Raw genomic sequence first — 144,179 nt, forward strand, 5'->3', positions numbered from 1 at the left:
TACATTACTCTCTCTGTAATTTTTGAGAAACAAAGTTACGGTACATTGATAAAGGCCATAACTTTTTACATCACAAGGACCATGGGTTTTATGTAACTGTTTTATATCTCACTTTATCTGCGTCATTGTGAGTCTGTTATGTTATGCTTGGTACGGGTGCCATGTGTATGATACGATACTAGGAAAAAAAAAAAGTACGTTCGCCTTACGCATCTACATGTTATTGGTCCAGAGATTCTAACAATCTATCACGAGCAGAGATGTAATTTGCGGGCGCAATTTGAAACGCATGTGAGCAGTAATGAGAATTTTAGAAGAATTTGTGTATGTGATCTGTTATTTGTCGTCTTACCTGACTTGGAATGGAGACTATAGTGAAGTTGATAGGTGGTCTCATTCCGGACGATCTTTTATCTTTTTTACCAAAAGAAGTACACCCTTCCACTGTTTACCTGCTTCGTGTGGCACTTAATCATCAGAATAGGTAGGTTACTATTTTTGTGGTAGTTGTGTCTTACGATCGCAGTCGCTTCTCTCGTTGTGCAATTCGCGTTGCGAAAGGAGGAAACTATTGTCAATGCGTTTATTCAAATTTTGAGGGGTTATGGCACTTGCAAAATTTTATGCAAGGTGCTTTATTATCGGTTGTTGCATTATCTATCAACAGCACATTTTCAGTCTAGGATAAAAAGTTCACAACAAAGGAGTTTGCCTGTTAATTTTAATAGTTGAGTGATGTTAAGAGAGACAGTTGTACTGCAGTTGTCAGAAGCTGTTTTACATGCAACATGTTCCTGGCATATAAAAGAGTTCTACAACAAAATGCAACTGTATACACAATTACGCATAAAGTTGTACTGCCTTATTATGTTCAGGAGGGCTGGAGATGGCTTATTTGTTTTATAGGGTAATGCTGTAGCTACGTGATGGATCGCAGTTTTACCGTCATCATGTGGAATTTGCCGGTAAAAATGATCGGCGCAGATTTTTCAAAAAGTCTCTCACGAATAATTTAACATTCAGTCTTAAGGTGTCTGAGCAGTGATTTTGGTACGTTACAGCAAGATTGCTGTGTAATCGTATTTCACAACAACACACACGGTACAGTAAAAGAGGTTGTCAGGATATCCATTATATAAGAACGTGGTTATAGAAATCTAAATACAATTTAATGATTGTTGTCATTAGGTAGGGGTAGTCTGTACCTTTGTGATGTGTTGTTTTAAATGAAGTGGGAATATTGTGATCATCTGGTTATGACTTTCGTGCTAAATAGTTAATGCATGCAGGAAATAATCAGGGAAAGGGATGGGGGAGGATGATGTCAAATAGTGTGGATAAAAGCGTGGGTTACCTTGCTTTACTGCACTTTTGTGAGTTAAAAGCGTTAAGAAAGACTGTCCACATGTTGTTTACTTGACTTACATTGGTATCTACTTTCTTGTAACATTATATAGTCTCGCTGTACCCAGAATGCAGTGTGATACTTCATGCTTGGAAGGAGAGACGGCTTAAAGCATACGTAAGGGATAGGCCTACTACCCTTTATCTCCACTGTCAACATCCCCGTTGCAAAATCATGAGTTATATTGTGTGTATAATAGTGTCATGTAGGGCTCACAGGACAACATTGTGTATTTGTTTTATATGATACCAGTTTTGAGTCATTCCATGTCAAGCCATCCAGGCCATGATACCCATTATCTAGTTGTGAACGGAGATTTTGTGTAGTGCATTTGTATATATCATGAACGCTTGCCAATTTTTATTGCTTTATATACATTCTGTTAGTAGCAATTGCTGAAAGTTTGATGCAATGCGTTACTTCAAAGCAAACTATAAAGATTTGAAAATTAGCTGCAGTTTTTAAACAAAAAATGGTATACTGACAGTTTTTTTCCTTGAATATTCTTTGGCACGTGTAGTTTCTGAAAACATGTTAGAATTGTACAATTAATTTTTGTAAATTAATTTTATTTAATTTTATTGTTAAATTAGAAAAAAAATATTTTGGACAATTGCCCCCCCCCTCCCCCCTCTGGAAAACACTGAAAAAATTGGAAAGTGATCTACAAGTAATAAAGTTTCATCACACAAAAAAACAGAAATGAATGGCACTGGTAAAAAAAATATATACTGGAGAGAGGTACAATTACTACCAAACAGACATAAACTTATGTATACATAACAATGTCCAAATTGAATAAAATTGCAATCTATGAAACAAAATTACAAATTATAAAATATAAGGTAACATGTACAGTACATGTCATATGAACACTTTCTTACCTCTGCCATAACCAAATTAACTCCATGTAAAAATACATAGCATTTTGACTAAATAAATCTCGGGTGAACAGCCTGGTGTGAGTGTACAAAGGACACAATATTTCGGCAGTCGACCTTTTTGCCATCATCAGGTGTGCTGATGTACTGTCAAGGGATGGCAGGCATGAGGTATATATCAATTCCCCCTCCCTCAGGCACTCCCTCCGCCGTCCACGCCATGGGCGCTCTCTTGGCCGTCTGTGCCAGGGTTCGACGCCCGGCTTGTGGGCCCGCGTCTGGGTGCTCCCTCAAAGGTCCGCGCCCAGGAAGGTTTGCCGGTGTTTTAGAGGTTCCTCCTCCTGACCTCGAAGTCAGTACATTCTGGGATATTTCTGCCTTCTTCTTAATCCAGGTAATGGCTGGTTTCCAAGCTTGGTTAAGGGAATATCTGCTGTTACGATTCAGATCAGATTTTCTTACTCTGATCTCTATAGCTTCTTTGATGATACAGTCCTGATATTTTGAAGTCTGTGTTAGGACCTTGGTCTTGTCGTAGTGCATGCCATGTAGTTCTGACGCAATGCTCGGCGATTGCAGACCTATTAGGCTGTTGCAATCTTTTGTGCAATTGGTGTTCACGGCATCAGTCTTCAATGGTGCAAATTGTCTGATCTATGTATTCCTTACCGCATTGGCACAGTATTTTGTAAACCCCTGATTTATGTAAACCAAGCTCGTCCTTAACACTGCCAAGAAGTGCTCAGCTTTTAGTTGGAGGGCAGAAGATGGTTCTTACTTGATATTTGCTTAAAATGTGTCCAACTTTTCCTTTTCACACTTCCCATTATTTCTACAAACTGATTCTTTTTGTGTGACATAATGGAATATTTATAATAATATTGTAAATTTTTCAAAGGTATCTATGAAGGTCAGTGCCTTAAAAAATTATGACCTTCATGGATTTTGTTTAAAAGAAATTATTTACAATTTTTTTCTGAGACATATACGGTGGATATTCACTACAAGAAGCATGTCTATAAAATTATAAACCTTTCCCTTTAACTAAAAAAATCAAGCTTCCACTACAAAAACTGTAGGAGCTATTGTATTTTTAAATTGTAAAGGAGCTCGTATTTTTAAATTGTAAAGGAGCTTGTCTGTGAAAGCCTGAATTCCTGAATCTATACAACTTCTTTTTATCATAAGTGAAAAAGTAATTGACCTGCAACATTAACATTTTGGAAATGTGAATGTGCCTAGGTAAACTTCCACTACCCAAAATTTTATATTTTGTTTCTGTAACAGAATAATAGTTTTTATTTCTGTGGAATTTCAAGGGCCGCAAATAATATTCACTGTCAGGTCAAACTTATCGTGACATGTATTAGTGGACATTAATATGGGGAGTGTGTATATGTGCCTTTACAATGCTTGAAGTTTGCTGGAGACACTTTCAATGAGATGTCAGAAATTTATGGAAGAATGACAGCCCATCTTTCTCAAGAGCAGAAATCAGAGAAGGGGCTCTGGGCAAAATGCATTTAGCATTTCCTTGAGTGCGATGAGATTACCACACTCTGGCCATGAAAAAATGTCCCCATACTGTAACGTCACCTTCTCCATACCTCATTGTTGGCACTACACGTGATTGTAGGTGATAATTTTCAGGCGGTTGCCAAACCTGAACCAGCCACAGCACATAGTGTGATTCCACACTCCATATTATTAGTTTCCAGTTACGCATTGCCTGATGGTGTCGTGCAGTACACTACCTCAAGTGTCGCATAGTATTTACTTAAAAAATGTTTAGCTTGTGTTCGGCTATTGTAGCCCATTCTTTTTATGCACAGTTATTGTGCTAGATGGAGTATTGGTAGGACTTTGTAAATTAAGAGTAATTCCTTATGCTGATTTCATGAGAGTTTTCACAACTACCCTCAGTGATGCTGGACGGTCCCTATCCACCAGTACATTAGGTCCGCCTCACCTTGCTTTGGCTCTGGTTTTTCCTTCCCATTTCCACTTCAGAATCAGCTTGGGCAGCTATAGAAGGATTGACATGTCCCTGATTGTCTGTTACTCGAGTGACATCCAATGACTAGTTTACTTGCAAAATCACTGAGCTCTCCTGACTGACCCATTCTGCTGTCACCACTTCTCTACAGACAACACTATAGTCCCCATCCCCTTTTAATACACAGGTCTGTGGCTCATGACCTCTGTTGGTCAATTCCCTATTACATAGAGGTGTTTGGGTACTTTTGATCAGATAATGTACTCATTACCTAATTGATAATTTAAGTGATTAAGATTGAAAAGGAAGCAGGCTCGCCCAGCGATATTTAAAAAAATGAAGTTAATTCAGTTTTTGAACAGCAGTCTTCTGAAAATTGATAAGTTTTTCCAGTTGTTTTAGCGTATTTAACAGCAGTAGGCACATGAGGAATGAGCACCAGCCAAGTGTCCTCCAATTTGGACCAATTGAACAGTGGAAAATATCCTTAAGGATGCATAAATTGTGTAACATCATCATATTCTGCTATGTTTAGATCAGTGATTGGCCCAAAGTACTATAGATTGAAATATTTGCATGCTGCATGTCTTTATGGGGTATGGACTTGCTAGGTGACAGCATAAGGAACTCTTTGCATAAGAGAAGAGAAAAAAAATAAATTAATTAATTTGGTTCGTAACTATCCCTGTGTCATTGAACGGGTCTTGGCAGAAAATTTAAACAGGGTGTCTACGACCCGGGACAGCCGGGAGATCCAGGAAAAACCCGGGAATTTTTTCATCCGGGAGAAAACCAGGAAAAACCCGGGAATCTTTTTGAGTTCCGGGAATTTTTCATTGTTTTAGTTTTCAGTTAAATTTTTGTGATTTTGACTGGTAAAAACCAATACTCCAACTAAAAAATTTACTATATCCCGCTTCTGCAGAATAATACTGCAGCAACAAATCCTGAAAGAGAGAAAAAAAACGAAAATAAAACTTAAGTTGCAAAGAAAATGCGCCATATACAACAACAAAACACTATGCTCATACAAGCGTCTGCCAACAGCAAAGTGTGTCAAAGGCTTTAGGACGACTGTGCAGTGCTTCTTAACAACAAATTGCCTCCAATGAGCGTGACATGACAATTTTTTACATTAGATTCCTTTTAATGCAAGATCTTTTAATGTTTCACACGTACGAACATGCGGGCTTCCTGCGGAAGGGGGCAGTGACGCCTGTTATCCGGCGCTCTGTGGCAACTGCTGAAACGTGCCTTTCTAACAGGTCACGGAAAAATATTGCGAATATTGCTTTGAAAAGCGTTACTTTCAAAGTAAATTTCCTTTTATGTAAGATAAACTATGTGAGAGAGTGTATGACGAAGTTCTTAAATCACAGAGCGTTTGACTCTCATTTAAAAATGAACTCTTTGGGGACAACCATATGAAGAATTTCGAGCCCAGAAGATTAGACATTTACGTCGTTATTAAAAAATTTTACTGGCACATTTATGTGATGTATGACGCGCAAAAAAGATCAATATTATATGTGGAAGCTTAGCTTCTCTTGAAGCGTATTAATCTTGGAGACCAATATTATTTGTGATAGCTTTGCTTTTCTTGTAGCAACAATTGTACATTAATTTAAGCCATTAATTTTTCTTATTTGTGTGTTCGCGCTACTTAAGAGTGATCTTGCTATTGGCTGACTACATCACGTGTCAAATGCTGTCATCAGCTGGCGAGATCAGGTGACATGAGCTGTGACTGGCTTACAAAAAGCGCGTCGCAATCTCGATTTTAATGCTTCGCAAAGTAACATGCGGTGTTTGGTGGAATTCGAATTTATACCTTCGTAACACGGAAATATGCAGTGTATATGTTTCTGCACATCAAAGATCTTTCCAAAACGTGTTTTTTTCCCCTGAGTTTCATTTTCTAAAGTGTCGGGAAATTCTACGCCGATGTATAAAACCGTAAACCATAAAAGGATTGATAAGTGCCGAGAAAAAGTATACTGTCACTTAACACGGGAAAAATGTATTTTCAACCGGGAAATCCGGGGGAAAATCCGGGAATTATTTTTCCTTGTCCATGTAGACACCCTGTTAAAGTACTTTCAAAGTTTCTAAATGCTCAACACAGAAACTATTTAAGGGAAGAATTTCTTAGCATAACCAAACGTGGATAGAGGGAAGAAACTGAAACCTGAAGTAATTTTTACTGAACTTGTGAACAATCCCTTTGTGTGATTTTTGATGTAATGGTGAACAGTTTTGTTTTGCAAAATAAAGTAAAAAGGTTTACACACAGAATTGTTGTATCTTGATTACTTAATGGTATGAGATGTTTCTTACAATCCTTATACTAAGCAGTATGCAACATCCAAATTTCATAACGTTTGGATGATAACAAACTGATAATTTATCATCAAAATGTTAGAAATTGTCATTTTGCGCCATCTCATTGTTAAAAATTTAAAATTTCCAACCTTTGTGGTGGTACAAAAAGGAACAAGAAAGAAAATAAAATTAAATGTTTTGAAACCATTTATAGATCAGAGGAAAATATCCAAAACGAAAATCAAACCTTTTGGACATCTAGACACGATAACTTTTTAACAAATAAATGGGATGGGAAGATTACATGCATCTTTTAGAGGCTAATGCCGTGTCGAATAACCGTTCGCTTGTGTTGTTGGCTATTGATGTCAGTTCCACGTATTCATCATATCCTATCCTCTCCTTGCTTTCTTCTGAATATTTCTTTCTAGGCTGTCTTCTTTGTTTGTTTCTCAACACTGTACTTTCGAGAATGTTGGTGATCAAATTATTTGATTAAATGTCCAATAAATTTCATTTTTCTGTCTTTCATTTCCTTTAATAATAATCTCTCCTTGTTGATCCTTAAGATTTTAAGGTTGGTTCTTGTTCCCATCCAATTCATTCTTTTGTTTTTGCCATATCCACATTTCAGAAGCTTTAATTTTATTATGTACACTTTACCTGCAGTCAGATTTTTCCATTTCATAGAGCACTGTACTCCATACATATGATTTTGCAAAGGAATTTCTGACATCTATATTCATACATTTGCTCGTTAAAATGCATTTTCTTTATCATAAATGTCTATTTTTCCAATGCAATCCTTCTTTTCACTTTAATTAAGCATCTGTTGCCCTATGTGATAATACTAGCGAGATAACAAAATAGTTTTCACCCCCAGGGGGCTCGCCTCTCTTTGGCGGGTTCGTGCTTGGCTACCACAGTGCCCCAACCTTTGCAGCATTTTTTCCCTTCCGTGCTGCATGTCTATCCTCTTGCTATTCTTTTTCCCGTCCTTTGGGGAACATCTCTGGAATGTTATTGGGAATGTTCTGCATTGTCTGTCACTGACGTAAGAACAGTCTCAGCTTTGTTTTTGCTCCGTTTTCCTTCCTGTTTTTCCCTTCTCCTCTCATTCCTCTGCTTCGGCGTTTGAGGTTCCTTTTTCTTTTGTTTTGGCCTTCCCCCTGAGGTCGGCATTCTATCTCATGGGGGCATCATGCTATCCATTTGCTGACCCCTACCCCACCTGCGTACACACCAAAATGGCAGCTTACTAAGGCTGACTGGTGGCTTTACTCCTCCCTGGCGACCTTCAAAGAGCAAGATTTCCCCAGCTGTGATGACCAGGTGAAATATCTAGCAAACATTATCTTTATTGCTGCAGAATGTTCCATTCCTTGGAGTTCTCTTTACCACACGGAGATGTGCTCTCCACATTTTTAACCGTTGTCCTACGATGGCAAACTGCATTCATTATAAACAGACCCATGCAAAGTATCATCGCGCTCTTCGGGATAGCAAAAGAGCTAGATGGATTTCATTCAATAGTACTTTTAACAGTCCCACCTCTTCCTCTGTCATGTGGGACAATCTCCGATGGCTCTCTGGGACCAAGATCCATTCCCCAATTTCCGGCCTGACAGTAGCAGACGATGTTACCTTGGACCCTATTGCTATCGCCAACACCATGGGCCACCATTTTGTGGAAGTTTCGAGTTCTTACCTCTATCGCCCTGCCTTCCTCCATCGGAAATGAGTGGAGGCAGCTCTTCTCTTCACCAAATTGAGTACTACAATGCTGCCTTTACTAGATCCTCCACCCCAGGGCTAGATGCCATCCACATTCAGATGTTGCAGCACTTTTCTCTTGAGACAAGCACTTCCTGCTCAACACGTACAACCATATTTGGGCAGAGGGCACATTTCCCGGACTCTGGCATGAAGCCACCCTCATACCCATACCTAAGCCCAGTAAAGACAGAAACCTTCCTTTTAGCTACTGCCACATCTCTCTTACCAGCTGTGTTTGCAAGGTGATGGGATGTATGATTCATGCCCGCCTGGTCTGGTGGCTAGAGTCTAGCAATTTTCTGACAAATGCACAGTATGGATTTCAATAGCGGCGTTCTGCGGTTGACCATCTCATTACTTTGGCCACCCATGTCATGAATGGTTCTCTGCGGAAATCCCAGACTGTGGCCATGTTTTTAAATTTGGAGAAGGCTTATGACACCTGCCGGAGAACTGGTATTCTCCGTACTCTTTACACGTGTGGCTTCTGTGGCCACCTGCCCTGTTTCCTTCAGACATTTTTAAAAGATAGTTTTTTTTTCAAGTTGCGTGTGGGTTCTGCCTTGTTGGACATCTTTATCCAGGAAAATGGTGTCTCTCAAGGTTACATCCTAAGTGTTGTCCTCTTTGCTATCGCCATTAACCCTATCATGGCATGTCTCCTGCTGGGCATCTCTGGCTCCCTTTTTGTTGACAATTTTGCCATCTATTGCAGTTCTCCACGGACCTGTCTCACTGAGCGGCATCTTCAGCAAAGTCTTAATCGTCTTTACTCCTGGATCATTGCCAGTGGCTTTTGCTTTTCCACTGAGAAAATTGTTTGTATGAATTTCTGGCAATGTAAGTGATTTCTCCCACCAGCTTTACATCTTGGGCCTGTTGCCAGTCCATTCGTTGAAAGTATGAAATTCTTGGGGCTCATGCTCGATAAGAAACTCTCTCTTGGTCTTCCCATGTGTCTTACCTGGCAGCCCACTATATGCAGTTCCTCATTGTCCTACTTGTCCTCAATGGTACTTCCTGGGGTGCCGATTGAAACACCCCCCTCCATTTGTACCAGTCCCTTGTCCATTCGAAACTCGAATATGGGTGCTTTCTTTATGCATCTGCATGCCCATCCCTCTTACGCTGTCTCAACACTGCTCATCATCATGGCATCCGTTTGGCCACACTAGCCTGGCTGAGAGTCTGTATGGTGAAGCTGCTGAACTACCACTGTCCTACCACCAAGACTTTCTCCTCAGCAGATATGCATGCCGTTTGTCTGCCATGCGTGGCCATCTATCCTATGTCTCCTTTCTTGATGAATCCTTTGATCGTCAGTATGGGGGGCATCCCTCTTCTCTGTTACCTCCTGGAGTCCACTTTTGGCACTTGCTACAGCGGCTTAACTTCACACTACCTTGGCTTCGTGTAGTGGCCCGTGTTAACCTTGGCCTTCATTCACTTCCTGAGGACACTACTCCAGCCTCGGTCTGTCGTCTTCAGTTTCACGACCTTCGCATGGAACTTTGCAATAGTATATACACTGATGGCTCTCGGACTGACCGTGGGGGTGGGTGTGCCTTCGTCATTGGCACCCGTGTCTTTCGATATTGGCTTCTGGCACATTGCTCAGTATTTACAGCTCAGCTCTTTGCCCTGTATCAGGCCACAAAGTACATTTGGCGACACAGCCTTTACAGTTATGTCCTCTGCTCAGACTTGATCAGAACCCTTCAAAGTCTATGTGCGCTGTACACCGCCCATCCCTTGGTGCAGTGGGTCCAGGAAAACTGTCACTTGCTCACTCTTGATGCAGCCACTGTGATGTTTCTGTGGGTCCCTCGTCATGTCTGTCTGCCAGGATACAGAGCTGCTGATGCTGCTGCCAAGGCTGCAGTCCTCATACTTCAGCCTGCGGGTACGTATATTCCCTGCGATGATCTCTGTGTTGCCGTCTGTCAGGAGGTGTTGCACCTTACTCTCCCAGCAGCTTGGACAGCCTTCTCTTAGCCCTCCCACCGGGAGGAGGTCATTTTAACTAGGCTGCATGTTGGGCACTGCCTTATTAGCCATCGTCAGTTGCTAAATGGTGGTACACCACAACTTTGTACACATTGCACCCAAGTTTTAACTGTCTGCCACTTTCTGATGAAACGCTCATTTTTTAACTGTTTAAGTTCCCACTTGGGTTTGCCGTGGTGCAGTACCCCTGAATACATTGACTGTACTGATTAATCAACTCCCTAAACCTTTGGTACTTCTGGGAGATTTTAACGCCTATAACCCCTTGTGGGGTGTCACCGTGCTTACTGTCTGAGGCAGAGATGTCGAAACTTTACTGTCTCAGTTCGACCTCTGCCTCGTAAATACTTGGGCTGCCACACATTTCAGTGTGGCTCATGGTAGTTACTCGGCCATTGATTTATCAATTTGCAGCCCACTACTACTTCTCCGATTTATCCACTGGAGAGCACATGGCGACCTGTGTGGTAGTGACCACTTCCCCATCTTCCTGTAACTGCCTTGGCGTCAAGCACACAAATGCCTGCCCAGATGGGCTTTAAACAAGGTGGACTGGGAAACTTTAACCTCTGCTGTCACCGTTGAATCTCCCCCACAAGGGAACATCAATGTGATGGTTGAGCAGGTGACTACAACAATCGTTTCTGCAGCAGAAAATGTGATCCCTCGCTCTTTAGGCTGCCCCCGGCGAAAAGCAGTCCCATGGTGGTTGCCGGAAGTTTCTGAAGGAATTAAGGAGGGTAGGCGAGCTCTACAATGGCAAAAGCTGCACCCTTCCATGGAGCACCTCATAGCCTTGAAACGTCTCCATGCCTGCTTTCACCAACTTATCAAAAAACGGAGAGTTGGGAGAGATATGTATCGACCATTGGGTGCCATACATCACATTCCCAACTCTGGGCAAGAATCAAACGTGTTTTCAGGTATTAGACCGTAACAGGTATTCCCAGTGTTAACATAAATGGTGTGTTATCTACCGACGCAATTGTGATTGCCAAGCACTTTGTTGAGCACTATGCTTGAAGCTCTGTGTCAGAGAATTACCCCCCAGCCTTTCACACTCCCAAACTGTGGCTGGAAGGGAAATCCACTCATTCACTACACACCACAGTGAACCCTATAATGCCCCATTTACAGAGTGGGAGCTCCCCAGTGCCCTTGCACATTGCCCCGACACTCCTCCTGGTCCAGATCGGATCCAGTCAGATGATTAAACATGTCTCATCTGACTACAAGCAACATGTCCTCGTCACCTTCAATCGGATCTGTTGTGATGGCATCTTTCCATTGCAATGGCGGGAGAGCACCATCATTCTGGTGCTCAAACCTGGCTGGATGTGGATAGCTATCGGCCCATCAGCCTCACCAACGTCCTTTCTAAGCTGCTCGAATGTATAATGTGTCGGCAATTGGGTTGGGCCCGGAGTCACATGGCAAACTGGCTCCAAGTCAGGGTGGCTTCCGCCAGGGTCACTCTACCACTGGTAATCTTGTGTCCCTCGAGTCTGCCATCCGAACAGCCTTTTCCAGATGCCAACACCTGGTTACCGCCTTTTTTTGATTTATGAGAAGCATATGACATGACCTGGAAGTATCATATATGAGGGTGAGTCAAATGTAAACCTTAAATATTTTTGTTTAAATATTATTTATTGTGCAGAGGTGGTACAAAGCTTGTATCACTTTTTAACATAATCTCCCCCATGCTCAATGCAACTCCTCCAGTGCTTACAAGGTGCATAAATGCCTTTAGAAAAAAATTCTTTTGGTAGTCCATGCAACCACTCGTGCACGCGTGGCGTACCTCTTCATCAGAATGGAACTTCTTTCCTCCCATTGCATCTTTGAGTGGTCTAAACATATTGAAATCACTTGGGGCAAGGTCTGGTGAGTATGGTGGATGAGGAAGACACTCAAAATACAGGTCTATGATTGTTGCAACTGTTGTACGGGCAGTGTGCGGCGTTGCATTGTCATGTCGCACAAAGACACCTGCTGAAAGCAATCAACGTCGCTTTGATTTGATTGCAGGCCACAGATGATTTTTCAGGAGATCTGTGTATGATGCACTGGTGACAGTGGTCCTCTAGGCATCTAATGCTCCAGAATGATGCCTTTTTCGTCCCAAAAGAGTGTCAGCATAACCTTCCCTGCTGATGGTTCTGTTAGAAACTTTTTTGGTTTTGGTGATGAGGAATGGCGCCATTCATTGCTCACTCTCTTCGTTTCTAGTTGGTGGAAGTGAACCCAGGTTTCGTCCTCAGTAATGATTCTTACAAGGAAGCCATCACCTTCTCATTCAAAGTGCTGAAGAAGTTCTTCACAGGTATCAACACGTTATTCTCTCATTTCAGGAGTCAGCTGCCATGGCTCCCACCTTGCACACGCTTTGTGAAATTGGAGCACATCATGCATAATGTGGTGTGCTAACCCATGACTAATCTGTAAACATGCTGCAACGTCATTCAGTGTCACTCAATGGTTTTCCTTCACTATGGCTTCAACTGCTGAGATGTTCTGTGGAGTCAAAACTCGTGCCAGACCTGGACGAGAAGCATTTTCCACTGAAGTCACACAATTTGCGAACTTCCTACTCCATTCGTAGACTTGCTGCTGTGACAAACAGGCATCACTGTACTGAACCTCCATTCGTCGATGAATTTCAATAGGTTTCACACCTTCACTACGCAAAAACCAAATAACAGAAAGCTGTTCTTCCCTGGTGCAAGTCGCAAGTGGGACGGCCATCTTCATACTGATACTGCGACGGTATGTGTGCATCTGCACTATGCTGCCACCTACAGGCCATTCTGCGCGCCCTCTGTAGCATGCTTACCCACTTACAGGATAATGGCGTGAAATTTTGATATGTTATTACAAATTTAAGGTTTTCATTTGACTCGCCCTCGTACTTGCCACATTATAGGAGTGGGGTCTCGGAGGTCCAATCCTGATTTTTATCCAAAATTTCCTGTCGCTTCGTACTTTCTTGTCCAAGTTGGTGCCTCCCATAGTTCCCCCCCATATCCAGGAGAATGGGGTCCTGGAGGGCTCTGTATTGGGTGTATCTCTATTTTTAGTGGCCATTAATGGTCTAGCAGCAGCCCTAGGGCCGTCCATCTCACCTTTTTCTGTCTGCAGACGACTTCAGCATTTTGTACTGCTCGTCCAGTACTGGTGTTGGTGAGTGGCGCCTACAGGGAGCCATCCACAAGGCGCAGTCATGGGCTTTAGCCCACTGTGCTCAGTCTTCGGCTGCAAAGTCGTGTGTTATGCACTTCTGTTGGCATCATACTGTTCATCCGGAACCATAACTTGACCTCAATGACGATCCACTCTCTGTAGTGGAGACATATCGATTCTTAGGACTGGTTTTAGACACCCGATTGACTTGGCTTCCTCACCTTCGTCAACTTAAGCAGAAGTGCTGGCAGCACGTCAATGCCCTCTGCTGCCTGAGCAACACCAACTGGGGTACAGATCACTCTACGCTGCTGCAGTTCTACAGAGCCCTTGTTCAACCCTGCCTTGACTATGGGAGTCTGGTTTATGGTTCGGCGGTGCTCTCAGCATTGCGTTTACTCGACCCAGTGCACCACTGTGGCATTCGTCTGGGGACAGGAGCTTTTAGGACGAGTCCAGTGACCAGCATCCTGATGGAGATCGGAGTCCAGGTTAGGCGTGCACAACTGCTGGCCAGTTACGTTGCACACATTTGTAGTTCTCCTGCGTATCCAAATTACCATCTCCTTTTCCCACCCACGGTGGTTCATCTCCCGCATTGGAGGCCCAGGTCAGGGCTTAAGATTGTGGTTCACGTCCAATCTCTTCTGTCAGAATTGGAGTTCTTGCCTTTACCACCTACACTTGAGGTCCATTCACATACATCTCCATGATGTACACCTAGGCCGAAGCTTCGCGTGAGCCTTTCACGTGTTCTTAAGAACTCAGTTAACCCTGCAGCTCTCTGCTGTCCTTACTCTCAATTCTTGACATGTACTGGAATCGTGAAGCGGTTTACACTGACGGTTCGATGGCTGATGGTCACGTTGGCTTCGCGTATGTTCGTGGAGGACATATTGAACAGCACTCCTTGCCAGATGGCTGCAGTGTTTTCACTGCAGAGCTGGCGGCCATTTCTCGTGCTCTTGAGCACATCCGCTCATGCCCTGGCGAGTCGTTTCTTCTCTGTACTGACTCCTTGAGCAGCCTGCAAGCTATCTACCAGTGCTACCCCTGCCGTCCTTTGATAGCGACCATCCAGGAGTCCATCTATGCCCTGGAATGGTCCAGTCATCCCGTGGTGTTTGTGTGGACCCCAGGCCATGTCAGAATCCCAGGAAATGAACTTGCTGACAGGTTGGCCAAACAGACTACACGCAAACTGCTTCTGGAGATTGGCATCCCTGTAACTGACCTGCGGTCATTATTACGCTGCATGATTTCTCAGCTTTGGGAGACGGAATGGCATAATCTCAGTGTGCACAACAAATTGCGTGCCCTTAAAGAGACTATGAATCTGTGGAAGACCTCCATGTGGGCTTCTCACAGGGACTCTGTGGTTTTCTGCTGGCTAACACATGGCTACTTCCTCCGTCACAGTGACTCACCTTGGTGTCATGTGGCTCACATATGTCGTCCACATCTTGCTGGACTGCCCACTTTTAACCCTGTTAGGGGAAGTGGTCCCGTTTGAAACCACCTACAATTTTCTCATTTTGTGGCAAAAGGGCAGTGGCTACATTTGGGATACCATTCAGCAGCCTAGTTGGTGCTGCCCTCTAGCAGCTGTCACTGGAACCGCTTCCAAATCTGTAAATATTAGCAAGTAGTGAGGCAAGTTGGATAGCCAGTTTTGTACGCTGTGAGCGAACGTCTTTGTTCTCAAATTGTGACTGTATTCTTCTGTATTAGGTAACTTTTATGCATGTATTAAATGCAGAATACTGTTCTGTTTACATTAATACTATATGTACTGTAATAATAACCAATATGATGCATTTATTTCCGTGAATGTTGTGGTGGTTCCATTTGAAACCACCCTGTATGTGTTCAGTTTATGTATATTTCATTTAATTTTTACCTTTTTCTGTCTCACTGTATGAAAATTAATGCAATAAAAACAAGGAAAAATTAAAAATTAATTTTTCTTTTATTTTGCCCCTGATAGGGTTAACTGCTATGTGGTGGACATTTAACCTTCCCAGCCCCCAACCTTCGGTGTTGGGTGACAATACCTCCACAGGAGATTAAGTTTTACGTTTTATTAGTGTGTGTGTGTGTGGGGGGGGGGGGTTATTGTACCATCTAAGGGTGGGCATTTAGCCTTCTCTCTGAGGTCATCACCCTCCTTCCATTTTAACTCTGTCGCACTTTTGTTGTATTTGTTTGTCTTGGTTGTCGTTTTTTGCCTACATGTGTTCCTTGCTTTGTCTTTTTGGGGTGAACATCTTAAGGTGTTGCAGAGTGGCTGGCTCATCCTCTTTTATTATTGTGTTCAGCCAGCCCAGACCGTATGCTCTATGGTTTTAATACCATTTTCTACTTTTCCTTGTGGTGTATGTTTTCCCTGTTTTTTGTTGTTTTTTTTTTTTTTTTTTTTAGGTAAAAGGGACTGATGACCCTGTGGTTTGGTCCCTTTTTACCCCAAACCAACCAACCAAAAATATGATTTATATTATTATAGTATTGTGAACCATTTACAATGAAGCTTGAATGAAAAGATAAGACTACAGTTAAATTTTTAATGTTCACCAGATCTGTTAGAGGAAGACTGTACGTCCTTGTTGGTGTCACTGGATCCAGTCCTTCGAGAATGTCTCGTCTTCTGCTAACACAAGTGTCAGGTTTGGCAGGAAACACAAGTGATGGAAATGATCCAAGCGGATGCAAGAATCTGACTTGAACTTCATTTTTTCAAAAGTCTGCAACACTTATGCAACCCACCAATGACTTTCATACGTACAGGCAACATGTATATCTGTTAACTTTAGGTTGTTTCATGGGTGTCCTTGACCTGCAGTTTACAATTGTTGCAGTATTTAGCAGTAGTTTGTAAATATGAATTTCAAGTCAAAATTGTATTGTTGCAGTCCATTTAAAGGAAGAAATCACACAAGAATTCAGAGGAATTTGAGAAACATTCAGGAGTGGATTGTAAAAAAGTGTCCTAATGTATTACTAGGTGGAAAGATTTGCAGCAAGTGTAGAAAGCAAATATCAGAAAACCCATCAGTCCTAGCAAGCGTTGCCTCAGTTCTGCTAGAAAGTTTCAGAGAAAAATTAAGTGTAGGCGAAATAGCATCAGATCTGGTACTTGATTCTTTAAATATTTGCCGTCAGTATTTAGGCAGATATCCTGAGAAGAAGAAGAAGAAGAAGAAGAAGAAGAAGAAGAAGGATTCAGAGTGAAAATACCCAAAGCAAAAATTAAGAAAATGTTGTTACGTGCCACAACTGAAAAAGAAGAGTGAAAGAAATCGAGGAAGAGAAATTGTAGGCCAACAAACATAAGTGTCACAATGAACAGTATATGTGTGAGAAAATACAAATTTTGACAATCCTTTCATTTTTGAATCCAGATTACACGGTTCAAAGAGTAAAACAGTGACATCTAATCCAAAGCCAGTTAAGGGATTGGGTGTCGAAACTAAGTGTGAAAAACACGCATTACCACTATACAAACACTGTGTAGCATTTGTTACATGCAACCTTGCACTTCTGGCATGTTTGTTAGGTGCATGTCCCTGTTGTTAAAGTGTGACAAGACTGACTATCTGTTGGGTAGGAATTGCAATGATGAAATTACATACATGTCTTGGTTAACAACAGGCAGGTTAGTTCTACATACTGTGACAAAATCAGTAGACTATGTCATTGAGGTTTTGCATCAAGTTTACAACAGCTCCTACCACACTCATTCATCACCCAGCATCAGTCACAGTTTATTTGCTGGGAGGAGGTCATTTTAATTAGGCTGCATATTGGGCACTGCCTTCTTAGCCATTGTCATTTGCTAAGTGGCACTATCCCCACCACTTTGTACACATTGCCGCCCAAGTTTTAACTGTCCGCCACTTCCTGATGGAATGCCTATTTTTTAACAGTTTACGTTCCTGCTTGGGTTTGTCATCTCAGTTATTGGCTGTTTTAGCAACTGAAATGTGGGCTGTCAGCTGTGTTTTACTTTTTATCCTCCAAAGCAGTATGACGAAGGCCATTTAACTTTTAGTTTTGGACCTTTGTTACTGTATGGTCTTTTTTTAGCCCTTTTTCCACATTCAAGTTTTTAGCTGTCTTCTATTATGTCACTTGGGACTGACACATAGTTGTTTTTTAACTCCTCTCTATCTTAGTGTTCTATAGCTAAAAACAAAGATGATGAGACTTACCAAACAAAAGCGCTGGCAGGTCGATAGACACACAAACCAACACATACACACAAAATTCAAGCTTTCGCAGCAAACGGTTGCTTCGTCAGGAAAGAGGGAAGGAGAGGGAAAGACGAAAGGATGTGGGTTTTAAGGGAGAGGGTAAGGAGTCATTCCAATCCCGGGAGCGGAAAGACTTACCTTAGGGGGGAAAAAGGACAGGTACACACACACACACACACACACACACACACACACACACACATACACAGTCACAAGCAGACATTTGATAAGTCTTTCCGCTCCCGGGATTGGAATGACTCCTTACCCTCTCCCTTAAAACCCACATCCTTTCGTCTTTCCCTCTCTTCCCTCTTTCCTGACGAAGCAACCGTTTGTTGCGAATGCTTGAATTTTGTGTGTATGTTTGTGTTTGTTTGTGTTTGTTTGTGTGTCTATCGACCTGCCAGCGCTTTTGCAAAACAAAACCAAACAGTTCTTCAAAATCATTAAACAACTCAGAGATTCTCTCTGGTTTCGGGTGGCTAGCGGAAATGGTAAAGACTGCCAGTCTTGCTTGTGAGATTAAAGCATCGTCGATAGAATGGACTGTGGTCCTTTAGTGCAGAGCCGAGTGGAGGATCTGAATTGGAGGCTCAGGTGGCTCTGTGATCGAGTAGGCTGCAGATTCCTTGACTTGCACCACCAGATGGTGAGTTTCCGGTTTCTGCTTAATAGGTCAGGAGTCCACTACATACAGGAAGCAGCTCCATGGGAAGCAGGGGCTGTGTGGAAGGGTCTTGGCAGTGTTTTAGGGTAGAGTTTCTCAGGAAACCACAAAAAGGGTGTCCATCTAAAAGGGGGCAGGTAAAACACAATAAGGTAGCTGTAGCAACAGTTGGTATTGTAGTTGTAAATGGTCATAGCTGTGTTGGGAAAGTACCAGAACTCCAAGCCCTAATAGAATGCTGGTTAAGGCCGGAAATAAGTTCAGCTGAAATTTTTTCAAATGATCTAACTGTGTTCAGAAAAGGTAGACTAAATACAGTTGGTGGTAGAGTACGAGGGTGGATTGGAAAGTTCTCGGAATGGAATAGAAAAAAAGTACTTAAATCACTGAAACATTTTTCAATGTAGTCTCCTTGTAGATCAATGCACTTGGTCCAACAATGCTCCTGTGCCTTGATCCCATCTGGAAAATGAGTTTCCTCCAGGCCTGCAAAATAGTTGTCAACGCCGGCTATCAATTTTTCGTTTGAAGTTAATCTTCATCCGCCAAGAAAAATTTTCAGTTTTTCCATGTCTGACAGAGCCATATGAGGTGAATAAGGCAGGTGTGGCAACATTCATACCTTAGTTCATGTAATTTTGCCATGGCGACAGCAAATGAGTGCGGGTGTGCATTGTCTTGATGGGAGATGACTTTCTTCCTTGCTAAACCTGGCCTTCTTATGTGTATCTTTTGTTGCAATTTGTCTGGGAGGTTAGCGTAGTATTCTCCAGTAATTGTTTGCCTGGTGGAGAGATAATCTACAAACAGAATCCCCTTCGCATCCCTGAACGCTGATGCCATGACCTTCCCCGCTAAAATAAGTCTTTGCTTTCTTTGGTGTTGTAGAATCAACATGTTTCCACTGCTTTGGCCATTGTTTTGTCTCTGGGGCATAGTAGTGCACCCAAGGTTCATCTGTGGTCACAAACTGGCACAAAAAATCGTGTTAGTTTTTGCTAAAAAGGGCCAAACATTTTTCGATATGTCTATTCTCGTGCATTTTCGATCCAGAGTTGAGTCATGGTATCCATCTTGAAGAAAAGTTTTTCATATCTAATTCTTCGGTTAAAATGTGATATGCCCTTTCGGGAGACATCTGGCAAGCGTGAGCAATTTCATGCACTTTCAATCGGCGATCCTCCATGACCATTTTGTGCACTTCAGCAATGACTTCTGGAGTAGTGACACACCTTGGCCGACCACTGCTCGGATCATTATCTAAGCTCTCCTGACCAAATTTAAATTCATTTGTCCACTTGGCAACAGTTGAATGTGAAGGAGCAGAGTCCGCCAGTGTATTCTGGAAATCAGCATGAATGTCCTTTGCTTTCATACCTTTCTTTTCAAAGTACTTATTCGCTGCTCAAATCTGTCTTTTTCCATCTTCATAAATCGTTATGCAGGTGCAACAACAGAGCCATGTCATTGCCACAGCTCTCTTCTAAGAGCACTGACATGGCATGTGTTTATGGACAGCTGTCGAATGAATATCATGTGAACAACTCATTCCGCTAGCGCTGACCTCTCGTGGTGATTCCAAGGGGTTTTTCAAACCACCCTCTTATTTATTGCTGTCAGAAAAAGTTTACTTTTTAGTGAAATTGAAGTAGATAGCTTCTGGGAAATAGTGTGGATAGAGGTTATACTTGACAATTGAACTAAACTATTAATTGGATCATTTTACCGATCCCCGACTCAGGAGATGTAGTTGCTGAACAGTTCAAAGAAAACTTGACTCTCATTTTAAATAGGTACTCCACTAAGACAATTATAGTAGATAGTGACTTTAATCTACCCTCGATATGCTGGAAAAATTATACGTTTAAAGCCGACGGCATGTATAAAACGTCATACGAAAGTGTACTGAATGGTTTCTCAGAAAATTGCTTTGAATAATTAGTTCATGCACCCACTCTAAGTGTAAATGGTTGTGAAAGCATACTTGACTTCTTAGTAACAAATAATCCTGGACACTTAGGGAGTATCATGATGGATACAGGGATTAGTGGCCACAAGGCAGTTGCTGATAGGTTGAATTCCATAACACCCACAACCATCAAAAAGAAACGCAAAGTACACCTATTTAAAAAAAGCTAATAAAAATGCTCTTAATGCCTTTTTAAGAGATAGTCTCTACTCATTGTGATCTGATCACGTAAGCATAGAAAAGATGTGGAATGATTTCAAAGAGATAGTATTGACGGCAATTGAGAGACACATAGCACATAAATTAATAAGTGATGGTACTGATCCCCCATGGTACACAAAAAGGGTCAGATCGCTGTTGCAAAAGCAATGAAAAAAGGATGCCAATTTAAAAGAACACAAGATCTCCAAGATTGGCAAAGTTTTGCAGGAGTTTGAAATATAGCACGTGCTTCAATGCAAGATGCTTTTAATAATTTCCGCAGTGAAACTCTGTTTTGGAATCTGGCAGAAAACCCATAGAGATTCTGGTCATACATAAAGACACAATCAGAAAGGGCACTGCACGATAACAATGGTGAAGTCACGGAAAGTGTCACTAAAGCTGAATTATTAAGCACGGTTTTCCAAAACTCCTTCTCCAAAGACGACGAGGTAAATATTACAGAATTTCAATCAAGAACAACTGCCAAGGTGAGAAACATAGAAGTAGATATCCTTGGTGTAGCAAAGCAGCTTCAATCACTTAATAAAGGCAAGGCCTTCGGTCCGGATTGTGTACCAGTCAGGTTTCTTTCAGAGTAAGCTGATAACAATAGCTCCATATTTAGCAATTATATACAACCACTCGCTCATAGGTTAGACACTGGACTCGCATTCGGGAGGACGATGGTTCAATCCTGCGTCCAGTCATCCTGATTTAGGTTTTCCATGATTTCCCTAACTCGCTCCAGGCAAATGCCAGTATGGTTCCTTTCAAAGGGAACAGCCGAGTTCCTTCCCCGTCCGTCCTTAATCCAATGAGACCGATGACCTCGCTGTCTGGTCTCCTCCCCGTAACAACCCAACTCAACCCACTCGCTCATAGAAAGATCTGTACTTAAAGACTGGAAAATTGCTCAAGTCCCACCAATGCCCAAAAAGGGAAATAGGAGTAACCCACTGAATTACAAGCTCATATCACTAACATCGATTTGCAGTAGGGTTTTGGAGCATATACTGTGTTCGAACATTATGAATTACCTCGAAGAAATCGATTTATTGACACATAGTCGGCACGGATTCAGAAAATCTGGTTCTTGTGAAACACAACTCGTGAAGTAATGAGTGTTATCGACAGGGAATGTCAAATTGATTCCATATTTTTAGATTTCCAGAAGGCTTTAGACACTTTTTCTCACAAGTGTCTTCTAACAAAACTGTTTGTTTGTGGATTATAGCATCAGTTGTGTGACTGGATTTGTGATTTCTTGTCAGAAAGGTCACAGTTCGTAGTAATAGACGGAAAGTCATTGAGTAAAGCAGAAGTGGTATTTGGCATTCCCCATGGATATAGGCCTTTATTTTTCCTGATCTATATTAATGACATAAGAGAGAATCTGAGTAGCCCTCTTAGATTGTTTGCAGATGAAGCTGTCATTGACTGTCTTGTAAAGTCATCAGATGACCAAAATGAATTGCAAAATGATTTAGATATGATATTTGTGTGGTGCGAAAAGTGGCAATTGACCCTTAATAAAGAAAAGTGTGAAGTTATTCAAATGAGTACTAAAAGAAATCTGCTAAATTTCGATTATGCGATAAGTCATACAAATTGAAGGCTGTAAATTCAACTAAATACTTAGGGATTACAATTACAAATAACCTAAATTGGAACGTTCATATAGATAATATTGTGGGTAGACCAAACCAAAGACTGTGGTTCATTGGCAGAACACACAGAAGGTACAACAGGTCTACTAAAAGAGACTGCTTACACCATGCTTGTCTGCCCTATCCTGGAGTATTGCTGTGCGGTGTGAGATCCTTGTCAAGTGGGACTGACGGATGACATTGAAAAAATTCAAAGGAGGACAGCTCGTTGTGTGTTATCGCAAAATAGGGGAGATGGTTCCACAGATATGATGTGTGAATTGGAGTGGCATTCATTAAAGCAAATATGTTTTTCGTTGCGACGAGATCTTCTCATGAAATTTCAGTCACTAGTTTTCTCCTCTGATTGAACATTGTTGGCAACCACCTACATAGGGAGAATTGATCATCACGATAAAATAGGAGAAATCGGGGCTCGCACAGAAAAAGTGCTAGTTTTTCCTGCGTGTGTCTCTCTACCGTTCCACTCTCAAACGTGAGAGTGGAACGGTAGAGAGACAGCATGAAGGTGGTTCATTAAACGCTTTACAGGCAATTTATTGTGAATAGCAGAGTAATCACGTAGATGTAGATGTTGATGTTTTATTGTCGGCACAATCTCTTTAGTACGTACCGCAGTCGATGTTTAGTGCTCTTTCTGCTACCATCTTAGCGGAGCTTGTGATCACACATTTTTCTAATGTTGTGTTCATATTGTGTTTTTGTGTGTGCAAATTTTAATAACCTTCATAGAAATGTCCCCAAAGATAAAGCTGCAACTGATGACCATAAGTGAAAAAAATTACCTTAGAAATGAAACGTAAAAGTTTTGAAAAATGCGAACATGGTGTGAGCCCTGCTGATTCAGCATTCATTTACAGTCGTCTACATCAACTATTTGCCCTATCCTCAAGACCAAGGAAAAGATTAAGGAGATAGATAGATACTTCAAAGGGAGTGACAAGAGTGTCTAAACAACGTTTAGTATTCTGGATAATGTCGAAAGATTGCTCCTTATATAGATAAATGAAAAGCAATTACAAGTTGTGGGTGTTCGAGAAGTTTAAGAGAACTGGCATCCATGGCATTGTGAGGCATGGTGAAGCAGCCAGCTCCAACACAAAGGCAGCAGAGAACTTCATCAGCAACATCAAGATACTCGTTGATTCTGAGGTTTAACTGCCGCAACAGGCTTTTGATTGCGATGAGATGTGTCTATTCTGGCAAAAGATCCCAAACCCTAAGTTCATAACAGAAGAGGAGACTGCATTGCCCAGTTACAAGCCAGTGAAAGTCCGTCTCGCACTGCTATTATGTGCCAATGCGAGTGGCGATTTGAAAATTTAACCGCTGCTTGTTTACCATTCAGAAACTCAAAGAGCATCAAAGAAGTGTAATGTCCAGAAGAGCAGGTTAAGTGTGATGTGGAAGTCCAACAAGAAGTCTTGGGTGACACATGGTCTTCTTTATGATGGGATCGGTGAAGTGTTTGGTCCCCGGTGGAAAAATATTCGCTTGAGATAAGTCTGTCACTCCCTGTCTTCCTTGCTATGGACAACACTCCTGCCCATTCTCCAGGCCTACAAGACCACCACCTTGAAGAACTTCAGTTCATCAAAATCCAGTTGCTGCCTCCAACTCCACTCTGTTAATCCAGCCTATGGACCAGCAGAATATTTCTAATTTTAAGAATCTTTACACTCAACCCCCTGTTAGAGTATTGCTTTGAGTTGACTGAAGCTACCAATCTCACTTTGTGAGTTTTGGAAATCTCTTTGACATCATTCCCTGTGTCAAGATGACCAAAAAGGTGTGGGAAGGGGTTACCAAGAGAACTCTCACTTCTGCTTGGAAGCAGTTTTGGCTGGAGTGCATTGTTGAATGTGAGTGAGGCATTTGAGGAAGTACCTGTGGAGCCTGTAGCGAATGATATTCTCTTTAGCTAAGAGTTTGGGACCAGAATTGATAAGAATGATATTGATGAGTTTGTGGAAGATCACAGCCAAGAAATAACCACCAAAGAGCTTAAGGAGTTGCAATGTGTTTCACAGCTGGAAGTTGTGGAGAAGTGTTCTTCAGAGGAATTGGTGGCAGTAACAACAAAGCAGCAACCTTCTGGTGCAATAAGAGAAACGCTGAAAGGGTGGGAGATGGTTACATCATACATCGAAAGTCTTCACCTCAATAAAGCTGTGGCTATGCGCACTACAAATTTGACAGTAATGCTGTGTCGCATTTTTACCAAGTGTTGAAGTGTCGACACAAACAGATGAATAGTTTCCTGGTAAAAAAAAAGAATTGGTTATGTATCATAGATAATAAGGTACATAATACTGTACATGTAATTTTCTTTGAATAAATGGCATGAATAACTTAAAATTTATAGTGCTTTCTCTGCATGGAATGCATTATCGTATTTTACACTAATTTATATGAGATAAATTTTCACTTAACGAGTGTTTCATGCTACGAGGAAGGTCCTGGAACTAATTATGCTCAGTATGCAAGGTTCCACTGTATTCTGCTTCTTCAGTGAGCAAAGAAGAATCGGTTATTGGTATGACTGCTGTTCTGGAGAAAAACAGATACATAGTTGCTTACTACGTTTTGTTAGTGTTGCGGTGTACATAGATGACATTTTGGTTGTGATGCCTTGGTGTGCCATCTTAATATTTACATCTATAGTAAGATATTGAAACAATACTATATATTTGTTCAAAAAAAATGAAGATACAGCATTTAGAGATACACAAGATCAAAGATTAAGGTCAATGACCTTGAACAACAAAATTCTTTGAAACCCATCTTGTTGCATCAATGTGAAGCTCTACTAATTAGCTTTTCTGGCTTATAACAAGAATTAATCATTTATGTTGAGACAGGTATTTGTAAATGTCATACAATTTCCAAACTTTGCAGACCCATAACTTTCTTCACAATTGTCATATACCTCTGCAAACTGGTAGTTTTCCATCTCTTATCTGTATCATTGGATGCCCCAAATTGAAAGAAATCTTAGTGAATCGGGTTGAGTGCTGTGTTGAATTGACATGAAATTACTCCTCCACTTCTTCTAAGTTTGATCAGATATTGGGAAATATATGGATTGTTACCAAATCCACAAGTACACTATTTATTTTTTCCATCATTAACTTGTCAGTGATGTGGTAAGTATTGCAAACATTATTTGACTGAATAATGTAAAAAATTGCCAGGGAGAAATGAAATGGGAGACCAAGAAAGAAAAAATGCAGTGGATGTGTTTGAAGGTTCAGGGAGTCAAAATTATCAAGAAATGAAGAGGACAACACACAATAGAGGAGTGGCTGCAATGACAAAGGGTAGCTTTCAGGTGTTGTTGTTTTGAGAACTGAACTTCTACTATTACACTTTCTTCAGGGATGGGGGGACACCTGACATTACTTTTGTTTCTGTTGAGTGTTCATCAGCGAGTGTAATATACAGGGTTCTATGAACCAGCTGCACTTTGGTGAAGTTACTGTGTATGATCAAATTTTGGTTACCAGTTAACAGTGAGGTAGAGCAGTAAACACATTTCTGGAAAACTAGGGAAATAGATTCCATCTGTTCATCAGCATTTACTATTTGCAACTTTGCATCTGAATAAATGGAGCTCTCTCTTGAATGAATGATTTTCATGAACCTCTTGTGACTCCATTGCTCCATATCAATGATGGTGCTGCATTACTTGTCCTCATCCTCTCAATATAGTTAATTATTTCCCAGTTTCATTTAGTAGATTAATTTAATTGATTGAATTAGTCAAATAATGATTTAAGAGTTCCTTAATAATCTGATTGTGGTATGTACAGTACAGTCTGTAATTGACAACAAATAATTTCAGACCACAGAATATATTATTTACTGTTGCAGTTGATCTTTAACCAAAAAATTAAAAAATATTTGAATTCGGTAACATTCCACGTGCTAGCACACACAGCGCATTACTCCACACTGAAATTTTAGATGTACTATAAATTGTTAGACATGCTTAGCATCTGTGCCTTAAGGATAGCAGCAGTAATGTTTTCATTGTTCCTCTGTTAAGTTCTTCAGTATTTGAGGATTATTTGAGTTCAACTGACTTCAAAGTGCCCCACAGGTAAAAATCGGAGGGATATAGGTCAGGAAATTGAAGTGGCCACGAGACTACAATCCTTCCACCGACTGTCTTGTTTACACCAATTACCTCATGCTCTCATGACGAGGTTGTCACTGAGTAAGGTGATGTAGTGGTTAGCACACTGGTGTTGGATTCGGGATGACAATGGTTCAAACCTGCATCTGGCCATCCAAATTTAGGTTTTCCATGATTTCCTTAAATTGTGCTCTGTCTCCAATGACCTTGAAGTCAACAGGTTGTTAAACCCAGTGTTTCTTTCTTTTGACCAGGTTGTCAAAGCCATGTGTGCTGTTGCTCTGTCTTCCTGAAAATATCCATACAGTTATTCACCTTTTATGAATTGATCCACATACGGATTAAACAGTTTCCAGATGTGCTGGTTAGCAATGACAGTTTAGTGAGAGTCGTGTTACGATGCAGATTGCGCACCAGAAATTTGAGATTATCCAATGACTTTTCAAAGTACTGGTGGGAATTTTCTTATTCATAACAGAGTATATTACATGAGTTCGCACAGCCTAGAAATCAATGGCATAACTCAACATGGGAAAGTTCTCCTAGGCACTTTAACTCGTCAACAACAGTAAATTTTGTAAGGCTGTAAATGCAGAGTCTTTTTGATAATGTTTTGACCTGACGTTTTCTTAATTCCCAGTTGCACAGATAAATCAGCATTGAGATTTCGTTGGACTTGTTCCAGGCTTTCCTTCACTCAACCAAGGTTTTCTGGTGGTTATGCTGTTCAGATAATTATGGCTCTTCTTTGCTACAGAGCACATTTTGTGCCATGTTGCTACCAGGTTTTGTTTTGCAGGGTTTGCTGGAGGTTTGACCAAAACACTTCCCATCTTAAACTCTTGCGCAAATAGTTCCTAGATGTTTTCTACAAATAGTGCTAACACTTGACAGTGAACATTTGCTGTTTTATTGTGGGCACTATTTTATGTTGGACTCAGCTGGCCATGTCTACTCTCACTCATCCAGATGAGTGTCACAGTGGGAGACTTGGAACAGAGCACACGGCAGATAGATTTACATTTGCAGAAATGTAACAGCAACTGGTTAGAGCATTGAAATAACTGTTTCCAGCATTATTTTCTGTGATGGAGAGTTCTCTTGTTCATTAACCAGGGTCAGTTTGGTGTCAGCCTTTCAGATATTTTCTGGGTCAGTTTTGTTTTCCCACCCTGTATACAAGGGCTATGGCAAAAGTTTTTAGCAGAATATGTGAAAAAAAATTATTTGCAAAAAAACGTTTACAGTTTTTCAAAATACTCCATTAGCATGTATACATTTTTCAATTTTCTGAAACCACTTAGAAAATGTCAGTCCAAGCTTCTTTTGGGATGTCACTTAGTGCACTCTTACACTGCAATGGCCTCTTCATCTGATGAAAACTGCTGCCCTCTAATTTTTTCCTTAGTCTTAGGGAACAGAAAGAAGTCACAGGGGGCCAGGTCAGGTGAATAGGGGGGATGGGGTAACACTAGCACTTTTTCCTTCTCCAGAAAGTCCATCGTTCTGGCAGCCCTGTGCGCAGATGCATTGTCGTGATGCAGCAGAAGGTGCCCACTCTTGGACTTTGGATGCTGTGACTTACATGTGGCGATGACTTTTGGAAGACAATCGTTCACGTACCATTCAGCATTGACTGTACGGCGTGTGTCCAAGGTCACAGAGGTGAGAATGCCTGATCTTTGTGAAAAAAGTTGCCACCCTATTTTTTTCAGAGCTTAGACTTCATCAAACTTTTGTAGGTGGTTCCTCCCCTGGAATGCACCACACAGAAGATTGTCTCTTCGTTTCAGGGTCATAATGGTAGACCCATGTTTCATCACCTGTGACGATATTGTAGGTGTCTTGGTACTTCCCTCCATTGAATTTTTCGAGCATGAAACACCACCAGTCCACTCTCGCCTCCTTTTGGCTTTCTGTCAGGGAATGTGGCACCCAACGGGCACATCTCTTAGTAAGGCCTAAGTGACAATGAACGATGGTCTGTGCTGCTGTTGAGCCAATATTTAGGGTCTCTTCAATGTCGTAAGATGTGGATCTTCTTTGATCATTTTCCTCACATTATCAATGTTTTCATGAGTCACAGCTGTTGCTGGCCAACCGGGACAAGGTTCGTCTTCAATTGACTGCCGATCCCTCAAAAACTTGCGAAACCAATTTCCAACTGTGGCCCTAGAAGGGGAAGCTTCACCAAAAATACGCAGCAAAGAAGAATGGCATCCTTCGGCACTTAAACCCTTTTTTTAATAGTAAAAAATCATGGCACAGAAGTCGTGGTGTGACAGCTCCATCCTGCACCGTCTCTGACTCAGCACTGCCTGTGCTTTCTTACCGCACCGTGGGGGGGATCACCGCTAGCCAGGGGCTGTGCGTGCACATCCCAAGGTCGAAAAACATTGCTATTTTGAATGGAAACAACCCCATTGTCCTCCGCCTTACGGTTTACGGGCTGCTAAAAACTTTTGGCATAGACCTCATATTATGCCCAGTGCATGCACAGAGTGAGCAACAATAATAGTTCACCAAATTTGTTTACAGGCAAAGATCAATTTTACTGCTACATACAATTTAATCAGCTGTTATTGCATAACTATTGGTACTTCATGGCTGAAATGCAGCTATAGTAAAGAAAAGGCTTGCAAAAAGCACCAGAAATATTAAATAGCTGTGAGTTGTGAGGGTATAAGATTACGATTTTTTTGGTAGTGTCTTTTCCTCTAGAAATGTCATAGCATTTGGGCATAGAATATGCTTACAGATCCTGTCAGTCTTGTATCATTTTTGTAAATAGATGTCAGCTACCCTCTTTTTAAAGCCATATTGGACTGTAGGCAGAAGCTGTAAAGTATTTCTTTCACGGTGATCTGTACAATTAGTTGTTTGAACCAGTTATCTCATAATGTGGTAAAAATTACATTTCTGAAGAATGTTTGGTCTTACTGCTGGCTGTTATTTTGCAGTTTTCATAATTGATGTAGATGAACTAATTATTTGCTGGTACCATATGGTTAGAGCATTTCTGTGCTGTTGCGTTGAGATTATCTTCAAATGACAGATGCCCAGTGAACTGGCTCTCTAAATCATTAGTGGTTTGTTGCCACTTGTGCTATCCAAGCACACTTCACATGGACCTTCTGAGAGCTTCAGTTTGTTACTGAACAGTGCTGTTATCTACAGATGATTCATTTAATACTAAGATAAAGATTTATCTAAATGTTAAAAGTTTCAAAACACATCCTCTACAAAAAAAAGTTCAGAGAAATAAATGCTGCGAAACTTTTCATAATTTAAGAACTGCTTACTTATTGTGGTATCTAGGAGATGAAAGAAAATGAGCTAGATAATACATACCTTTCCAATCATTACAGCACATACAGTGAAGAGAAAAATCATTGCTACATGTGAAATTTGTTGACCATTTCATTCTATATTCATAATGCTGGAAATGTGTACCATATGTTGTCTATTTTTCAGTGGCTATGTAGATGCTGTTCTGGATTTCACCTGGGAACAACTGAATACTGGACATTGGTGTAATGTTCCTGTGTGGTTGAGGCAAGTTTACACTGTTGCAGCCCTCATCAAGGTGAGACTTATTATTCACTCATTTGAAGCAGATTTTGTCTTTGGGCAGTATTAATCATTGGACCATTAAATAATTAAAGCATTATCACTCTACAATTATTCAGTGGTTTAGTGTTGCAGTTACAGAACAATATTTAGTCAGGAGGCAGAGTGGGAAAGGAAAGTTTTGCAGTATCCTGTAATACAGAGTATCCTTGTATTCAGTAACGTATTACTTTTCATTTACCTTGTAGCAACAAATGCCTCATTTCGTATCTTAGATTCAAATTGCTGTTCATTGACATGAGTAAAATATTTTTCATGTCTCTCTTAACAAACTTCTGTTGTAGAACTTGTAAACAAGTGGCACTAAATGGGTACACACGCAGTAGCCTATATTTTGTGTTGTGAATGGAGGACAAAATTATTGATGTTTCTGGCCCCAATATTTTCAAATAATGAAAAAAACTGCTTCTACTGAATAACACCATAGATACAGAGTTCCTCAAAGTGTAATCATTGAATCCCTATTCTTTGCTTAGAGTATCTGTGTGATGCATACATTTTCTTGCCATAGATATTAGCACTGCTGCTTGCAGGTGATACGTTAATCATATTTTCACAAAACCTTCATTTCAGCTAGGCTAATATACAAAGGTGGTTTGAAAGGTTCTCGGAATCACCACGAGAGGTCAATGCTAGTGCAACAAGTTGTTCACATGATACTGATTGCACTGTCACCTGTAAACACAAGCCACATCAGTGCTCTTGGAAAAGAGCTGTGGCAGTGATATGGCTCTATTGTTGTTCCTGCATAGTGATTTATGAAGATGGTAAAGATAGTGATTCAAGCAGTGATTAAGTGCTTAGAAGAGAAAGGTATGAAAGGAAAGGAAAGGACAGACATTCATGTTGATTTACAAAATACACTCAGGCTCGGCCCCTTCATATTCAACTTTTGCCAAGTGGACAAATGAATTTAAATTTGGTCGGGAGGGCTTAGATAATAATCCGAGCAGTGGTCGGCCGAGGTGTGTCACTACTCCAGAAATTTTCTTCAAGATGGATACCATGACTCGACTCAGGATCGAAAATGCATGAGAATAGACATATCGAAAAATGTTTGGCCCTTTTTAGGAGAAACGAACAAGATTTTTTGTGCCAGTTTGTGACCACAGATGAACCTTGGGTGCACTACTATGCCCCAGAGACAAAACAATGGCCAAAGCAGTGGAAACATGTTGATTCTACAACATCAAAGAAAGCAAAGACAATTATTTTAGCGGGAAAGGTCGTGGCATCAGTGTTCGGGGATGCGAAGGGGATTCTGTTTGTAGATTATCTCTCCACCAGGCAAACAATTACTGGAGAATACTATGCTAACCTCTCAGACAAATTGCAACAAAGGATATGCTTAAAAAGGCCAGGTTTAGCAAGGAAGAAAGTCATCTCCCATCAAGACAATGCACACCTGCACACATTTGCTCTTGCCATGGCAAAATTAAATGAACTAAGGTATGAACTGTTGCCACACCTGCCTTATTCACCTTATATGGCTCCATCAGACTTCCATCTCTTCACAACTCTGAAAATTTTTCTTGTTGGATGAAAATTCACTTCAAACGAAAAATTGATAGCTGCATTTGACAACTATTTTGCAGGCCTGGAGGAGACGCTTGTTCCAGATGGAAGCAAGGCACTGGAACATCGTGGACCAAGTGCATTAATGTACAAGGAGATTACACTGAAAAATAAAAAGTTTCAGTGATTTAAGTACTTTTTTCTATTCCGTTCAGAGAACTTTTCAAACAACCCTTCTAAAATGAATTATTCGGCTCTTGGAGAGACTGCAGTTCCAACTTTATATAAGAGTACTGTATTATTAACTCAAAGTTAGCTTATATTGTGTTACTCTGAACCACGAAGACTTACTACATCTACAAAATATGATGGGAACATAAGGTGAGCATTAGAGCAAGTACAAAAATTTCAGTATGCCTCATATGGAAAAGATTTTAAATATGACATGTCAAAGTTTTTCTGTTTCAAGTCGGAGCTTCCTCACACAGAAGGTTCAGATGTACTCAGTCCCTTCGTATGACATTCAGTTTAAGGGGCAGTATATTGCAGCTCTGTTGATGTTGGCAGTCCTGTTTAAATTAGTGAAACAAAAATTCCTTTGAACAGCAGTGACGTGTCTTTTAATATTACCTTTTCATTACACTTACTTGGAAATCAGAATCTAAACTTTCATGAACTTGAAACTTCCTGGCAGATTAAATCTGTGTGCCCGACCGAGACTCGAACTCAGGACCTTTGCCTTTCACGGGCTAGTGCTCTATCAACTGAGCTACCGAAGCACGACTCACGCCCGGTACTCACAGCTTTACTTCTGCCAGTACCTCGTCTCCTACCTTCCAAACTTTACAGAAGCTCTCCTGCGAACCTTGCAGAACTAGCACTCCTGAAAGAAAGGATATAGCGGAGACATGGCTTAGCCACAGCCTGGGGGATGTTTCCAGAATGAGATTTTCACTCTGCAGCGGAGTGTGCGCTGATATGAAACTTCCTGGCAGATTAAAACTGTGTGCCCGACCGAGACTCGAACTCGGGACCTTTGCCTTTCGCGGGCAAGTGCCCTACCAACTGAGCTACCGAAGCACGACTCACGCCCGGTACTCACAGCTTTACTTCTGCCAGTATCTCGCCTCCTACCTTCCAAACTTGGTAGCTCAGTTGGTAGGGCACTTGCCCGCGAAAGGCAAAGGTCCCGAGTTCGAGTCTCGGTCGGGCACACAGTTTTAATCTGCCAGGAAGTTTCATATCAGCGCACACTCCGCTGCAGAGTGAAAATCTCATTCTGGAAACATCCCCCAGGCTGTGGCTAAGCCATGTCTCCGCTATATCCTTTCTTTCAGGAGTGCTAGTTCTGCAAGGTTCGCAGGAGAGCTTCTGTAAAGTTTGGAAGGTAGGAGGCGAGATACTGGCAGAAGTAAAGCTGTGAGTACCGGGCGTGAGTCGTGCTTCGGTAGCTCAGTTGGTAGGGCACTTGCCCGCGAAAGGCAAAGGTCCCGAGTTCGAGTCTCGGTTGGGCACACAGTTTTAATCTGCCAGGAAGTTTCATAATTTGTATTATTTAGCGTGTTGGATAGTGGGTTCAGAGCAAGACAGAACCAGAAAGGACTTAATGAGTTCCTTGTTAATTTCCACGCTTAATCTGTATTGGCTGTGATGTGATATTATCTGAATTTATTTGGATATTAAGTGTGGTTTTCCAGTTTTTCATTACTATGTTTAGGAACTGTATCAATTTAGGATCTACTTTGTATATTTCCAATATCTGTAGTAACCATGAGTGGGGTACACTATCAAAAGCTTTTTGGTAATCAATGTATGCGTAGTGTAGTGACCTTTGTTTAGTTTTAGCTTGATATGTCACCTCTACATCTATTATCAGTTGCTCTTTACATCCTCGTGCTCCTTTGCAGCTGCCTTTTTGTTCTTTATTTATAATTTTGTTCTGTGTTGTATGTGTCATTAATTTCTGTGTAATGACTGAAGTTAATATTTTGTAGATTGTTGGTAGGCATGTTATGGGGCGATATTTAGCTGGGTTTGCTGTGTCTGCTTGATCTTTAGGTTTCAGATAGGTTATTCCATGTGTAAGTGTATCCGGGAATGTGTATGGGTCTGCAGTGTAACCGTTAAATAATTTAGTTAGATGTGAATGTGTTCAGGTGAACTTCTGTAGCCAGAAATTTGCTATTTTATCATTTCCAGGGGCTTTCCAATTGTGCGTAGAATTAATTGCTCAGGTGACTTCGTTGCAAAATTATCACTTCAGGCATTTGTGGTATCATCTTGTATGAGTCTGTTTCTGCTTGTATCCACCATGCATGCCTGTTATGTTATACCGGGTTTGACCATATGTTGCTCCAGAAGTGTTCCATGTCTGTTATGTTTGGTGGATTGTCTATTTTAATGTGTGTGTTATCTATTGTGTGGTAAAATTTCTTTTGGTTTGTGTTGAATGTTTGGTTTTGTTTCCTTCTATTTTCACTTTTTTTGTATCTTCTAAGTCGTTTGGCCAATGCTTGTAATTTCTGCTTCTTTTCATCTAACTGCTCTATTGCTTCTTGTTGTGAAATTTTACCTAACCTTTTTCGTTTTTTGTCTGATATTTCGTTTCTTATAAACTGTGTTAGCTGTCCGATGTCTTTTCTCAGTTTTTCAATTCTGATCTGTAGCCTGTGTTGCCATGCTGGTTTTGTGGGTTTCTTCTGTGTGTTGGTTGGTTCTGATCTCTGCCTAGTGTGTATATTTAGTGTAGTGTGTGCTCCTACATAAACCAGTAGTTGTAACTCTTCCATAGTTGTTTTCATTTATTTTGTCGTGTATGATTGTGTTGATAGTTGTTATTGTTGTTTCGACTTGTGGGTTATTTGGTGGTCTATGCAAGAATGGTCTAATGTCTGTATTTGTGTCTTTGTATTCTATATATGTCAACTGAAATTTTTCTTCTATATCTAACATGTGTGTCACTTCATGTTCTATTTGTGCTTGTTCTGGTGGCTGTCTTAAGATTTCGTTTTCCTCTGATTGTTTAATTGACGCGTTTTGTTCTTTGTTTGTTTTCTCTGGGATGTTTGAGTCCATTACTGTATTTTCTTCTTCTTCTAATTGCACATTATTTTGTTCCAGTATTTGTTGTACTTGTTGTTTGATGTTTTCTAATTCTGACTGGGGTATCCTGTTATTTTTGATTATTACACGGATCTGATCAGCTAGTTATTGTTCTGTTAAAAAATTTAATTCCGTGTATCTGGTAATAAATGTTGTGTATACTTGTGATCTGTATCCAGTTGTTGGTTCCTAGGTTTGTTGCTTGGTAATAACAGAACATGAGGTGTCGATTAACTTCATCTGACCATCTTATCCTCTGTCTTTGTTTTCCTTCTAGGGTGGTTGCAGGAAGCATATCCTGCAAAACACCTCTATTTGGATTTAAATCATTTTCCAGTTGGCTAGCAGTGTCGTTACCATTGTGGGCAGGCATAGGGTTCAAGCGTCGTCCCCGACCATGACGGCGCTTGTCCGAGACTTCTTTAGTTCTGTCCTGAACCAAGTAATCACACTAAAGGGGGGGTTAGCCCTATTAGTGGTTTGTTCTTTTCATCGCCTTTTACGACTGGCAGAACATACCGGAGGCCTATTCTTTTCCCGGGCCTCCACGGGGTTTATTATTATTATTATTATTATTATTATTATTATTATTATTTACTTGTGTTACATTTTTATCTGCCTATTTCATCTAAGCAACCCTCCACTGTATTGCTTAGCACATACTTTCTAACTGCTCATCTGTGTAATCTCCTAGGGAAATTTATTACACAAGTTTATTCCTTGGTAGAAAATACTATTTTGAATTTTATCTTTATTCTGCCTTGGTGAACATAAGTTCAGTCTGTATCTTGTTTGATGCTTAGGGAAAGAGCTGTTTGTGTAGTAGTTACCAATGTTATCTTTCATGTGCACTACTGGTGGGTAAATGTACTCACCGGGTGCAGTTAAAATCCCCAGTGTTTTGAACAGATCTTTAAAATGAGCTTGACTGCTATTTGTAGTTATTATTTGTATGGCTCTTTTCTGTAGTGTGAAAACTGTTGGTAAATCTGGCACTCCATGAAGGGGAGATAAATGTAAAAATAGTAAGTTTGTAAATCATCAGTAGTTCAAACTTGGGATGGAATAATTGTACCCCTGGGGGAAATGGCAGGAGGAGATGGGATGTGCTCTCATTGTCAGTGTGTGTCCTTGGAGGCCTCATTTATAGAATGTTGTTGAGGCTGCTCTTGTAGCCATCAAGGGCACAAATTGTGATGCATCTTGGAACAGATGATGCCTATTGTTTAGGATCCATGGCCCTTGACCATTCCAGCAACAGGCAGAAGTGGAGAAGACCAGCCTTGATCGTGGAGTTTCAGTGAAGCTTAAAATTTGCAGGTTTTTGTGACCAGATAGTCTGTGACATCAAAGACTTGTAGGATTTCTCTAAATGACATGTGTGCACTAAGACATTAAAGACTGATTCCCAGGTAACTAACTATTGCACTCACACAAGTCTTCTTTAAGTAAGATGACTCTCCATCCAGTAGAGACTATGATAGCTGTAGGGAATCTTATCCAAAGAAGTGTCCCTATAGGCAAGAGTGTTAAAATGCTAGTGCTATTAACTCCGAGGCATTCAGAACAGTTTCAGTGTGTGAAACACTTGTAAAAAAAGCAGTGTGGCTCTCTGAAACTAGATACACAAGTCTGACTAAAGCCCTAAACTGACAACAGGGAGATTTTTGGGGAAAAAATTTAGGTGTATATTGAAAGTATCGGATAATGGGAAATGGGGTGGTTGTTGTTTGTTGCAGTAGCCAAGGAACTCAGATACAGAGATAGAGACTGAAAATGCATGCAGGGTTGTTTGGTCAAGACTCATTATTAAGAGTGGACACAAACTTGCAGTTTGGTCTTTCTATCGACAACCAGACTCTCAGATGTAACCGAAAACTTTAAAAGAAATCATCATTTTGCTAGTACACAAATTCCCCAATCATACTGTAATCATTGGAGGAGTCTTTAATCACCCAACAGCCAAGTGGAGCAATTACAGTTTCTGTAAGTGGTGGGCCTGATGAAACATCCTGTGGAACAACACTAAATGTTTTCCCTGAGAACTACTTAGAACAAATAATTTGGGATGTTTTGGATCTAAGGGCAACAGATAGAAGTTACGTCTTTGAGGGTGTCCATGTTGACATGTGTCACTGACTGTGAGGCAGTTTTAGTAGTGATTACCAGAGTACAAAGGACAACTAAAACAAATAGGAAAATTTACATGTTTAGTAAGTTAAATAAATAAGCAGTGGTGTCACATCTCAGAGGAACTCCAAACATTTACCTCTGGTCAGATGAAAAATAGCTAAAGTTTAATACCTTAACTTAATGAATACTTTTTTCTTTTTTTAAGTTATGTTCAAAAAAATAATACTGTTGTTAATGAAAACCATCTTGTAATGAATCACATTACGTATAGACATACAAATATAGCTTTTCAAGCTCAAAATAATGAGTTACAAAATTTTGAAGATTGCCAGTAATAAAAACCTGAGTATATTCATGCACTGAACTTCTACTTATTTATACTGAAACTTGGTAATTTTTAAGTTTCTGTGTATCTATGAAGTCTAACCATGTATTTCACAATGGTTTCCTGATGAGAGCATAAATCTTGGAAGAGCTGGCTGGTGCACAGTGGTATTTATCTTGTACCACTGGCGAGCTCTTGTTCCTAAACTGACGAAATATCACTTTGTCTGTGAAGAAGTAGTATTACATTTTTCTTTCTCTTTCTGAGCCACTAAGTTCAGTTTTGAACTCTGGATCATTATAGCCATATGTTTTGAAAGCCTTGCATAAACATCTGTAGAGAAGAGTCTGAAAGCGCCCATTTTGTTGTCGGGTCTCCAAAGCTCCACACAGTAAAGATGATATCTAGTGGCAACCATCTCAACCAAAACATGACAGCCAGCCTACAAATGTAGTACTAGATGCTCTCTAGTGGCAGAACACTTATCAATGCTGAAACTGATATAAGTGGGCTTTTATTTTTTGAAGATCTTTCTCTAAGTTCTCAGAGTACACTCTGAATTTTAAGTTTGTCAAAATAATAAAAACTAGATAACTTTGGGTTTTAAGTTAAGAGCTTAAAAGAACAGTTCACCATACACTGGTGGGTACATACTCAGTAAAACAGTTCATGCTGTGAGGGACCATGCATGTTGTGTAAAATCACTGTAAAAAAAGTTTATAAAGAAACAGTCTACTGCATAATAGGGTAGCACTATAGATAGAGAGATGGTGAATGAAATAAGTTTCTGCCGAGAAGACAATCCATGAACACTTAGAAGACTATCTTAGAAAAATATTTTCAAAAGACGTAGAAAAAATATTATTGAAAGATGTCATAAAACCCAAAGAAGTCAAGGTAATATGTAAAGGCTGATGTTGCTACCAAAGCCAGTTTCCAGGCATTAATGGATGACAAAGCAGTTGAAATGGAGGGTAGAAGAGCCAAAGAAAAAATACTGTATACAAATTTGAAGTATTCATTTATAAAGGAAAATAAAGGAGTATTGCCCCAGTTTCTCACACCATTGCAAAGAAAAGTGACACATAATTGTGTCAGTGATGTTGAGAAACAGTTGAAATTGCTAAAACTGAACAAAACTTCAGGGCACTAAGGAATCTCTGTCAAATTCTGTATCTAATTTCCTGCTAACTTAGCCACTCTTTTAGCCATAATATAATGTAAATCTTGCCAACAGAAAACTGGGCCCATTGGTTAAACTTGACTCATAGTTGCTCCACGTGTTCCTGTCCTGAGCTAAGTTAAAAGTTCCTCACTGAGGTATGACACTATTGTTTTTCTGTCTAGTTTGCTAAACATACAGATGTTTCTGCTTGTTTTGGTTGCCCTTTGTGTTTTGGTATTCATTGCTGCTGTAACATGGTCACTTTACCAGTTTTAGTCTGAACTTCCTTCAAAGAGGTCAGGTCTGTTTGTTGCCATTACATCTAATATATTTCAGTCATGAGTAGGGTTCTGAACTGTTCTATGTTTTTTCAGAGAAGTTATTCAGTAACATTTCACAGGATGTCCTGTCATGCCCATCACTAACAAAACTATAATAATCTCGATTGATTTTCAGATGATTAAAGTTGCCTCCAGTGATTACGGTATCATTAGGGAACTTATGTACAAGCGAATCGATGTTTTCTCTAAATTTTTCAGTTATATCAGAAAGCGCACATGGTGGTCAGTGGAAGCACCTTATTATACTTTTTTGTCCAACCTCGATACTGACAAGGAGAGGTCTTGAGGGGCAAGATTGACTTTTTGAAATCATTTATACTGCCATGTAGGCTAAGGTCCCAGGTGTGTCACACTGCAGCTATTTACTCTAATAGGTGCTCATTTCCGAGTAAACAGTGTGTGGGGGAGGGGGGGGGGGGGGGGGGGGGATCCTAATATTGTGTGGTACTGTAGAGTCTCAAGATTGATGGTGACATTGTAGCGGTTTGCATATGAACATACCTTGTAGAAGGTTGTGTGCTTAAATCTTGTCAGGCACTTCAAAATATTATATTTTTAAGCATTTATCGTATCGACTGATCATTATTTTTATTCATTTAATTGGTTTAACTGTATTTTTTAAATTTCTAATCATTTGCGCGTCATTTTAATCATTATATTAACTTTCATTTGCCCTTATTTTTTCTTCTTATCATAGTTTTCTTTTGGAATCTTTGAATATTTGATTTTACTTGTTTTTATTTATCTATCACAGTAATTAAATGTTTAAAAATGGTATCAGTTAAAAAGAAGATGAAATAATCTATTTATATTAGCCATTTAGTGGTAGTTAAAAACTGTTTTTTATGTACTAGATGTACTTTTTTTTGGATGGTGAATCATCATACAATCACATAAAACACAAATTCCTGTCTCAATATGGACAAAATAACACATATGAAAATTTAAGGAAGAGAAGAGATTATAAATAAGTGCACAAAATGAGGAACAGAAATAATGAATGGATAAAAATATAAAATGATCAAACTGAAGAAATTAAATCAAAATTATTACAAAAAATAATTAGATCACAAGCTCGAAGATCCCAGGTGAAAAAATAAAAGTTAATTCAATGGTTAAAGTAACATTACAAATGGTTGTAAATTATTTAAAAATTATGTTTGAACCAATTAATTGAATAAAAATTTTGATGCAGTTGACGAGAACAGATTCCATAACCTTCTGTACATCAGGCTCGTACACTAACCACTACGCTTCAACACCACTAAATGTACAACTGCAAATTTTAAGGCTCTGCAGCATCACTCAGAATTGAGATTTTTTAATTTTTTTTTCCTGTTGATTGCTTGGAAATGAGGGCCCACTAGAGCGAATGGCTGCAGGATGTGATACCTTGGACCCTGCCCTACATCACTGTATAGACAGTTTCAAAAACCCAATCTGGTAGGTGTTGTTGCTTTGCACTTTGATCTTTTACAGATGCACAAATCTCGGCTAATTTTTGCATGTCATCTTTTGTGCATTCTATTTTGAACTGAGAGTGCAACACCCTTTGTTTCCTTAGCATTTTCTGAATTCTGTTGTTGAACCAGTGTGTCTTTGCTGTCCTTAATCCACTTAACTCAGCACATGTCTCCAGATTGTGATTTGCAATCCATTTAAAATTTGCCCATAATCCATATTATCTACTTCAGTCATACTGGAACTAAATTATGTCCATTCATTGTCTAAGTGGGATGTTAGCAACTGCTTGTGTGTTATATCTATCAAAAATGCTCTCCTAGCCGTTTTGATTGATTTATTAACCTTAGCAATCATTGTTGCGATGATAACATAATCAGTAATCCTTTTCTCTGTACTGGCACCATTGATAAGGTTAGGCCTGTTTATAGCTAAGAGGTCTACAATATTTTCATTGTGTGTGGGCTGTTGAACTAGGTGGTCCAGACAGGTTTCGGAAATGTTTAAAGACTGCCATTCTGTACCACCCCCCCCCCCCCCCTCCAATGAATCCATAGACACCTCAGTAGGCTAAAGATGCCTCCAACTAACAAGCACCGTTTGGTTATTCTACACTACTGATTGTAGACTTCTTTTGAATGACTTTAAAACTATCATGGCAGAATTGGGTGACCAGTAGAAACATAAGTAATTTGATGTCTCCTAGACATGTTAAATGTTTCAGATAATTTCAGTCAGACTCAGTCTTGACCTTGATAGACACAATATTTTTGTTGACTGAAGTGAACTCTTCCCTTTCTGTAGTAGGTAATCTGTCTTTGATACTTTCCATGGCTCACTAAATATTTCAGAGCTTTCTACTTTCGGTTTCAGCCAGCTCTCTGTCCCGAGAATGATTTGAGTGTGACAGATTTCCTAGAGTTCAGTAAATAGGAACTTTGTTTCAAGTACTTCTACAATTTACTGATAAATATTTTATGGTCGAAGTGTCTTTACTTGAAACTTGGTCTGAATTCCGTATCAGTGTGTCAACTAGTGAATGTTCATCAGATTACCTCACACTACCACCTAGCCTACCCCGAGGTTGGCTTCTATCAGTTTTTCCATTCGTCTGTAAGGAATTTGTCTCAGTATTTTGCAGTCGTGGCTTATTAAACTGATAGTTCGGTAATTTTCACATCTGTCAACACCTGCTTTCTTTGGGATTGGAATTATTATATTCTTCTTGAAATCTGAGGGTATTTCACCTGTCTCATACCTCTTGCTCACCAGATGGTAGAGTTTTGTCAGGAATGGCTCTCCCAAGGCTGTCAGTAGTTCTAATGGAATGTTGTCTACTCCTGGGGCCTTGTTTCAACTTACCGTATTTACTCGAATCTAAGCCGCACCTGAAAAATGAGACTGGAAATCAAGGAAAAAATTTCCAGAATCTAAGCCGCACCTCAAGTTTGAGACTCGAAATTCAAGCGGAGAGAAAAGTTTTAGTCCACACCTCCAAATCAAAACAAAGCTGGTCCATTGTAATATGAGACACAATTTAGGTCGAATAAATGACGATACAGCTACAGTAATTTGGTTCGAGTCGTAAGCTTGGCAGTTAAGCTGTACCAGGTAGCCATTGCTATGCGTCAGGCGCTCCGTCCGTATTTATATGGGTACCCTTCCTTTTTCATGTGCTTCGTCTGGTTTGAATTGATTGCTTATTTTTCTTTGATCTGATAAGTGCCGTTCTCTTTGTTATAGGTGTTTACGTCACTCTAAGCTGAAAATGCACTATTGTACTGTGTCAAGCATTGTTTGTCGCATTCTAATAATGTGTGTTTACGGCCTGTCGCCGCTTGTGGCATGGCTTGCTTTTGTGCGCCTTACCGCCGCTTACAAATAAAAATTAAAAAAAGAGAGAGAGAGAGAGAGAGAGAGAGAGAGAGAGAGAGAGAGAGAGAGAGAGAGAGAGAGAGAGAATCGTGTCATTATCGAAACAATGGCCAGAGAGTGGTATTTGTTGTTACTTACACCGCTGCTTTCTTTGATAATGATCAACAAGAACCAAATAATAGGCTGCGTATGATAGAAGACGTTCTGAACGAGAGTTTAGCGAAAATTTTTCTCCGTTTGAAAATCTTTGCAGACGCCTCTTTAGTACATTATATTCTGCACAGAAATTAGTCATCTTAGATTTAAAAATCTAGTCAGTTGCCATGCTTCAATTTTGACTGTATCACTATTAGGCATAAGATTAATACGAATATAAACGTGACATGATATGTATATTCTTCCACGTTTGCTGTTGTCTCACTCTAGTTTTGTAGTTTATTAGGCAGACAGGATTTAAATGAGATAACAGCAAACATGAAAGAATACATGGCAAAATTTTTATATTCGCATGGTGAAGAGAATACTGCGTGTGATTCACAATTCATAAAGTTCCTATTAGCAACCATCTCTTCTCACAGGTAGGAAAAAATTCAGAACGTACAGGGAACAAACCCATCAGCAGCTGTTAGTTCACGTACAGAAAGTCTTTTACAAATTATGTTGGCCCTGAAAAGGGCCTTCTTTATAGCTAGGATATTGTTTACTTAAAGCAGGTGCTGGAACTAGTCTAGCATTGCCCTCATGTGACTGGTGGCATGTTGAATGCAATCCTCTTAGTGTACCGTATTTATTCGAATCGAAGCCACACCTGAAATTTGAGACTCGAAATTCAAGGGGAGAGAAAAGTTTTAGGTCGCACCTCCAAATCAAAACAAAGTTGGTCCATTGTAATATGAGACACAATTTAGGTCAAACGGATGACGATAAAGCTACAGTAGTTTGGTTCGAGTCGTAAGCTTAGCAGTTAAGCTTTACCAGATAGCCATTGCTATGTATCAGGTGCTCTGTCCCTATTTATGAGGGTACCCTTCCTTTTTCATGTCCTTCGTCTGGTTTGAATCGATTGCTTATTTTTCTTTGATCTGATAAGTGCCGTTCTCTTTGTTGTAGGTGTTTACGTCACTCTAAGCTGAAGATGCATTACTGTACTGTGTAATGCATTGTTTGTTGCATTCTGATAATGAGTGTTTACGGCCTGTCGCCGCTTGCGGCATGGCTTGCTTTGTGCACGCTACTGTCTCATTGGCGAAACTGTGGCAAGAGACTGCAATTTGTTGTTAATTACACTGCTGCTTTCTTGGATAATGATCAACAAGAACCAAATAATAGGCTGCGTATGATAGAAGATGTTCTCAACGATAGTTTAGCAAAAATTTTTCTCCATTTGAAAATCTTTGCAGACGCCTCTTTAGTACATTACATTTTGCACAGAAATTAGTCATCTTAGATTTAAAAATCTAGTCAGTTGCCGTGCTTCATTTCTGACTGTATCACTATTAGGCATAAGAATAATACGAATATAAACATGACATGAGATGTATATTCTTCCGCGTTTGCTGTTGTCTCACTCTAGTTTCGTAGTTTATTAGGCAGACAGGATTTAAATGAGATAGCAGCAAACACGAAAGAATACATGGCAAAATGTTTATATTCGTATTATTCTTATGGTGAAGAGAATAGGCCCACTGCATTTGATTCACAATTCATAAAAGTTCCTATTAGCAACCATCTCTTCTCACAGGTAGAAAAAAATTCAGAACGTAGAGTTGGCCATATTGACAAACATCCCGAACAGTCTTGCCAGTCGGATTTTCGTAGTACATTGAAATGCTGCTACATTCGAAGATGAACGATACGGAATTTGTATTTACTGCGTTGGATAATGTATGAAAATGAAGTGGTCGAAACTCGGGGCGGAGAAAAAAGCTCGTCTTCCACCTTGTTTTTTATTGACACAGAGGTTTTGGCGCCAGTATTTATCTTTGTGCCTGCAAAGCATGCCTGTGTAGCGCTACATATATTCGACGGCGTAAGTTAGTTGTGGCGGCACCTACCAACATTTTTCAGAACTGCCGCTTACTTTGCACTCGATTCTAAGCCGCAGGCGGTTATTTGGATTACAAAAACCGGAAAAAAAGTGCGGCTTAGATTCGAGTAAATACGGTAGGTCTTTCAGTGCTCTGTCAAACTCTTCACGCAGTATCATATCCCCCATTTCATCTTCATCTACATTCTCTTCCATTTCCATAATATTGTCCTCAAGAACATCACCCTTGTATAGACCTTCTGTATACTCCTTCCACCTTCTTTGCTTAGAACTGGGTTCCCATCTGAGCTCTTGATATTCATGCAAGTGCTTCTCTTTTCTCCAAAGGTCTCTTTAATTTTCCTGTAAACAGTATCTATCTTACCCCTTTTGATATACGTTTCTACATCCTTACATTTGTCCTCTAGCCATCCCTGCTTAGCCATTTTGCACTGCCTGTCGATCTCATTTTTTGAGACTGTATTCCTTTTTGCCTGCTTCATTTACAGCATTTTTATATTTTCTCCTTATCAATTAAATTCAGTATCTCTTCTGTTACCCATAAATTTTCTCAGCATGTTATAGTCTTAGGTGGAGATTTCAATTTACCAGATATCGACTGGGACACTCAGATGTTTAGGACGGGTGGTAGGGACAGAGCATCGAGTGACATTATACTGAGTGCACTATCCGAAAATTACCTCGAGCAATTAAACAGAGAACCGACTCGTGGAGATAACATCTTGGACCTACTGATAACAAACAGACCCGAACTTTTCGACTCTGTAAGTGCAGAACAGGGAATCAGTGATCATAAGGCCGTTGCAGCATCCCTGAATTTGGAAGCTAATAGGAATATAAAAAAAGGGCGGAAGGTTTATCTGTTTAGCAAGAGTAATAGAAGGCAGATTTCAGACTACCTAACAGATCAAAATGAAAATTTCTGTTCCGACACTGACAATGTTGAGTGTTTATGGAAAAAGTTCAAGGCAATCGTAAAATGCGTTTTAGACAGGTACGTGCCGAGTAAAACTGTGAGGGACGGGAAAAACCCACCGTGGTACAACAACAAAGTTAGGAAACTACTGCGAAAGCAAAGAGAGCTTCACTGCAAGTTTAAACGCAGCCAAAACCTCTCAGACAAACAGAAGCTAAACAATGTCAAAGTTAGCGTAAGGAGGGCTATGCGTGAAGCGTTCGGTGAATTCGAAAGTAAAATTCTATGTACCGACTTGACAGAAAATCCTAGGAAGTTCTGGTCTTACGTTAAATCAGTAAGTGGCTCGAAACAGCATATCCAGACACTCCGGGATGATGATGGCATTGAAACAGAGGATGACAAGCGTAAAGCTGAAATACTAAACACCTTTTTCCAAAGCTGTTTCACAGAGGAAGACCGCACTGCAGTTCCTTCTCTAAATCCTCGCACAAACGAAAAAATGGCTGACATCGAAATAAGTGTCCAAGGAATAGAAAAGCAACTGGAATCACTCAACAGAGGAAAGTCCACTGGACCTGACGGGATACCAATTCGATTCTACACAGAGTACGCGAAAGAACTTGCCCCCCTTCTAACAGCCGTGTACCGCAAGTCTCTAGAGGAACGGAAGGTTCCAAATGATTGGAAAAGAGCACAGGTAGTCCCAGTCTTCAAGAAGGGTCGTCGAGCAGATGCGCAAAACTATAGACCTATCTCTCTGACGTCGATCTGTTGTAGAATTTTAGAACATGTCTTTTGCTCGAGTATCATGTCGTTTTTGGAAACTCAGAATCTACTATGTAGGAATCAACATGGATTCCGGAAACAGCGATCGTGTGAGACCCAACTCGCTTTATTTGTTCATGAGACCCAGAAAATATTAGATACAGGCTCCCAGGTAGATGCTATTTTTCTTGACTTCCGGAAGGCGTTCGATACAGTTCCGCACTGTCGCCTGATAAACAAAGTAAGAGCCTACGGAATATCAGACCAGCTGTGTGGCTGGATTGAAGAGTTTTTAGCAAACAGAACGCAGCATGTTGTTATCAACGGAGAGACGTCTACAGATGTTAAAGTAACCTCTGGTGTGCCACAGGGGAGTGTTATGGGACCATTGCTTTTCACAATATATATAAATGACCTAGTAGATAGTGTCGGAAGTTCCATGCGGCTTTTCGCGGATGATGCTGTAGTATACAGAGAAGTTGCAGCATTAGAAAATTGTAGCGAAATGCAGGAAGATCTGCAGCGGATAGGCACTTGGTGCAGGGAGTGGCAACTGACCCTTAACATAGACAAATGTAATGTATTGCGAATACATAGAAAGAGGGATCCTTTATTGTATGATTATATGATAGCGGAACAAACACTGGTAGCAGTTACTTCTGTAAAATATCTGGGAGTATGCGTGCGGAACGACTTGAAGTGGAATGATCATATAAAATTAATTGTTGGTAAGGCGGGTACCAGGTTGAGATTCATTGGGAGAGTCCTTAGAAAATGTAGTCCATCAACAAAGGAGGTGGCTTACAAAACACTCGTTCGACCTATACTTGAGTATTGCTCATCAGTGTGGGATCCGTACCAGATCGGGTTGACGGAGGAGATAGAGAAGATTCAAAGAAGAGCGGTGCGTTTCGTCACAGGGTTATTTGGTAACCGTGATAGCGTTACGGAGATGTTTAAGAAACTCAAGTGGCGGACTCTGCAAGAGAGGCGCTCTGCTTCGCGGTGTAGCTTGCTCGCCAGGTTTCGAGAGGGTGCGTTTCTGGATGAGGTATCGAATATATTGCTTCCCCCTACTTATACCTCCTGAGGAGATCACGAATGTAAAATTAGAGAGATTAGAGCGCGCACAGAGGCTTTCAGACAGTCGAGGCTTTCAGACAGTCGTTCTTCCCGCGAACCATACGCGACTGGAACAGGAAAGGGAGGTAATGACAGTGGCACGTAAAGTGCCCTCCGCCACACACCGTTGGGTGGCTTGCGGAGTATAAATGTAGATGTAGATGTAGATGTAGATGTAGATGTAGATGTAGATGAATTCGATTAGCCCTCGTCTTTTTACCTACTTGATCCTCTGCTACCTTCAGTATATGATCTCTGAGCTACCCATTCGTCTTCTACTGTATTTCTTTCCCCCATTCTTGTCAATTGTTCCCTAATACTCTCCCTGAAACTCTCTACAACCTCTGGTCAGTTTATCCAGATCCCATCTCCTTAAATTCCCACCTTTTTGCAGTTTCTTTAGTTTCAATCTACAGTTCATAACCAATAGATTGTGTCAGAGTCCACATCTGCCCCTGGAAATGTCTTGCAATTTAAAACCTGGTACCTGAATCTCTTGTCTTACCATTATATAATCTATCTGAAACCTTCCAGTATCTCCAGGCTTCTTCCATGTATACAACCTTCTTTCATGATTCTTGAACCAAGTGTTAGCTGTGATTAAGTTGTGCTCTGTGCAAAATTCTACCAGGCGGCTTCCTCTTTCAGTCCTTACCACAATTCCATATTCAGCTACTATGTTTCCTTCTCTTCCTTTTACTACCAACGAATTCCAGTCACCCGTGACTGTTAAATTTTTGTCGCCCTTCACTGTCTGAATAATTTCTTTCATCTCATCATACATTTCATCAATCTCTTCTATCTCTTCATCTCTTCGTCACTGCGGAGCTAGTCGGCATATAGACTTGTACTACTGTGGTAGGTGTGGGCTTCATGTCTATCTTGGCCACAATAATGCATTCACTACACTGTTTGTAGTAGCTTACTCGCATTCCTATTTTTTTATTCATTATTAAACCTACTCCTGCATTACCCCTATTTGATTTTGTATTTATAACCCTGTATTTACCTGACTAGAAGTCTTGTTCCTCTTACCACCGAACTTCACTAATTCCCACTATATTTAACTCTAACCTATCCATTTCCCATTTTAAATTTTCTAATCTACCTGCCTGATTAAGGGATCTGACATTCCACGCTCCGACCTGTAGAATGCCAGTTTTTTTTTCTTCCACCCCCCCCCCCCCCCCCCCCTTCTGATAACAGTCCTCCTGAGTAGTCCCTGCCCAGAGGACTATTTTACCCTTGGAATATTTTACGCAAGAGGACACCATCATTTAACCGCACAGTAAAGCTGCATGCCCTTGGGAAAAATTACAGCTGTAGTTTCCCCTTGCTTTCAGCCGTTCGCAGTGCCAGCACAGAAAGGCTGTTTTGGTTAGTGTTAAAAGGCCAGATCAGTCAATCGTCCAGACTGTTGCCCCTGCAACTACTGAAAAGGCTGCTGCTCCTATTCAGGAACTACACTTTTGTCTGGCCTCTCAACAGATACCCCACCATTGCGGTTGCACCTGCGGTATGGCTATCTGTATCACTGAGGCATGCAAAGCTCCCCACCAATGGCAAGGTCCATGGTTCATGAGGGGGTAACCTGAATTATGGTGTGTGAGTGTCTAATGTTTTCTTATTTGCTCCTTGAAGATTTATTAGTAAACAAGGCTCACAGAATTTATTTGCAGGATCCCCAGAATCTTGGTTACGTTACTGTATGTGATGTACACATAAGGTCTGTAGATTAGTTTTTTGTTTTGTTAGAGATCAGATCTGAAACTTATCTCTTTTGCTTGAATTTATTTCTAGTTTTAATTTATTCACCCCTGTGTCAGCATTGTCAGAATTTGTGTAGGGTGACTTGGATCCATGACATAACATAGTTCAAAATGCAACTCATAAAGCTGTTTAGTTAATGAGTCTGTCTGCTTATAGAGCATTCTGATTTCAGATTTTAGCCAGAAAATTTCAGTTTCTTTTGGCTTTATGTGCTGACATGCTGCTGTTATTGATCTTTACATTAGTGTAATATGGAATTACTTTGTTCCTCAGTTCTTGTTAAATCGTGATTTGGATGGATTTAATCAGTTACCATACTTTACGGACTAAAAGATGCTACAGACTATAAGATGCACCTTTATTTTTCAGCATTTTTTAAATAACTTTTTCACCATTTTTATTGTAGGTTGCAAAGCCAGACAAAAAAAAATTGTTTACAAAATCGAACTGATCTTATAAAATTCTTGAAAATAGTCATCTGAACCTCCTCTTCTTCCACCTCTTCCTCTTCCTTCTTCTTCTTCTTCTTCTTCTTCTTCTTCTTCTTCCTTGTTGTCATCATTGTCCCCTTTGTATATAAGATGGTCTTTCCTGCCATCAAGAGTGTTACTAATACCACTCTTTTTGAAAAATTTAGCAATAATATCTTCTCACTCTAGACCAGGACTGTTTCATCCACTGAAACACTTGTTTGATTGTACGTCATTTTAAAGCTCCATTCGGCATGAATTCATGTGGAGTTTCATCCATCATGTGTTTGTTTCATTCCTCTCTCACATACACTTTAATTGGTTTATTTATTAAGACATGAAGATGTTACAATTGTGAAGTAAGTTGTCCTGAAATAGCAGAAAGCTCTGTCTCAAACTAGTGCTAAACTGATCTAGCTCAATAGGAGAACTCTTCTTCAATAAAGCACCTTTCCTTTTCTCCCACACTCTGTTAATCCATAATTTCATACCAGCCTCATCCATCCAAGCCTTGTCATGTATGTGAACATCACCATCTGATGGTATTTCAGAAGATTTTGGCATTGTTTTGCATTTGAAAATGGTCATTGGATTAAATTTAGTACTATCAAGGCAACATAAAAGGACAACAGTGCATTTTTTAATGTCCACTTGTTTTTATAATTTCAGTTTTAGACATTTCTTGACAATAGTTTTGTTATTCAGTACATCCAGTGTCAGAGGAGTTTCATTCATATTCACTATTAGGCTTAGTTCCGCAGCAGTTTTCTTTTGATGTTGAATAATGAAGTGATGGAGAGATAATATTTTCTCTTCATACTCTTGTGCCATTTTCTGAGATATTTTGGTTTTGGTTCTCATGCTAAGTCGATGACACTTCATTAACCTACAGCACCAATCAGCTCCAACCTTAAAGTCTGATACATTTGACTGTAGTGCTAGCTCGTGAGCATGTATTTGAATCATTTTTGTATTAATGCCAATGCTGTTTTGATGGTGTCCTTGAATGCAGTTCAATACATCTTTCTACAGTTTTGGTCATTTTACATTCAGTTCTCTATTTACACATTTAGTCTTTTTTTTTTCTCAATTCATTACTATCCCGTCAATCAAAAATGGTTTTTATCTGTTGGTGGAGAGTCGAAATGTCGCTCAGCAGCTCTGTTTCCATGTTCTTCTGTATATGCTATTGTTTTCAGTTTGTAGTCCGCATCATATAATGCCTTTTTTTTCTATTACAAAAATATTGTACTGTCACTGATGACACAAATCACTTTCAATTAAAGTTGACTGGCAGTGTAGACTGCAATGATGCATCATAGGCTAGACAATGTTATGAGTTTGTGATGGCAGGTTGTGAGGGAGACAGTGTTAACAAGCTTGTGAATCTCCGTAACTCATGTTCATCACATCAGTGCACTACTGCTGCTGATTTATTTCAGTGTTGTCAGATAGAGAGAGGTTTTGTGCGGTGCCAAGTATATGTCCATTTTTAAGACTGGTGGGAATTTTAAATTGCACTGGACATTTTTGTATTAATTTAAAGTACAAGATGCACCTGAATTCTGAAGGCGATTTTTCAAAGGAAAAAAGTGCGTGTAATAGTCCATAAAATACGGTAACCTTTTTGTTCCTGTAGATGTTAATTTGTCATTTTATCCTGCGAGGTAGTGGTAATTTCAGTGTATCAGTTTGGATAACCAAATGCAACTGTGATTAAAATCGGTAATTTATTTTGGAATAAATATGCACTCTTTTGAGAATAGCTTTTCAGTTACCAAAAATTTTGAGTTAGTTCAAATATTAAGGATCCAATAGTGCCAGATGTAGAAACATTTGCCTCATCTAAGATATTAAACTACTACACAAATATCCCCTGGGAAGGCACTCTCTTAATAATACTAAAGAATTTAGTCAAATACAGAAAGATAAGCAGTGCAGAAATTTATAAGCTCATGATGTGGCTGGATTTACCCCCTTGCAGAACTATTTTTCATACAGGGACAAGTTTTATACGTAAAGCAATGGTCTAGCAGTAGGTAGCAACCTTGCAGGCTGGCTTTCTTGCTGACATATTTACATGTAACCTCTAACAAGAAAGCTTCTTTGCCCACCCACAACTTACTGACAAAATTATGTGTTATAAAAGATATGTGCATGGCATAATCTTGTTCAATGGTCCAAAAAATAACTAAATATCCTAGCAGATTAAATGAATAAAAGGGACCCAAATATCAGATTCACAGTTGAACATCAGACTGCCAAAGGAATTAATTTCCTTGATTAGGCTATTTACAGTCACTATAACAAGCATATCTTCCAAATAATGACAATATAATAAAATGATGCCAGAGTAGCAGACTGGCACAACGAAAAGACGGCTAAATAAGTAAGATTTTTGGCCAAAAGGCCTTCTTCTGGAAAACACACACACACACACACACACACACACACACACACACACACACACACACAGTTTCTGGCTGCCTAAGCCAGCGGACTGGGTGATAGGAGCCAGGAGGAGACTGCGACAAGGAGAGGGTGGGATAGTAGGGTGGGGAGGAGGGGGATGGTAAAATGTTGCATATGGGAGCATACAGGGACAAGGTGGGAAGAGAGTAGGGCATTTAGGCGCAGTGGGTGGTTAGACAGAGGGCAGCAGGATTTGGAGGGGGGGGGGGGTGGAAAAAGAGAGAAATAAAAGGACTTTGGGTGCATTGGAATGGCAGGCTGTGTAGTGCTGGCACGTATTGACCTCACCTAATAAGTTTCATCTCCTGTCCCCCTTCTTCATACATATCTGGTTACCAGCCTACAACCCACACACAATATTTTCATCTTTGATCTCATTTTGTTTTTATGTCTCCTTCAATTTGTTTTTGCCTTTCACTATTGGTGTACTCCATCAGTTTTCATCTTGTTTCCCCATGCTTCATCCATTCTGTACTTTTTTGTGATTTTTCTGATGTATTTTGGTGTAGTTTGCAGATTTTTCACATGTATTTCTGCTCCTTCACCATGGATCCTTGCTCCTTCCACCTGTGCCAATACGGGAAAGTTTCCTTAACCCTATCCAGAATTGTCCCACATACTATTCCTGCATTGCTGCTTGGGTCATGAAATCCCCCCAAATGGTCTTACCGCCAAATTACCCATCTCTGGCTGCCACCCCTCTGTCCACAGTGACCTCCATCTGTTCAGATTCTACCAGTCCTCAACCCTCACCAACATATTCCTGCAAAACCAAGTAAATCAGGCCCTAACTTTCTTACAATATCTCCTCTCCATCTGTAAAATTTTTATGCAGTGCAATCCAAAATTTTTGGATCTCATCCCACAAATTGAATCACGTGCCCTCCAGGAACTAGAGCAGCATGCACAATGCCACCTCAAAAAAAAATGCCACTTCTCCAACCTGTTCACTTCCTACTTGTGCCTTCAGCTTCAACTATCCACCACCTGTGAAACAACCTAGAAACCACTTCCACTTCCTGTCATAGCTGACAAACCTTGTGTCGCAGTTTTTGTGTGTACTTATAAATTTATACTGTAATACAGTGCATCTCAGGCCAAAGATTATGATGTAGAAAAGTGCAATATGTCATATTCATATTCTTTGTGATAACATCAAGTGTTTACCTTCAGTGCTGCGTATGTTTTTGTGTCTTACCTGGTAATGTACATTATGGGAGTGGATTTACTGTGAATATCACGATCCAGTGTGCTGTAGGTAACGAAAATGTAACAACCTTCCTGTTCTGTAAACATTTCACCATCGATAACTAAGTTTCTGTAATTTTCGCCACCATCACCACCACATTATCTAGCTACACTTGATTCACGATGTAATGTTTCTGTGACATTTCCACCTGATGATGAACCTGCAGAAGGTCAAAAAAAATGTCAATGGTAAAATAAATTGTATCAAAAATAAAAAAAGTGACCAATTGCATATTTATTTCCAAATAATTTGCCAATATCAATATGTCAGTGTCTTCCATTTGCATGTCTGGAAGGGCTACTAAACTGCCCATTTTGCATACACAAGAACTCCCCGAAGCATTCTCAGCAAAGAACTTGCTGATATGACTTTTCCAGTGGCTCCTATGAGGTAAGGCTTGTACTTCCTGGTGTCACAAATATCAGTTCCATAGCCCTTGGTTAATTTAGCTGATTTTTAAAGTTGTCACTGTCTGTAGTGAACATTTAACCATTTAAAAATCATTGTATGAGTTGTCTTGCTTCCAGTCCAAAAATTGCCCAACACTGAAGTTAATCTGACGAATGGTGCCTGGATGCCATTTGAGCAAATTGGCATTTCCTCTTGTTCCAGTGACTGTCGTATTGCTTTCAGAGAGGCAGTTAATAGCTCTGTACAGGTGTTTCCCATGTTTCTTGTGGATTGCTTACTATTTGTTGGGTTATTTCTTATTAACTGATTTTCCCCCAATTTGTGGAGACCAGTGTATTAGATGTGAAATATTAGTACTGTATTTTACATGAAATTGTTTAACTGAAAAAAATTTGATCAGGTGTAGAAAAAACTTGCACGGTTCCCATTTTTTAAATACTCTGGTTTTAATTATTCATATAATCTGCAATTTATCTTTGTACCATTGCACACGAAATGAATATTACAAATTTACAGAGATTTTTCTCTTGTTTCTATGCTCAGTCTCTTGAAATATTACCAGGTCAAACTTTCTTTATCTGAAATGCAAGATCAGCCGTCAGAAGAGACTATAATGCATCAGAATGTGATGGAGATATTGGACATGGGGTTGCTGCTTGGAGCACCACTTGCAGCACCTGCCCCTGATCTATCTGATCTTGCCCGTATTCTCTCTGAAAATATTTCAAAAGGTAATAACTTAATACCTCATTGTGAAAATCTCGGTTTTGTTAGATATCTATTACTGTACTTTTCAGACGCCAAAAGTAATATTATTTAGATATTCACACAAAATTTCTATTGATGGTCTTATACTAGTTTTATTTATAACTTTTATCTCTTAGTGCCCAAGAAGTGTTATATATTCTTGTGTGGTCTAGGCACTTGTAGTGGACAGTGAAGAGACGGACACACAGAATATTATCTATTCAGTACCACTTGAGGGGGGGGGGGGGGGGGGGGGCAAAATTTGTCTAGTTAAGAGCACAGTGCAATGGCAGAAAAGATTATCAGGGGGATGGTCAATAAGAAAGGAAGTAATGTGCAGACTTCATGAAGAATAGCTGAGTAGCTTGTAAAATGGATAATGCTTTCTATATTCAGAATTCCTGGAGGTGATCCAAGTTGCAGTGATTATGAAAAAAATTCAGAAGAGTTGCAACAGAAGTATGTCCTGTGGGTTTGAGATAAGGTTTTGATTGTATAATTTTGTGAAATGAATGAGAGAATTGTAAATCAGCTTTTTCTCTCCTGTTTTAAACTTATTCAGGAAAAAGAAAGTACAAAAAAATGCAAAGGAGACTGAACAAGCACTGGACACAATGACAAAATACTCAGGAAAGTAAAGGTAGCAGAAAATAATTTCTAATGTTATGATCAGAAGTGGAAGTAAAGATGCCTTCATTTGGGCATTTAGAGAAAGCTCTCAGCATTATAAAAGGGAATTAATGTTTGTATTTATTGGAAGAGTGATGAACCTAGAGTACCAGAATCACCAATCTGTGCTGTAACTATAACAATTTCTGTAACATCACTGCTTTCACTGAAGTGCAGAATTTAAATCAAGATTATGGCTATACAAGAATTATTTACAGGAAACTAGTTCAGTTTGACTCTTTAGAGATAGTGAAAAGTGAGCAAACTAATTTCAGTAGTCAAAAGTTCCTTGGATTTCTTCAGGTACGAAGCTGACACTGTACAGAGTTGCATGGAAATTTGCCATCAATAATTTGCATTGTATTCGTTAATTATAGGCTCCAATCACATTACACATCAGTTATGATTGATCCATCTTTTCCACATTCATTCCACATTCTGCTATTCTAACATATAACCATTTATTTTGTGTAAAAGTAATAAAATAAGTCAGTGTGTATCTCAGGTTTCTGAAATTTAGTTAGTGTTGATTTTCTCTCTCTCTTATTATTTTTACTTTATTCAGTTTTGTAACATGTACTGTGCACAGGTGGTAACTTTTGTTTCAGATGTGGATATGAAACCTCTAGCAGTATCAGAATTCAAAAGGCAGAGATTGTTAGCCTCAGATATCAGTGGCATTCATGGTACACCAGTACCAACAGTGGAATGTCCATCACTTGAAAGTTTCTACGCCATGTATTTTAAACCACTTGTACCAGTTAAGATTACAGGTAAGTAATGGGTGAAATGCGTAGACTGGTGAAGACCAGAACTGGAGCTCTCTTTGTGTGTGTGTGTGTGTGTGTGTGTGTGTGTGTGTGTGTGTGTGTGTGTGGGGGGGGGGGGGGGGGGGGTATCAATGTGCCTCCCACCACCGCAAACCAAGGGGTATGTGCCTATCATGGCTAGGGGTACAGGGCTCTGTGCAATGGTTTACTGCCAGGTAACCATTGCTGTGGCTGCATGATGCCATTGAGGAGAGTCCCCATTTGAAGTGGGTGGTATCGTGATGGAAGACTCATGCATAAAGTCAATTAATAAACTTTAGTCTGCTGGTGGCTGCCAGGCCCCAGCAGTCTCTTCATATTGGAAATATTCTTATAATGAAGAAGGATAAGACTCCACGATGTTTCCCTCCCTGGCTACGCTGTGGGAAGAGGGACAAGCCAGACTTGGACTAATGAGGATACTTTTACTGCAATGAAACCATTTTTTGTCAGGAACATTGAAGACAAATTTGGGAAAGCTGAACTTGTGGGGAAAACTGCAAAATGGGTCATTATTAATTAAAACTTCCTCTGCTGCCCAATCTACATCCCTTCAGATATGTGATTGTCTAGGTAACATTCCTGTGATCATTGTCACACAAAAAGCTTTGAACGTGGTACAAGGAATCATCTTCCACAGAGATCTTATGCTCCAAATAGACGAGGAGTTAGAGACTCGCCTCCATCCGTGAGGTGTACGTTTTATCAGACATGTACAAAAAGGACCCAAGGATAATCATATGGATACATGCGCATTTATCTTAGCTTTGATGGGAATGCCATGATGTACAGGTGTGACGTGAAACTGTATGTTCCATTGCATGCGTCAGATGTTCATGCTTTGGGCATATGTCATCCTGCTGCATGGCAAACCCAGAATGTGGCAACTGTGGACGACCATTCCACGAAGGTAGTCCCTTTAAACATGTGCCTTTGTGTGTCATCTGCATGTAACATCATTCTCTAAGTTTTCTAGTTCACCCAGTTTTCAAGAAAGAAGATCCAAGAATGCAAATATGTTTGTTGTATAATGATGCATGTAAGAAATATGAACTCCTACATCGTGTGTGTATGACCATTAATTATGGTAACGTATGACCATCGCCCCTACCTCAACCTTCCACAAACCAGTTCTCACAGCATCCTTCTCTCCTGTGATTCCTGAAGTCTCTTCCTTGGGAACCACTTCCCATAGCTGGCTGGAGAAGCATTTTCATTCACCAGTGTCTACTGGTACAGGGATTTCTCTTGGAATCCCTTTCCCTGACAACCTCCGTACGTGAGTCCTAACACCAAACGGTGGCTGATGGACCCACAACCAGTGGGTCCCAGGGCTGTCCACTCTTCATATGTTCTAGTGCTCAATGCAAATAGACCTTTAAATGCCACCTTGCTCCCCAAAGATTATGAAGGAAAGGACGAAGAAGCAGAAGAAAAGAAGAAGAATCACGACAAATCTCCTCTGGTTCTCCTGGAGGTGTCAGATCTCCCCGTGCAGTCAGATTTTACCTGTCTGCGCATTTAAAACAAGTTGCCAATTTCTGCACTACTTTGAAATCTTAAGATCTGACAATATTTATGCAGCTTCTTTCAGATAGTACTTCATTATAGATAACTGCATCATTTGCGAAAAACCTGATTTTACTACAGATATTGTCCGCAAGGTAGTTGATATACAACATGAACAGCACACTTCCCTGGGGCGCGCACTAAGTTACTTCTACATCTGACTACGACTCTCCATCCAAGGTAACATGCTGCATTCGCTCTACCAATAAGTCCTCAGTCCAGCCACAAATTTCATTTGATACCTGATATGAATCTGCTTTTGACAATAAGAATCAGTGTGATACTGAATTGAACACTTTTCAGAAGTCAAGAAATACTGTGAGTCTAATGCTTTTTGGAAATCAAGAAATTCTGCATCTACCTGACCGCCTTGATCCAAAGCTTTCAGTAAGTCATGTGAGAAAAGTGCAAGTTGGGTTTCACATGGTTGATGTTTTTGGAATCCATGCTGGTTGGCATTGAGGAGGTCTTTCTGTTTGAGATGCCTATGTTCAAACTCAGAATATGTTAAAAGTCCTACAACAAGCTGATCACTTCTACTATTCTTCTTGTAGACAGGTGCGACATGAGCTTTCCCCCCCCCCAAAGAACTGGGCAAAATTTTTCGTTTGAGGGATCGATGATAGTTTATAGTTAGAAGAGTGGTTAAACTCAGCTGCAAATTCAGCATAGAATCTGACAAGGATTCCATTGGGTCCTGGAGCTTTGTTCAATTTCAAATGTTTCTCAACATCACTGACATGAATACTTATTTCATTCATCTTTTCAGTGGTACAAGGATTAAACTAGGGCAATTTGAAATCAGAGATAAGCATTTCAGATTTTGCTCTGCTACCCTCAATTTCAGTTCCTGTCTCATTCGCTAGGGCCTGGATGCTAACTTTGGTGCCACCAACAGCCTTTACATACGACCAGAATTTCTTTGGGTTCTGTGAAATATCATGTGTAATATTCTGCTAAAGTAGTCATTAAAGGCATCATACATCGCTCTCTTGACAGTCAAAAATGTTTCATTCAACTACTAGTATAAATGTACAAAAAAATTATGAAAATCTGAGATGTCAAGATCAAGACCATTGGTTGATTTCATAAAGGACTGACCTTGCTACGGAAACCTACCTTTACTAAAGAAGTGTATGGCAAAGCCTGTTCATCAGGTACACGAGTTTTTGACTGGTTCAAGTGTTTCCAAGATGGCAGAGATGATGATGAAAATGTCTCGGTATAAAAAAAAGGATGAAAATATTGAAAAAGTGCATAATCTGATTCGATATGACTGTCAGTTGATTATCTGATCAATTGCTGAAAATGTAGTAATTGACAAACGGTGCACGGCAAATTTTACACAACTGAACTAACATGAGAAAAGTGCGTGCAAAACTGGCGCTGAAAATCGTCACGATCAAATTAAAGAATCTTATGAAAAGATTTGTACTGACACTTTGAATACCACTGAAAATGACCCTGATTTCTTGGAAAGAGTGATAATGTGACAAATTTTGGTTTTCCGCTTATGACCTAGTAACTAAGCACCAATCCAAGCATTGGATGGGCCCAACTTCATTATAAGACAAAAATGCACAAATGAACAAATTCGAACACTGATAATGATCCAGAATGAAATTTTCACTCTGGAGTGGAGTGTCTGCTGATATGAAACTTCCTGGGAGATTAAAACTGTGTGCCAGACCAAGACTACCTTGGAACCTTTGCCTCCACTGCAGAGTGAAAATTTCATTCTGAAAACATCACCCAGGCGGTGGCAAAGTCAGGTCTCTGCAATATCCTTTCTTCCAGGAGTGCTAGTTCTGCAAGTTTTGCAGGAGAGCTTCTGTGAAGTTTGGAAGGTAGGAGACGAGGTACTGGTGGAAGTGAAGCTATGGGGAAAGGTCATGGGTCGCGCTTGGGTAGCTCTGTTGGTAGAGCACTTGCCCATGAAAGGCAAATGTCCCAAGTTTGAGTCTCAGTCTGGCACACAGTTTAAATCTGCCAAAAAGTTTCAAGTAATAATGACTGTGGAAAAAAAATATTCACAGAATTGTCTTCACTGGGCTCCTATTAATCAACACTACCCCTTTATGTTCTTTAAGGTCAAATCTGCATTAAAAGGAGCAAGATTTCAGTCCATTGAAGTTCTGAAAGAAAAAGTGGCAGGTGTCATGAAGCAGCTCACAGAGGAATACTTCCAGCACTGTTACCATCAATGGAGAATTCGCATGGAGCATTGTAGGGATAGATGAAGGGGAGTATGTTGAGGATGAGAGTAACTAAATATGTTTTTTTTTTTTTTTTAATCTAAAGTTTTAAAACAGAAATCCCATTATTTTATAGCCAAACATCGTAGTCACTGGTTGGACATAAGTGACTTATCAGTTCAGTTCCCATATCCTGCACTTATTTCTGATTTATAATTCTTCATTTCTGGGGGATACTGGGTCTTACTATTCATGAAATATTTACATTTGCAGAAACTGTTCGTGTAGGTACAACTAAGAAGAGAACTCTTCACTGAGGTGGGCTGTTCAGCTTTGTATGTATTTCATGTGTGTTGAATGAAGAGGCTTTTAACGTGAAGTGTTAGTTTATGGCTGTAGGACTTCTGAACAAAAGACAAAAATTTTACAATAAAAAATGTTATTTCTTGACGATTCTGCTCTCATAACTTGTACCTTTTTCTGGAGTATATGGAAATATAGCTCATTCCTCATAAATGCAACCACTCTGTTCTCAATCTCCACTAGTCCCTGTACCTCGTCTTTCTGAACACTATCTTCTGGGCGTGCCCCATTTAATCCTCTGTCATCAAATCATGTATACTTTTCCCCCTTTTCTACTGTAACTGACTTGTACCTTCCTTCGTTATGATTTAATTTTACTCCATATCCTACCCCTTCCCAATGTACTAAGGTGATAAAACCTAATGTTAATACAGACCTGCTTTTGCCTGGCATAGTGCACCATGGACTCAACAAGCCGTTGGAAGTACCCTTCAGAAATACTGAGCCGCACTACCTCTATAGCTGCCCATAATTGTAAAAGTGTTTGCAGTGCAGGATTTCTTGCAGGAACCGACCTCTCAATTATTTCCCATAAATGTTCAATGGGATTCATGTTGGGCACCCTGGGTGGCCAAATCATTCCCTCAAATTGTCAAAGATGTTCTATAAACCAATCGTGATCAACTGTGGTCTGGTGATACAGCGCACTATCACCAATAAAACTTCCATAGTTTGGGAACATGAAGTCAATGAATGGCTGCAAATGGTCTCCAAGTAGCCGTACGTAACCATTTCCAGTCAGTGATCAGTTCAGTTGGACCAGAAGACCCAGTTCATTCCATGTAAACACAGCCCACACCATTGTGGAGCCACTACCAGCTTGCACAGTGCCTTGTTGACAGCTTTGGTCCCTGGCTTTGTGAGGTCTGCGCCACACTTGAACCCTACTATCAGCTCTTACCAACTGGAATTAGGACTCATCAGACAAGACCATGGTTTTCCAGGTGTTTAGGGTCAAAACGGTACAGTCACGAGTCGAGGAGGGCCGCTGCAGCCCATGGCACTTGAGTCGATCTCCTGTTGGCATAGCCTGTTAACACCAAATTATGTCACACTGTCCTGATGGATACATTTGTCGTACATCCCACATTGATTTCTGCAGTTATTTGCAGAGCTGTTTGTTACCAATGACAACTTCACACAAATGGCACTGCTCTGTCATTAAGGCTGTTGGCCAATGTGTTGTCCATACTGATAGGTAATGCCTAATATTTGGTATTCCTGGCACTCTTGACACTGTGGATCTCTGAATATTTAATTCCCTACCGATTTCTGAAGTGGATTGCCCCATGCATCTAGCTCCAACTACTATTCTGCATTTGAAGTATGCTAGTTCCTGTTGTGCAGCCATAATCATGTGGGAAACTTTTTCACATGAATCACCTGAGGACAAAAGACAGCTCTTCCTATGCACTGGCCTTTTTTACCTTGTGTACGCAATACCACCATCAACTGTATATGTGCAGATCGCTATTCTTGACCTGTTACCCAAGTGTATTGCCTCATCAAGGCCCGCTCACCCTGTGCAGATGTCAGTCAACCACTCCCTAAACACACCTCACCTACCAGTTCTATACTGTACACTAACATAATATAACGTAAGAGTTCCCCTGCTGTCCAACTCCTCCCTCTACACTAAACATTTTTCATGTTGTCATCAGTAAAGCTGCAGCAGGTCTTGCCACTGCCCCGCCCCCCTCCCCGTTTCTCTCTTTCCTCAGTTGGCAGCCCAAGGCTCTGAGCTCTGTTGGTTAATTGACAATGATGAATGTCAATGGCAGCACAAAACTTTTGGCTCACACAGTAATATATATTTCCTCTACATGAATATCCTAAAAACTAATCACTTTATTATAAATATTGTAGAAAGAGTGGAAGGGGGGCTGTTGTTGCTTCAACACGAGTCGAAACACATTCTGAAAATGGTCGATTGGCAGGGACCAAACAATGAGGTCATCAGTCCCAAAATCCCAGAAAGGTTCATCTGGAGGTAGCGATGTCCACTAAGGAAATTTTCTGATCTATTCAGGAGATTCATAACAAAAAAAGCAAGGAGGTTAAAAATGTACTGGATATCTTTTGTACAGACAGTAATAGATGAAAGTTGAAGAAGACAGGGAAGTCATCAGGTGGGCGTCCCCGGGGGCTCTGCTTGCAACAGGAATCATGCCACCCACAGCTATCCCACCCCTGATCCATTACAGTCAAGAGCACCTACTATTCAACGAAGTGAGACACCCAGAACAGAAAATTGGATACAGCAGACAGGATGCAAATCAAATCTGAAAACAATTAAAATAGAGTTAGAGGGATGAAAGAGTACAATGAATGGTCAAGGAGGTAGGATCAGGGATCCCCTAGATTTAGCATAACTGCCCTGCCTTGCCCCTGCATCTGCTCTGGAGGTAAATTAAAACTTTGTAGCAGTGAACAAAAACCACTTTCGTGGAGAAAACAAAGAACCAGTTCAACCATCCGGGGAGTATCTGCCAATATTAAGATGCACTAAGTCTGGAAGTCCATATTTAGCATGGAGGGCCAAAAGGTATGAGCTATTGCCTGTAAGACTCCACAACCAAATTGTGAGGTGTCTCGTTACACGGAAGAAAACTATGGGAAAGTACAGGTTAACCTGGTCTCACCGATGTGGAGATGACATAGGACTAAAGATTCCTTCCACGAGAAATAGAAGGAAGTGCACCCTGTTGCAGTAGGCTCCTTCACTGTGGGGAGTTTATTAGATAAGGCAGTAGCCCACGAGATGTCGTTTCATTTCCAAGCAAGCAGAGATCTCATGTGCACCTGGAAATCCACACGTGGGGTCAGCAAAGCCAACAAGCAGGGAGTAAAGTCCCTCTAGCCATATGGTTGGCCTGTTCATTCCCCAGGATGCTCACATGACTTGAGTCTCAGAGAAATACCACTGAGCAGGCAGCACGACCAAGGTCAGTGAGAAGTTCACGAATAATGCAGACTAAAGGGTGACTAGATCAGTATTGTTAATACCCTGTAGACTGCTCATTGAGTCAAAACGTATTAAAACACATTCAAGGAAGTCCTGTTTCATAAAATGGGGGGCACAGCTAAAGACTGTCAGATCTGCCGTAAACACGCTGTATGTTTGTGGCAGCTAATGGCATTCCATATCAGCACGAGATGTAAAACCAATCTCATCCACAGTTTTACAGCTGCCTGTGTAAAAGATGGTAGAACCCTGGAACTCTTGAATTGGATGTAACAGATGCTGAAAGGTCATGTGGGTGATAGAGTTTAGCACTTCAAAAGACACCAGTCCTAATTTAATAGCTGAGCACTATCCAGGGTGAGTGCACAAGAAGACATGGGGAATGCAGTCCAGGGAGAGGAGACCGGGATCTTGGCAGGCACATTCCAACTGGTAATCCCATCCGAGGGCAAGAATCAGGTGGACAATACCCCTCTTAAGTACATGAAGTGTTCAATCGAATCTGAAGCAAGATTTTCAGTTTGGCAAGGAGACTATCTATGGGACTAGTCCGAAAGGCACTGGTGGCCACATGCACACCAAAATGATGGACTGGGCCTAACAGTTTCACAGCTGATGAAGCTGCCAAGACAAACCTGGCAACCATAGTCCAGTCTGGAAAAAACCAGGACCCAGTAAATATGGATAAGAGTCATGTAGCAAGTCTTCAGACGAAGATGGGACAGCCATGTCCCCTTTTGTCAACAAGAAATCCCAAGACACTGAACTGCGTTACTACATCCAGGAAAATGCATGACCCATGATGTCATAGCAGAGAATTGTAAACCATGTGAAAGGCCCCATGCTGAGGCCAACCATATGGCCTGGAACTCTTGATTTTTGTTGTTCAAAAAGTGTGGGCGACAAGATTGAGCACATAGCACATGAATTGTCATAATATTGGGTTGTGATATGCGCAGGTGTGCGCGTGCGCAGTGGGAATAAGATTCCTTCCTTGCTGGTCAGAGGTTGGATCTGATCCTGCAGGAAGATGAGATAGTGTCTGCATTTGCGTGTTGCTCTGTTGCGTTGCACGTCATTGCATAAGTGAAGAATTTCAGGAAAAGTGCCAATGTTGGAGTCAGTGCTGTTCACTCTGGAAGGCTGGAGCCTGAAGAAATCTAGCAGTGGTTTTGGTTTGTGATTAAAGTGTTCTTAGTACTGAACAGGTATACATGGAACTTCTTAATTGCAAATACAATCACTGATGCCTCCTTTTCTGTGTGACTGTTCTTTTGTGCAGGTATCAGTATTTTTTAAACACAGCCTATGGATTATTCAGCATCATCATTATTTCTATGAGCCAACACGGCACCACTGTCATACAGAGGAATCTGTGGCCATAAGCAGTGGATGTGATGGTGGAAATTATGTAAGGCAAGGTGCCAAATGAAGCGTACAATTTAACTATGTAAAGGGTCATTCAGACAGCTGTCCACTTGTATTGAACACATTTCTTCCACAACTGATTTAGTGGTTGCATGATATTGACCATTTGTGGGGGGTGGGGTTTAACTGTAAATAACAATTGTTATAAGTTTCAAGGGTGGTGTAGAGGGCTGATAGCCGCTACATTGTGGTTAGTGGGTGGGATCTCTTCTTTGTATAGCAAGTACCCGAGGTATTCCATTTGCTCCTGGAAAAACTGGCATTTGTCTAAGTGGTGCTTCAGTACTGTATCATCTAATGTAGTAAATAGTGCGGGAGTGAAAGAGATCCCAAAAGGAAAGTGCTTGTATTTGTACAAGCCGAAGGGGGTGTTGATAACTAAGATGTTTTTCAGCTCCTCATCCAGTAGTATTTGCAAATGTGGGTTGGCTAGGTGGATTGTAGAGAAATACTCTCCTCTGACAAGCTTTGTGATGTGGCCTTCTGGATGTGGTACAGGGCAAGTTTCTACTCGTGCCTAGGCATTGACTTCTGATTTAAAATCACCACTTAGTCAGAAGGAGCCATTGTGTTTCGTGACTACTAACAGGAGTCTGGTTCAAGTGCTTGTTTTAATTGGTTCAGTCACCCAGCCTCATAGTCACTAGAGTTCCTGCTTAATGGCTGCTGATAAGGAGACTAGAATGACCCATGTTCAACTGAAACAAGGTACCACGTCTAGTCGCAAGCAGTTGGGAGACAGGAAATCTGTGGCACACCCCAGGCCAGTTTTGAATAAACACACAAATATGGCACAGAGATGACCTGAACTTCGTCAGTGACAGAGAATCCAGACAACAAGGCATCCAAACTGAAAATGTCTGTGATCTTTTAGGCTGCAGCAATAGAGAATTAACCCAAAGGCGAATTGAACTGTTACCATAAGGGTGAAGGTGGGGCTAATTCTGGGGAATGTCGACAAGCATATGTTAAGAGGTTTTCCAAGGAAACTGTAACTCCTTGTGGAAACAGGTTCTTTGTTCATAATTGTGAGGTTATAAATTACTTGTTAATGAAATTATTGGAAAATTTATTTACTACAAATGACCATCCCTGCAGGCATTAGAATGGTACATTACATGGTACAGAATTCCAAAATTTGATGTGGTCAAAAGTCTCAAATGTAGTCGAAATCAAGGGAAAAAAATTTTCCCGAATCTAAGCCGCACCTGGAATTTGAGACTCGAAATTAAAGGGGAGACAAAAGTTTTAGGCCGCATCTCCAAATCGAAACAAAGTTGGTCCATTGTAATATGAGACACATTTTAGGGCTAATGAATGATGATACAGCTACAATAGTTTGGTTCGAGTCGTAAGCTTAGTAGTTAAGCTTTACCAGGTAGCCATTGCTATTCGTCAGGCGCACCAACCGTATTTATACGGGTACCCTTCCTTTTTCATGTGCTTCGTCTGGTTTGAACTGATTGCTTATTTTTCTTTGATCTGATAAGCGCCGTTTTGTTATAGGTGTTTACGTCACTCTAAGCTGAAAATGCATTACCGTACTGTGTCATGCATTGTTTGTCGCATTCTGATAGTGCGTGTTTATGGCCTGTCGCCGCTCGCGGCATGGCTTGGTTTTGTGCGTGCTAGCGCCGCTTACAATTAAAAAAGAGGAATAATCTCATTAGCTAAACAATGGCAAAAGACTGCTATTTGTTGTTACTTACACGGCTGCTTTATTTGATAATGATCAACAAGATCCAAATAATAGACTGCGTATGATAGAAGATGTTCTGAACGAGAGTTTAGCGAAAAAAAATTTCCGTTTGAAAATCTTTGCAGGCGCCTCTTTAGTACATTACATTCTGCACAGAAATTAGTCATCTTAGATTTAAAAATCTAGTCAATTGCCGTGCTTCATTTCTGACTGTATCACTATTAGGCATAAGAATAATACGAATATAAACATGACATGATATGTATATTCTTCCGCGCCTGCTGTTGTCTCACTCTAGTTTTGTAGTTTATTAGGCAGACAGGATTTAAATGAGATAGCAGCAAACACGAAACAATACATGGCAAAATGTTTATATTTCTATTATTCTTATGGTGAAGAGAATACTGCATGTGAGTCACAATTCATAAAAGTTCCTATTAGCAACCATCTCTTCTCACAGGTAGAAAAAAATTCAGAACGTAGAGTTGGCCATATTGACAAACATCCCAAACAGTCTTGCCAGTCGGATTTTCATAGTACATTGAAATGCTGCTACATTCGGAGATGAACAATACGGAATTTGTATTTACTTCGTTGGATAATGTACGAAAATGCAGTGGTCGAAACTCGGGGCGGAGAAAAAAAGCTCGTCTTCCACCTTTTTTTAAATTTATTTAATGACACAGAGGTTTTGGTGCCAGTATTTATCTTTGTGCATAAAAAGCATGCCTATGTAGCGCTACATATATTCAACGACAGAAGTTAGTTGTGGCGGCACCCACCAACATTTTTCAGAACTTCCGCTTGCTTTGCACTCGATTCTAAGCCGCACACGGTTTTTTGGATTACAAAAACTGGAAAAAAAGTGCAGCTTAGATTAGAGTAAATACGGTATTGAGGCATCTAATCAACTTGAAGACCAGGCCCAGTCCCTACTGTGAAATGAAACACAAAAAAGTAAGTTAATCAGTTGTGTACCCATGCTTTGAGGTAATGAGTGAATTTAAAGCAACGTGGTTTCCTACATTTGAGATATCAAGAAAGTGGTTTGAAGTATTATTTGCTGTCTGTTGAGCCATTTGTAGACACTTTTCTGTAAGATACAACACAGTCTCCTACAGCTAATCTTAATAGGGAGGTGAATGTGATCTTCAAGGATGGTTTTGTAATCAAATCGGAATGAACAGGACTTCTATGGAAGAGGTCATCAATTCAAATGCCCCATTTGGCCATACAGTTTTATGTTTTCCTTGATTTCCTGAAATTGATTAAGGCAAATGGCAGCATGGTTCCTTTGAAAGGGCATGGCTGATTTCCTTCTTTACCTGAGCTTGTGCTCTATCATTAATTAACTTGTAACTGAAAGCACCTTAAACCCCTATCTTTCCTCCTTCATTCTTTGTAAGCAAATCACTCAAGATTGCCTTCAACATGGACAAAACCATAATGCCACCACTAGTGGCTGGTGTTCTTCCAGAATTGTTGAGCTGTAAGATGTCAGTTGATTACCATGTACATCAGTGGCATGTGGAGCTCAACAGTTTCTATGATGATAATTCGCAGTGCTTCCATTATTGCATTTATGCTCCACTTTTAGCCCAAAAGAGGACAAATACATCACAAACTTGACCATTTCAGAAAACCTGCATGCCTGCAGCCCAAAGGGTGCCCTACAACTTGGGTAAATTACTTCATTTGCCTATAGCGGCAATGAATGAAATGTCTACATATAGCTTATCAACAGTGTATATCATGTAAAGCGCACCACTAGTTATACGCCATAGGCGTCATATCAAGGAGCTAGTTTTAGTAATATAAATTTTAGTAATGCAAGTTTAATTTATATTGCCATGTCTTCCATTGTTAATTTATATGGCTCACAAACACTGAATAATGACTACAAAAGTAATTAGTGTCCTACAGTATGTGTCTTCTTTTTTTTTAGGTTGCATGTCCCATTGGCCAGCTATGGAGCGATGGACTGACTTCACTTATCTCCAAGCTAAAGCTGGTGCCCGCACTGTTCCTGTGGAATTAGGTCCTCACTACTTGCATCCTGACTGGAGTCAAAAGCTGATGACAGTTGGCACATTTATTAAGGACTATGTAAGAAATCCAGAATCAGGAAAAGATGTGGGTTATCTTGCTCAGCATCCTCTTTTTGATCAGGTAACAGAGTATTGCCAAAAAATATTTAAGGCAGAATGATAAATAAAATATTAATTCTGACTGACAAAGATAATTGTACTTAATAGAATAAAAATGGTTGGTCTGTCTTGATGTGTGGAGATTTAAAGCATTCAGAGTTGAAGTTAGACAGGATATAGTGCTCTGTGAAGAGGAGAAATACTTCACAGAAACAATAAACTGCATGATATCAGAGTTCGGGTTATTTCCTAACATAAGAAAAAATGAAGGAACAATGAACAAGGGAAAATGAGTGATTCAAATTGGAAAAATGATGCTCAGTTATGCTTTGTAACAATGTTGTTGTTGTTGTCTTCAGTCCTGAGACTGGTTTGGTGCAGCTCTCCATGCTACCCTATCCTGTGCAAGCTTCTTCATCTCCCAGTACCTACTGCAACCTACATCCTTCTGAATCTGCTTAGTGTATTCATCTCTTGGTCTCCCTCTAAGATTTTTACCCTTCACGCTGCCCTCCAATGCTAAATTAGTGATCCCTTGATGCCTCAGAACATGCCCTACAATAGCGATACAATAAGTAGTCTCTTCATGCCTTTCAGAATTTGTCTCATTGCTCAGAGAAAGCTTCTGTACCAGTAATGAGAAACATAAAACTGATATGCTGTGGAGTATGTACCTTTCTCTTATTAATGAAAAATAAACAACTGTCTTTACCTCAGAAACAAAAATCTTAGGATGCTGATTTAAGTACCAACTTATCATGAATAATATGGTATCTTTTGCTGGAGATATTATGTTTCCATGAACAATGTGGTGTGTTTCTCATGAAGATTGTCATATGTGGCTGTAACTTTTGTGGTTTCAGTCCACACTAGTTTACTATAGCTGTCCATCATAATACATCCTTTGCAAGCCTTTTCATACCTGTGTAACTAGTGCAACCTCCATCCTGTTGAAACTGTTTATTGCTCTACAGTTGTTACACATCACACTTCCTTCCATTACCAAACTGACCTTTCCGTGAAACCTCAGAATCTGTCGTAACAATCAGCCCCTTCTTTCATCTTTCGTAAAGTTGTGCCATTTGGTTATGGTCACGATAATAATCCTCTTCACTTTTTTTGCCAGTTCAGGGTTTCTTCTAATCCTGTTGAAATTTATAATCTTGTTTATTGGTATGTATGTTACCTAGTGCCTCACAAGGCAGTGCCTTGGTAATCTTGGCTATATATGGATCTATAGCCTCCAAGTATTTGGTAAAAGAAAACCTTGTCTGTTGTATGCTGTACTGTATATCATTATACAGTCTATTTGTCTTAGTAACCAACTATGAGGAAGCACGAAGAATCCAGTAAACAACTTTTTTGAAAAGATATTCAAAGCATTAGATCAAAGTAGCAAACTTTGCAGGTATCTTCTATGATCTTACAAAGGCCTTTGACTTGATAAATGCTGCTTTTTTTTCTACAAATTAGATAATTTTGAGATTAATAATATTGCTCTGCAATGGCTTAAATCATACCTGCAGAACAGTAGAGAAAGAGTAAATGTCCCCTCACACTAGGATTTATTAATCCATATGGGGTAAAGTATCTCACAAGGTATACCTCAAAACTCTTTTTCATGGCCAATCCTGTTTATATTCATACACAAATGAGTTACCTGTACATATAAATTCTCCATTAGTTCATTTAGCAGATGAGATACGTGCATGACTATATTAGATTATATTAATATTTGTTTCATAGATCATGAATACAACAATTTGTGATGTGGAACTTGTCAGGAAGTGATGCAGAAACAATTTCTAGTTCCTTCAATATTCTGAGAAACTAGTAATGGTTAAATGGATTATATCACAGTGGAAACTCCAAGTTAGAATATCAACAATATAAGGAAAAGATAGAGTGCCACTCACCATAAAGATGACACATTACATTGCAGATATGCACAATGGAAAGACTGCTACTGTGCAATCCCTCCGACGTACATCACATTTCTGAAATTGAGTCCTTTGCTCTCCTGCACCTGGAGGTGCATTCCAGACCTCATCTCCATAAGTTATCCAACCTGTTGACATCCAGCTGATGCCTTGGGGTATCACTATCCAACTCCTATCGTCATTGTTAATTGCTCATAGCACCCAGACCCTGCCTGGGTCTCCTTTTCAACTTGCTACATCCCCCAAATCCAGACCCGAAACATTCCTGTAACACTTCTTTCAACCTTTCCATCAAAACCCTCAGCCCCACAGGAGTTTGTCTTGTCCAAAGACTGCACCTTTAACCCCACACCCAAATTTAACAATGTTGGACAGGTGAAAGATCTGTTCTCCTTCTCCTGGTGTCTGCAATGGAAACACTTCTTTGCCACCAGCCCTCCAGCCAAAGCCAATCTAATCCCATCGTTGAACCTTGCCTCTCCCAGTTCATACCACTATCCAACTGTTATCCTGCCTCCTCCTCCTCCTCCTCCTCCTCCTCCTCCTCCTCCTCCTCCCACCTAACCGTCCTCTGGTCACCTTCCAGGAGAAGAAAGGACAGCCATACACAACCTCAAAAACCAAATCCTGCAGACAAGGGTTCCACCACTGTTATCAATCACATTGACTACCTGATGGAAGGACTCTGCCAATTGACTCCTCCACCTATAAACTATGCTGGAGTGGTCCCATCCCAGAAGTCGATCATAACCTCCAGTCCTTGCTTTAAGCCTTGTGCACTCCCCTGGATCCATTTCCCTCCTCACCCCTATGACAACCCACACACCCACCTTCTACATGCTCCTCAAAATCCACAAACTGAACAATCCTGGACATTCCATTGTAGCTGGTTATTGTGCTCCCACTGAAATAATTTTGGCCCTAATTGAGCAGCATCTCCAACCAACTGCCCATAATCTAGTATACCACGAGAAAGATACCAACTATTTTCTTCACTGACTTTACAAAATTCCCATCCCTACTTAACAGCCCCCTGCAGGTCTGAGGGTTAGAATAGGCTCAAGGTATTCCTGGCTGTCATAAGAGGTGCCTTAAAGGAAGTCACACGTTTTGGCCTTTGTGGTGGACCCCCATTTTTCTAAATTTTCCCAAAGAGCGAGCCAATTGGGGAAGGGTGCCTTACATGGTGCATCGTGTTCATCATGCACTGAGACCTATCGCATCCTTCATTGATGAGGGTCTGCACTTCTGCTCATTTTCCAACTGTTGGGTGAGGTCACCCTCATGGGTGCCTATTTATCCATCAACTGTGCAGTATCATTTTCTATGCTGACGATGATGATGTACTTGTTTGCTTGGTTGCACCCGATATCCAGCAAGGTAGCCAGTCCGTTGTGGTGGGGCCGCCATGTACCCTGTTGGTTGTAGCCCCCTGACCACAAAGGGATTGCTCCGCTGATGCGTGCACTGTTAACTCCCCATGTATGCCAAGGGGTAAATGCCCATCCCCCTGGGGCATCGGGACTCCTGGCAATGGCCATCCTGTCAGGTGACCTTTGCTGTGGCTGGGTGGCGCCCGTGGGGAGGGCCCCTGGTCAGAATGGGTGGCATCAGGGTGGATGACGAGCGATGAAGCATAGTACGTCATGTCTTGCTGGTGGTAAAGCACCAGCAGTCTCTAAGTATTCACGAGTTCAATTCAATGCACAGAAGTACGACCCCAAATCATTCCCTTCCCCTCCCTGGTCCCACCATGGGAGGAACGTCAGGCTAAGGATGGCAGCGTCTCTTATTCGCCCCAGTACCTTTGTCCTAAACTCAGTCTGTAGTGAACCTGTGCCCCTTCAAACCCCTCTCAAAGCTATGGCTATCAGAATAAGGACTACACAGGAAATAACTGTCTGTGTTGTATATCTTCCTCCAGATGGTGTAGTATCCCTGAATGTTCTAACTGCACTGATTGCTCAGCTCACGAAACCTTTCCTACTTCTGGGAGATTGTAACGTCCATAACCCCTTGTGGGGTGGCACCGTGCATACTGGCAGAGGCAGATATGTCGAAACTTTACGGTCTGTCTGACCTCTGCCTCTTAAATGCTAAATGCTGGGGCTGCCACACATTTCAGTGTGGCCCAAGGTAGTTACTTGGCCATTGATTTATCAATTTGCATCCCAGGACTTCTCCATTCTATCCCGTGGAGAGCACATGATGACCTGCACGGTAGTGACCACTTCCCCATCCTCCTGTCACTGCCCCAGTGTCAAGCCCACAGTCGCCTGCCCAGATGGGCTTTAAACAAGGCGCACTGGGAAACTTTCACCTCTGCTGTGATCGTTGAATGTACCCCACACGGGAACATCTATGTGATGGTTGAGCAGGTGACTACAGCAATCGTTTCTGTGGCAGAAAACACAGGTGTTCCCGGTGTTAACATAAATGGCATGTTATCTACCAACACAAACGCGATTGCTGAGCACTATGCTTGAGCCTCTGCGTCGGAGAATTACCCCTTTACACGCCCCCACCCCCCCCCCCCCAGCCTTTCGCACTCTCAAACGGTGGCTGGAAGGGAAAGTCCTCTCATTCACTACTTGCCACAGTGAACCCTATAATGCCCCATTTACTGAGTGGGAGCTCCTCAATGTCCTTGCACATTGCCCCGACACAGCTTCTGGACCAGATCGGATCCACACTCAGATGATTAAACATATCTCATCTGACTACAAGCGACATCTCCTCCTCATCTTCAATTGGATCTGGTGTGATGGCGCCTTTCCATCGCAATGGTGGAGAGCACCATCATTCCGGTGCTCATACTCGGTAAAAACCCACTTGATATGGATAGCTGTCAGCCCATCAGCCTCCCCAACGTTCTGTGTAAGCTGCTGGAACTTATGGTGTGTCGGCAATTGGGTTGGGTCCTGGAGTCATGTGGCCTACTGGCTCCGTGTCAGGGAGGCTTCCACCAGGGTCGTTCTACCACTGATAATCTTGCCCATAGTCTGCCATCCGAACAGCCTTTTCCAGACACCGACACCTGGTTGCCATCTTTTTTTATTTACGAAAAGTGTATGACTCCACCTGGCTACATCATATCCTTTCCACATTATACGAGTGGGGTCTCCGAGGCCCACTCCAGATTTTTATCCGGAATTTCCTGTCACTTCATACTTCCCGTATCCAAGTTGATGCCTACCATAGTTCCCCCCATATCCGGAGAATGGGGACCCGCAGGGCTCTGTATTGAGTCTCTCTCTGTTTTCAGTGACCATTAATGGTCTAGCAGCTGCTGTAGGGCTGTCAGTCTCACCTTCTCTGTATGCAGACTACTTCTGCACTTCATACTGCTCCACCAGTACTGGTGTAGCTGAGCGGCACCTACAGGGAGCCATCCACACAGCGCAGTCATGGGCTCTAGCCCACAGTATCCAGTGTTTTCGGATGCAAAGTCGTGTGTTATGCACTTCTGTTGGTATTGTAGCATTAATCTAGAACCAGAACTTTACCTTAATCATGATCCATTCACTGTAGTGGAGACATATTGATTCTTAGGACTGGTTTTCGATGCCCGATTGACTTGGCTTCCTCAGTGTAAGCAGAAGTGCTGGCAGCACCTCAATGACCTCCGCCGCCTGAGCAACACCAACTGGGGTGCAGATAGCTCTATGCTGCTGCAGCTTTACAGAGCCCTTGTTCAATCCCGCCTTGACTATGGGAGTCTGGTTTATGGTTCGGCAGTGCCCTCAGCTTTGCGTTCACTCTACCCAGTGCACCACTGTGGCATTCACCTAGCGACAGGAGCTTTTAGGACGAGTCTGGTGACCAGCATTCTTGTGCAGGTTGGAGTGCATCCATTGCAAGTGAGTCGTGCACAACTACTGGCCTGTTATGTAGCACACGTTCATAGTTCTCCTGCGCATCCAAGCATCCAAATCACAGTCTCCTTTTCCCACCCAAGGCGGTTCATCTCCTGCATCGACTGCCCAGGTCAGGGCTTCCAATTGCAGTTCATATCCAATCCCTTCTTTCTCAACTGGAATCCTTGCCCTTACCACCTATACTTGAGGTCCATTCACGTACATCTCCATAGTGTACACATAGGCCACTGCCACTTCCTCTCAATTCTTGACAAGAACCAAGGCCACGAAGTGGTTTACATTGATGGCTCAATGGCTGCTGGTCACGTCAGCTTCGCGTATGTCCATGGAGGAGATATTGTACAGCATTCCTTGTCCAATGGCTGCAGTGTTTTCACTGCAGAACTGGTGGTTATATCTCGTGCTCTTGAGCACATCTGTTCATGCCCTGGGGAGGCTTTTCTTCTGTGTACAGACTCCTTGAGCAGACTACAAGCTCTCAATCAGTACTACCCTCGTCATCCTTTGATAACGACCATCCAGGAATCCATCTATGCCCTGGAACGGTCCTGTCGTTCGGTGGTGTTTGTCTGGACCCCAGGTCATGAAGGAATGCCAGGCAACAAACTTGCCGACATACTGGTCAAGCATGCTACACGGAAACAGCTTACGGAGATCAGCTTCTCTGCAACTGACCTGCATTCAGTACTATGCCGCAAGGTTTTATGGCTTTGGGAAAGGAAATGGCATAACCTCAGCATGCACAACAAACTGCGTGCCATTAAGGAGACTACGAATGTGTGGCAGTCCTCCATGTGAGCCTCTCACAGGGACGCTGTGGTTCTCTGCCAGCTCTGCATTGGCCTCCTGCACTGTGATGACCCACCTCAGTGTCGGTGGGACGCCCGGCTGACAGTGGCTCATGACTTGTTGCCATTAATTTTAGCTGACAATGCCTCTATCAGCCAATTTAGTTTTACGTTTTATATGCAACAGTGGGTTTTATCATTCTATATAAGTTATGGCGCATAACGGTTGTCCCTTTATGTTCTCCATTCTAATGCTTTTTAGGGTGAATGTTTTAATGTGTCCCTGAGTGGCTGGCTTTTACTTTTTGTTCTTATGGTCGGCCAGCCACGGTCATCTGTGCACTTGTTTTTACCCCTTCTACCTGTTTCTTTTTTCTCTCTGTGGTTTTCTTTTCCTGTTTTGTCCATAGTAGTGTTGGTTATCCTTCCGTTGTTCTTCTGGTTCTTCCTTTCTCCTGTTATTGTACTGGATGTCTCCTTTATTTTCTGCTTTCCCTTGTTAATTATTTTACTGGGAACAAGAGATCGATGACCTCGCAGTTTGTCCCCCCCCCCCCCCCCCCCCCCCCCCCCCCCCCTCTTAAACAAACCAACCTACCTACTCAACACAGTTGATCAGTTGATGCAACCTCCCTGTACACCAACATCCATCACGCCCATGGTCATACCGCTATTGAACATAGTTTCCCAGTGTCCTTCAGAACCCATACCCACTACCTCATTCCTCATACACCGTATGAACTCTATCCCAACTCACAGCTAGGTCTCCTTTGAAAGGAAGGTATACAAGCAAATCTGTGGCACAGCCATGGACACCTGGGTGACACACTCCTATGCCAACCTGTTTATAGGCTGTCTGACAGAGACTTTCCTAGCCTCCCAAAATACCAAACCCATAGTCCTTCAGGTTCATTGATGATATCTTCATGATCTGGACTCAGGGCCAAGACACCCTGTCTTCATCCCTTCACAACCTCAACACCTTGTCTCTCATCCACTTCACCTGGTCCTTCTCAACCCAGCTTGCCACCTTCCTAGACATTGACCTACTCCTCTCTGCTGGCTCCTTCCACACCTTTGTCAATATTAAACCCACCAACAGTACCTGCATTTTGACAGTTCTCATCCGTTGCACATCAAAAAATCCCTCACTTACAGCCTGGATATGATCCTTGTGGCAAGGGGTTGGGATTTGGGAGTGGCATAGGGATGGACAAGGATGTTGTGGAGGTTCGATGGGTGACAGAATACACTTTAGGAGAGATAGAAAGGATGTCCCTCATTTCAGTGCAATGACAGATAAAGCCCTGACGAAGGATGTGGTTCAGTTGTGAGACCCGCCCAATCTACCCACCCACCCAGCCCTCCTATTCCATTCCTGTCACAGGCTTATACTAACCCATCAAAGGATGGGCCACCTGTGAAAGTAACCATGCCATACAGCAGCTTAGCTGCAATCATTGCATAGCTTTTTATATTGGTATGACTACCACCAGGATGAACAGCCACTGCCAATCTGTGGCCAAGAGCAAAGTAGACCACCTTGTGGCACAACATGGAGCTGAACATAAAATGCTTGATTTCAGTGGCTGTTTCACTACCCAAGCCGTGTGGATCCTCCCCTCCACCACCAGCTTTTCCGAACTGCATAGATGCAAGTTACCCTTACAGCACATTCTCTGCTTCCGAAATTATCCTGTCCTCGACTTACGGTAATGTACTGTCCCCAAACCCACTACCCAACGGCTGCCACACCATTTGTCCTGTCACCTCCCACCTATTCTTGTTCCCCCCCCCCCTTTGCCAATCCTTGCACACCCCTTCCCCACTCCTTCTTTTCTACATCCCATCCACCCCCCCCCCCCCCCCGCGCAAAAAAAAACAACTCCCTGCCCTACAGCCTCTGACGCTGCTGCGCCTGTTGGCAGTCTAGTTCCTACGTGCTCCGCCTGACATTGCTCTTGTCCCCCCACCAGTACCCTGCTCCCCCTTCCCCTCCAGATTACTATTTCCATTCTATGCGACAGTTGCATTCCAGTCTGAGCTGCTGGAGATAGCGATCATATGTGTGGGAGGTGTGGTGTGCTTTCTTTCTTTTTTTCTTTTTTTGTTTTTTTTCCATGTGTGTGTGTGTGTGTGTGTGTGTGTGTGTGTTTCCCTTTTCTGGTGAAGGCTTTGGCCGAAAGCCAATGGAAGTATCTTTTCATTTTTCCTGTTTGCAGTGTAACATATCACATGTACCAATCTATTTTTTCCTTATTTTATTAAATGGATTAAAACTGAACATCGCAAAAACCTATATGGTACAGTTGAAAAACAAACATTAAAAATCCAAGTGATTAAAGTAGGATGATAACAATCAACTAATGTAAAAAGTTGATGAGTTAGCTTTATTGGATTACATTTGGATGACAATTTAAGTCGAATGGCACGAGCCACCTTACTAGCGAATTAATGAGTTCTGCGATTGACCGTGGAGATATTACCAGATTACAAAACACAAAAAAATAGCACATCATAATTATTTTGAATCCGACATAAGGTATGGTATTATTTTTCCGGTGAAATTTAAATAGTGTATCTTTTATGCTGAAACTGCAAGCTCCATATGTACTCAACAGCCAAAAGAATCTTAAATAACATATTCAAGCCTTCAACAGCTGACATTGTTGCCATCATCAGCAGGAGACAGCTGTTGAAAGCTAGAGTATTTTATTCGAAACGACCTGGCTTGAAACCTTAAACATTTTATTCAGGCATGCCACCTCGAAAGACTAAGATGACACAAAAGATACTGGTGGCCCATTATTTTGAAAACAGCTGTTCCAGACTGTCCCCTCCATACAACTCTTGGAAATTAATATCGTGTTCAGAGCAGACTAACACTATTTGGGGAAAATCATTCTGACCACACTTACAACATAAAGACTAAGATAATTTTGAGTTTCCTTTATACCAATTGAAATTACATGCTTAGACTCCACAGTACACGTGGATGAAAAAAATATAATAAATTAGTATGCAAAAATGTTCTTATTGTGAAGCTGGATGTTCTATAAAGAAGTCTATAGGACATTCTGTGGGATACTATTCAGGAGAATAATTTGTGCAGGATGAACTGATAGTAGCTGTACCTTAGAGATTTATTAACTACTTTTCATAACAGAACTAGATTAGCATTAGCCTACAGATGGCATTTTATCACAATTTTTCTGCATTCTTGCTGTACCTGAATCAAACTGTTCAGAATATGTGATATCAGAGTAATAAATTACAGTTTTTCTGCAAAGAAATGAATGGGATTATCAGTTGCATTGGTGAACTTAAGAAGTTTGAACACACTGATTGGAAAGAAAAGTGACATTGCTGCTCATTCTGTTATTTTGTTGCTTAATAATGCAGTGATACTCGTTGTTTTTTTATGAGAATAATTTTTTATTGTTACATAAGTAAAGCTTCAGACACAGTTTCATTGATCATTATCTTTTACAGATCCCAGAGCTTAAAGATGACATTAGAATACCAGATTACTGCTGCCTTAGTTCCGAGGACAAAAATGAAGAACAGAGTGAAGATCCAGACATCAATGCTTGGTTTGGGCCTCAGGGTACTGTTACACCATTGCATTATGACCCAAAACATAACTTATTAGCACAGGTAGAGCCAAATTATGTCTCATAACTCATTTAATGTTTTTTGGGTGCTGGGAAATGGTTGCAAAGCAGCAGTTTTCAGTTGTGAGGTAATATGTAAATGTGTATGCAACTTGTAATTAGCAAAATGAAAGCAAACATTTTTTCTTAGCATATTTATTAATGGGCGAAGTTTCCACATTCTGTCATTAGCATCTATTTTTGTGTTGTCACACGAGTGAATGTATCTCGTAATTGTTTCAAACCTGTCCCTTCTCATCGTGCTGTGGACCATTTCATTTGCCATGTCCAATCCAGAATCCCAGTAATATCTTCTGCTAGGTAAAGAATTATAGCCAGAAAGAATTCTAATTCCTAGAAAACCTTTTCTCTCTTTATGTGTGATTTTTGGATATGAGCAGTTCTTGAACAAAGCATACTTCGTCAATTCAGTGAGAAGAAATTCAATTACTTCGTCGTTCCAAAATAATTCGAAGCACTGAACTGGAGACAAGTGTTTCTATTTACTATAATCACTCTCAGGAAATACAGAACTAACATTAAGCAGATAATTTTTTTTTCCAGTCTCTGATTACAGTTTTTAAGATCTGTGACTTTTCCTGTTCATCTGGTTTATCATCAGGGGAGAAATTTATCTCAGGTTCACTACCTAACCTGTTTTTACTAGCTAAAACCACTTCTGCACCAGCCCGGAGTTGCCTTGGTCCAAGATTATCGACGTTTCCTCCCCCATCTTCTTCCCCAGAATCTTCATCTGAATCCACATTAGCTTCAGGAGGTTCAATAAGTATATCTGTTGCATCTTCTTCCTCCCCTTCAAGAATAGCCAGGATCTCGTGGAGAGACAGACCTCTAAAGAGAACGAATCGTTATCTTCACTGTTTTGCTTAGCGTGACGTATATGCGACACAAAATTAAAACTGTATTTGGAGCCACAGAAATAAGAATTGCATTTTGTAGATAACCATTAACATAAATTTCAGTACTTTTAACATTATAATCAACCATAATTTAAACAAATTGTATTATAATTTGCGATAAAAAATGATACTTACTTCTTATTCAAAGACATAATCTCACTCAGAAAAGTCTTCCATATTTGAAGCACCAGTCACTGACCACTTAATGCTTGCAACTGACTGAAACCTACCTAAACATGAACAACAAAGCCTCCTTATCTGAAAGCCATACAACAATAGCCACTCCAAACGCAGGCATTGTTGCGAACGAGAGAAAACAATGACAGGCTGTTCCATGACATATATGTTACGCTAGTCAGAAGTGGGTTAAACCAACTTTTTGAGCACCGGCTTCACCAGAACAGTTAGAAAAATGTCTACACAGCAAAATGCAGAACCCAAATGAAAGTTTCAGTGCTCTTATTTGGTAGATATGTCCAAAGACGGTGCTTGTTTCCAATACGGTAGTGGAGATTTCTGCTTTGGAAGCTGCAGCAGTTTTTAATGGTGGGAATGTGGCAAGGCTTCACATTGTCAGCAAGTTGGGCTTTGCGCTTGGAGTCTTCACTGAGCAGATACTGCGGATCATCGAAGAGCAACGAATCGCAAAGGCGGACACTTCAGTGCAGAATAGAAAAAATTGCTAGGCAAAGGAGCAGAGGATCATGAAGAAGAACTGGAATATGGATATGGGCAGTTTTAGCTAAGTTATGATTAAAGAAATTTTAAAACATTTCATCCAAATTTTAAAAAGATTTTTTTGCAATTCAAGGTTTTCTCCTTCAGGAACTCACACATTGGAAGGATTTCAGTGAAATTTGGCACACGTATTCTTTTACATGGAAACAACATTTAAGTGAACCAAAATTTTAATCTAAACATTATAAACAGTTTTATGGTTGATAATATGTGGAAAATTTGCCCATAAAAAATTTTCAAATACAAAAATCACAGAAAATAATAGAAATAATTTACCAACAAGTTACTGCACTTAATTGTACATTTATTAATGTAGGTTACTTTGCCATAGAAAAAATTTGCCAAATTTCCTGGAAAAGTGTGCCTTAAAATAATAATGTAACAAAAGTTCAAAATTCTGGTCACAGCGTTAAAATTTTATTAACAATTCTGTAAAACTTATTTAAAGCAGATTGGATCCCTATACATAAGCGTGCAAAATTTCAGTGAGTTGAACAAAAAATGACAGGTGTGGATTTGCAAAGAGATCAGTGCAAGACTGCCGCCATCTGTCCTTAAGAACTATGCAAACTTGTACTTCACAGTAGCAAAGATGACAAAGTGCTCATAGCTCTTAAGGTATTTATTTTAGAGCCCAGATTTACTAGCCTTTTTTGCTTTGAATCATTATTTCTGTCATATAATATGAATATTGAGCATTCCTTCTAGGACATCTTGTAGATACTGAGAGCTGACTACAGCCGCAGATAAGTTTAGCCAAAGTTTTTGTACAAAGGAACAAACATTGTGTGGAAAGGATAGATTAAATTCGGTTAGTGATGAACTGCTTTTTGCTGTTAAAAATAGTTTGTCTTGTAGCTAAGTTGAAGTACGTAATTGCTGTAAGTTAGTATGGGTAGAGGCTATACTTCACAGACAGAATAAATTAATAATTGGTTCTTACCAATGCTCAGATTTAAATGAGGTAGTTGCTCAAATAGGTACCTGACTCAAAAAAATTGCAGTTGGTGTCAGTGACACTCAATATATTGGCAAAAATACATTTTCAGAGTCAGTGGTAGGTATGAAATATTGCACAAAATTCTAAGTGCTTTCTTCATAAATTATTTTGAACAATTAGTTCAACCTACTCGAAGTGAAGATGGCCATGATAACATGTTTGACATCTTAGAAACGTGTAAACCTGAACAAATAAATAGCATCACGACAGATGCAGGGTTCAGTAACCAAAAGGTCATGCAAAGTACAGTATATCTCTTTAAAAAGGCAGATAAATAATTTGATTGACACCTTCCTAAGATAATCTCCATTTCTTCCAAACTAACTACGATGACATAGACTGTATTTGGATTAAATTCAAAGAGATGGCATTAACAGCAGTTGAGAGATTCTTACTAAGTAAGATGATACAGATCCTCCTCAGTGTGCAAAACAGATCAGGGCATTGCAAAATCAATGAAAAAGTGTGCAATATTTAAAAGAATGCAAATTCACAATGTTTCAAAATTTGCCGTTGAGTTCATTGTAATAGACAACAAAACTGTCTCGAAATCTGGCAGAAAATCCAAAGAGTTTAATCATATGTAACATACACAGCAGCAAGATACAATTAATACTTTCATTGCATGATAGCAATGATAATGTTACCATTGACAGTGCCACGAAAGCAGAATTACTAAACACGGTTTTCTGAAATCCCTTAAGCAAAGAAAACTTGCTAAATATTCCAGAATTTGAGCCATGAACAGCTGACATGAGTAACAGAAGCAGATGTCCTGGGTGTAGCAAAGTAACTTTAAATCACTTAATAAAGGGAAGTTTTCTGCTCCAGATTGCTTACCAGTTGGTTCCTTTTGGGGTGTGCTGATGTAAGAGCTCTGTATTCAGCAATGCCCTCTACCCGCAGCAAATGAAAGTGGCATTGCTGTATTGGAATGTGAATACAAAATTGCCATTCTTCGCTGGTGAACAGGTGCTTATCCACATTACAACAGTGGCGGCATGTTAGTATGACAAGTACCCTCCACCATATTCTCATGTAGACTGTAGCTACTAATGTAATGGCTTTACAAACTCATAACTGACAAACAATGGAGTTATTCATTAGTAATGAAATATGATGTGACCATCAAAAGTTCAAGTTTTACATCCTTTTTTCACCACAATAGCTAGAGTGGTAAATGTAATTGCAGCATATTGTGTTGGACATTATAGCAATGTGATGACTATTTAGAAAAAAAATTCTGCCTGCAAATACAAAAAGGTTGTATCTTTAAACTGTGCAAAGGAAATTTTTCTCCTAATTGTGGTCTGACTGTTTTAACTCCATTGTTGACACTCGCCAAAATATGCTCGAAAAAGTAAATACATTGATGTTTGTCATGCAGTGTAACCAAAATGTGGGCTTGAAGTCAGGGTCAGTCATTATAAAATGGACGATAGACTAAAGTGTCATAATTTTGATGTCCATTCCATTGACTGGTACTGACTTAAAACATTATTTATGTGATCGTTAATTAGAAAACTTCTTTTGCCTTTTGTAATAAAGGGGAGATATAACTTGCTGAAGGTTGTAGTTATAAAGCCAGTAAAGCAGGAAAGAAAAGGAAAATTGTATGAGTTGTTGGCTGAAAAAGTGAGAGGTAAAAAAACCTGATTATTATATACCACTGTGATGATAAGAGTATGAACATTGAGCTGGTACATAGTTCTAAATGTGACCAGTGGATCCACTGAACTTAATGTTTGCTTCTAATGGTCGACGTGCTATCAGTGGTCTCATGTGTTCCCTACATAGATACTGGATAAAGATTTAAATTTAAGTATTAGTTCTCACGCCTGTAATCAGGAAATGTACCACACTAAATCTCCTCCCCTGGTCAATTTCAAATGATAATACCTTCCATCAACAGGATTTGTGTTTCTAGCATTTGTATTGTTTGGGGTTAGCCACAGTTTGACAGTGGCCATTGAGGTGGGTTGACAGCATTTTAGGTGTGATACCCAGATAGAATACTGCATAATAGCTGCAGCAAAACATTACATTACATCCAGTTTACTTTGTCATATGATATTCAGAAGTGAAGTGCAAATATTGTAAGCAGATAACACATTTAATTACAAGGTGTACAACTTTAGTTCCACTGTTTGCCAATAGGTGGCGGCAACAGTAAGTAGCGATCGAAAGAAACAGATTGCAGACGCCAGGCAGTTAGCTTGGACCTCATTCAAACATTAGACGATTTGTGTCTGCATCATAAATTTGTTCTCAATTGAAAATGTCAGTTTACGAGCCTAATTCTCATCATTTTGGGAGGTGTTACTGTTTTGTTTAAGTATATAGAAAACAGCGTCTGAGTCGTAAGGATGCTATTAGTGAAAAAACGTGTTGTGAGTGGTTTCAACACTTCAAGAACGGTGATTTTAATGTCACAGACCAGCATAGTGGTGGAAGGAAGAATGTTTTCGAAGATGCAGAATTGGAGACATTGCTGAGTGAAGACTCGTGTCACTCAAGAAGAATTGGCACGATTAGTGGGAGTTACACAGCAAGCCATTTCAAAACTTCTCATGGCTATGGGCATGATTCAGAAAGAAGGAACTTTGGTCCCGTGTGAGCTGAAACCAAGAGACGAACGGCGTTTGTGTGTTTGTGAACAGTTGCTTCAGAGGCGAAAACGGAAGGGATTTCTGCATCGCATTGTGACAGGGGACGAAAAATGGGTTCATTACAACAACCCTAAATGCAAAAAATCATGGGGGATATCTCGGCCATGCTTCCACATCGATGGCCAAACTGAATATTCACAGCTCCAAGGTCATGCTCTGCATTTGGTGGGACCAGCTCGGTGTCGTGTACTACGAGGTGTAAAAACCAAGTGAAACAATCACAGGTGCTTGTTATCGAACGCAATTAATGCGTTTGAGCAGAGCATTAAAAAACAAATGGCCACAATACAGAGAGGGACACGATAAAGTGATTTTGCAGCACGACAACGCTTGAGCCCACGTTACAAAAGAGGTCAAAACATACTTGGAAATGTTAAAATGGGAAGTCCTACCCCACCCACCATATTCTCCAGACATTGCTCCCTATATCACCTGTGGCATATGGCCTGGCTGACCAACACTTTTGATCTATGAAATCACAAATTGGATCGATTCGTAGATCACTTCAAAAGATGAACAATTTTTTTTTATGCAGGCTTCGTACAGTGCCCAAAAGATGGGAGAAAGTAGTGGCCAGCAATGGAAAATACTTTGAATGATACATATGTAACCAATTTGCTCCATTAAAGCCTCAAATGTTGGGAAAAAACAGTGGAAGCAAAGTTGTACACCTTGTACATTATGTAAAGAACATTAATATAATAATGTAAATGGATAGATAAAAAATCTACTCATCAAGTGATGACAGGAGAACACACACACAAAATGGTTAAACTTTTTCAAGTTTTTGGAGCCAGTGGCCCATTCTTCTGGCAGAAGAATTGAAGGAGAAGGCAGAGGGGTGAGGAAAACAGACTGGAAAGGTTTAGGAAAAGGGGTACAGTTCAGGAAAGTCACCCAGAACCCGGGTCAGGGGAGACTTATGAGACAGGATGAGAAGTAAAGACAGACTGTTGAGAACAGCAGCAGTCAAGATTTGAAAACCTGAGAACTTAACAGTGGAAGACAGGATACAATGTAAAAGAAAGAGTACTACTAAAATGTCGTGCACAAGCTAATAACAGTAAAAAAGCTAAGTAAATTGTATGTAACAGAGGTGGGAGGGAGATGGCGAAAAATACAGGTCAGGAAATGACAGATGTAGAAAATTAAAATGGAGTGAAGACAGTAGTAGTTACTGTGAATAAATGCTGAGAGAGAAGGAATTAACATAAATTAAGGCCAGGTGGGTGGCAAGAGCCAAGGACATCTTGTCCTTGGTTCCCACCTGTGGAGTTCTGAGAAACTGGTTCTGGGGGAGGAAACCACATGGTGCATGTGGTGAAACAGGCACTGAGGTCATGACTGTTGTGTTGTAGAGCATGCTCTGCAACAGGATATTGTGTGTTACTGGTATACACCCTCTGCCTGTTTTGCCCACCACATCTAGAATAGCTTTTCGCTGCCCTTCCAATCTCTCTAATTTCCTTGTCAGACCGTATGCTGCTCCTGCATCTATTTCCCTATCATATGGCTCCTATCCCTGTGACCGTCCCGCTGCAGGACTTACCCTATGTGCCCTCATTCCATCACCTATTCTGGCCCTGTAACTGACAAAACATGTACTATCAAAGGGACAGCCACCTGTAAAACATGTCATATACCAGCTGTTATGTCAACACTGTTCAGCCTTTTACATGGGCTTGACTACCACCCAGTTGTCATTCAGGAAGAATGGGCACAGGCAGTAGGTGTATACCAGCTACACACAATATCCTGTTGCAGAGCATGTTCTACAACGCAACAGTCATGACGTTGGTGCCTGTTTCACCAAACGCGCCATGTGAATTCTTCCCTCAGAGATCAGTTTCTCAGAAGTCCACAGGTGGGAACTAAGGACAAGATGTCCTCGGTTCTCGCCACCCACATAGCCTTAATTTATGTTAATTCCTTCTGTCTCAGCATTTATTCACAGTAACTAATCCTTTCTTCACCCCATTTTAATTTTCTACATCTGTCATTTCCTGACCTGTCTATTTTCCACTGTTCTCCCTACCACCCCTGTTACATACAATGGAGTTAGCTTTTCACTTGACTTGTACATGATGTTTTAGTAGTAGTCTCAGTCAACTCTTCTGCCATAAGAAGAGGCCACTGGCTCCGAAAGCTTGTCAGAGTTTAACATTTTTGTGTGTGTGTTCTCCTGCTGCCACTTGGTGAGTAGATTTTTTTATATATCCTTTTACATTATATCATCAATAATTCATTATTTTTGTTGTTAATATAATAATGGAAATTCCTGGGGGGAAATTCTAATAATGGAAACTGTAAAGGTAACACATTTTTGTTTTGTATCAGTTAGCTTTGCAAAGTTCTCAGGATTTTTTGTTTGTTGAATGCTCAACATCTCAACTGTACAGTAAGTGTTTATCTTTACTGCTCCTATTCAGAAATGAAGGGAATATTTGTAGATCATATTCTGGTTTAGAAACCATGAAAAAGGGCCAACTGACACATTTTCCTACAGCAAGCTGAAGTAGACAACTTTTGAATAGGGAAAATCATTTTTATAAAAAAAAGAAACATTATTAAATGGTAACAAGAGCTTATACTGATGTCCTTGATTGCAGGTTATAGGTGAAAAAAGAGTACTTCTTTATTCACCAACTGATTCGGATGTCTTATATCCTCCAAAAAGTGGCTTGGTTACTAACACAGCCCAAGTAGACCCAGAAGCACCTGATTATGAAAGTTTCCCTTTGTACAAAGAAATCTCAGCAATGGAAACTGTGCTCTTGCCAGGAGAGATGCTGTACATTCCACCTGGATGGTGGCACCATGTAAGAGCTTTATCTACCAGTTTCTCTGTTAGTTTCTGGTGGATGTGAAATTAAACAACAAATAAGCAAAATCTGAAGAAAGATAATGCAAAGAATTGTTGGATAAATGTGTTTGTTTAAAGATCACAAAACAGGTAATAACTATAAGAACTCCTTAGTAAGCTGTAAAACATAATTTTTTCTGAAATGAAAATGTTGTGTGTCCATAATGAGACTTTTTGAACATACATTCTTCTGTTTCAGATAATTTACCAGTGTGATGAAGCAGAGCTACTATTTTGTGAAGTATTATTATAACTAAAGCACCTAAATTCGTATATAATCAAAATTATAAGCATAAATTCTAATGTGAAAATGAAATAACTCATTCATAATCCAGAATTTGAGTACCGGATGTAAAAATTAGAAAATTAAAAGTTCAGTGATGGCACATTCAAGAATTGTGAGATTTTATTGGGTTTAAGGTAGAGATTTGATAATCCAGAGGTTTTGTGTTTTATCTTTGATCCCCAGTTGCTACTAGAATTTTATTCTGGCAGTTAATGTCACATTTGTAACCAACACACTTAGTGTTCATTAAAAAGACTGTGTCAGCTGTGTTTGCAGTTAAATTACACATTCACCATTATTAATGTCCTTCGTGCATTGTTTGGCTGATTCTGTTTTGCATCAGATGGCGACATAAGTATGCCACCTTCAAAATGTTGTTAAGCATTGTGGAGTTTTCAGATTAATATCATTACTTTTATGATTTGTTGTGGAAACCTCAGTATTGGTCTGCTTGGATTCGGATGATGAACACTATCATTATTAGAGAAACAAAAAAGCAGAATTTTTAGACAATTTTTTCAGGTGGAAAAAATGACAATGTTCTATTTAATTTTGATAAAGGATGTGATTTAAGGTGTATTTACCATTTTTATGCTTTCCTGTAATGTTTTTCAATGTCTGTTCTGCATGATTTATTGAGTATAGATAAAAAGAGATGTACTATGTTGCTGAAATTAGTAATTTTAACTAAGTGTGCTAAAATGCTGCAAAAATGAAATTTAAAGTGTTATCCTGATACCCAGCAGTGCCTTTTAATAGAATACAACCTATGCTCAATAAATATGGTGAAGAATTTGCAGGAAATATGGTATGTTTGTGAGCTAAATATGCATATTGGGCAAAGGCAATGTGTGAGATGAGCTTGTGTTAAGCATCCATATGGTTTTGGATTGAAGCATTGTCCTTATTGGTGTTTCATCCAAGGCAAGAAGAGTAAGTATTTAGCAGGGGAAAGCATTCAAAGGAAGGATGGAGCAAAATAACCCCTTTAAATGCTAAGGAGCCACTGCACAGTATGGCAGTATAGGGCGGGCTGCGCATCATTATGCAGTATTGCCAGGATCCATTTGTTTAAGTACTGTGGTGCACGTCTCATTCTCTCTAGTTTGTGGCCAAAGATTTTCACATAGGTAGCTGCTTTCAGTGCCCTGAATTGGAACATTTTACCTGTAACCTTTAAGGATTTCATTAACCCTGAGCAAAGCCACATCATGCTTTGCCTCATCAATTCAAAATCGTACTTCGAGCAATACAACTCGTCACCCATAAAGGTCCATTCAGAAAAGGTGGGGTCTCTATCCACAGTTAGTGATTTATTTGGGAATAAATGTGGAACCATATGCTCTTTTTGGATTTTTTATACAATTCATTGTACGATTAACATGTTTTCGAGCCACTGCAGGCTCATCATCAGATGGATCTGTTACAAGAACATTATACCGTGGGCCAAGTGCAGCTAGATGCTGGGGAAAACAGCAGAACTTTAGCTGTTGATAGTGAAATGTTTTTGAAAAGGAAAGGTTGTTGTTGCTAATTTAAATCACAGTTGCAGTTTGTCATCCATAATTGATAGATTAAAACTGCCTCCCCCCCCCCCCCGACAGTCACTACGCAATTCCATCCTGCCATGTTTCTGTTCATGAGGTTGGAACTGCAGACATAGTTTTAGCCTTGCCCAATTTGTCCATTACAATTCTATAAACACCTCCCATATTGATGCTTCTGTAACGTCTGCCATCATTTCAACTGTCTGTCAATGACCTTTAGTTGAGATTCAGAGAAAATTCACTGTGTTGTTACTGCAGAGCCACTAAGAAACATTTTTCCACACAAGCGATTATCACTTGGTGCCACTTATACCTGCTTCCCTCCTCCTTTTTCCTCATACATTTTCACTCTTGTCAGTTTCTGCACGTGCTGTATACAAATCTTGTACTTGGCCACCCCTAACACGTCTCAGCTTGGTGCCCCAAGCGGTTGGTCTTAATTGTGGAATGCCGTGTACAGAAATGTTAGAATTGCGATGCCTCTGGTGCACACCAAGTGATGGCTTTTGACACTTGGGACTTAAATTGGCTCTGTATCAGTGGTACAAGAAGTTGCAGGCCCAATGGGATGCTCCAACCATTATGGAAATGCTTGTTTCACTTGTATACAAAAGCACTATTTCCATGTTTCTGCTGCAGCATAAGGTGACAGTTGCTTGCCATTTGCCCAAGTTTGAAGCAGAATTCCATTTTAGAATGTAAGTTTTTCAGGCTTGACAGTATTACTGCACCACACCTTACTTTCACAATGCATACACAAAATCTATTTATCTGGACAACCACACAGTTTCGCAAGCAAATGGTGACATGTTGACTTTGAGGTATTTCACACCAGCAACTCGTTCATCTTATTTATTCTTCATAGGTTGTATTTCTCATAACACCAGAGGTGTTTTATAATCCTGATATTAATTGTTAACCTATTTTTGTGTAAATATAAAGTCAAGAAGACAAGACTTTTGTATCTTATTTTCTTGTTGAGGCAATAAATAACATTTATTTAATGTGTACAGTTTTTATTTTTCACAAAACCCATTTGTTTAACTTCTTATGTTTAGGACTTAAAATCTTGCTCTGTTGTAGCCCAAACTCACAAAACCATCAAAGATAAGAAAAGTTGTTTAATAGTGATGTAGCAGCGGACAAAAGCTGAGGATCGCTGTAGCTTATGAAGTTTGAGGTCTGTTTATTGATGTTAACACAGCTAAGGGCTGTAAATAACAACAGATTTTTCAAGGTTGACACAGGAGAACTATCTACAGCTGCAGACAGAGTAAGACAAGATATGAAAGAACTGGTGATAACGTATTTATATGTTGTACTCTGAAACATTGACGTAAAATGAATTTAAAAAATAACAGCAAAGCCAGACAATAAGTGATACTCATCAGTAACAAATATGGGTTTGTGCATTTTAAAATGCATTTTACTTTATTTTTTAATGTACAGTATAGCAGGTTTTCTAATTAGGGTTGAACTCAAGGATGGCAGAAAAATGTGCCCCTTAGTCATGCTGCTAAAAACTGCTGCTCCATTTTGCAAGATATGGAGCCAGATTAATGATTATTTTTCTGGTAACCAGCCAGCCTTGTACCATCCCTTGCTGGGTTAGTTACACTAAAAGAAAATTGCTGACGAAGAATCCGTTTACCAACCTGCACAAGGAATTGGGCAAATGTGTGTGTCTGTTTGAATAAAGCAGCTCTTCAGGCAGATTGTACTCATACACTTAAATCCTGTGTATTTGTTCAGTGCCAGATAATTGCTCAGATACAGCTTGCAAAATAAATAATTCGTTTTTATAAAAAAGGAAAAGGTTCATTGACTGATACTTTAATTCAGATGATAGATGCTTAAATAAAAAATCTGGATAATATCTTAACAAAAACAAACATAATGAAATGCTGCTCAATTAGTGAAAGTGCTAGGCCATATAATCAAATTAAATGAAATTAAAGTTTCCAAGTATCGACAATATTCTGAGTCCGAATGATTGTGAAACTGTCCAGAGTTAGTTCGAAACTTGTGTGAGACTTTGTCACTGAAACAAAGAGTAAATTTGGCAAAATCTAAAACAAACAAAAATATTTCTATCAGTTGAAATAGTGCAGCCTTCTACCACACATCATTTGTGTGTCTCAGAGTGACTGCTGCTGGCAACTCCTGCACAAATTGACCCATTAACTGGCTGGCCTACTGACAGTGACTGCTGATTTCCCATGGTTTATGTAGCCTGTTCATCCTTCCTGGTGTTTCACAAATATGTAATTTCGGAATCCATTTAAATTTAACACATGCAACATATAAGTAACACACCTCAAAAGATGTGTTTCTTGACGCTGATCACTCTGTCCTTTTGTCTACAGACCATACACTATATTTAAATGAGCATTAAAAGTATAAATCTCTTGACACTGCAAAAGATACAAACGACAATTTGAATAAAATTATTATGAAATACACAGCCACCAGCTTGCGTGATTGAGCCACACCCACAACACATTTATTCTAAATAACACCAAATTTGAGTAACAGGCAATTTTAATATTGGCTCATAAAGTCAGTCATTAATTTCATTATATTATTAAATTACAGCTACTACTTGGATAAGTAAGGGTGAACATTACGCATAGGTTGTCACAGATTTGTATTCGTAATACATGTTGATTATTGTATACGGGCTGACAAACTGAGCATTGCAAGGGTATTCATTTTGCCAATTTTGTATTAGAAACAAAACCTTATATGTACTCCTGCAGTAGACCCACTGGGATATGACTGTAGGCAGTTTCTGGACACTAGGCCCAGCTGCTTTGCATTATGTAAATATTTCTACGGCAACACCTCTTCATAGCTCTGTAGACAGCTGTTGCTTTGGCCTATAGCCATTTGCACATTGCAATTGAAAGCTATCAAAACAACTGCCAGGTGTCAGGGATTCTGTAAGTTGACTCAACTGTAGGCATGTCTTAGTAGTGAAGAATAAATTTGCTAGAACTATATAGAATTTTTTCATGCATCTTGGTGTTTTATGTCATCTCTCTTGAACCATGTTTTACAACGATTTATTTATGTAGTATATTTAGTGGATATTGTCTGCGAAATATGTTGTGGACAGTTAGTAACAAAGAAGTTAGAAGTTTAAATTGTACACCTGATGCAGCAGTTTTTCACACATCACTGTTTCTGTTTTAGGTTTAGGGGGATGCACCCCCCCCCCCCCCCCCCACACACACACACACACACACAGTAGACATGGGACAAATGTAACAGCTACCAGCCACAGTTGTCTGCCACCAATTGCTGGTTAGATATTGTTTGTGGCTGTATGCATTTGTGCACAGCAATGCTTTAAATGGTTTTGTGCAGTTTCAAGTCTCATAAACACAGTTCAGTTTTTGTAATAGTGGCTGTATAAGCAAATTCAAAGCTACAATGAATTTGTCTCCTTGATACAGAGAGTTTGTTGTACTTAGTTTTAATGTGGGTAGTCTGTAACATGTAGGTCAATTTTAGTCGTATTTTGGAGTCAGCAAATTGCAGTTAGTGGAAGGCCCCAGTAAAATGGCTGGCAGCTAACCCCACCCCAACCTACTCCAACCAGCTAGTGGAAGGCCTCAGTAAAATGGCTGGCAGCTAACCCCACCCCAACCTACTCCAACCAGCTAGTGGAAGGCCTCAGTAAAATGGCTGGCAGCTAACCCCACCCCAACCTACTCCAACCAGCTGGACTTTCCAAGACCCATGTGAGTACACCAGCAGAAACATGCCACCATCTCAGAAATTCCCACAGCCTTCACCTTACTTTATCTGGCCTTGCCCACAACTTAACTAGCCCTGTTCTGTCAAAAACATGTCAACCACTAACTGCCAAGTGCCTGATGGTCGTAATCTTGCAGCCTGCACGTGGTTTCCAGTGGTTTTTCATGCTTGTTTGGGAAAATGGTCCCCAGTCTTTTGACTTTGAAATCACTATACACAAACAGTTGAAGTACAGTAACACACATGCTACAGTAGTTTGTGATGCACAGGCAGTTATAGCACACAAATTTCTTCCCTGTGTAAATTGATAGCTATGGTGACAGGAAGTGCAAGCCACAAAGTAACTGCCAAATCATAAAATAGAAAAGCAAATGCAGTAAAAAGAAACATTTGCTAGAAAGACCAACAAGAATTTCTTATTGTGAATATTTTACATCTTGCAGTACTCTTCAAGAAATATATTTTTCACATTGGAAACATTTTTATAAGTAAGTTGGTACGGTGGTCTTGAAAGTATATAAATGGTTACAGAAGAAAAGTACTTTCTTTCCAGTACACAGCAAAATTTGTGCACTGGAACTTGGATACTGTGTTACCCTGTCCCCCTTCAGACATGGAGCTTGGCATGGTTGGATGAGTTATATCCACTGGTACAGCTAGCATTATTGAAGAGCAAATACATCAGAAAGTTACCTGTGGAGAGGCCACATATATGGTTCTGAAGAGTAGAAAGTACCTTTTCAGTAGTTGCAGCAACAAGCTGTCTGGTGAATGAAAGATCTGGCCTTGTAACAGTAGCAAACATGGCCATGCTGTGCTGATACAGCAACATGTCTGCAAACAAGGTAAAACTGTGGTTGCTGTATACGCTGAGGATGTGCAGTACTTCTGTATGGCTTAATAATGGTGGCATGCTTCTTGATGTACAGAAAATAAACAGCCACCCTTGAGAGTTCAAAAATCTTACATGCTAGAACATTTTGAAAGATAGATTGGAGTTCTATACATACTAATTGGTATATCACATCCTAGAGATGCAAAACAGTTGTTCAGTAGTGTAATGAACAAGAAAATTGGAATGCAGATAAAATATACTATGAATAACATAGTGCATGGATTATTACAGCCTAGATACACACAGCCATGAACCGTTACAGTAGTGGAAGCAGACGTGAGTTAGATTATAAAAGTCAATGTTTTGATCACATGCTGCTACCATTAATGCTGATGGCTGGTTTTGGCTGTACAGCCGTCATCGGATTTAATGATTACAGCAGCAATACATAGGTGTGTAGTCAATATCTGGTGAATACTGGCAATGTTGTAATCATTAGATGTGATGATGGCTGCCCATCAGACTGGTAATCAATTTTAATAAAGTAACATGTGACCAAGATAATTTTTGAATATAATCTTGCACAAAGATCACAGGTATTTTCCACAAGCCCAAACAGCATCTTTCCAAGAGTACAGTGCATGCCTACTAACTCTGCACATGAGTTTTGCGGAAAAATGTATGATGAGATAAAGAGATTATTCAGTACAGTGCGAGATATGAAAATTTACTTATAATGGTGGACTGAAATTGACTTCCGGAAAAAGAAGAAATATCTGAGAGAACATCAACTAGAGGCAGGGAATGAAAGGGGGAACCACATGCCAGAATTTCACACTCTGCACAATTTAATCGTTACTAACATTTGGCTTAAGAATCATGAAAGAAGGTTGTATATGTGGAAGAGATGTGGAGACACCAGATATCAGATACAATATACTGTGGTAAGATGGAGACGGAGAAACAAAAGCTGAAACTGCAGAACTTTTCCAGGGCAGATATGGACTCTGACCGTAATTTGTTATGAACTGCAAATTAAAATGGAAGAAAGGTAGGAAAGTAAGGAGGTGGAGCTTGGATAATTTAGAAAAGACATATGTTGTTCAGTGTCCCTTGTCCATAAATGAAAGTGGCAAAAGTTGGAGCTCCAGATGGCCAAGGTTGTAGACGAAACAGCAGTTTTGGTGTTGGTTGGGTGAGGCATCGGGCACTTGCGATAGTATAGTTTCCACCAGTAGATAGTGCAGCAGAAAGATAACAGAATGGTAATCCGAGGGCTGTGGGGTCATATCCCTATGTGGAAACATTTTTATTTTAAATTTTTGTGTTACTTAACACTGCAAGTAAACTGAGATAATGTTCAATACAGGTATTTTGCATTTGCTAGTATTTCCAGAAAAAACATGAAAAGAAGAGGCGAAGGAAGATGTGGGATTATAAACAAATTTCCAGGAAGGGATTACAATGTGTACATGAGATCTACATATATAAAATTAGATACTTTTATTATTTTGTATGCATGCATTATTTACACATGCTTGGGTGATCACATCATAAAAAACAGAGAAAACTGTAATTTCCTTTATTTTTTGGACATGTTATAAAAGCCACTTTTTTACAGTTGCATATTTGTTTTAAAGTTTCTATAAAAAACAAACTCAGTTTCTGTTCATAAAAGGTTCGCTTTCACCATTTGGCAGCACATCACACTTAACACATTATTTCGCCAAATATTTGTGATGAACAGTGAAATGTATTCTGATTCAATCTTCTTGGGGTATGGTATATTTTTCTGTCTCAATGAGAAAAGAGCTGTTTTGAAGCTTTCCCTTGCATTTAAAAAAGACATAACAGTGTTCCACAAGGGAAGTGCATCTGGGGGAAGATCACTTTAATACCGCACAATGACAGTCCTCCTTGATCTTGAAAAATCTTGTCATATAATTATGGATTTTTTTTGTCCTCCACACGAGTCAATTATCAGAAGTAGTTTGTTCTCTTGCACTTAAGCTTCAATGGATCAGTCAAAAATTTTTTGTACAAAAAATGTAATGGTGACGTTCCTCACATGCCCATCCATCACTTTTTTAATACTATTTTAAGCATTCATAGACTCTTGGCAGTAATTTTCCAGATAGCATATTGTGCTGTACTCAAGTGGGTTACTTTGTTCATTTTTTGGTTTATGTAATGTAAATAATGTAAAAGTTGAAAATAAAAAAAAATAAAAATAGTTTCTGCATTGGGATTCAAGCCACATCTCTGTTGGAGTGCACTCAGCAACAGCGATACCTAAAAGACTGCATCACATCCCTCGTCGAACTGCAGCAACTTCTACTGTATTATTTCTATGTGAGATTGGAGTCATTATGTACAGGTGACAAAAATGACATTATACGTCACGCAGTCTGCCAGTTCTGGAGGAACTCAGTGCCACACAGCGCTACTTGATTGGTTCTCAGATGTTTCATTCACTCACACCCTCTCCAGACAACTCCAACACATCATCTCCATTTGATCTCAGTACGACAATGTCGTCATCCCTGGCAGTGTCAGTGTCCACACATCATCTACATGTGACCATAGTCAGTAGTGCATTTCCTGCTTCTGTGTCCCTACTGTAACTTTCCACAAGATTATGAGCACCCTAGACCCATCTGTTTGCAGAGGCCATTCCGATTATCACCACACATGATTCGCACCACAAAAGCAGCAGTCAATGAATTCTTATGTACTGGGATCGTGAGATCTCCTAATAGTTAATGGGCTTCTCCCATTAGGATGGTGCCCAAGGAAAATGGGTCAATATGACTGTGCAGAGTGTGTAGGGCTCTTAATGCCTTCTCGATCCTTGAGCTGTCCTATACCGAACATACAAGATAACGATGGCAGTTATCGCTGAAACATCCAGTTTTTGGTTACACTGGTTCTCTCATTTCCAGTCTAACGTGACTATTAGTCACTTAAAACAACTGATTTCTGAAATAACCAATTTTCAGTTTTTTATTCCTATTACTACCAGTAATAAATGTAAGCTTCAAAGATCGATAAATTCTAATGAAGATCAAGAAGTAGGAGATCATGATCAATATGGGGTTGAGACTGCTGCTAAAATTGGTCTCAGTGTCTCCAGCAAAGATTACAAAGGTGGAGGAGACAGGTGAAGTGACAGCATGAGTGAAAGGTTGCAAAATAAAGACTTCCCTGCATCGTCACTTTTGGGTGGTATCGATTTAATTAAATTCACCTTCTCGTCCATGGAACAGTATGGTTATTTTCTCATTGCATTAGGTCACAAATATTTTGTGCCGCTTCCTGTTTTAAATTTTTTAAAGCAAATAGATTGTACTTCATTGCTAACACACTTCATAAAATACGAGGGGTGTTTGGAAAGTCCATGCAAAAATAAAAACTACTTACATGTTTGGGATAAACCTTTTTTAATTTTCGACATAGTGTCCTTTTAGACTTACACACCTCGTCCAATGCTGTTCTAATTTGTTGATCCCTTCCGAATAATAGGAGCTGTCCAAGTCTGCAAAATAGTTATTAGTTGCTGCAGTCACCTCCTTGTTTGAATAAAACATTTGTCCCACCAGCCATTTCTTCAAACTGGGGAACAAATAGTAGTCCGAGGAAGCCAACTCTGGAGAACAGGAGGGGGGGGGGGGGGGGGGGATGATGTGAAACGAGTTGGAATCCTATTTCCATTAATTTTGCGACCACAACTGCTGAGGTGTGTGCTGGTGCACTGTCGTGATGGAAAATGACTTTTTTGTGGCCCAATCGCTGGCATTTTTCCTGCATCTCGGTTTTCAAACGGTCCAATAATGATGAATAATATGCACCTGTAATAGTTTTACCCTTTTCCAGATAATCGATGAGGATTATCCCTTGCAAATCTCAAAAGACAGTCACTATAACCTTTCCGGCTGAAGGACTGGTCTTTGCCTTTTTTGGTGCAGATTCTCCCTTGGTAACCCATTGTTTAGATTGTTGTTTGATCTCAGGGGTATAGTAATGTATCCATGTTTCATCCACAGTGATGAAGCAATGCCTAAAGTCCTGCGGATTCTTCCTGAACAGCTGCAAACCATCCTTGCAACACTTCACACGATTCCATTTTTGGTCAAGAATGAGCAATCACGGAACCCACCTTGCTGATAGCTTTCTCATGTCCAAATGTTTATGCAAAATATTATCTACCCATTCATTCGAGATGCCCACAGCACTAGCAATCTCACGCAGCTTAACTCTTTTGTCATCTATCACCATATCAGGGATTTTGTCAATGATTTCTGGAGTCGTAACCACTCCAGGGCGTCCAGAATGTTCAGCATCACTTGTGCGCATATGGCCATTCCGAAAATTTTGAAACCACTTATAAACTGTTCTAATCGAAGGTGCAGAGTCACTATAATGTATATCAAACTTATCTTTAGTCTCCTGAGGCATTTTGCCTTTCGTAAAGTAATGTTTAATCACCACACGAAATTCTTCTTCGTCCATTTTTTGACAATCACTTGACTTCCTGATTCACATGAAAACCAAACACAAATAAATAGACCAATATGGCTGAAACTTGGTGTGCTTTCTTTCCAAAGATGCTACTAATTAACCATGACCTCGATACGTGCCAGTGGTGACACCTATGGGACTTTGCATGGACTTTTCAAATGCCCCTCCTACTTCACAACTAGGAATGGTACCTTGCTGCAGTACAATTGGTGCCCAAGGACGATAGCGAGCATTGTGATTCATTGCTATTGCAGTTCAAAAAGTACTTCATAACTGGGGATGGTACTATAGTGCAATACAACTGATGTCTGAGGATGACAGCGAGAAACAACCCTACAGACCAGGTGCGGGAAAGTCTTTCAGACTGTACGTACACACTTATTGTCTAATAGGCCACACCATATGCAACAGGTATATTATTGTCTCTGCAGCGTCATACAGATTATTATGCTGTGTTTGTAAATGTAGGCTTTGTTATGAAAATAGTGCAGATCACTTTTCCTAAGTCCTACGAAGGGTGTTCAATAAGTAATGCAACACTTTTTTTCTGATAGCAGGTTCAAGATTCCATTACACCACATTATTCCCCTCTATTTTGGCTACAAAACCTGATCATTCAACAAAATCGTGGTTCAATACGATAGCCTTACGCCACCTTACTGCGAGGACCTGTACACCTGAATGGTACCACTCTACTGGTCGACATTGGAACCAACGTCTTGCTGCATCAATAATTTCCCCATCACTCATGTATTGCTTCTCACAGATTGCGTTCTTCATTGGGCCAAAGAGATGAAAGTGGGAAGGTGCGAGATCGGCTCTGGGACGGATGAGGAAAAACAGTCAAGTGAAGTTTTGTGAGCTTCTCTTGGGTGTACAGAATTGGGTGAGATCTTGCATTGCAATGGAGAAGAAGAAGTTCATTTGCATTTTTGTAGTGATGAACACGCTGAAGTCATTTCTTCAATTTCTTGAGGGTAGCACAATACACTGCAGAACAGATCATTGCACCACAAGGGAGGACATCAAACAGAATAGCCCCTTCAGTGTCCCAGAAGACCATTGCTGTGACTTTACCAGCTGAGGGTGTGGCTTTGAACCTTTTCTTCGGAGGAGAGGTGATGTGGTGCCACTCCATAGATTGCAGTTTTGTTTCTGGTTCAAAATGATGAACTCATGTTTCATTGCCTGTGGTAGAGTTTCACAAAAAATTGTTTCAGTCACACTGGTAATGCAACTCCACACAGATGGCGCTTTGTTGATCTTTATAGTTCTCTGTTAGGAAGTGAGGAACCAAGTGGACACACACCTTTGAGTACCTCCACCTGTAGACCAGTGTGTCTGCATTACCAATAGAGATGTCCACTTAAGCAGCGAGGTGTTTTATTGCGATATGTTGATCACCTTGAATTAGTGTGTCACACATTTCAACATTGCAGGAGTCAAACTACGTGTGGCCGGCCGGCATGCAGGAGATCATTCAGGTTTGCTCGACCTGGTTGTGATGATAACAGACACCTCGCCCAACAACTCACCGTACTTTTACTGTGTGCAAGATCTCAGTAGACATTTTCCAAGCATGTATGAATACCTGTGATGCTCTGGTTTTTCATCAAAAGAAACTCAATAACAGTTCTCTGATTGAAATGCACCTCTGTTACAGACTCCATTTTGAAAGCCATATACTGCCACACCTATCAGAACTTTATGCAACTGTAGGGGCAGAAGCTGGAACATTCGATGATGTTCCACTACAAATTCCACATTTTTTCAACTGAAATTGGCAGAGGGAAAAAAGGGGGGGGGGCTGATTTACTTATTGACCATCCCTCGTATAATAATTAAATGTTTCCCAACAATGAAAATTTTATGAATAAACATTAGAGGTTTTTTAAAAAAGTTGTATTTAAAAACCAAAAATTTGCTATGGCAAACTGACTTGCTGTTTTTTTTGTCTTTTTACTCTGTTATTAGCCAAAAAATGAAAAAAAACCTGTTATAACTGAGATCAAACAAGTACCAAACAGTATCAGTTATTCAGAACTAAAATACCAGTTCTGATTTTAACCAACTGATTTTTCCCATCCCTAATACTTCACCCATAAGCGTACTGGTGCCTATTTTTCGGTATCTTAGAATGTAAGAAAGTATACCTGATGATACTAATGAGTGTAAAGTACATTCACAAACCTCCAGTTATCCCACCTTTGGGTTTATACAAACCTGCATATACCACATGGCCTCAAGAATGCAGCTAAAACCTAGCAGCAGTTTATCAACAGTGTTCTGTTCAAACTCCCTTTTTGCTATGCATACCCGGATCACATTCTCATCTTATCGCCTTTGCAGAAACTGCACAAATTACATCTTAAGTTCCCAATGTGCTTACTGCCAGTGGTGTAGTATCAACGATGACAAATACCAACTTCAGCAGACTGAAGTTATTTTTCTCAAACATGTTGTCCATCTCCACCGAGCATGGACCTTTAGCAGACTTGATCTGTAATCCTTCAAAGGATACATGCCCTTGATGATTCTGCCACTTTAATTATTAGTGCAATTCACAAGTGATGTTAGACATCTGCATGGCATGGCAAACATTATCAAGGACTACATGCTGCACATCAACTTCCTCTCTGCAGAGATCAACTACAGCAAATCTGCACAGGCACAGTTACACCACCAGAAACTCATGAATTTACTCTATGATACCCCAACCAACTTACAGCTGGAACGTTGTCTAGTTCTGGGCTCAGAGAAACATCTCCTGTGTGACGCTGTAAAAAATCGCACTCATCCCCTTGTACCCAAGTTACTCGCTCTACCAGTTCAGGGCACCATCATCAGCTATGAACCTGCCCACCCTTGTGGAATATGTCAAACAGCACATAAGATGCCTTTGGTTGCCCCCTTCACAGTCACACAGCACTCTGGAAATCTTCGTTCACAAGGTGATGGCCGACTGCAATTTTATTGTGCTTTATGACAATACCACTTGACCAGAGCTCCAACAAACATACACAAACCCTCACAAAGTTCTTAAACACAGGGTCCACAGATTTGACATCTTGCTTCATTGCAATCTTACAACAGTCATGATCAACTGGCTCAAGCCAGCGTGAACTTTATGTGGCAACACTTTGATTGACAATGCACCACCACCTTTGAGCGATGCAGTCTTGCTCATGGCTGTATAGCTGTACACCACAGATGCCAACCCATCCACATCCAGTGTCTTTAAGTTTACCTTGATACCCAACACTTCCTGCCTGATGATCTACATATGAAACTTGTTGACAACGTCCTGTTGGGCTTGGAGCGGCAGGCCGAATGACTGACTGAGAATGGTTTCATTACCCATCAGTTCTCTTGCAGTTACAACCTACCTAATGACAGAGACCCGGCTGTCATCATGTCACGCCTACAGCACCGTGCAATATTGCCTCTACTCTGATGGACCGCGATGCGTCTGCCTCACTGAAGGCACCAACTCGACAATGGACCTCTACGGTCATTCCCATTATAGCCGCCCTCATCTCACAACCGGGACTACAATCTACCACAACATGGGAGAGATCTGCCCACAAGTGCTCCACCATCTGTGGGGGAGGCTGTCCTCTGTGGGGACATCACAAGTGACGAATCTCTCTGACCAGGTGCATCCTCACCAAGCATATCTTTGTAAGATGGACTCAGCTTGCAAGCAGTGTGACATATTTTCGTATTCATGCTGTATGGTACATGAAGTGTCCTAACCACCATCAGGTCATTATTAATTATTACCCTTATCTTACCTCGTCTCAGGGTAAGATTTACACAGTTAAAATATTGTATAATGATAGTAAACAACAAGATTATATCAAGGACGATATAGTGACTTAATTTCTGTATAACAGCGCTCTCTGTTTTTGCATTTAATGGTAACCTGAAATGACTGGACAAGAAATTAGGGAAATTATTGTGGTGAAAAACTTAAGATAATGTAGACTGCAACAGAATGCTAAAAAAGAGTAATGTTTCACTTTGGAATGGTTTCTTCCCCAGAAAAGAAAGTACCTACACAAAATTTTACACCAACCTCATATTGTGCATATCTGATGATTATATTCAAGCTTCTCTGATTAAAACTCATCTGTATTCCCACAGCTCTGAACATCATGTGACCTCTCTCTGAACATCATGTGACCACTGGTATAGAACTTTTAAGTGTTACAGGGTTTAGGTTAGCATCTCACTTTTGTAGATCAGGAATGGAGAAAGGAGGAGTTTTAGATTAGATTAGATTAACTTTCATTCCAATTGATCCGTAGTGAGGACGTCCTCCAGGATGTGGAACATGTCAGAAAAACAACAATACATGACAAATATTTACAACTAAAACAAATAGGCTAATGTACCATTCCACAGGTCCCAAGTGGAATGATCGTCATTTTTTAATGAACACTAAGAGTCATTTTACAAATACTATTGCACTGAATTTAAAATAAAAAAGTTTTTTATTTATTTATAAGGTAAGAAACATGTAATACAACTACTGTAATACTATTTACAATGAACACATTACTGCACTGAAATGGTGCAGAAGTTAGATTATACTTACACACTTACACACACACAAGCACACACACACACACACACACACACACACACACACACACACACAAATTTTCAGTGAACACATTACTGCACTGAAATTGTGCAGAAGTTATGTTGTACTTATATACAAATCAGTTGGTTTTACTAAGAAATTCATCAATGGAGTAGAAGGAGTTGGCCACCAATAAATCCTTTAGGCTTCTCTTAAACTGAATTTCATTGGTTGTTAAGCTTTTTATGGCTGCTGGCAAGTTATTGAAAATGTGTGTTCCTGAATAATGCACACCTTTTTGTACAAGACTAAGTGACTTTAAATCCTTGTGAAGATTATTCTTATTTCTAGTATTGATTCCATGAATTGAGCTGTTGGTTTGAAAAAGTGATATATTTTTAATGACAAATTTCATTAAGGAATAAATATATTGGGAAGCTGTAGTTAGTATCCCTAGTTCCCTAAACAGGCTTCTGCAGGATGTTCTTGAGTTCACACCACATATAATTCTTACTGCACGTTTTTGTGCCCGGAAAACTTTAGCTTGGCTTGATGAATTACCCCAGAAAATAATCCCATATGACATTATGGAATGAAAGTAATCATAGTATGCCAGCTTTTTCATTTTTATATCCCCTATGTCTGACAAAATTCGCATTGCAAACAGAGATTTGTTAAGACGCTTCAGCAGTTCTGTGGTGTGCTCCTCCCAGTTGAATTTATTATCAAGCTGTAATCCCAAGAATTTAACACCGTCCACTTCTTCTATCTTCTTGTCATCATATGTTAGACGTATACTCTTGGGACACCCCTTACAAGTTCTGAACTGCATGTAGTGTGTTTTTTCAAAGTTTAGTGACAAAGAATTGGCTAGGAACCAGTGATTAATGTCCGCAAATATTTTATTGGCTGATCTTTCTAAGACTACACTTGATTTGCTATTTATTGCAATGTTTGTATCATCAGCAAACAAAACAAACTTGGCATCTGGTAATGTTACTGATGAAAGGTCATTGATATACACAAGAAAAAGTAAGGGCCCCAAAATGGAACCCTGTGGGACCCCACATGTAATTAGTTCCCAGTTGGATGATGCCTGATAGCTTGATACATGTCTCTTTCCTAATAACACCCTTTGTTTCCTGCCAGAGATATAAGATTTGAACAATTTTGCAGCATTTCCTGTTACACTATAATATTCTAGTTTACTTAAAAGGATATTGTGATTTACACAGTCAAATGCCTTTGACAGATCACAAAACATACCAGTTGCCTGCAATTTTTTGTCTAATGAATTAAGTACATTTTCACTGTAAGTGTAGATGGCCTTCTCAATATCAGAACCTTTTAGAAATCCAAACTGTGACTTTGACAGTATGTTATTTGAGATAAGATGGTTATAAAGACGACTGTACATTACTTTTTCGAAAATTTTTGAGAATGCTGGCAACAGTGAAATTGGACGGAAATTTGATGCTATTTCTTTATCTCCCTTCTTAAACAGTGGCTTAACTTCAGCATATTTCAGCCATTCAGGAAATATTCCACTGATAAATGACTGGTTACACAGATAGCTTAATATGTTACTTAGCTCAGAATCACATTCTTTAATTAACTTTGTTGATATTTCATCATACCCACTAGATGTTTTTGATTTTAAAGATTTTATGATGGACATTATTTCTGTTGGGGTAGTGAGGGTCAAATTCATATTATGGAAGTTACTTGAAATGTCTGGTCTAAGGTAATCCATAGCAGCATCTACCGAACCTGACAACCCCATCTTTTCAGTAACAGTTATAAAATGTTTGTTAAAAAGTTCTGCAACACTATACACATCTGTCACCAATGCATCATTTACTCTTAATGCTATTTGTTCCTCTTCATGTCTGGTTCTACCGGTCTCCTCCTTCACTATATCCCATATTGTCTTTATTTTGTTATCTGATATGACTATCTTTTCCTTGTAATATATTTGCTTTGACATCCATATTACAGTCTTTAATATTTTGCAGTATTTCTTATAATGTGCTATAGCATCAACATTGGAAATGTTTCGGATTGACAGATACAGTTTTCTTTTGGTTTTACAAGATACCCCTATTCCTCGAGTAATCCATGGCTTCTTTGTAGACTTTGCTCTAACCTTGGTAAGTTTTGGGGGAAAGCAGTGTTCGAATAAGGTAAGCACTTTATTAGCAAAAATGTTATATTTTTCGTTCATGCCATGAGCACTGTAAACATCAGTCCAGTGAATGTCTCTGAGGAGTGTCCTAAAATAATCAATTTTTGGCTTACTGATTACCCTCTTGAGCTCATGTTTAACAGATTTTATATCCTGTTCAGTATTAACATTTAACAGAAGGAACTGCATGTCATGGTCTGAGAGGCCATTGACTATTGGTTTTGTAATATAATTTTGTTCATTTGACTTTTCTATAAAGATATTATCAATGGCTGTTTGTGAGCAAGTGGCTATCCTAGTGGGGAACTTTACTGTGGGAATTAAGTTGAATGATAGTGTTACTAACTCAAATAAGTTCTTATTGGGAGAGTCTTTAAGGAAATCTACATTGAAATCACCAGCAACCACTATTTCTTTGTTTTTGGTTGTTAAATGGGCCAGTACAGCTTCAAGGTGGTTTACAAACAGATTAAAGTTACCTGCAGGTGCTCGATATACACTTAATATTATGAAAGATTTTTTGTGAAAAACTAATTCTGTTGCACATGCTTCCATATGCTGTTCTAGGCAAAATTTATGAATGTCTATGTTCTTAAATTTATGACAGTTCCTGATGAATGTGGCAACTCCTCCTTTCTCCATTTCTGATCTACAAAAGTGAGATGCTAACCTAAACCCTGTAACACTTAAAAGTTCTATACCAGTGGTCACATGATGTTCGGAGAGGCAGATTATGTCAGCTGGGTTTGAAGACTCTAATTCATCTATGCAGATAGTTAATTCATTAATTTTATTTCTCAGTCCTCGAATATTTTGATGCAATAAAGATAGCTGACATTTCACATTGACTGAGTTAAAATTGGGTGGATTGGTTGGTTGGTTGGTTTGGGGAAGGAGACCAGACAGCGTGGTCATCGGTCTCATCGGATTAGGGAAGGATGGGGAAGGAAGGCGGCCGTGCCCTTTCAGAGGAACCATCCCGGCATTTGCCTGGAGTGATTTAGGGAAATCACGGAAAACCTAAATCAGGATGGCCGGACGCGGGATTGAACCGTCGTCCTTCCGAATGCGAGTCCAGTGTGTAACCACTGCGCCACCTCGCTCGGTAATTGGGTGGAGTTGAAATATCTGCTGACAGTTGAAAATTCTTAACCAATGGCTGTTTATGTTGATGTAATAAGCTGGAATTATGTTTTTTGATTTCTTTCTCAAACTGAAGGTTTGTCTCAGTTCTAACCTCTCTTAAAATTTGTTTTCTTTCTGTCCTCTCTACCCTAAAAAAGGGTCTTTTCTGAATCCTATAACCACTGGTATTTTACCACTCATGACAGTGCCTCCCCCCTTTAACTTTCCTGCTATTTCCCCAGCCAATTTACCCTTCCCCTTCCTGTTGAGGTGAAGGCCATGCCTAGTATAATCCCACCTACTGATAGAATCAACATGAACCACACCAATGTGTGACCCCGCACCCGACATGAGCAGCCGTTCCAGCTCCAAATTAACTCTCTTGACAGAAGAGTTCAAATGAGGTCGGTCATGGCGCCCAAGAACAGATACAAACTCAACACTGGTATGCTTCGATGCTGATGCAATCTTCGCCAGGTCACACTCTATGCTGTACCCAGGATCTCTGTCAATGCTGTTACCTGCCCCACCCACTATAACCACGGTGTCTTCCTTAGTGAAATCTTTGCAAAGTGATCCTAAATCCTCTGTCACCTGCTCCAGACCAGCACTAGGTTTAAAAAAATTGGTGACCTGGTATTCTGATCCTAGTTCATCCTGCAAGAGTTGGCCAACACCTCTTCCATGGGAACTACCTAACAACAACACTTTCTTTCTCTTTACTGATTTCCCTACATTCTTACTTTTCAATTTGCTGCTGAAAGTTTGTCGTGCCCTGTCTACACCTGTAACTGCTTGAGGCTCACCAGCTTCTAACTGAAGCAACAGGTCAAATCTATTTTCCACATTCACCATAAAGCTGTCAGACAAAGTTCTAGGCCTGTTCCTCCTGTTGCCTGTTGCCACTTCCCACCTCTCTTTACCCTTCTCCCTCCTTAACCTGTCAAGATCTCCCCTGGCCTTGTCTAACTCAGCCTGAAGGGCAGCAATTTTCCCCTCCTGTTCCAGTATCTTCCTATCTCTACTACAAATCCTACAAAACCACTGATGAGTCTCATTTACTTCCCCTATTCCCACGCCACTACAGTCACCCACATGGAAAAAACTACAGCACCCATCACACCAAAGCCCCGACCTAACTATTCTACGGCAAGTCAAGCACTTTTCACTCATGATAAACGTAATAATTTATTAAGAATAAGTCAGTTAAATTACAGATTCATTAGGAACTGTCATAAATTTTGCCTAGAACAGCATATGGAAGCATGTGCAACAGAATTAGAATTTCACAAAAAATCCTTCATAATATTAAGTGTATATCGAGCACCTGCAGGTATCTTTAATCTGTTTGAAAACCACCTTGAAGCTGTACTGGCCCATTTAACAACCAAAAACAAAGAAATAGTGGTTGCTGGTGATTTCAATGTAGATTTCCTTAAAGACTCTCCCAATAAGAACTTATTTGAGTTAGTAACACTATCATTCAACTTAATTCCCACTGTAAAGTTCCCCACTAGGGTAGCCACTTGCTCACAAACAACCATTGATAATATCTTTATAGAAAAGTCCAATGAACAAAATTATATTACAAAACCAATAGTCAATGGTCTCTCAGACCATGACATGCAGTTCCTTCTGTTAAATATTAATACTGAACAGGATATAAAATCTGTTAAATCTGAGCTCAAGAGGGTAATCAATAAGCCAAAAATTGATTATTTTAGGACACTCCGCAGAGACATTCACTGGACTGATGTTTACAGTGCTCATGGCATGAATGAAAAATATAACACTTTTGCTAATAAAGTGCTTACCTTATTCGAACACTATTTTCTCCCAAAACTTACCAAGGTTAGAGCAAAGTCTACAAAAAAGCCATGGATTACTCGAGGAATAGGGGTATCTTGTAAAACAAAAAGAAAACTGTATCTGTCAATCCGAAACAGTTCCGATGTAGATGCTATAGCACATTACAAGAAATACTGCAAAATATTAAAGACTGTAATATGGATGTCAAAGCAAATATATTACAAGGAAAAGATAGTCATATCAGATAACAAAATAAAGACAATATGGGATATAGTGAAGGAGGAGACCGGTAGAACCAGACATGAAGAAGAACAAATAGCATTAAGAGTAAATGATACATTGGTGACAGATGTGTATAGTGTTGCAGAACTTTTTAATAAACATTTTATAACTGTTACTGAAAAGATGGGGTTGTCAGGTTCGGTAGATGCTACTATGGAATACCTCAGACCAGAAATTTCAAGCAACTTCCATAATATGAATTTGACCCTCACTACCCCAACAGAAATAATGTCCATCATAAAATCTTTAAAATCAAAAACGTCTAGTGGGTATGATGAAATATCAACAAAGTTAATTAAAGAATGTGATTCTGATAATCTAGTGATTATCAAGTATAACCTTATGTTCAGCATTTAACATAATCATTCAGGTATTAAAGTTTGACACTGTGCATATGTCTCAAGGCAGCATAATTCACAGTGCACAAATTACTGAGGTTATATTCATCTGGTATTTGACTATTCGAGTACTTAGTGACTTTCAGTAAACTTTATGCATATTTTCAAACCTTTGCAAAACTTTTTCTGACTGACATCCCCCTACAAAATGTTGAAAGGAAAAAGTTTACCATGTACTATATTCTTGCTCTTTGTGCTGTAAAATTTCAGCACCAGGCATGGCATTTTAATTTATTTCTTCTTTCCTACTAACCCTATTTGCAACAGATTTTTGCAGACAGTATCCATATATACTGCTGAGTGTACCTGAAATACCTGCAACATTATATTACCATAGTACAACACATACTTGAGAAGATATGTCATAAACATTGAGATATATATCAAACCAGTGTTTTGTGTCTTCACCATTAAAGTTTTACATGCTTAATGTGAAATACATCACACATTACATCATTTTACAGTAATCAGAAGTTTGCAGTTGTTTTGTACAATGGAATTTGATCTTTTAAAGGATTGGGGTGGGAGGGTATACTGGTCGGTATTAGTACTTATCTTCCACTGAAGCTGGGTCGGTTGTTTTGGACAAAGAGCTTCCTGGGGGTTGACATTTATGTCCATACTTTGCAAGCCACCATACATTGTGTGTGGCACAGACAAGCCATACTTCCTTCGGGAGAGGACTAGTATTATGTTACACAGCTCCCCTTTCCTATTTTATTTATTCATTCTGGGACTACCTAACATGCAGTAACCCCAGAATATTTTTGTTCATCTATGCTATTGGATTTACACTTTCTTCGAAAAGAACTGAACAAGTTAATTTATTGTTTTATTTTTCATTTACCTCAAATACACAAATATCTCTGTGTGCATTGTGACACTCTCACACAATTTGCTGTAGTTTTCCTTGCGTCAAAAACCATGGATAGTGTCACTGTAATTGCAAAATTTTTGTGTCCATCATAGTTAATACCAACTGAGGCTTAAGGATCTGGATGATTAATATTAAAGGTTGCTATCTGACTGGCGAAAACAGCTGTACTTTAGACATGTTCGTCACCCTCCCCCCCTCCATGTGCGCATGCGACCACTGTCTCTGGCCGTTGAGGCTAGACTGCGCACAGCAGCTATGCCTGATGGGAGAAGCAATCTATAGTGGTAAGGAGAAGGTTAGGTAGGGGGAGGGATAGCAGGGTAGGAGTGGGAGAGGGTGTAGTGCTGCTGTGGGAGCATACTGGGTAGGGCTGCTAGGTCCAGTCGGGAGGTTTGGAGGGGGTGGGGAGGGGCAGAAAAGGAGATAAATAAAGGGGAAAGAGACTAATGGATGCATCGGAGGGAACAGAAGGTGGTGTAGTGCTGGAGTGGGAGCAGGGAAGGGCGACTCGACATCTCCTCTATATGGGGAAAACCAGTGTATCCTTTTCATAATGCTGTTCTTAGTGCATTCCGCATTTTCTTTTGTTTAATAATATGAGCATAATATGATCACAGCATCTCTCTGAAGCTCAGCACAACAAACTGGTGCCCTAACCCTGTCATAACTGAAAAGAAATGGGTCCATAATATTATGGCACTACTGCTGTTATTAAAAATGCCACTTACACAACACTGCACTTTTTTAAACTTGCAGCAACATGGTATAAGTGTAACATTCCAAGCAGTATCCACAGGTTGTATGTTTTATTCTCAAAAGTTTAAAGGTAAAAGTAATTACTCATTTTACTCAGTTCAAACAAATAATTCTGATAAATGATATGCATTAGATTCATTAAATTAATTCCTCCTGCATATTAAATGATCAAGCCTACTTTTACTTTAAGTAGAGATGAAGGAAATGTACATGTAATGAGAATAGTGCATAAGGAAGATTGAAGTAGAAGAAACTAATGAACTGGCAAAAAAGTAGTTCTATTTAAGGCTCATAGTCAATAAAACCTATTAAAAATCTTGCTAGTACCAACACAGGTATTATGTAAGACACTGTAAAATGACAGTTTTAGGTGAGAGAGTGTAGTGAACTACAGTTGCATAAAATACAGGTAGAGGTTGGGCCTGAACTACATTGCCAACCTCCACGAAGAATTGTGCTGTAGGCATTACCACATGCTTCGCTCATCGTTTTCTTTTCTTATTTTAAAATGAGTGAAGAGACTAATGCTGGTCCATGATGAGATTTGGGTATGACCCTCACAACACCAAGAGAGATCGGTGATCCCTAGGCCCATTATGTTAGTTCTTTTTCGCAGGCACATATATAGCATGGATGTAAGCCGCACCAGCCCTGTAAAATGGAAGTGAGGCTTGTTCTGCTACTCCACTTCTCTCCTCTAGGGTGGTCTAAGTTCTTGTTTGTTTATGCTCACTGCCATGTTATAATGTCCGCACTTTATAAGTGTTTCCTTTCAAATCTATTGCTACTAAATCCGCTCATTAAAAGGCTGTAAACAACTTACGCATCTGCCACCCCTCTCCTTACTGCTAGCACATCCAGTGCACAAAATGAAACAATAATTGTGTTTATTATTCCAGGAAATCTGGTTTCATTGTTTTACATTTTTTATCCATTGCATTTTCCTGTTCTGACACTAGAGAGCTTAGCAGACACCCTCCTAATCTAATATTTAATGAATTAATGCTGGGAGTGTCCTAAGCTTTCTCAACAACTACCCTTCAAACTTGGCCATACTGAGTGTTCCGTCCATGTAGACCCACTTAGCAGATGATTTTGTACTGAAATCCATGTTTGTAACATATGTTTCTTGGTATATTACTATGTTCCGGAGTAAGACGATATTATTATAGCAATTTCGAGCATATAAGTTAATCACAATGTACAGTGAATATTAGAAGTACTCTGTATTGGCATGGTCATTTTAGATCACTATGTGTTACACTGACCTACAAATGCTGACTGTGGTATCAACAGGATCTTCGTTGACTGTACCCAGTGCACCGCTCAAAGCGACGACTCTTAAACCTACTGCCAGCATTCCAATTAACCTTGCTGTCTTCAATTGCCATGCACACACACCATCAGAGGATGCTTAAATTCATGTGATTCCACTGTGTGCAACTCAGACTGGCCAGTGCAGCTTTTTAAGCAACTACACTCAGAGCATAACCCAAGACTCAGGGCTTCTGCGGATTTATCAGCATTTACTAATGACTGCAGAAGATTGCAGTGAGGACAATTACATCAATGTAGCACTATGCTACTACGCATTAATAATATTCAATGCCTCATCGAAGTATATCAGTACCAAAGCCCTGGCCATCTCAACTACCATTACACCATAGAACACACACTGTGATTAAGTTGGTGTGAACCAAACTGCTTATTTAGAAAGGCTAGAGAGACCTAAAACAAGTCCAACCTGACATAATTTTCAGACACAAAGAGAATGTCTTGATTTCCATCAAAGTTTTTTATGCTCTTCCTTCAAATTATATTATCTTCATTCCACAACTTATAATTATGATTACATTTACTTAGATGGGCAGTAATGGAGGTAGGGTGAAAAGTATCTAGTTCACACTTACATTTATTAATGAATATGACTCCATTATTACTTGAATCTTTCTCTGTAATAAGAACACATTTGACTTCACTACACTAGTGCAGTTTTGTTTTTGGGAATAGGTAATCAAAGGCCCATAGTTTACACTTTGTAACCACTAAAATGAACTAAAAGTATTGCTATCATTAAAGTAAATGTTGGGACTCCCAGTCTGCTGTAGACCTTTCCGTTTGATGCCGCTTCACGAAACTTGCTCATCAATTTCAATTTTACTGCTTATTGTCTTGAGCAGCTTGTCATGTGATATCACAGCAGAAAAATCAAACAGGATCACTGGGGACTGAACCTTGGGTGTTCACACGAACAGGAATTTTAAGTCCTTGAATTTTGTGAGGCCAAAGGAGAAGTTCTTTAATACAAGAACTTACACAGACAGCAAAAAATTATGCAAGTATGGAAAAAGTAAAATAAAATCTAAAATGGAAGAAGGCAGCATTGAAGAGGATGAGAGTTTCAGGCAAGCACCACTATGGACATGACAGATTAGGCTAAATTAATAAACACAGTGCCAGTAAAAATCTTCGTGAGGATATGAACAGATGCTATATAAATATAAGAGAAACCAAAAACAGTAGAATTATGAATAAGACAAAACAGAAACATGTTGGATAGATAAGATTACAGATGGCACAGTGACTAACAGGGAGAAAACTGTACAAGCACGCGAGATTTCTTTAAATTTGAATACAATCTAAGGTACTGTAATTTTATAACATCAAAAACAGCAACAAAAGCTATGTTTTCACAATCTTTGCAGCAATATTCACCAACAAATGAAGTTACCCTGAAGATGACTGATGCAAAGATGTTCAAAACATCGGTTATATAGTTTTATTTCTAATGAAATGATGCAAACAGATTAAGAAAGATTCAAGCTCACATTGGCTGTGGAAGCCTATGCAGTTGCATTTATTAAAAACTTTTTTTTACAGCTTGATATGTATTGGAAACACAGATAATTAATTGAAAAAGAAGGAAAAAAAAAAAAAGAACGATTCCAGATGTTTATAAAATCAATCAAGGTACAAAGAAAGAGGATGTGCCACTGGCAAAGATTAAAGTTAAAGGAAAAGTTACACAACAGAAGCATGCAAAATTCTTTATAAAATGTTTGCATATGAAGACAATTCACCATAGCTGTAACAAAGCCATAATTATTCTATTTCAAAAGAAAGAAGCCATCAAGATGGGGGAAAAAAACTGATATCTCAGTCAGGCAAAGGAACCAGCTGCCTTTAGAAATGGACCATTTGCACGCAGTGAACAAAATTATGGAATAGACACACAAGTAATTAACAGCCAATGCGAGTGTCAAAAATTTTGAGATAACTTTTGACTGTGTCAAAATCTACACAGACAGCCCTTCAGAAACAAAATATTGCCTCAATCAACATAAATTAAAGCTACAGCTTCAAGGCAGTGAGATATTCAGAGTTGAAAAAGGATCAGGCAAAACAGCCCTAAAATAGGTTTCCAGATCCAGAAACCATAAAAATTAAATAATTCAACCATCTTTATTTATTTTGCTGAGAACAATGATGTACTGTTTGCCTCTAGTGCTGTCTTTTGACAGTACAAAATGGGCTTCTAATGCAAAACTACTAAAAACAGATATATAGCTCTTCAGTAAGTGGCTCAAAGAACAGACAAGAATGGAAGAATGATGAAATAAAATGTATGGGAGACAAATAGTCAGGCACCATAATTTCACTTTCAGCAGTCTTAAATATTAACATCAGCATTCATAACAATGTTTTTCACAAATCAAATATTCCAATATGAAATGAACAGTGATTGCAGGACAATACTGCTCTTGATTCTCTTAGTGTGTATCTCTTATCTATTTTTCTCATCCCCTTCCAGCAGATCTAATATATACTAATTTGATTTTTCCCACAGGGAAATAAACTGTTGTAGCCATACCTGGTCACAGCAAACATGTTAACTTTCCAACTTACAATTCCACAAAACAAGTTGCAAGGTATACAAAATTTTACTAACCCCTCAAAGCACCCAGGTTACACCTTTTAGAGGGGGAAAAAAAAAAAAAAAAAAAAACCACACAGCTTTAGGTCTGACTGAGCATGTAAAAAAGAAACTGCATCTTAATTACAACATGAGATAGCGCAGCAAACAACATTGAAACACCACTTCAGCATTTCCCCTTACAAATGCACCTGTGGACATTTATTTCCAACTAATTTGCCTGCACTTTTTGCTTGGACTCGCCCTCAATATGATGACAATGTTACTGCACATTAGGACATAACTTCACACCTTAAAGAGAACCTATTATGGAATATGTTTACTTTGGCTAGAGTATGGCAGTTAAACTCCCCCTTAAAATCTTTGCTACAGTTACAGACCAATTTGTAGCATAGTCCAATGTCTAAGTTAGGTATCGCTGTAATAACATGGGCGAGACTTGACAAAGCTACAATGCGAGTTTGGAGTAAAACACACACACACACACACACACACACACACACACACAAAGAAGAAAGAACTGGGAAACAGGCAAAATAAAAGAATTTTTATGAAATTGAGAGTTTTTACTTCAAATAATATTTCAGTACAAAGAAATTATCATTAAGTTAGTGGACGTAACCAAACCACTTTATGTAACAGTGCAGATTGCTTACATTTTTAAAAGAAGAAAAAAATACATCAATAGACAGGTAAAAACTTCCGTAGAATCGACTGCATACTGACCAAGAATTTTTTTAAATTCAAATAACTGATAATATTCAGTCACCTAAATTAACTTTTATATGAATAAAATATGAAGCTGAAAACTTTCTATTACATGAAAGTCTCACAGATTTCATATCACTGACATGCTGTACTCTCAAATAGGATACAGCTACAATTATAGTTTTTGAAATTCCACATAATAGCACAAACAGGTCACCTAAATGTATCAAATTTTAAACAAACCCAATAACATCGACACAGCCATAGAACTTGCACAGGAGTTAGAAGTACCATCCTAACAGCTCACTTATGAAGCCAAAATACTTTCATAGCAGCCATTTTATATTAACTTTATGAAATGCATAAATGTGTTATATTAAATGCATCATGAAATCAAAACAACCTAATTATGAAATCCATGATGGCAACTATCTTAAAAGATATCAGTCTAATTACAGAATAACAATTTATATATTCAATAATTGTTTTAATCTGAGATTAATGAGAGTCTGATAAAAAGGCTCTACAGTGCTTACCACATGATGAAATTAAATAAATGGACAAAAAAAAACAGAAGGAATAGGGTGAAGGGGTGGAAGAGGACAAGGAAAAGAGGGGGGGGGGGGGGGAAGAGAATATAGTCAGTCTCCATTTTACTGCTATTCTTTTTACAAGAAAGACCTACAAGCAAAATTATGTAGCACAGAGCTCACCATGTAACCAAATTGTACGTCTTCCTTGTACTTTAATGCAAAGTACTGACTGCACATGACTACAATGTATGATGAACAGGAAACAACACAATAGAATGATTTTTTTTCTGGTTAACACTGAAACCACGAAATCAAAGTGGAGGAAAATTTGCATTTTAGATGAAAATGTGCCATAACATACTAAAATCTCTCTCAAACAGAAAGAATAGCAGTATATACAACAAATATTCAATGTTGTGTGTGCAACACACAAAAACACGTTAAGTTAAGCATCTTTCTTCGGCTCACCAGAAGCAACGTCTACCTTGGCTTGCATCTTACGAAATTCTTCATTTAGACGATCATATTCTGTGCTAACAGATTGTGCTTGAGCTTTAATGGCCTCTTTATCTTTCTTCTCGCGTTCTAGATCGCTCTCCAGTTTCGCAAGCTTCTTTTTCAGCTCTGTCACCTCCTTGTCATGGGCTTCGTTCGTGTCGTTCTGTGCCGCGCTTGTCTGATTCTGTGCCATAAGACTCTGAGCTGTAGTAGTTGCTGACCTCGCTTGTTGCATAGCAGCTTCACTTTGTGCCAACAGCGTTGCTTGCATTGACATTAAGCACACAAGTCGCCGAATTACCAGTGACAAGAACAGAGCAAATCCTGATATGTAAAAATTCCTCTGAGCTCTGAAAAGGCGCATATTCACCTGCATTTCGGCATCAAGATGCTGGTGCGCAGATTCATCTGGACTGGAATACTTCTTCATTTCACGTATGGCATCGAGAAAGAAGAGAACCAGCACTGCCAGCAACACAACGAAATAGATTTGTGCCTGGCTTGTGAGGCTTTTTAAGAACCTTGATTTGAAAATTTTTTGCCATCTTTGCGGTGAAGCAACAGGCAACACCAACAGAAGAACAACAGCAATTTCCGCATACAGAAAGGCAGCAATTATTGTCCACTGGAGACTCATACTGAACTTTAAATCAATACACGGGTAACACGGTAGGTTAACAAGTTCAACTCAATTCACCAACAGCCGCAGCGCACAAAGTGACTAAGACTTCACTTTCCGAGTCAGCACAAATATAGTATCAGTCAAAGATATTTAACCACCACGTCAGTGTGGTCAGAGATGTGAGCAGTGAGCACATGACTAAGTGTCACACATTCCCGCCAGGTGTCCGACTTTCATCTGAAAATTTTACGTCATGTAATGTCGGTTTCGCTAAGGCAGACGTCAACCAATACCTCGATTCATATAGAATGGGACTGATGTCTGTGAGCGTTAAGAACGTTACTCCCATATCAAACTCAATATGGAAGACTTAAAATTGTTATTATTAATTATAATAATAATTATTAACAATGTAGGGAACTGAAGTTTACTGAATTTGTATTCTTGCATGTCACATATAGTAAGAAGACTCAAAATTTTTGCATCTTATCCAATGAAAAGATTTGTTTCGAACAGTTCGCAATGAGGTAGAAGAAGCGTAAGTAAAATTGGATAGCCAGTTAACAGCAATGTTGGAGATCGGCCGCCTGTGTTACAGACACATAAAATACACAGGTGTAAATACTGATTAGATTAACTGTACATTTTGTTCCATCGATTTAAGCATGTAGAACAAGTTATGAAACAAGAATACGTAATACTGGTACATATTTGAAAAAAAGTAAGAGACGTAATGTATTTCTTCCAAAGATTCTAAGTAAATCAGTTGTAGACGTAAAAAAAGTCATATTTTCATTTAAGATGGGATAACAAACTTGTCACAGAACGTGTAAATATATGGTGAACTGAGGTGCATGTGCTAATTCTTAAGCTAATGTAACCACATATAATGTAACATAAAATCGAAATCGGCTTATAACACTTATTTAAAATGACCACATTATTGCACAGTAGATGTGCAGAAGTCGGATTTTATGTGATGTGTTATTTGAAACTAATAATGCACCAGTATAACGATATCAATTCGTTCTACTAAGAAATTCTTCATCGCTATAGATAGAGTTGTCCACCAATAAATCATTTAAGCTTTCATTAAATAGACTTTTATAAATAGCACAACTTTTCTTGGATGTTGATAAGTTATTAAAAATGTACTCTCTTGCCAAAAATGAGACTTTAAATCTTTATGAAGATTATAATTATTTCTAGATATATGACAAAGTCCATTAAGGAATAAATACATTGGGTAGCAATAGTTAGTATCCTCCATTTCCTTGAGTAGGTCTCTGCAGAATGCTCTTGAATTTACACCATAAAGAATTCGAATTACACTCTTTTGGTCTCGTTTTATTTGGCTTCATCACTTCTCTGGTATGATTCTCGTACTTGGATTTATTAGAGAGCTATAATCCAAAGAATTTAAAACTATGAACCACATCTGTTGGCCTGATATCAATATTGTTGGCATATGCTAAACCTTTCATAAAGTTCCAGATTGCATACAGTGTGTCTTTTAGAAGTTAAAAATTATGGAATTGACTAGGAACCATTTATTATCTCCATACATATTTCATTAACTCAGCTTCTAAAAATTACGCTTGGTTTGCTATTGATTGCAATGTTTGTCACCTGAGAACAAAATATATATGGCTTGTATAGCATCTGGTAATGTTACTGATGACTGGTTTCCTGGCATATAAGTTTGATGGTATTTACTTATCTGTGTTGTTATACTGAAGCTTAACTCCACATGTTTAGGACAATCATGACATGTAGTAGGAAGACGTTGGCTGTAAACAATGGTAAGTGAAAATTTGTTGCTTTGAGAGATTGCACAGTAAGATTTCAATAAAATATCGTAAATTAGGTATTTCAAAGAGATGCAATGTAATTTTTTATTCATAGAGGCAACTGTTTTCAAATATACTTTCAGTAATGATATGTTTTTAGAATGGTAAATTCCACCTAAAAATTCTTTTCTTAAAAACTGTACTTAATATTGTTTACTTGCAAAGTGAGTGCTCTTAATGAAGGTTAGCATACTTACCTCCGCTTACTTGCTGGGTGAATTAATGAAACATTGCTGTAAAAGCCCTCCAAAAAAACAAATGTAAAAGGCTCAAATTGTTTCAGTTTTTGATATTAAGATTTAGACTAACATATTTTCCAATAATGATGTACAACAACCTCAAAAATTGAACTATGATTCAGCACAATATAAAATTAATTTCAGCCAGCAAGCACCTTACTGAGGCACAATGTTAAGAGTGGCCCTTAACATTTCTACCTTCAACCAGTCATGTAAATTTAGATGAATTATGGTAAGGGATGCAACTTAACATTGTTTGCTTGCTTCAGTAAATATTCGCGTTTACCTTAGCAACAACGTTTGAATTGCATTTGCATTTAGGAACATATTCAAGATTGGTATCTGAGTCATAGTTATCCACATCATCCTCAGATTCAGAAGAATATTCCCTGATAAGCATTTTCCTGCCCTGAACACTGCATACATTACTATTACTGGCAGCTACATTTCTGACACTTAGCACTATTCACTGTACATATTTTGATAAACGCGCCATTAGTTGGAATCTGAAATTAGAGGCAGAGCTGCCATTCTCAGTTTATCATAAAACTACGAATGAACTATAATGAAGCACATCACTTACCAGTTTTCCATGCACTAATTGTGTTTCTCATAAACTGCCCTTACAACTGTTTACAACTAATGTCTTCATATAATCATGTTCATTAGACCTTTCCACAACGCAATTAGTAATTAGTTACCCTAGCTTGAAAGTTTATAGTGGCAATCATACTGAATGATAATGTTGCTGACAACAGGAAATTTTTAGTGGAAGAGTTTTTAGGAAATGTAATTTAAAATCATAAGCAATAACTGCCTTTTTAATTGTTGAATAGGGAAATAGAGCTTCCAAGTGATTTGTGAACAGCTTAAAATTTATTTAAAGTGCTCAATTACACACTATTGAAAAGGATTTGTTTTCACATTTTGATTCTGCTTCCCATGCTTCTGTAATCCGATACAAGCAAAATTTATTAATGTCTTTGTTCTTATAATTATGAAGATTCATGATACATGTGGCTAAACCTCCTTTTTAATTTCCACTTTACAGAAGTTCTAAACTAAATCTGGCAACATTAACATATCTATAGTAGTGGTCACGTGATATTTATAGAGGCACTTCATGTTGACTGTAGGTGATGATTCAAATTCATCAATACAGATAAATATTTCACATATTTTATTTTTCTGTCCTCAAGTATGCTAATGGGTCAAAGATAGCTGGCATTTTGCAATGACATTATTGCTGGATGGAAGTAAAATTTCTGGTGACTGTGAAAACTTTTCAACTCTGAGCTATTTATATTGATGCAGTATCCATGGTAAACTGAGCTGGTCAAGTCACTTTTACTTTAAACATTGTTTGCACTAGTAGAAATATGGGTACTGTTAAATCAGCATGTCACTGCTTAGTTCCACACCATTGGGGCATTATCTTTTGGAAGAATCAGCTCCTTGCTAGGAAAGTACTGTAAGCACAGAAATGAGACATGAGTGGAGTTCACCATAGGTATTTTAACGTTTCGACTATGTGGGCGAGTTGTTAGTCCACTGAGGGCTGGTACTGAGGAGAGATGAATTTGTTGCATGGCTGGATGCTAGTGGGTCCAGGGCACAAGATGTACAATGGCCGGCCTGGCTAGTCGAGCAGTTCCATCCAGCCAGGTGCAGAGATAAGCAGCATGACCAGAAACAGGAAAATCCAAATGCTGGTAATTTGGACAGCTATCAGTCACATCGTCTTTGTACAGGAAACAATGATCCAGGAAATGGCGGAGTGTAAGATAAGCTGAAAAATGACTTCCTACTGCTCTTTGAGAGTCTTTAATAATTTACAATCAAAGTCTAACGCAAATCTGAGTACATCAGCGATCCCAGAAAAATGAGTTGCATCCAGTGACACAACGATAATTTCAATACCTTTTGAACAATAGAAGTTGATATTTCATGGTGAATAAATATTTTTACAATGAACCACTGAATAACATCTTTCAATTGCTTCATGCAGTTTCATCACATTGTATCTCAGATGATAACATTGTACTACAGTTATCACCTCTGAAAGCTATGTATCTGCATCTGTTTTATTTTTTGATTAAATACATTCTTTGTAACTTCTTATAATTACAATGTTTGCCAGAACATTGTATTCTCCACATTCACACAGCGAATGAACACAGCGTCAGTATCTTATATTTTGTCATAACTGTGCATTTATTTCATGAATAGTTTACTATTTTGCCAGTAACTTTTATTCGTGTGTAGATTGCAAGTGCTACTAAAATACTGTGTTAATTTAAATGTCACAAACTGCATGTGTTAGTAGACACCACAACTGAAAAGAGAACCAAAAGATGCTTCTGTCAAGAAGGCATAAATAATTGTTTAAACAATATTTAACAACGATTCTTTGTCATTGAACATGAGTGCACCTGCGCAAGAATACTAGCTTATTTATTTATGAACTATTACTTATTTGTAATTACTGTGAATGATCATTGTGTGACTGGATATTTATAATATTTCTTTGTTTAAATATTCTTTTCATATTTTAGTTTTGTCTGGGAAGTGGTCATGATGAGTCAAATCATGTTTGTATAACTTAGAAAAGATGTATTTTTGGTGGGGATGGCCTTCAGCCAATGAGAGTTGGACAGTAATGGAACACTGAAGGAGATGAGTGGAGACTGAGACTTTTTGAGGCAAGAGCTCAAGGGAGCAATTCTGGCCACTTATGTCGAATGCTGTAAGGAGGCAGACCTGCCTATGGTCACTTTGTGATTCAATGATTTAGATGGCTAATCCTGGGTAGTGAGGGGCCACTAGAATAGTTTTGAAGGGCTTTATATTTCGAGAGGTCTGAATGTGCTCCAGAGTCGGATTCTAACTTCTTCTGCCTATTTATGAACTGAGGATAGACAGAGTATGAGTTACCATTCTTTGTGTCATGTGAGTGTATTTGTGAATCATTATGTTGAGCTTTGAACTATTTTTTAGCTGGTCAACATTTCGCTTCTTGTGATCACAAAATGAAGATAGTTTTCATGTATCTTTGATGACTGTTTAGTCTGTCATAAGGCTCTAAATGTAACTCTACTGCATTGAATAAGGGTATTTTGTATCTGTGTATTAACTGAATATTATAGGACCACGTCCTGTTTATTTGAGATGATCTTTATTGAATAAACATTATTCAACATTATTCTTTGGTCCACATCAATTCCAGACATTAGAAAAGAACCTTTGTTATTAAACTATTCACTTAACTTTTATTTTATATTTCTCATATTTTATTAACTCACAATTGTAGCCAGTGCATAGATTATTTGACTGCAGGATCACAGCTACAGATAATTATTTACAGCGAGTTGACTGCAGGGCACGAAAGCAGATATGCTCTGCCTATGTCGAACTATTCTTTCTAAACAGAGCCATGCATAACCCAAGTATTGTACCTACAGTACGAGTAATTGCAGGTAAACAAGCAACTAGTTTGCTCATATGGACTGCTGTTTAGAGGCGCAATTACACAAGCAGTAACTGTTAGGTACTATCGCAATCTACAGCTGGAAAACTTTTTAGGAAACTCGAAATTCTCAATGCTACTGAACAATATGCTGACTGACCCACTCGAAAGAGGCTTCACAAACAAACATTTGCTTAAATTACACTTAAAGGCTTTGCATAAAAACTAGGAAATGAAATTAAATGAACAGTCATACCTTGTTCATCGGAAAATAAAAGTTAATCACAAAAGGTGCTGAAAGTGACCAACCTCGACTTGTAAACATAGTTGAACACAATGCTACTGATTCTCTAATATTGTTGCCAGAACCTCTGGAGTCACTCCCTGGATTTCGTAGATGATGTTCTGTCGTAAATCTTCGAAATTGTGGGTTTTGTTCCTGTAGACCTTGTCTTTTAGGTCACCCCAAAGTAAAAAGTCAAGTGTCGTTAAATTAGGTGATCTCAGGAGCCACAGTCCTTCCGAAATCACTCCGCCAGGACAGATGATTTGACCACAGCCATGGTCACTTGAGACGTGTAGCATGTGGCGTCATCCTGTTGTTATCAGCTGACGGTAACATGAGGTTGATTTATGCTGGAAGTTAGTGGGAAGGAACAGCAGGCAATCTCGCCATTAAATGGGGATGTGTACACTCTATACAGAAGGTCAACAGAATGTTAAAATGAGGTTTGGAACATCTATGATACAAAAATCGGAATATATCAGAATTGAGAAACTGTTAATGACATCTGACTTTACTAAAGTTAAAATCAAAATTAATAGCCAATAGTCCTGAAGAAGATTGTATGATAATTTGCTGAGAAGTAAAAGAATAGGAATAATGTCATACAAACATTTCAAAATTTCAACATTTTTGTTGCTCAAGAAAATATGTACTTACAAATACATGGTACTTTTTTTACCTTATTCATTAAGTTTTATTTTGTTTCTGAACAGCAAATAATGCCCAAAGCGCTTGTATTTTTATTCTTCAATAGAGGTAACTTTTTCTTGTTGGGCAGTGTGGGCTTTATCTTTCTCCAGAAAAGGGGATGGTGGAGAAACCCAATTTACAGAATACACAACTGTGTTATAAGAGTTTTATCTCATTTTATTTCTAGAGCATGTTTCATGGACTTCGACGAAAATTTCATATTTTGAAAACTGTATTTTAATGTCCTTATAATTACTACTATTTTTCTTTTCTTAAAGAAACTGAAAAGCATGAATATAATGTTAGAACCAGAAAACAATCCCTACAGAGACTTCAAGGGTTTAATATTTATACAGAAGGGTTTCAGATGCATTAGTACACATGCAGTCAACAGCGTCAGAGCATATTATATGTCATGTGAAACAAGGAGAATATAAGAGGCATTGTATTATAGCTAAAGAAAGTATTCCTCATTAAAGGGAGTCTATTGGTAAAAAGCCTAAGTACATTTGGAGAACAGCATTCTGTAGAAGTGACTCATGACGTTTGGAAAAGCTGGATAGCAAAGGAATTAAAGTGCTCAAGATGAGGTGTCACAGGAGGATGCTAAAAATTAAGTGGATTGGTAAGACAAGAAATTAGGAGGTTCTCTGTTGAATCGATGAGGAAAGGAATATGTGGAAACACTGACTGGAAGAAGGGACAAGGCTATAGGACATATCTTAAGATATCATGGGGTAAAACCATGTTTCCACAAGCAACAAAACTGACATGACTTGGTCGCCACTTAATGGCATCAACGAATTTGCTTCCAGAAATACACAAAACCCTGTGTCGCCACTCGAGTGGCTACACTTGGGGCTATTCCACAAAAGTTAAAGTTATTTAACTTTATGGCACTTCTTTCCTTCCTCCATCAACAATTAGAATCATTCGACTGTCATCTTGTTGTGGAATTGCGAAGCAGAATCGCAATATTTCGTTTTTTGTGTTAGAAGTTTGGGCATTGATATGTTTACAGTACTTAAAATTATCTATAAAATGGCTGTTAGCAATAATTATACAGTTTATTGAACTATACAAGGACTTATCTTGTTCACTGAAAGACGAAAACGAGTGCTACAAGGCAGATATTAAGCACTGCTTGAAGTAGTAAAATATATATAGGAAAATGTACTGAGTTGTGATTTAAGTATTGCAAAAGCTAAAACAAGAAGCATTCGCAATTCCTATATCAACAAACACAGCAGTGTTAAAATCTTATAAGAGTTATAAGAGAGGTGTGTCAGCAGGTCCATCTGGCACCTAAAACTGTTGATAACTGCAAATTATGTAGCTACTGTATATTTTTCAAGTGTAATAAATTGTAGCCTGCTTAAAAAACTTATTGTTCTCTTTTACATCTATTTAGAAAAGAATTCCAACATTTTCTTTAAAATACAAGTGAGATATATGTGAAAGGTTGATAAAAATAACGCTACTATGGTACTTAAGCTAAAAAAAAACTGGTCACAATAAGGTGTGTATTTTGACAGAAACATAATATTAACTTTCTACATTCAAGACCTCTCATAATGAAAGGTTTTGCCATTGCAGTTATGAGCATATAATGGTTAATTTATGTGGTGAAAGTATATGACTTTTCTTTTATATGTGATATAGGTAAGATTTATGTGTGTCTAGGCATGTTTATTGAGTAATTACTGAAAGGTGATTTGTAGCTTCACGGCAGCTCATTTAATTCAACAAGAGGTGAAAATTAATGCAGTACTGGCAGTATATGCAGATCCTGGTACTGGCAACTTAAATGCTCTTAAACACTTGCCTAGTGATTTTTAGAAAGGAACTAACAAGGCTTCTGAAGCCATTATAATCTCAGTTGGAGTGTGGGTTTTACTAAAAGGAAATAAACCACATCAGAGTGTCTGTTAGTGCATTTGCACAAAACATACATTGAAAACCCAAAACATTATGACCACTGCCCACAAAGATGTTGGCTGCCGCCTGGTGACAGATGCAGGCATGTGAAGTGGTAACAAAAGTACGTAAGCAGAGCAAACACAGAGGGGGATCACCCTAGAGAAGATAAGGGCTGCAAATGGAGAAATCCGTTGAGATAAGCAACTTTGACTGAGGGCAGATTATTATTACATAGAGCCTATGAACGAGTACCTCGAAAATAGCGAAGCTGATCGAATGTCCACATACTATTGTCGTGAGGATCTATGGAAAGAGGAAGAACGACAGTGAAACTACCACTAGGCACTAAATGGTTGGACGTCCACGACTCTTCACAGAATGTGCGGTTTGGAGGCTTGTCTGCTCTTTAAAGTAGGATTTTAGTGATCTGTGGCATCTCTCCCGAGAGAGCACAATGCTAGAGCACGCACAAGTGTTCTGGAGCACACTGTTCATTGTACATTGTTGAACGTGGAGCTCCACAGCAGACCACTCCTATGTGTTCACATATTGACCTAATGACGTCGTCAATTAGTATTGCAATGGACATGAGACCATCGGTACTCATCCGACTATGGGTGGAAATGTGTCGACTCTTCGGTTTAATCAAATTTTTGGTACCCTAGGTCGATGGTTGTCTCCGAAAACGCCGTTATCGAAGTGAACGGCGGCTAGAAACGTGCGGAGTGCACGGACGCAAGATTGTAGGAGCACTATTATGCTATGGGAAATGTTCGCCTGCACTTGTATGGGACCTGTGGTAGTAATCGAAGATACACTGACAGCTTCGAACAACCATGCATATTGTTTTCCCATATGGCTGTGTCATCTTTCAGCAGTGTACTTGTCCGTGTCTCGACGCCAGAACTCTGCTACAATAGTTTGAGGAGCATCGTAGTGAACTCTCGTTGATGTCTCGCTGACCAAATTCGCCTGATGTAAATCCTGTGGCACCCATCGCTCTCGGGTACCATCACTGCGCTGGTCTCGCGGTAGCGTTCTCGCTTCCCGAGCACGGGGTCCCGGGTTCGATTCCCGGCGGGGTCAGGGATTTCACCTGCCTCGAGATGACTGGGTGTTTGTGTTGTCCTCATCATTTCATCATCATCCAGGAAAGTGGCGAAATTGGACTGAGCAAAGATTGGGTAATTGTATGGGCGCTGATAACCACGCAGTTGAGCGCCCCACAAACCAAACATCATCATCATCATCATCATCATCATCACTGCGTACGCAAATCAGCGGCCCATTATCCCGTTATTTATGCAAATTACATGACTTTTGTGTAGACATCTAATGCAACATACCTCCACAAACCTACTAACAAACTGTTGGATAGCTGATACGTTGAATCAATGATGTATTTCGTTCGAAAGACGGATGACAAGCTATTAAGCAGGTGGTCATAGTGTTACGGCTCTTCAGTGTAACTCCCAAATTATGTACAGAATACTTTAATATTTCACCTTATTCAACCCTTTTTCTTCTATAGACGACTGGTGGCCAAGCGGTTCTAGGCGCTTCAGTTAGGAACCGCGCGACCGCTACGGTCGCAGGTTCGAATCTTGCCTTGGGCATGGATGTGTGTGATGTCCTTAGGTTAGTTAGGTTTAAGTAGTTCTAAGTTCTAGGGGACTGATGACCTCAGATGTTAAGTCCCATAGTGCTCAGAGCCATTTGATTCTATAGACGAGATAACTAAACATGCCTCGCGGCTCCCCAGGTGCTGTTGACGCATTTAAGCGCAGCCTCTGGGTTTTCCTGAAGAATAGGTGTGTCCTGCCGGCTCTCTCACTCATGCATTGTAAGCATGCTCAGCCACAGATAGCTGCATGTTCTGGATACGTGGTGTGACTGGAAAGTTTTAAGAATGGGCTTGTAATTGTACAATGGTAGTACTTAAATGCTGCTGTGATGCATCTTCTTCAGAGTAGTCCTCTATTGACTGAACACACCGACTCCAACGCTGTTCATACTTTTGGAAACATTCCTGGAATTTCTTTTCCTTAAGTGTGTTAAGGACACTCTCCGTATTTGCCTGGATGTCTTCAATCGAGTCAAATCGCTTCCCTTTCAGTGAAAATTTCAGTTTAGGAAACAGGTAGAAGTCCGCAGGGGCCAAATCAGGAGAATATGACGGTTGTGGAAGAACAGGAATTTTGAATTTGGTCAAAAATTCAACGATGGAGACGCCACGAAGAGTCGGAGCATTGTCACGGTTTAACACCCAACTCCTGTCTTTCCACAATGCAGGAATTTTCTTCAGCACGTTTTCGCGCAAACGCTCAACGACGCATTTGTAGTATTCCGGGGTAAATTCATGATGCACAGTACCAGTAGAATCGAAAAAAATCACCAACATTGTCTACACCTTCGACCGTCTTTGCCGTGCTTTTTTCGGACGTGGTGAAACTGCACTTTCGTTTCAGGATCATATTCATATACACACGATTCGTCACCTGTAATTACCCTGTTCAACAAATGTGGGTCATTTTTAGTCCGATTAATCAGATCTTGGCACACTTCGAGTTGGTATTGTCTCTGGTCACTTTACAACACTTTCGGGATGAATTTTGCGGACACTCCATGCATGTTCAGATCTTTGGTCAAACTAAGATCTTCGGTTAAACTAAGATCATCAGCCATCTCCCTGATTGTAAGCCTACGATAAGAGCGCACTAAGTCACGAACTTTCACAATATTTCGATTCGTTTCTGAGGTGGTAGGACGGTCGGACCGTGGTTCATCTTCAAATGATTCATGGCCATTTTGAATTCTAGTGAACCAGACAAAAATATTTGACTGGCTCATAACAATTATCTCCAAAAGCTGTTTTTAGTAGTTCGTAAGTCTCAGAAGCCGATTTCTCGGTTTTAAAACAAAATTTCACACAAACTCGTTGCTCCGTTACTACGTCCATTTTCATGTAGACAGAATCCGGCAACAAACCCTAACAGACCCGCACTCAGCCGGTAGCCACAACGAACTGAACAAAGGAAACGCAGTTTCCCATCAGAGGGTATTCAAAGACAAGGCAATGACTCAATCCCCACTCTCTGTGTACCTGCCCACCAAACCAGTAAGCAGTAGTGGGTCCATTCTTAAAACTTTCCAGGCACATCTCGTATGTAGCACACAGAGCCAAATTTCTGCATTGTTCTTCCAGAGATTTTCATAGTTCTGGTTCATAGACCGAGTGTGTAGCTACGTTTTCTGCTGCATATTTAGACTTCGCTTTGTACGTTTTTATCAATATTAACTTCGTGCTTTTCTGTTCTACGAGCAATGTCATGACACAATGATCGCACAGGTGGAGAGATCCTGGAAATACTCACAGGCAAGGAGTGTGAGTGAGAATTCTATGATGTTGGTAGCAGTGGTGAGTCTTCAACAGAATCTCTGTGTAATAGTCCTCAGCCCTGTGAATTCTGGCGTTTTTCACGGTATTCCTCTCAGAAGACCTGATTCTTTTTATAGCAGACGAGACGTACAAAATTTTATGTATAGATCAAGGCAAAAACTCCAAAATCTGTGCATTCTCGAGTGTCAAAGTGAAAAAATACTGGATTTGACGAACTTTATTGTTTTATTGCTATTTGTGTTCCAATGGCTCAAGGTAAAAAGAAAATAAATGATTATTGGTCCAGAGATGTACTTTTAAGCAAGTCAATTTTCAGAAAATAATGTCCTGAGGCCATTTTATTTTACTTTTGAAATGCTGCACTTTAGTGACAACTGTGGGAGTACAGGAGGCGACAGTTTGTTTAAAATTAGAAATATTTGCAGTAAAGTTCATACGACGCTTTGCAGAGCATTTGTCCATATCATAAGCTTTGCACTGACAGATGTCTCTTGTTGTTCAAAGGTCGATTATCTTTTAAACAATTTATTCCATGCATGCAAAGTAGATTTGGAATACACTGGACTTGCATTTGGGAAGACGGCAGTTCAAAACCGTGTCCGGGCATCCTGTTTTAGGTTTTCCCTAAAGTGCTTAAGGCAAATACCAGGATAAAAGGGTGTTGCGCTTTTCTTCTCCACCCTTCCCTGAACCGAGCTTGTGCTCCATCTCTAATGACCATGTTGCCAAGAGGACGTTAAACACTGATCTTCACCTAGATTTGCAATAAAGATATTTGTGCTGTGTGACTATCAAACTAGGTACATTTTGGATTTCATTGTTTATACAGGCGCTACAACAGAAATTTGAGTCCGCAATTTAGGGAAAAGTAGCAACGCTTTTGATACAATATTCGGAACAGAGACATATTCTGCGTGTCGACAATAGCATTCCAGTGTAGATCTGGTTCTCTGGCTTCACAACTATGGAACAAGTACGATGCTATTTGTAAGAATAGGTGCAAAGGCCAAAACTGTAAAAGAAGTTGAAACTAGGAGAAACTGAGTTCAAGTAAACTGACAAGATATTTACTATCAAGTGGTTCGATAAAAGAGGCATGTGGATGTACACCACACATAACATAACACAAATATAGGAGACTGACAAACATTGGTGGCTCATAGGTATAAATTCAGGGTGTTCACAAATTTTTGTCAAGTTTTTAGAGGGATTGTTCTCTATGTTGAGTATACTTAGGGCAGGTGAAGATTAAGTTATTATTTTCTCCCACATGTGTGTTTCTGTAGTTACAAATGTCAGAATTCCTAAATTGTAGACAAAGTAAATGAGAAGGGTAGCTGCTGTGATTAAACCTCGTCCTCATGATTGTAGAAACAGCTCTGCACTGCACAGATGTGTTCTGAAACCACGTTAAGCTGAGTAATTAGGTTTGAATCCAACTATAATATTTTCCTTTATTTATAGATGATATTTCCCATTCCTCTGTACCCTGTGATCTGACGTCCATTTTTACTTGGTGCATGATGTCGGTTCAAGGTAACTGGACATCTCAGAAGGCTCCATATATCACAGCTTCCTTAATCAACTGAACTGCAGTTTGGTTCTGCAAAATGTCTGCCTGAGCTCTAATCCAAAGTAGATAAATACACTAAGCTGTCAATAAAATTCTTCTGGGCTGTTGACTGCTTTGTCAACACATAAAATTGTCTGACGTTTCATGCACTAATGCAAGTGGCCTTTCTCAGGGCTTTGTGCTGTTTATTATGAATCAATTGTAATTTTCTTCTGTTATTCTCCTGTCTGTGTTTGATGTGGTGGTATGCAGGTCATTTATTGATATAATTGTACCAACAGTATACATAGTTTTTAAAATAATATACATTAATTTTTAAGTAATTGTCTGGTGTCACTGGTAAATCATTTATATAGGAGAAGAACTGAAGCAAGCCAACAACTGAACCTAACAGGACACCATATGAAATGTTTCCGCAATCCAGAATTAGGCTTATTTCCGTGATATTATGAGTTTATGTGACCACCTGTTTTATATTCTTAAGAAATGACTGTCAGTGCTAGAGGAATGTGTTTAACACAATAAGATTCCAGTTTTTCCTGTAGACTCATATGAGCAACACCACCAAGGATTTTTTTTTTGTAAAATCACAGAAAATGCCAACATTCTTGTTTAATTTTATCGGAACTGAGTTTGTGGGATCACATACTGCTTTCCCTGTAGAGAAATCTTTACAGAAGCCAAAATGAGCTGTTGTTAAAATATTAGTGTTGGAAAGTTCATGCAGTTGTCTCTTATGTGCTGCCTTCTTAAAAATATTTGAGGAAAGAGGAAGGCCGGTGACGGTTCTATATCTAGAGGTCACTTTTATGCCTGGGTATTGCTGCTGCGTATTTCAGTCTTTCAGGAAATAAAACTTGACTCATCGATTGACTAGACAGGTAAATTAAGTAAGCAGGTAAAATTAGGTGACAAGTACCAGGTCACAAACTTTTTCAAGCAAAGTGCAAGTCTTAGCCAGGTGGTAGAGGATATAGGTTCCTTGTGCACAAAGCAGGATCATGTGACGATAGTGGGTGGAGTGGGAAACAGTATTGATTGGCGTCAGGGCTACAGTATTGAGTGTGATCTGGTGAAAATAGCCTCGGCAATGACCAATACCAGTGTTGGGCTGGTGCCTGCTTTCATGCGGCATGATCAGCCCCAGTTAAACTGCTCTGTCAGGAGGGTAAATATGGAGTTGGATCAGTTGCATATGGCGGCCACTCTGTCCGACATTGGAATGGTTCCTGTCGAGGCTATTGATAGGGGGGATTTCACAAGGCATGGCCTACACCTCAATATGAAATGGAAAGGTAAACTGGCAGGGTTGTTAGCGAAATCCATAAGGCGGGACACTAGTACTCATGGATGTACCTCTTTTTTAGACTAATATCAGTGTCCAATGAGAAGTTCAGGCAGGCAGGTGCTAAAGAGGTCAAAAACTCACAAAATTCTCACAACAGGAAAGTAAATAATAATGTTACCATATTTAACCAAAATATTGGTGGATTAAAGAAAAAAGTAGATTCTCACAACAGTAAAGTAAAAAATAATGTTACCATTTTTCAGCAAAATATTCTGGGATTGAAGAATAAAGTAGATGAACTCCTGGTTTGTTTGGATGACATTGAATCTATGCCTGTCTGAGCATCACATTGTGTCTGATATGGAAAAGGTAAATATCAGTGGTTATAAACTAGCTGCACATATGAATAGAGAGAATAAGGTGAGAGGAGGAGTTGCTATATACACTCCTGGAAATGGAAAAAAGAACACATTGACACCGGTGTGTCAGACCCACCATACTTGCTCCAGACACTGCGAGAGGGCTGTACAAGCAATGATCACACGCACGGCACAGCGGACACACCAGGAACTGCGGTGTTGGCCGTCGAATGGCGCTAGCTGCGCAGCATTTGTGCATCACCGCTGTCAGTGTCAGCCAGTTTGCCATGGCATACGGAGCTCCATCGCAGTCTTTAACACTGGTAGCATGCCGCGACAGCGTGGACGTGAACCGTATGTGCAGTTGACGGACTTTGAGCGAGGGCGTATAGTGGGCATGCGGGAGGCCGGGTGGACGTACCGCCGAATTGCTCAACACGTGGGGCATGAGGTCTCCACAGTACATTGATGTTGTCGCCAGTGGTCGGCAGAAGGTGCACGTGCCCGTCGACCTGGGACCGGACCGCAGCGACGCACGGATGCACGCCAAGACCGTAGGATCCTACGCAGTGCCGTAGGGGACCGCACCGCCACTTCCCAGCAAATTGGGGACACTGTTGCTCCTGGGGTATCGGCGAGGACCATTCGCAACCGTCTCCATGAAGCTGGGCTACGGTCCCGCACACCGTTAGGCCGTCTTCCGCTCACGCCCCAACATCGTGCAGCCCGCCTCCAGTGGTGTCGCGACAGGCGTGAATGGAGGGACGAATGGAGACGTGTCGTCTTCAGCGATGAGAGTCGCTTCTGCCTTGGTGCCAATGATGGTCGTATGCGTGTTTGGCGCCGTGCAGGTGAGCGCCACAATCAGGACTGCATACGACCGAGGCACACAGGGCCAACACCCGGCATCATGGTGTGGGGAGCGATCTCCTACACTGGCCGTACACCACTGGTGATCGTCGAGGGGACACTGAATAGTGCACGGTACATCCAAACCGTCATCGAACCCATCGTTCTACCATTCCTAGACCGGCAAGGGAACTTGCTGTTCCAACAGGACAATGCATGTCCGCATGTATCCCATGCCACCCAACGTGCTCTAGAAGGTGTAAGTCAACTACCCTGGCCAGCTCCGGATCTGTCCCCCATTGAGCATGTTTGGGACTGGATGAAGCGTCGTCTCATGCGGTCTGCACGTCCAGCACGAACGCTGGTCCAACTGAGGCGCCAGGTGGAAATGGCATGGCAAGCCGTTCCACAGGACTACATCCAGCATCTCTACGATCGTCTCCATGGGAGAATAGCAGCCTGCATTGCTGCGAAAGGTGGATATAGACTGTACTAGTGCCGACATTGTGCATGCTCTGTTGCCTGTGTCTATGTGCCTGTGGTCCTGTCAGTGTGATCATGTGATGTATCTGACCCCAGGAATGTGTCAATAAAGTTTCCCCTTCCTGGGACAATGAATTCACGGTGTTCTTATTTCAATTTCTGGGAGTGTATGTCAAAAGTTAACACTGTATAGAAAGTTTAGATACAAGAAAGTTTTGTCTAGAGCAACATATAGAAGCATGTGTCTGTCAACTTAAACTGAAGGAGGGCTCTTTTATAATTGTAACAATATATAGGGCCCTTCAGGAAACTTTCATTTAATCCTGGAAAACTTAGATGCCTTGTTGTGCTATCTGTCAGATAGGGGAAAGCAAATTATTATTTGTGGGGACTTCAGTGTTGATTCGCTGAAATAGTGTAATAGGAAGAATGACCTGGAAGTCTTGCTCAGTTCTTTCAGTTTGACATCTGTCATTAATTTTCCTACTCGGGTAGTAAAGGTCAGCAGCACATTGATAGATAACTCTTTTATAGGCCAAGACAGGTTTAAAAATAAAAATTTTTGTCCTGTTGAGAATGGCCTTTCTGATCATGATGCTCGGCTAGTTACAGTATATGACATAGCTCCATTCAGTAATTCAAAACTACCCCCCAAAGTTGTGCATTCAGTTAATGACTCAACAATTAGAAATTTCAGAGAAAATCTTCAGCAGTTAGATTGGGATGAGGTATACAAGGAACCCAATGCTAATTTAAAATATAACTTATTTCATGATACACTTGTAAGAGAATTTGAAAACTGTTTCCCCTAAGAAAGTAGTTAAATCTAGTTATAAGAAACCATGCAAAAAACCTTGGCTTACTAAAGGGATAAAAATATCTTGTAACCACAAAAGGGAACTGTATCTAACTACAAGAAAGAGTAATGACCCAGAAACAGCCAAATATTATAAAAACTACTGTTCTACATTAAGAAAGGTTACTAAAAAGTCCAGAAGCATGTGCATCATGTCTGAGATTAATACCGCTGATAACAAAATCAAAACAATTTGGAATATTATTACAAGGGAGACAGGGCAACCAACAGTGCAGGATGATGGCATCCCCATCAAAGCGAATGGAACCTTGATAAACAACAAGATGGAAGTCGAAAACATTTTGTATAATCATTTTTTAAATGTTGTAGAGAAAATAGGATCTAAATATTCATTAGAAGAAGCAAGGCAGTTAATGGAAGAGGCCTTACCCACACCATTTGATACAACTGAAATTCCACCCAAATCTCCTTCTGAAATTAGGAAGATAATAAACTCTCTCAAGAATAAAAGCTCACGTGGAATTGATGGCATTTCCAGCAGAATAATAAAAGGTTGTTCCCAAGAAATAAGTGGGATTCTTAGCCACATATGTAACAGCTCTCTGAAGCAGGGCATTTTCCAAGATAGACTGAAGTATGCCATTGTTAAGCCACTGCATAAAAAAGGGGATATGTCTGATGTCAACAACTACTGCCCAGTCTCTCTTCTGACTGCCTTATCCAAAATTCTTGGAAAAGTAATGTATTGTAGAGTAACTTCACACCTTTGTAAATATAAAGTCTTAACAAAATGTCAGTTTGGTTTCCAGAAGGGTTTTTCTACAGAAAATGCTATATATACTTTCACTAATGAAATATTAAATGCTCTGAGTAACCGGAAGTCACCTGTTCGGATTTTTTTTTGTCTATCAATTGTGTAAATCATGGAATACTTCTAGATAAACTCAAGTACTATGGTATGAATGGGACGGTGCTCAACTGGTTTAAATCATAACTAATTGGAAGAGTGCAGAAAGTTGAAATAAGCAGTTCACATAATATGCAAAAAATTGGTGTTTTCTCAAACTGGGGAACAATTAAGAATTGGGTGCCACAAAGTTCGGTCTTGGGTTCTCTGCTGTTCTTAATATGTATTAATGAATTGCCATTCTATATTCGTGAAGATGCAAAGCTGGTACTTTTTGCTGTTGATACAAGTATAGCTATCACACCCAACAGACAAGAATTAACTGGTGAAATTGTAACAATGTTTTTCAGAAAATCATTAAGTGGTTCTCTGCAAATGGGCTCTCATTAAACTTTGACAAAACACAGTATATGCAGTTCCACACAGAAAATGGAATGACACCATTAATAAATATAGACTTCGATTGGAAACTGGTAGCTAAGGCAGAATATTCAAAATTTCTAGGTGTATGCATTGATGAGGGGTTGAACTGGAAAAAACACACTGAGGATCTGCTGAAACGTTTGACTTCAGCTACTTACGCTATTAGGGTCATTCCAAATTTTGGCGATATACATCTGAGTAAATCAGCTTACCATGCCTATTTACATTCTCTGATTTCGTATGGCATCATATTCTAGGGTAACTCTTCATTTTGTAAAAGAGTGTTCATTGCACAAAAGCTTGCAATCAAAATAATTGCTGGAGCTCATCCAAGATCATCCTGCAGACACTTATTTAAAGATCTAGAGATCTTCACTGTAGCCTCACAATATATATATATTCACTTATGAAATTTGTTATTAACAATCCGAACGATTTCAAAAGTAATAGCAGTGTACATGGCTACAACACTAGGAGAAAGGATGATCTTCACTACTCAAGGTTAAATCTAACTTTGGCTCAGAAGGGGGTAAATTATGTTGCTACAAAAGTCTTTGGTCACTTACCTAATAGCATCAAAAGTCTGACAGATAGCCATATAGCATTTAAAAGGAAATTAAAAGAATTTCTTAATGGCAACTCCTTCTACTCATTAGATGAATTTTTGGATATAGTAAGTGAGTAATTTCCCAACCCCCACAAAAAAATTAAAAATATTGAGTGTCATGTAATATTTTGTCTAATGTAATATCTTGTATATACACCTTTTATTAACCTGACATGTTCCACATCATTACAATGTGTCGTATTCATGATCTATGGGACAAGTACTAATCTAATCTAATCAAAGGATTTTAGTACTTTTGTAATAACATAATTACTTTTTATCAGTTACTTAATTATTTTCTGTGATATTTCTAACAGCTGATTTTGCAAAACTGGTCTCTGTTGGTGAACACCTTCGACTTTTCTCTCAGAATTTTAAATTTTTTGTGTGTAGTGTGTCGATTGTTGTTCTTTTACTAACACAGTCAAGAATTTTGTAATATTGCTCGTAGTGTACCTTTAATTATTCATGACAGCTAATCCTCTGCATTAAATAGCATTTTATCTCCTGGTCACAAGAAACTTTGGGGCAAAATGTTAGCCACTCTTTATCTCAGCTTGCATTGTAATTGTGTGTGGCCATCTGTAAAGGAAATCTAAATCTCTTGGGTCATACTTTTAGGAAAATATTAAATTTCTGTTCTCCTTTGTGACCTTAGTGTACTGTTTCCCTTCTTATTCTCTGTCATCTTGTAAATTTCCTTTGAATGTTATGACTGAGTCAGCATTTATAATTTTATTAAACTGTACATTTCTCTTCTTAGCTAAAGTTGGGTGATGGGGATGATTTATTGTGGCTATTTGACTATAAAGATAAGATAAAATTTTGTTATTTATATATCTGCTTCATCAAATACAATTGATTTAGTAATGAATTATCAGTTGCTGTTGATGGTAGTACTACAGTTTAAGTTATAAATCGAAGGAAAAATTCATACAAATAGAGTGAGATGCCAAAGTTTTCTGCTTCAAATTCTTTTCGACCTTTTAAAGAACTCTGTAATCTGTTTTCAGTTAGGCTAACAGTGTCCAGGACCTCATGAAACAAACAGAAATATGTTGCAAAGCATCGATAATAACCGATATATAGGCATCAATTTAGTTTCCCACAAAAAAATTTACCAGTAGAATATCAGATCTCGATGAGAAAAATTCAGTGCTGCAACTCCTTTTTAGATATAAGAGGAAAGAGCGGAGCAAAAATACATTAAATATAAGCATTTATGTGCTGTGGTTACCCCTGTTGAATGGCCTGTTGCCTGGACGTTTATGCCACTCTGTAAGGAAACTTGACGCCGCCGAGTCAAAATGGTTCCTATGGCTCTGAGTACTGTGGGACTTGAGATCATCAGTCCCCCAGAACTTAGAACTACTTAAACCTAACTAACCTAAGGACATCATACACATCCATGCCCGAGGCAGGATTCGAACTTGCGACCGTAGCGGTCGCACGGTTCCAGACTGAAGCGCCTAGAACCGCTCGGCCACTCTGGTCGGCAGAGCCACCGAGTCAATAGGTGTGTGAAGTTTAGGATGCTCTCGGGAGGAGGGAACCTGTACTGTTGAAAGAAGAGTTCGTACGTCGTCGTCAGTTTGTGTTGCCCCTTGGAGGAGTTAGCTGAATTTCTAAGAAACCACTGTGTACGCAGATTAGGTTTGTTTTGAGGAGTGCTGCAATTAATTTACAGTGCGTTGCTTATAATACATCCACATAACCGAATCGTCGGTTATGCACACACTACTTTCACGAGTACATGCCATTTAATAACTAAAAATACTCTTAATTTACAGCGAATATCACCAAAATGCGTGAAGAGCAGCAGAACTACATGCAGACGCTATCAACATCGCTAATATCGTACCAGGAGAGTTTGGAAGTTTTGGCTCAAGACAATGTACGTGAAGGAAGACTAGTACCAACGTAGCTGCATAAGGAGAGGTTCTTGCAGCTTTTGCAATAAATCCGCAGTTCAGTTCTCGACAATTCCGTACAAAGGGACACTGGTATCAGTCGAAGAAGCGTTGGGCATATTCTTCATAGACATAAATATCACCTGTTCAATGTTTCTCTACATGAAGAGCTACGTGACAACGATTTTCAACACCGTTTTGAACACTATCAATGGATTCTCCAGCAAGACAATAATTTTGTGAGAAAAAATTGTTCACAAATCATGGGAAAGTAAATTTGAGAAACATTCATTACTGCTCAACGGGAAACCCTGACTGGTTTTGTCGATGACCAACAAACGACCGTTGAGTGTGAATTGGCATAATGGAACAGCATGTGATCATCCCTTATTCCGTCAATTGGTGGTATTTTGAGTAGGTAAAAGCACACACATCTTTCAATAAATACTTTACCCTTATTATTAAAAAAAACGTGTTCTTGAGAGTTCGTCAGCTGACGTGGTTCCAACATGATGGATGTCCTGTGCATAATTCTTAAGTGTCTGGACATATATTAAACCGTTTATTTTCAAACCGGTGGGTAGGAAGAGGCGGTCCTATTCAGAGGTATCCAGCATGATCGGCATACCTGATGGTAACTACTTCCTCTGTCGTCATGTAGAGCTTGTGGTCTACAAGAAGATGACAACTACTGTGGAGACAGCAGAGAGGACATTACTGCTGTGTGCTAAGCGTTAACTCCATATACGTTGACAGCAGCAAATTCATCAGTAATGCAGCGTGTAAGAAAAGAGTTGTGACGTAATAACTCTCACTGTGAATATATTCTATGAATAACTCACCAACAGAAATTAGATCGTATCTTATAATCTCTCATTGTTTGTTGTTCAGGTCTTTGGTTTAATTTGTAAAACTGGTAAATGGAAGTTTATTCTAGATCTTTATTCATGATCATAGACAGAGCTGTTTGTGCAGTAATTATCAAGGTCATTTTTGATGTGCATAACTGATTGGTAAATGTATTCACAAGGTGGTATCTTCAATGTCCTGAAGAGATTTTTATAGTGAACGTAATTACAAATTTGGTTAAATATTCTTATGGTCTTTTTCTGTTCTATGAAAACTGTGTTTATATTTTGTGCGTTTCCTTCCCAGAAAAGAATTCCATAACTAACAAGGAACACATTGAGTGCGAGTTGGCAAAAGCCCAATGACGTTTACTTTCATTTGATGCCCCACGTATGATCTACCATGCAACCGCAATATTGCTGCTAATGGCAACAGGGGGGCGGGACTGCAGATATCCAGTGGAGAGCTCAATATGGGGCTATGGAGCATAGTTGAATTGCATAGTCTACGAGTGACTGACAACAGTGCTACAATTCCAGTCGTGTTGATACAAAGTAGAGCAATGGTAACGATAATGGTATGATAAACGAAGCGAACATTGCATTATATCTACAGCAACGGTTGCCGAAGTTGACATTTCGTTAGAAAGGAAACCAAGGAGTTTCGTTGAGTGAGAAAGAAGTGGCAGAGGAAATATTAACTTCACAAGCTGCGGCATGACCGCGAATGGGATAGTGACCCAAAAATGTAGGATACATTTCTTTTATTTCATGTCTATAGTCACAGACTTGCAAGTCTTCAGACTACCAGTTTCGGTCAGCGATGACCATCTTCAGATCTGTTTTTATAATAAATAGGACATTAGGACATGTTTTCTAGGAAACGGATCTTAAGATGGTCATTGCTGACCGGTAGTCTGAGGACCTACAATTTTGTGACAGTAGACGTGAAATAAAAATTATGAAATTTTAGCACTTCTGCAAGATGAATCAGTGGAATGTGTGGTGTCGTATACGCTCGACCGCGTGGACAATATACATGAGGAATACAATGATGACTATATGCGCTTAACAAATGAAACTGATACTGAAACAGGTGTCGAACCACGTACCTCGTCATCCTTGTCGGACAGGGAGCCGCAAACTCCATCTACAGTGAAACGTAGTAAAGGAAAATCATTGTCCAAGGAGCGGGTACTAAACACAATTAAGTTCATGGGGGATCATCCGCAGTGTATAAAAAAAATTATGAAGAAATTTCAAATAAGTCCACAGCAATATGACGGTGTAGTGCATAAGAAAAACTAGGGATATTCAAGGGAGGACAAGGCGAACTTATTACAAAAAATGGTGTTGGTGCGTTTCAAGTATGCTCGAAACAATTTACAGGATGTGCATGACAATGACCTACTACGTTACGCACATCAAATTACGCGTGACATAGATTACAGCGATTTCAAGGGAAAGTGCGGACAGTTGTATAACTTAAAAACAGTTCTGCAGAATTGGAAGAGGGAAGATCACGAAATTTCAAACGAAGCGTCAACTTGAGATGCACAGCAAACTGCGAAATCAGCCGAAAATTCGTAGATGAAATAAACAAACTTATCCAATCGTTCAGTAAGGAATATGTTTTCAACTCCGACCAATCAGGATTTGAAGAAGAAGTGCTATTGAAAGGAATCCTGGAAATTAGAGGTACCAAGGGAGTTTTATTAAGTTCAATTAACATCAGTGACTTGAGGCATTCATATAAGTTATGACGAACCGGATGTTAAATTGGATGGAAAGTTGTTTATTGTGCTGCAAGAGGTTGGAGGTGCTCTGCCCCCTATGATTCTTTCTCGTCTGCGTGATCTTGCAAGGATAGTAGGAAATATTTAAGTCACAGCAAGCAAGAGTGGGAAAATGGGCATAAGAGAACTATGACGATGGTATGAGCACTGATTTTGGAGAACTACTGGTCAAAATAACTTGCTTTTGCTTGATTCCTGGTCTTTGCACAAAAATCATATGCCTTTAAAGGAAACTATCCCTCCTGAATTGTTTGTTCGTATTCAGAAAATACCATATTTGGTCTAGCTGCCGATTCCTTCTAGCTCATTTAGCGTTACCCGGGGTGCACGCGTAGTATTCTACTACAGACGCGAGCTAGGGATGGGATGAGATACAAATTATTATGAACAATCCGATGCCGAAAACTATAACTCTCATCAACACCATGATAAAAAAATAGGTATTTTCTCGTTTGATAGGGAGAAAAAGTGAGCAAGGAGACGAAATTAAGTAATGATCTACCACAGGGCTCCATCTCAGCCCCCCTGTTATTCAACGTATATATCTCCGATCTCCCCAATACCAGGTCAACAGAATTCTGCTACGCGGACGATATCGCTTTTGCTTGTAGAACCAACGATGTCAGACAAGCGGGGACATTTCTCACAGAAAATCTAGCTGTTATGAGATCCTATTTTAGAAAGTGGCGACTTAAGCCCGCTACAAGTAAAACTGAAGAATGTAGATTCCATCTGAACAACAAACAAGCTAACACGGAGCTCAGAGTGAAACTTAACGGATACACTTTTTGCCATAACAAGTAGTCTAAGTACCTTGCTGTCACCCTTGACTGCACCCTTTCATACAAAAACAAATATTGTGTGGGATGGTATTGGGAGCCTCAGCATATCTTGGGCACATCATCCATTGTGCTGCGACGAGTATTGTGCCTTGGTGTGGCTAAACAGCAGCCACACTAACTTGATCGACGTCCAGTTGAACCACACTATGCGGTTAGTAAGTAGTTCCCATTTATTGGTTTTCTCTGCTGAGCGACATCTCTCCATACGCAATCTGTAGAAGCGAGGCATTGCTTCGGGAATACCGCAAGCTACAGGAGGACATGGAATTACCCATACTGGAAGACATACCAAGTCTACGACGAAATAGGCTCCGTTCAGGAAACCCGTCGTAACGGCAAGCAGAATGGCTAGATGCTGGTAATATCGTGGTGAGAGGCTGGTGAGATCAGACCTGTCAACTTATTGAAAACCCTGAAGAGCGTGAATGATTGCGAAAGTTTAAGTGGGATACTGCTGGCACAGAGCTCGACAGGAAATTATGGGACAAACAGAAAAGAGCTCGCACTATGTATAGTCTATAGTCGATGTGCAGACTCACTTTACAAATGGGGTGCCACAGAGTCTCCGGTTTGTGTCTGTGGGGCTTCGAACCAGACTACGAAACACATCAGAGATGAATGCCTCTTGCGCTCCTATCAGGGGAATTGGAGTGACCTCATGAAAGTTGACGACAAAGCTCTTATATGGATTAGGAACTTAGATATTGACATGTAATTGGTTTGACACGTAGTTTTGTTTTTCTGTATTCTTGTTATATGCAAATTGTAAATACACATTATAATGTTACAGACCTATATTTTTACACTGCATGTGAGCCATACGAATAAATAAAAAAAACCTCCTTAAAAGTGTGTAGCATTGTAATTCATACCACTTGGAAATTCAGCCTCTGAGCGCTTTTTTTCTCAGTGCATATAAAACATGTTATCGCACTGTCTGCAGCTACGCCTTAAAGGATAGCCAGTTTCACGATAAACTCCGCGACAGACTGTTTTGCAACCGGTTGCATGCTATTACATTCTATCAGCTCTTATCACCCCGTTTCACCAATATGCTGCTATATGCATTCCTTTAAGAGTGGATACCTATACGTCCTGCATGATTTGTAATTCCCAAGGAGCTCGCTTTCGACGTTGAAAGTGTTAACCTTTGTTATCACTGTGGCGCGCCATTTTTGATTAGGCGTTCATGGTGCAAGTTAATGGTTTGTTTTGAACATTTCTTGAACGTCGACGATGTTAATTTTGTGAAGTGCAATGCATACATCCCATAGCAGGTTGATCTCTGCACCTTCCGGCCACTCATTTTCTGTCGCTCTACTGATGCACATGGTGAGTCACTAGCAGCAAATATTTTTCGTGTCATAATTGTTAACACAATACTTTCAAATGAGCCTTGCTAAAGGTTGAGCTTTCGACCTAGCACTCGGGATTGTTTTTGTTCTTCACTATTAACTTTCTTTAGGAGAGGCCCAACTCTTGTCCGTTTCAAATACTCTAGGAAGATCCGTCAGATTGTTACTTTACGGAACAAACCAAACCTGGGTATCAGTAACCTGAAGTGCCCTCGATCAATATTGTTTTAGATAACATCAAAAATTCAGTATTTGGATATTAGAAGCTTGACTTACGATTGTTTACCAGTTACTTTGATTGAGTCTTATTAGTATCTTTTGTTATTGATTAATAAAGTTTAAATCAGTTCGTGTTGGAGATCTTTATGTGATACCAGACGAAAATAACTTTCATATGAACTTTTATTCCTTGTCATAGGTTCTGGGGCTAAGATATTCAACAGGCTCAGATCTAAAACAAATCATGTAATATTGTGAATCAATACCAACTAAAAATAAAATTGAAGACATACGTAATTGACTATCCCTTCTTCAGTTATCTGATTACCCATTTGTTTCGCACGTAATTTATGAGTTGCACTAGTGACACGTTGAGCATCTCAACAGCAGTAGCAGTAGAGCTTAGAGAAACAAACGAGTTATTAAACGACGCGTAATTCACGATACTGTCGTCAGGAGACTAATGTTTACAACATGGCCGACAATGGTCGACTAATAACACAGCAGCTATCAGCAGTTGAGTTACTTTTAAACGTAAAGTAAGGTCTTGTTGCGACTTAGAGGCGGTTTCAGCAACAGTTTAACACACGGTCTGTACGGGAAGCATCAATGTTGGAATTGAAGCGACCTCGGCGGAAGTCTGTTTGTTCGCCGGAGAATACTGAAGCGGTTCGAGTTCCTCTACAAAGAGTAGTAGTATGGTAGTCTTGTCATGGGTTAAGCCTCTTCCAATTTTGTCTGTCCATAGCCAGTCTTTTCATTTCCGAATATTTCCCTCCTTTGATATTGTCCAGCATGTGATATCTTCTTTTTCCTCTTCCCCTTTTTCCCTCCTCCATTCCTTCCTTCAATAAACAGTCCCTCCTCAAACAATGTCCAATCCAGTTCCGTTTTCTCTTTCTGATGTCTTTTAGAATGTTTCTTTCTTCTCCAACTCTTCTTAATTCTTCTTCATTCCCTATTCAGTCTTCCCATTTCACTTTTTCCATTCTTCTCCATATCCACATCTCTAGTGCCTCCAATCTTCTTTCATCTTCCTTCCTCAACGTCCAGGTCTCCGCACCATATAGTGCAACACTCAAGATGTAACATTTGGCAAGTATTTTCCTCAGATCTTTGTTTAGTGGTCCAGAAAGTAATTTCTGTTTCCTCTTGAATCCTTCTTTTGCCATTGCAATTCTGTTCCTAATTTCTGTTGAGCAATACATGTCAACCATTATTACACCTCCCAAGTAATTGAAGTTATTCACTTGCACTATTTACTCTACCCCTATTTTCAATGGCATTTTCTCCCCTTTCCTCCAATTACCATGCTTTTCGTTTTCTTCTTGTTAATCTTCATTCCATATTCTTCTATTTTTGTGTTTAGATCATCTAACATTTGTTCCATCTTTATTGCACTCTCTGCCATCACAACCATGTCGTTTGCAAATCTTATACACTCCACTCTCCGACCCCCTATACAAACTCCTCTCCTTCCATCAAAACTTTCACTAATAATTTCCTCCAGATATATATTGAACAGTGTTGGTGATAAACAACAACCTTGTCTTACACCTCTTCCCAGTTCAATTTCTTCACTCATCATACCTCCTATTCTTACTTTTTCTCTCTGGTTCAAATATAAGTTTCTAATTAGCCGTCTATCCCTCCAGTTAACTCCATGTTTCCTTAGGATTTCCATCAGTTTGTCCCATCTGACACAACCAAAAGCCTTCTCAAGATCAATGAACACGACATACACCTTCCTTTTCTTCTCCATGTACCTCTCCCCTATCACTCTCAGTAGCCCAATGGCATCTCTAGTTCCCACTGCTCGCCTGATACCAAATTGTTCATTTCCTATTACGCAGTTCAGCTTTCCATATATCCTTCTGTTGAGCGTCCTCAGCAAGGCTTTGGCTGCATGCGATATGAGGCTCACTGTTCTATGTTCCTCACACTTTTTGCTGTTCTTTTTCTTTTCTATAGATAGACGTTCATGGGATGGACCTCTACGAAGAAGCCCCGACAAATGGTGCAGAAATGAGGCAATGCAACTGGGCATATCCAGACGCTCCGTTCAGCGGATTTTCAGAAGTGATCTCCGGATATACCCGTAAAAGACGGCCTCTCCTCAGAAGCTCACCGCAGAACATAAACGGCAGAGACTACTGTTTGCGTGCTAGGTAGAGAATAGGGAACAAAGTCTCCATAACGTTTGGTTTTCAAATGAGATACATTTTCATTTGGACGGCGTACTTCACAATCAAAGTTTACGCTCTTGGAGCACTGAAAATCCACAAGTGCTTCATGAACGACAATGTCATGCTCCAAGGATTACAGTGTGGGTCGCTATTTCCAGTCACGACTTAATGGACCTTTTCTCTTTGAAGAAACTGTGAACATGCGCGTTATTTGAGCAGGATTCACAATAGCTTCGTCCCACAGATTCTTGCTATTGCGCTGCCCTTCAACACGCAGTGGTACATACAAGGTGGAGCAAGGCCACATTCTGCAAACAGTGTTTTTC

At 39.8% G+C, this 144,179-nt stretch overlaps 2 protein-coding genes across 2 annotated transcripts; one reads left to right on the plus strand and one right to left on the minus strand.

Moving 5' to 3' along the window:
- The first annotated feature begins 257 nt into the window (after positions 1-257).
- On the plus strand, positions 258-89,089 carry LOC126161740 (bifunctional peptidase and arginyl-hydroxylase JMJD5-like). Its single transcript, XM_049917779.1, has 8 exons — positions 258-484; positions 29,940-30,051; positions 53,800-53,968; positions 55,262-55,426; positions 67,627-67,850; positions 77,927-78,091; positions 86,024-86,367; positions 86,477-89,089. The coding sequence occupies exons 1-7, from the start codon at positions 363-365 to the stop codon at positions 86,279-86,281; spliced, it is 1,215 nt and encodes a 404-aa protein (XP_049773736.1). The 5' UTR covers positions 258-362; the 3' UTR covers positions 86,282-86,367; positions 86,477-89,089.
- Positions 89,090-113,748: 24,659 nt separating this feature from the next.
- Positions 113,749-115,708, minus strand: LOC126161741 (B-cell receptor-associated protein 31). Its single transcript, XM_049917781.1, has one exon. The coding sequence runs from the start codon at positions 115,553-115,555 to the stop codon at positions 114,866-114,868; it is 690 nt and encodes a 229-aa protein (XP_049773738.1). The 5' UTR covers positions 115,556-115,708; the 3' UTR covers positions 113,749-114,865.
- Positions 115,709-144,179: the final 28,471 nt, after the last annotated feature.

The sequence above is a fragment of the Schistocerca cancellata genome, chromosome 2, assembly GCF_023864275.1.
Source record: "Schistocerca cancellata isolate TAMUIC-IGC-003103 chromosome 2, iqSchCanc2.1, whole genome shotgun sequence".
Taxonomy (NCBI): domain Eukaryota; kingdom Metazoa; phylum Arthropoda; class Insecta; order Orthoptera; family Acrididae; genus Schistocerca; species Schistocerca cancellata.

Coding starts and splice junctions, on each gene's coding strand:
- LOC126161741 (XM_049917781.1), bottom strand. CDS start 115,555: ATGAGTCTCCAGTGGACAATAATTGCTGCCTTTCTGTATGCGGAAATT.
- LOC126161740 (XM_049917779.1), top strand. CDS start 363: ATGGAGACTATAGTGAAGTTGATAGGTGGTCTCATTCCGGACGATCTT. Junction 53,969..55,261: donor CTCTGAAAATATTTCAAAAG/GTAATAACTTAA, acceptor CTTTTGTTTCAG/ATGTGGATATGAAACCTCTA. Junction 67,851..77,926: donor AGCATCCTCTTTTTGATCAG/GTAACAGAGTAT, acceptor TATCTTTTACAG/ATCCCAGAGCTTAAAGATGA.